The sequence below is a fragment of the Megalops cyprinoides genome, chromosome 1, assembly GCF_013368585.1.
Source record: "Megalops cyprinoides isolate fMegCyp1 chromosome 1, fMegCyp1.pri, whole genome shotgun sequence".
NCBI classification, from domain to species: domain Eukaryota; kingdom Metazoa; phylum Chordata; class Actinopteri; order Elopiformes; family Megalopidae; genus Megalops; species Megalops cyprinoides.
In genome coordinates this window covers 36,962,815-37,071,736 of record NC_050583.1, presented here as the reverse complement: position 1 = coordinate 37,071,736, position 108,922 = coordinate 36,962,815, and the positions used below count along the sequence as shown (strand labels likewise).

The window sequence follows — 108,922 nt, the reverse complement described above, 5'->3', positions numbered from 1 at the left end:
CCATTTGGCTTTGAAGGAATTTCTGTCCAAAACATTCTTGTCGTAAATCTTGCTCAGTTTTCTCTGATCCAATACTACCTCATACACTGAGATTAACCCACTAACCCTCTAAAACTATACAAGAGACAAAAATACTGCTAGCTATTTTGAGGCTTGCCCCACATATATTACTCTGGGCAATGGTACTTTATCCATCTTTGTTCAGCAATGAGCGCCATCATATGACTGTCTACCAACTGTGGTCTGTATGACTAATGTCAGCAATGTCACCTTCCCAGTGCTTTGAGAAAATACAAGGGTGTCCGGAAGACTGTGTATATTTCAGTAAGTAACTGAAGCTTCAAGCCAGCAAATGAAAGACCTTGGATTGGAGGAGATTTAATAAGGACAAGCACCAAAAAGTTTGACTGAAGAGGAAGAGTCATGATCACAGTTGCTAATGAATCAGTTCTCCCTTTAGAATTCCCTTCCCTCTCTATTTTTCAGGGATCTCTGCTATTCTCCATGGTCTTCATGCATATTACTACTATGTTAATGAGCCCAAACCTTGGCATGAGGCACGAGAGTACTGCCAAAAGACCTATACTGACCTTGCCATTGCTGAGACAGCTGAGGAAATGGATGAACTCCTGAAGGCAGCAGAAGGGACCAATGCACACATGGCTTGGATAGGGCTGCAACGGGGGCCTGTGAATTGGAAGTGGAGTAATGGGGAAGATGTCAGCTACCACGGGTGGGATAGGAGCATGTTTTGTGCTATAGTTAATGCACGTGGAAACTGGGAAGACACTGTGTGTAGCTATGTGTTTCCTTTCATGTGTTACACAGGTAAACACCTTATTAACAACACCCTTACCATCCACAGGAAGTGAACATTACACCATGCTGGATGATAGCTAATACTTGATCATGTTACAACCCTGCATAGCCAGTGCTAAATGTTAAAGTATTTGCCAGTTCATTAGTGTGCAGTCAGACATATACTTTTCTTAATCTGTCATTAGTGCAAAAAAAGTCATCCAAATTATATTAGCAAAAAATCATTATCAACGATTTATTTTTCTGGCACAACAGAAAAAGTGTTATGACAGTAGCACACCACTTTTGGGGAAAGTGAAACCATAGGAGTGTGCTCTGCAGTCACCCCTTTTTTGTACAATAGATTTATTGGAAGATTTCCAATGTAACTCACCACCTGATTTAACATTTGCTCCAGAATTCGCCCGTCTTGTTACAAGTTCAAAAAAAGAGAGAAAGAGCAAGTCCTTCTTTTCTCATAAACCCAACTAATGATTTACAAAATGAATAGGCTTGTAACTGCACATGTCCTGTCCTGTTATCTGTCAGAAAGTGTCAGGTAGATGCAAACATCATAATGCTTGGAGAAGTTTCATGCTACATCTTCATTTATATGTTTAAAATTTTAAGGTGTGTTTTAATATGTCTACCACTATATACTGGCCCCTCACACTGCACCTCACACTGCCCAAAATAAATCCCTCACTTTCATGTCTGACAAATAGCGTTGTGCATCAAGTGCTGTGGAAGTATTCTGGTATTATTTTTGTACGCTGAATTTGTCTTACTCACCTTTAACCTGCTACATTTTACGTCCATTTAAATAGCACTGTGCTCTGCATCTTTCCACAGCTTCTTGAGGCATGGCATTGTTTTGTGTTACAGAACATACTTACCATTGTTGGTCTTGACACAAGAATTTCCTTGAGGCATTTCTTGATGTCTTGAGGCATTGTTTAAACATACTGATAGTGGAGCTGATAAGGATAAGAATAACAGTAACAAGGAAAGGCATGCATTTGAAAAATGTATTTTAAAACATTTCATATTTGTGCATGCATGTTGCAACCACTACAGCTGAGGAGCTGAAGGGGAGCGACTGAACCCTTCAGACCTTTTCTGCATCTTTCATCTCTGCTCCATTCTCCCCTCAGAAACACAGAACCATACTCGAAACTACTTCCTGATCCAGGACCCTAAGAGCTGGTCTGAGGCTCTGCAGTATTGCAGGGAGCACCACACTGACTTAGTGTCCATACGCAACGTGAACGAGAGTGAGGCAGTGAGGGACAGTGCTGGGAACACATTGAACTACTGGATAGGACTAAGCAATGATCCCTGGATGTGGTCAAATGGGGAGGACTCCACGATTCGTGACTGGGGAAGGTATCAACCCAACAATATTGGAAATAATCAGAAGTGCACATTTGCAGATGAGGCTGGATGGATTGATTTTGATTGCAATGCTCTTTTCTTTTTCCATTGTTGTAACGGTGAGTAAAACTTGATGTGGCCACAGAATGTCCCAGTCAAAGCAGTAAAGTAAAATGAAATGCGCAGAAATGTGTGATGAAAATTTTTAGTAACTTGCTGACATGCCACACCACAACCATATCTTTTACTAATGTAACAGTGATGTATTTTGCAATGAAAAAGAGAGGGAGGGGTACTGGGCTCACATTTTCCACTTAATGTATATACATATATACATGTATTAGTGGTATTATTTTGTCATTAATACCAATGTTCATTTTTCATCATTATCTCATCTGTGTGTTCAAAGCTTCCATAAATACCCCAATGTGGAATAGATGCACAACAAACCGTTGGCTGACGTCATGGTCTGGGGCTGTGGATTATTGCAAAAGGGGGAATAAGACCCTGCTGACAGTGAGAGACCAAGTTGATGCATTTCACCTTTCCAACCTGGGATTCAAAGTGTGGATAGGACTGTACTATTATAGACACAACTGGACTTGGTCTAGTGGAGAAAATGTAAGCTACACCAGCTGGCAGCCCACAAATGACATCTTATTTCAACTTTGTGCAAAAGCTAACTCTGAGGGCTACTGGAAAGATGAACTCTGCTCTACAAGTCTACCGTTCATGTGCTACACAGGTAGATAAACTTTCTGTATAGCATGGCTGTTACAGAATTTTAGCTTAGGCCAGGTAGGACACCCATGCTATAGTCATCCATTAGAAACCATCCCATTGTGCCTCAGAGGGTCATTTACATTTTACATTTATTAATTTAGCAGACGCTTTTATCCAAAGCAACGTACAAAAGTGCATACAGAAAGTATTAGCGACAGACAGGGTCATAAATCATTCCTCTCATCATATGGTACCTGCTGTTTTACACTGAAGAGAGGACCTTTTCTCTGATCTCACATTTTGACAGAATTTAGTTCATTCAAAGTAATGGTAATTTTTTTTATCAGTAAGGCCTATTTTTGAATTGGAATTGAGGAGCAAATCAAGATTTGTCAGATACACTTATGTCCAAGCATAAAATAGGGCAGAAGCTGGTCTGTTCAAAGTGATAGTAATTCTTAATGAATTAGGCCTATATTTGAATTAGAATTGAGGAGCAATTGACGATTTGTCAGAAATACTTCTTCCCAAAACATATAATGGAGCTACTGTGCATTCAAGCTATATTTTACAAATAATAACATCATTAATAGATTCAGATTAATAGATCAGAATTGGGACAAATTCTATTCTATTCTATTTTTAACCCAGTCCAACAACTTGTTTACATATCGTAAAACATGTAATACTTACCAAAGCATATTATAATCATTGCAGCTGAGAGTGACTGAACCCTTCAAACCTTTTCAGTATCTTTCATCTCTGCTCCATTTTTCCCTCAGAAACACAGAACCATACTCGAAACTACTTCCTGATCCAGGACCCTAAGAGCTGGTCTGAGGCTCTGCAGTACTGCAGGGAGCACCACACTGACTTAGTGTCCATACGCAACGTGAACGAGAGTGAGGCAGTGAGGGAGATGGGAAAAGCAGTCTGGGAATTCTGGATAGGGCTGTTCAATGATCCCTGGATGTGGGCAGATAGGCGGAACTCTAAATCTATGTTCTGGAAGAAGGTGATGAAGGTCAATGTGGGGAAATGTGTGTCAGTGGATCTGAGCAATGCAGGGAGAGGCATGTGGGGTCCACTTGACTGTGCCAGCAGTCTATCTTTCTTTTGCTCTGGGGGTGAGTATTATTAGCCTTTCCATGGCGCTTTGGTAATCTTGTACAGTATGGTTGCAGACATGAATGTTAGAAAAAGGCCTCTGAATGTGTGAAGTGTTCCAAAAAGCATTGAACTGAATTGCTTCTAAACTCTCTGTCAGTTCCCACTGTACATAGGCTTGTACTCGGGGTCAATGTGAGAGCATTGATGGGAGATCTGAATATACAGGAGCCCACAGTGGCACAGGCTGTACTGACTGAGGTATATGTTCTCCACATTCTGTATACATGCCCTAATAATGTTGATTAACACAGCATCCTCATTTGTAAACAGTGTTTTATATATCTCTGCCGAGTATGGTCCTTCAGCTAAAGCACAGATGAATGTGGGCTGGAAAATTCAGGGGCTGAGCTGGTCTAGAAATGTGCTGAATCTGTTATTTCAGATAAGAAGGCAACTGTCCAGACACAACTCGATGGACAATATCACCTTGTACTGGAGAGAGCCAAATGGAAATATATTCCACAAATACCACGAAACCAATAATATTGAAGGTAATTTCTGCTGTATTTAGTGTAGCATCAGTGCTGTTCTTGTTCCCCCAGTCAAGCACAGATCTATTCTTTCTGCTCCCTAGTACATTTGATTAATGGTTTTGCTCTGTGTCGATTCATCAGGTCAGTGTGATGTCCCATGAGCCTGAGGGAAAAAACAGCACACAGGGGTGCACAGATGTGCCCACATCCATTACAAATGCAACCCGCTCATATGCAGCATAGCTCCACAGAGCATTGTGATTTGTTTTTCATTATTGTTATAATTATTAGTTACTATTTATAAGATATTTTTATAATGTTTTTTTTTTTTTTTGCTTGACATGCTTGATATTTTTCTAGAATTTAGTTAGATGAAGATTTGAAACTGAATTTGAAAAGTAGTCCTATATCAGTTAAAGCTCTTTGCTTGTGTTCAGTAATTGACATAATTGACAGTTTAAGATATTTGTGTGCATTCATTAATTTGTGTAATATATGTTGTGTATACCAATTTGGTAAAATAATTTGGAAATCTATGTCATGCATATGTCTACATCTACATCACTTGAAATTTCGTTTATAGTTTAAGATTTACTGTTTTCAGTGTTCAGAGATCGCCCTCATCTTCCTTGTGTAATGTGTGCTTCATTTGGAACATAAAATGTAAAGCTTCGAACAGTATCATACCGTCTCATACGTTTTTTTTTTTTTTTACCTTCAGTTTACTGACAGTACAGTGCAGTATTTCATCGCATACAAATAAGTGGCTGGATTAGTGAAGTACACTCGTAACCAGAGGCTGGTTACTTTGATCCATGTCTGAGCCGTTGCTGTTGTAGTCGTGCTTAAGCAGAATTGTGTCAGTTGGTATGAAGTTGTGTTGTGTAAGTAGATAGCATTAGAGTCAAAGAGCATGCAACAAAACCCCGCGTATGTGCTCATACCAGGCGTCACAAGTCTATTTTAGTTCCACCCACACTTTGTAAAAAGGATTCACATTTTTTCGTGTTAAGTGAGACTGCACGTTATCACTTTTTCCCATTTCACTGGTCCTTTACGTTTGAATTGCATTGTACTCACCATGTAATATACTTGCTCACAGTGTTAACTATGTATTTTTTCATGTTCTACATGACAGCTGGACTGCTTTAACGGGACTAGTTTACCAGTTTACAATTTTACTATGTTACCAAAATTATTTACGAAACTATTCAGTTACGAAACAATTTAAGCACAACATTTTATACGACCCGATGATGAGCCAATAATGAGCACTTCGAATCGTTTGATCGTACACTGCCCCTCAGTGGAACCAAGTGGGAACTGCAGCAGAAGCAAAGCTATTTTACATAGCTGCAGGCTGGTGCCTGTATGTATATATTCTTACAGTGTGTGTGATATGACATTGCAAATGTATACAGAGAAACGTAAAAAGTCGATGGATGTTAACGTACACATTGGAAAACATGTCAAACATTTGCACTGTACTTAGATTGCACCCCTAAATTTTCCTAGACATCTCTGCCTACACACCTGTGCATCATACCCTCATATTATATCTATATCATACATGGTGATATTTTGTGTAATTTTGTTCTTTAAATGGGAAGAAAATAATCAGACACTTTATATTGTCGATGTACTGTGTTCACATGCAACGCTTGCTTTCAATAAAATATCACAATCACTGGGATGCGGTATGAGAGCAGATTTACAAGGCATTTCTGATGTGAGAAATTCCTTGGATTTCACCACCTGTCTCATGTTGCCCTTGTTTAAGCGTCTGCTTCACATCAAACATCACGACAATATCCATAATATCTGATAAAATCCTATTATCTAACAAAGTGAGTGTTGCCAACTATGTACGCTACATGGTAGCAGTGCTCAGCTGCACACAGGTTCTTACAACACCGGCCAAAGGGGAAATTACCTTAAACCGTTACAATATTTCTTTTAAAGTATAGGCCGATATATAGCATTATCGTTTTTAAAGACTCTGAGCAAGGAGTCATTTTCCAATTGAGGTGGCAAGTTTTAGACACATAGAGAGAAAAGTCGGAATTACAGTGTTATTTAGCTGAATTAAGTTACGAGGCCGCTCCCAATCTGTCAGCCTCTTGGCCACATCCTAAAACTCTCACACCGGTTTTATGATGCTCAGAGAGGAGGAGGCGGAGGAAGAGGAAGTGGAGAGGGAACAGCTGGAGAACCTCTAATTTCCTGCAGCTGGACACCATAGCTACCACTCCTCCCCCGACCTGTTCGTCCCAACCACCACTGCCCTGAAGCAGGAGCACAAAGCCCAGGATTCAGAGGAGACAGAGACATCAGACGAAGCAGGGGAGCAGCAGCAGGCCATGGAGCTGGAGAGGGAGTCTCTGCCTCTGATCTGGGAGCACATAGCCATGTGGTGACCACCTTGGCTCCCAACTTCACACCTGGAGGGGCTCTTTGTCTGGAGGGAGCACAATTACTCCAGACCCCTTGTAAAAACCGACCCACACCCCATCCTCCTCCCCACCAAAATAATCTGCCATACCATCTCTGGGGTGCTGGAAGTCCCTGCAGAGGTGTTTTGGGAGCCACAGCTAGCAAGGACAACAGAGCCCTTCACACCTTTAAGCACATCAGTGGGGACTTACTATGTGAGCCTGAGGACAACCCCCTTCCAGAGGCCACGGCTTCTGTTTATGCTCTTGCTCCCCCTCATTTACCCCCACTGAGAAGGAACAGAAGGAGCAAGAGAGCAAGAATCAGAGGAAGACGAACATAGACAAGGCAAGTGGGATGATGCGTGAACCTGCTTGAATGGCACATTGAGTAGTGGAGGTGTTCCTTCTAGCTGCCATAGCTACATATGTTCATATTTTATTAGCGGAGTTTTCCTAGAGAATATGGATTAATTGGGTAAGTCTGGTATAAAACAGAGGTGTGCTGATGTATCAGGTAGGTATCGGATTGGCCCAGTGAAGGGTAAAATAATCACTAAGAATAGCGGAGTTCAGCACACACCCCTCCTTGCATACTATGTGTCATGCCTCGATGCCATTCTGACCGCTTTTTGTCCATACAGCATATTAAAAAATTATCAAAAATTTTTGGTGGAGTTTTAGTAGAGTTATTTTAACTGACATTTACACCCTGTAAATGTCAGTTAAAAAGTCAAAAGTTATTATATTTAAGACATCAAGACTGTTTGTGGCATGTATATATATCAAAATTTAGAGTGTCTTGTAGTGACCCTAGATAGGGCTAAAATGTCATGTGTCCTCCCTCTAGAGAACCTTTCTATGTATGGAATTTCAGTAAAATCTACTTTGACTTGGAATGACCCAAAAGTGCTTTAATGAATGCCAGTGAATAATCATTATTGTAAATCATTGTAAACAGTAATCTGCAGTCATGAGGCTATGCTGGGGTAGGTATTTCTGTTGTTAGTTCTGTTCTGTGCTAATTAGGCTGAAGATAGAACACTTCTGACACTATATTCCACAGCAGAGGAAGTGAGCAAAATACTGCACAGAGAATTGACACTGCTTATCATCATGTGACTAACAGGGGGTTGTCAAAATACACCATAATCATTGGATTATGATTCTGATTCATGCTGACATAATGAATGGAGTGTGAAAACTGTTACTGTTGGAATGTTGCCTGGGATTAGATAAAATTTCATTTAGATTGGATTGAATGTGAATGAAAGAACAAATATCACAGCAGCCAGTGACAGCAGCCTCCTCAATTTCACAATTGAGTGGACTGAATCAGCACCTCATGGTTATTTATGTTATTTAGAAGTAAAGCTTTATTTAAGGTTTATTTACTCTATTTTAGGTATTTAAGATTCATTGTTTGTTCTCTATTGTCTATTATTCCTTCCCTCTCAGCTGCAGGCCAGGGAATTGGCTACTTCTCTCTTTTTTTTTCACAGAAGATATTAAGTAGCATTTTCATGTCTGCTTTGAGCGTTTGTCCTGTACCTCTCTAGTCCATGGATGTAACACTGAAGATAAAAGAGGGAAATGGAGAAGAGAGGAGTCACCTGGATTTGTTCTACTACCCTGCTCCAGGGTATGAATTGTCAGAGCAGAGTGCCATCTCCTCAGTGCCATTGCGACGCCAACCATTATGGATTCAGACCTTCTGAAACTTAACCAGCTCAAGGTAAGAGAATCACCCCTCACTTAGGAGCATGCACTGAAGTAAGGAGCATCAAACTATAAACTCATATTCTTCAACTGGAATCTTCACAGGTCATTGAGTGATAAGATATTGACCATGTTTTGTATCTATCAACAAAACAATTAAAGGATGTCAGGTGTCATGCCCTGTAAAAACGGACATTATCCAGAATGATTCACTATTGCTTGGCACAAGGTTGTTTTCAATGCTCTTTTCTTCTGTTTTCCTAACCTGTTTCCTGTGCTGCAGTCACTGATATCAGTCTTCAATAAACCTTTGTAGATCCTGTTTATGGACACATTTGTTTGTTTAGAAAGTGAAGGAGCCACACATACTGTGAAATAAAGAGTGCTGTAATGGGTCTCTCTCCCTTCCACAGTTTTGAAAGAAAAAGGCTGCAGTCAAATCCATGAATGGAGGCTGTTTGCTATGGAGCCCATCGCTGCTGATAAGATGGTGTTTGAGTATGTGGGTTAAAACATCTGCTATTGTATGTGTATGTTTTAAATATAGGACTATATTGAGTTCAGTTAATTTCTTGTAACAATAAATTTTGCAGTGTTGAGTTTACGTAGTTTGTGACTGTTAAAGGAATGGGTTTATGTATCCTGTTGGTCAGTTTGTGTATGGTATGTGAATGTGTGTGTACTTCATGGATTGCAGAAAGTCATGCAGCGTCTTGGTTTGTTGTCAGATGGCTGCTGACAGTCAAATGAAGCATTTTGGCCTAGAAGGCATTGGGAGCAGCTACCTGTTCCAGATAGATCATGGTACCATTATTGATGCCACCAAGTGTGGCAACCAGGCCCATTTCATCAGTCATTGCTGCTAAGAAAGTATTATGCATCTGTGTCAAATGGGACAGTTTAATGCATTTTACATCATTTGTTGATATGTACTGTTCAGCACTATGTTGAGTTGGGTGGATTAGCTCTAATGACTGTTTTGGGGGATTGTGCAAGGGGCTATGAACCAAGGTCAAGATGTTCTGAAATTACACATTTTGTGTTTTAATTCCTCAATACTTGAAGTGCCAGAATGCTGTGAACAGAGTGGTAAAATACTGGCCATGTTTTGTACCTTTCAACAAACAATTAAAGGATGTCAGGTGTCATGCCCTGTAAAAACAGGGAAATTATCCAGAATGGTTCACTATTGCTTGGCATAAGGTTGTTTTCAATGCTCATTTCTTCTGTTTTCCTAACCTGTTTCCTGTGCTGCAGTCACTGATATCAGTCTTCAATAAACCTTTGCAGATCCTGGCTGTTTATGGATACTTGTGTTTGCTTAGAAAGTGAAGGAGCCACACACTGTGAAATAAAGAGTGCTGTCATGGGTCTCTCTCCCTTCCACAGTTTCGAAAGAGTAAGGCTGCAGTCAAATCCATGAATGGAGGCTGTTTGCCATGGAGCCCATCACTGCTGATAGGATGGTGATTGAGTACGTGGGTCAGAACATCAGACAGGAACTGTGCACCTGTTTAATATTTGCTACTGTATGTTCTTATTTCTCCTGTTTTCCTAACCTGTTTCCTGAGCCTTCCTCTTCACCTCTTTTCTTCACTTCCATGTCAATGATGATTACAATTCAGCTGACACAAGCTCTCAACAGAGGCATTCACTGTAAAACTGATCCACAACAGCTTAGCCTTCCCCAGCACTGATACTCTGCCTATGTGCCCCAGGTGTGTTGTGTTGTTGTGTCACTGCTGCACAGTTATAAAGTAGTTCTCACTGCCACCAGAAGGGCAGTCACTCTGAAAAATTAGTCAGCCTCAAACAAGTAGGCACAGTGACACCTCCAGGGTCACTGAGGGAATTCTGTGGAACTCTGTACCTTGAAAAAGGACTGTACATAGAGCTCACAGGAAATGCAGGGAACAGCTGTGAAAGTGTTTAACAGGCTCAAAACATTGTGGCCCAAAAATCAGGGCCAACCATAATAGGTGCAGCATTGTATAATTCATGTGATGAATTTATACCATCCTTTTCTTTGGCTGAAACGTTCATTTGTAGCACAAATTCTCTCTCTTAGGTCCTACAGAAAACGATGCTGAAAATATCTAATGTATCAGTCGTGGATATATTTCACCCCCAATTTTTAAAATAGTAGCATTTTCATGTCTGCTTTGAGCGTTTGTCCTGTACCTCTCTAGTCCATGGATGTAACACTGAAGATAAAAGAGGGGAATGGGGAAGAGAGGAGTCACCTGAATTTGTTCTATTACCCTGCTCCAGGTTATGAATTGCGTGCTGTCAGAAAGACTGTCAGAGCAGAGTGCCATCTCCTCAGTGTCATTGGGACACCAACCATTATGGATTCAGACCTTCTGAAACTTAACCAGCGCAAGGTAAGAGAATCGCCTCTCACTGCGCTTAAATGCCTCCCTTGAAATCAAATGGCCGGGGAGGAGAGTGCACTTAAGTCAGGAGCATCAAATTACAAATTCACATTCTTCAGCTGGAATCTTCACAGGTCATTGAGTTGGAAGATATCGGCCATGTTTTGTACCTTTCAATAAAAACAATTAAAGGATGTCAGCTGTCATGCCTTGTAAAAACAGGGAATTATCCAGAATGGTGCACTATTGCTTGTCACAAGGTTGTTTCCAATGCTCTTTTCTTCTGTTCTTCTCTTTTCCTGTTTCCTGTGCTGCAGCCACCGATATCAGTCTTCAACAAACCTTTGCAGATCCTGTTTATGGACACATTTGTTTGCTTAGAAAGTGAAGGAGCCGCACACACTGTGAACTTAAATGTGCTGTAATGGGTCTCTCTCCCTTCCACAGTTTCAAAAGAAGAAGGCTGCAGTCAAATCCATGAATGTTCTACAATTCAGGTCTGTTCTTTAAAATGTAGAACAGACCTCACACAGTTGCACTTCCTTTTTTAACTCATTTGCAATAATTTCAACTAATTTGCAAATTCTTGAAAAAGAAGATGCTTCATATGTTCATTTACTACTTTCACAGTGTGTGAAATCTTAATGCATAACAAATTAAAGACTGTCCAACTTCATAAGTAGCCAGAGCAGAATAGCTCCACACAGGGTGCAAAATAAGGGGGGTCTCGGGGGATCCAAGACCCCTTGACTGACATTTGAGACCTCCTGAAAGCCTCAACAGCAAAATTTTGGAGGGTCTCTGGAAAAATCTTTTAAAAATTATCTGGCACTTGCAATTGTCGCTAAAAATGTCTTTTAACCCTTAAAGCCCGACAGACGTAGCCTGCATCCAAATTCACATCCCTTCTTCTCAGTTGAATTGCTCAGGAAGTATTCATCGCTAACAATATTAGTTGCTTGTCTATGCGATGAAGTGTTTGCGAGAAAAATAATTTTGAATTTACATCAGCTGTGGAATGATGCTAGTCACATATTTGTACATACGGAAGTAATCACGTTATGAAGACAGATCAAATTTCTGCAAAGTAATATCTTTACTAAATTCTTCACCCATTTTCACACTCCTGCTTCTCGGCTGAATAAATCACGAAGTCACTATCGCTTCACAACATACTGCATATCAAAATAATCATCATACACAGATCCATACGTTTTGTATGTTTGTCTAACGTTTCCCAAGTTGCCAGATTGTCTATAAAACACAATCTACACACACAATCCACACACTGCATACAATTATTTATTTATTTACTATCCACCCCCCCCAAAAAAAATCCCGTATTTCAAAACCTAAATGTTGCCAGGTATGGGTAGGGGGGACCCCTCGCCTGCCACCGGGTATTTCGCACACTGGCTCCACAATTCAATGGCATATTACAGACTGCCTCTTGAATTCATGTACCGAAGAGAAATGTGTACTAGATATCAGAGACCTTACAGTCAGGTAAGTGCTTTGCCTGCTGTGCTCTGCTGAAAGAAATACTGTAGTGTCATATATTGATGAATTTATTGATGAAGTTACATGTCTACGCACGTTGTAATTTTAATTGAACTTCATTTCGGTTGAAATGACAGTATATTTTTAACTGAGCAAAATATCAGACAAATCAGCATACTTTAAATGGGACAATCCACAGACATCTAACCACTTTATGGACTACCAAATTTTGCAACTTGCAAATGTCACTGCTGTGAAGCAGCAAACCTAAAACTAAATTTTTAATTTTTGTCTTTTTAATGGTGTGAAATTTGTATCAACAGCATGCACTAAAGGGGACAGATTATCTTCATGCTGGCTTTTGTTTGCTGGACTGAAGGTAGCTCCCTCTATCACAAGGGAGCCTTGTGTTTCTTCAATGTTAAATTCAGTTTTTATTCATAATCTAATGTATTATCAGATAAGAATTCATGTGATATAATTACCTTAAAACATAAAAGAGATGAACAGACTTTGATTTGTGAGTGTCTGTCTATTACGTGGCATAGTCTGTACACTCTCTCCTCTTCTGCAGAAGGGCCTGGCCATTCATCTCCTCCACCATACTTCAGGCTCAGTGAGGCTTCTCGGGCTGCTTGTATGTATCGAGAAGGAAATAGGTGCAGTATTTCCAAGTTACAGCAGAGGTTTTGAACTGAGACACAAAACTATAAATAGAAAAAGGGCAATTTAAAAATGCTAAAATGTAAATACTGAGGAGGTGTTTGTTTCTTGTGGAAACACTCTTGTACCAGTCTGTAAATATCCTTTCCTATTCCAAGAAAACAAACTAAATTCTTATTTTCATTTTACTATGCTTTAGTCTTAAAAAAAATTTCCATGTATTATTTCCATGTATGTCTTATATTAATGTTGGACCTTTAGTTGGTGGACATAAACATTTATTATGTGGCCTCAATAGGTGTGGTATGAGCTCAGGAGATAAGGACATTCAAAGCATCTGTGTATGAGAATGAATTAATAACAGTATCACATCTTTATTCTCTCTGTACCCACTGTTTGGAAAAGTACTAGATGGGCCCCAATGTTCTGGGATAATGATTTGAATACAAACACAGACACTGTTAGTGGATTATGCATACAAGGGGGGGTAACAACAATGGGCTTTCAAGATGGCATCACCAAGGTAGTTACTGAGTTAGCATATGGAGGGGAAACTGATCAGCTTTTTTTACACATAGGACAGAGAGGTCCTGTCAGTCGAGTTTCAAGCCCAGCCAAACTCCAGGAAATTACCCTTTTTGAATGCAAATTCAGTCACACACACACACACACGCACACACACCTTCACACAATGGTTCTTTGATGGGGGGTTTATGGTGTATAAAGAGGGGTCAGAATGTGACTGGTATTTGATTCTCTCCTTATAACAGTGTAGGCACACACTGGGTATTGTAAGACAAATCAAATACCAATCACATTCTGACCCCCTTCATACTCCACAAAGACAACTTGCAATGAAGTCAAAAACACTTTTCCAACTTTGGAAGAGTCATCTTGGTTTTATGGTTGATAAACATGGAATATTTGAGTTCATTAACCACTCATACTGTAATATACCTTAGAACATAGGTGGCAGCTTTTTTGTTGAAGGAGATGAAGCTCATATTAGCTGGAAACTAACAGATGGAGATATGGAATCAAAGTGTTCACATTTTCTTTCACTAGGGAAAGAACTTTCAGTGGTCAATCAAATTTTTAAATTCAGTTGTAGGGCCTCTTTCCCTTGTGTTTTTTTTTTTTTTTTTTTTTTCACATTTTTGAGATGTTGAAAAGTCTACTTCCTCTCCACTGCTATTGCTAAAGCTGCAGGCACAATCATTGTATTGTACCCTTTTGGCAGTTGAAACTCCCTTGTGTTGTAACTCTGACTGTTGAATTTCATAAACCTCATTCACCAGACATTTGGTTTTGCCTTGTATTTCATAACCTCAAGAAGATAAAAAGGTAACAGTAGAATTTACTGACTTGGACATTTAATGAAAGAGAGGCAGACAGCAACCCCATTGGCAAACTGTCAATGTCAATAATGACACAAACCATGTTTATTTGTGCACTCAATTCAGTCAAGATGCTTAAGTGGAAGCAAATACAGGAAGACCCACATAGTTTACTTATAAAACAGTACCACATAGATGGAGCTCTTGAAAGACTAAATTCTGGCACTCTTTATAGAATCAGTTCTTACAAAGAACACAGTTCAGCAGGGTTTCGGATTTGGGCATAAAATATGAAAGTTAAAATTTCCATGCCAAATGTTCCACTTGTAATAACATGACACTTAACTAGCCACAGGTTACTACGTATCCTAGCTAGCTAGAAGGCTACATCTCAGTTTTCTCACCCATGCAGTATACCGTGAACGTCTGAATACAATACAGCATACTTCACAGTCTAATATAGTATTTAATGGAGTGTACATAACAACCGCTGATACACCGCAGTATTTAGGACCCAGTGAGGGGAGTACATGGCTCGGTCCCCTAAAGCGGAACAGACGCACCGCAAAGAACCAAACGGGAGAAGAGGTTGAGGAGGGTAAGTGGTCATCTGACCTCCATCAGAAAGATCTCGTTTAATTTCCTGTGAGTGGGTGAGAGCGGCACAGGGGACTGTAGAGAAAAAGACACCTAAGGAGGGATGGCAAACAAAAATGGGAAAACAGAGGAAACTGAGAAGGGAGAGCTGTTAACACAAAGGGAAAATGCTGCTGTATGCGATAAAGAAATGGAAACGTTTTTCATTCCGTTATTCTAAAGGTTTTGTTGGATAGCCAACCCAGTCTCCACACCTACGTAACAGATTTCATTACCTAACTGTATGTGTACAACTAGTGTTTTCAGACTGCTCTGCAGAATTGCTAGGCATTTCAATTTTATATTTGGGGCCAGGGTCACGCAGCTACCTTTCAAAGCTATTCCAAAGTCGCAACGTCTCATCAAGATGCCCGGTTACAAAGCACGACATCACAAGTACGCGGCATTATTTTCTAAAGCGAACGTTTGAGAAGGTGTCGTTCTTTTAACGTAAGATCATTAAAGAATACGACAAACTGCTATTTTGCATTTTTGCATTCGTTGTCACCGCTATAGGGTAAAATCAAATAAATCCGAGCGTGTAGGTATTCTTTTGCATTATTCTTTAGTGCCAAGCACCTGCAGGCGTTGCGTATGTCTCAGTCAAACCAAGTAGGTTACTGCCTGCCTAATACGCTCACGCCGATACGCTCCCATTGCGTAAGGTGAGCATTGCTGCGCAGTACATAACCGTTATGTATGTGTTGAAAACATTGAGTTTGACTGAAATTCACTGCTTCAGATTTGTAAATCTATGAACCATATGCAGCATTCCCCCGCAGCATTGGATGGAAGTTGTCAAAAAGTTAATGATTTAAGAAAAAAACCCTGCCCTATCCAGTCCTGGTAAATGAGAAGGGAGAACAAGTTTTTGAGAAATAAGCAGTAGCTTGTAGGCCTACTGAATAGCTTACCATTGGTTGCTAGCTAGAGAAGTACATAGCTAAGTAACCAGCCAAGTGTAATAGTAACGTAAGCTGCTTTCTCAATGGATCCAGAATGTTCCACCTGAATAGTCCGTTGGATTCTTGATTTCATATGGTAGTGAAGTGCAAAAGACTGATTTGGCTCTTTAGCTACATGTGAGGATGGCTCACACATAAAACCATCAGATGACCAGGAAGCACCAGGCTGATAGGGAAGAACAGTTAACTTAAGGTGCTTTTACTTACAGTCAGAGCAACTGTGGGAAGCCAGTTCTCTTAATGTTTTAATATTCATTTGATTGTGGTAGTTCAAATTGTCAGGATGACTTTGAAAAGTCTGAAAAAGTTTTTACTGGCCCTGTCCAACCTTGCAATTGGACAGAAAGGTGGTACATGATAAAGAGCCATGTCCATGAAGGAAGTGCTTTTTAAAAACAGAAATACATTCAGGTTTTTTACATATAGTAATAGTAACAGTTCATTCCCAATCCTGATAGTAAACAAGCTGAGATGGATGGCAAAGAGGTGCTTCTTTGTGATATAGGTATCATCACGCATTTTGAGAATCCATTAGTAGCCAGAAGCAGCAACCTATTCCAAGGGTCTCAAAAAGGTGACACAAGATCCACATGGTAATTACTTTTGTGCTCACTTTTACACTTGTCTTTGGAACCATACAGGATTGTTCCATATGAAATTCACAAGTGAGAACAGGGTTAGAGATATTTTGTTATCACCAGCTAATCAGCTGTGTGCATTGTATGAGAAGTCCTATCTCTACCATTGCTGAGGTGAAGGTCACACACATTCTGTTTATGACTAGCTTCTCTGTTCCTTCTGTCTTCGGTCTATCAGGGTCTAGTTGATAACAACAGATTCCAGTGCTGTCCGCATTCCTTTACTGTATATGGGTGATCTGTTGTAGACCTCACCCCTTCAATAGTGTAGTACATTTTCTTGTGGTGAGGCAAGCCTAATTTACAATACCTGATTCCAAAGTCAGGGTGGAAAAGGGCGGAGGGGGGAAGCATAATGGCTTGTGAAAAAAGAAAAAAAGAGCTCCATGACAGTCTCACTTGACCTATATTTAGACAATACCTTGCAACACTCTTTCTAAATGGGTAATGTACCATATGTGGCTCCACCAAAATGTATCTTCCATTTGGGGAGGCAGTGAGGTGGGTTTTTGAGGATTCACATGTTCTCTTAAACAGTGCTTGTATTCTTTAAGGTTTACTCCCTTTCACATCATGTCCATGAGCCAAAATAGAAATGCTGCAGTAAATTGTGTGTGTCTTAGTGCCATTTATCAGCTATACTTGGTTGAGGAGTAAAAAAATGTGCAGTGATGTTCATCATTGGTGTTTGCTTCTGGGAGACATCATGCAATTTCAACAGATGGCACCTGTAACACTGAAGAGGGAAGACAGAAGTATAAGAATAAACAAAATATCAATTAAATGTGAGCAGAATGGAATTTCAATTCCATTCCATTGATTATTTTCATAAGCAAATCATATCATCATAAGTGATGAGTAATAGCATGGCTTATCAAAGTCATGAGTTTGGTGAGGGCCACAACTCCAAAAACCTTGAAAGCACCACTCCCAAAGACAAAACAGAGGTCGAGCACGTCCACAAGCATACAAAGGAAAGTGCTGAGTGTGTCAGTGTGACTACTGCTGCTATACAGTGCTAGTGCTCTGAGAATGTGCTTGTGTCATGAACTTTGTCTTGTGACGTAACTCTGTGAATTTCTGAAGGACAATATCTGGTAGACAGGAAGGTTGAATAAAAACATTCAAGTTACTGCATGCTGGTAGAAGTATTGATAAAAAAGCACTATGTGAAGCAATTGATATTAGAGAGTGCACATGTTTACTGAAAGAACACTGAATATCATAACTTATGTGGACAGAGACATAGAGGAAGTTGACACAATACACTGTATCCACAGTAAGTGAAAGCAGAAGACTATGAAATAAGTCATACTGCCATTACATCCACACCAGTAAACATCGTAACAAAACTGTTGCCATTATCTCTCTGTCACAGGCTGCTCTCAAACATTTGCTTTCCAAATAAAGTGTGTCTAAATCTAAAAGTGACAGGTCATCCAAAAATACGAACAACAAATGTTTCATGCAGGCTCCAATGTTTGAGCTGTTGCTATAAATATGGGGTCAGAATCAACTGCAAGACTCTTTCCAGACAAGGGGTTGGAAGCTGATATGGTCAAAAAATAGCAAGTGTTTTTTTGTTTTAAGGATGTTGGCCATTCCAATTCTTGATATAGAACATTGTAATAATTTGTGGGATTTGATGAGAAGCAGTGCTGTATAAGACAGGTCTCCCACTTTGACCATGGTTTTTGTTGGACTTGACTCAATCTCACAGGAGTAGATAAGTAAATAATTCTGTAACTAATTACAGGTATTTATCATAACAGCAATCTTTTGGAGTCCATGACTTTTCCTGACAGAATTTGCTAAATCATGTTTCCAGAAGTATTGGGATGGTCAAGTCAAAAAAAATCTTGTTGTAACATTACACGTAAGCTATACTCAAGCTATTTAAATTTGAATGAATCCAAAGATGAATATAAGGGACAAGCTAACATATTTTCTGCCTGTATAGTGTAGTAAAACATCAGAATTAATGTAGACTAGTGAGGGTTACAGTTGTGGGCATGATTTTTATTTTTCATGTTGTCCCAAAATATATTAAGACAGTTATATTATTATTCAATATGGAAATACTGTAAATTTTAGGCAGTCATTGTGGTATAAACCACACTATTATTGTTCTTGAATCAAACTCAGATGGCCTTGGCTTTGGTCTTGTCTACAATTCTAATGAAAAGTGCTCAAAATGTATTACACAAATGCCTTTTGTTTGGGATGTAGATGTTTTTCTGTGTTTTAGTTAAGGAATCATAGTGTTTAGTCTAAGGAATTAGAAAATTTGTTATTATCAGTTCAAGCAAGATTGCACCTACCTAACTGAAGCCACAAGTGCAAGCCAATGTTTCCTCTCGATCACTGCTCTCTGCTAGAAATAGCGTCTGGTGGTCCCGTCACATCACGGCAGATATTTTTTCATAGGTGGATTGAACTATTACTGTACTGTGGTGTCCATTTATAGTGTTGAATGAATGAAAGAGACATTCATCTCACAGTCAGATGGATCTCTCAACAAAGCAGATTACAACATTGTCTTGCATGTTGTAACAAATGAAAATCATGCACCTGGGAAGGGCTAAAGCTACAAGGAAACATAGTTGTCTCAAGGTCCTTCCAGGCACATGTAAAACTGCTCATTATGGAGCCGATTCAGAGTTATGGCCCTGAGCGTTTTTTTTTTCCCACACACCTTGCTTACATGTTTTTCAAGTTTTGGGATTTAGACTTAATTCACACCTCCATATCTCTTCAAATGGGGTGAACAAAGTTGCATGTTGTGAATAAATTCCCCTGGGTGCCCTGGTGGCCAGTGGATTTTCTCATGGAGTTATTAGTCTTCATTGCAGAACACTCACTTTAGTTATGAAAGATGGGCAGATTTTTTTTTTTTTTTTGTAGAAAACAAAATACTTCTGGAACCATATTGAGCGTTTTCAGTACTTCTGCATAAAACAGTTCAAGTTAGAAACATCAGTATTAAATATTTTTATTTTACAAAGGACAAACATGACGGCATACTTAATATAATATTTCTCTTACTGACATTAATTGGGTAGATAAATAACACAGCAAAGGCAAAAGATAATATGCAAGTGTTTTTATGTCGGCTGACACATGCTGAAACGACGGCCAGGACTGAGAGCACTGATTACTTTAAGGATAAGAATTTATTTATCTTCTAGGTTTTCAAAGAAGAAAATGCATAATGCTGATTAGACTGTCAGCCTTGTACCATTTAAACAAAGCCTAGGGATTAATTTGTTACTCACCCTCACAAAAGATTGCATCCAGCAAAGTGAGTCTTGTAGTAATACAACTCACATAATCAGAAGGGATGGTGCAGTTGATACATGTGCATTTGTGCACATACAGTCACAGTATGTGAGCATGATTTTTCTTTATTATGTTGTCCAAAATATACTAGGACATAGTTATATTATTGAAATATTCAGTATAGAAATACTGTAAATTTTAGGCAGTCATCATAGAATCTGTGCATAAGAATAAAGAATCTGTGCATAAGATCCTCTGTACTGACACACTTAATATGTGTTTATTTGCTAGTCACCATGTCTACTTGTGAGCTTCTGCATGTGTCTAAGCACTATTCTCCAGTTCAGCAGTCTAAACTAATCATACAAATCAATTCAACTTTGTATATGTGTCTGTTTATGTGCTAGTGTGTATGTGGGTATAGCCTGTCAGTGGACTCAAAGGTCAGGCATGCAGAAAGCTAGGCTCCACTGGGACACTGCTTTGTGCAGATAATCATTCCATGGACAGAAATTATTAACGCACTGCTTCAACACTATCAGTACAGGTCAAAAGACCAAAACCAGTGAGGGAGTGGACAGGCAGAATGAAAGTGCTGGGGACAGGATTACAGAGGCTGTGTTAGAGAGAGGGGGGAGAGGGGAGAAGGGGTAAATGAAATGTACACAGTATGAAAGCAGAAACATGGAGGGGAAGTAGAAAGGGTTGGTTTACATGGTTTACAGAGAGGAAGAGTACCAAGTGTTCTAGAGCCATGTTGTAATTATTAACTGTCTACTGTTGTCAAAACAGTTGTGCCTTGAATATGTACTTTTGTGACTTTTCAGTCAGACACAGAGTGAGTGAGAGTTTAATGCTAAAGTCACGCATAGTAGTGACCAGTCTTTCACTGACTGGGGAGCTCAGTAACAGCATCTTCAGTCAGTCAAGGGATGAAAAAGAAATCTGAAAACCCATCACAGAAAACGTTTAGATTATGTTACAGGTCAGTAAGAGAACCATACACACTTCATCAGTAAAAAATGTCACAACATCAGCACTTTGAACTATTGAGAAATGGACTGGTTAATGATGTCAAACTGCATTACAGTTGCTCACGCTGCTACTTTCAGAGAATAAAACACATTTTACCATTGAACGTTATTCCCAGCATTGAGAAAGGCAGATAAGATTTTTTACCTGTGAACTTTAGACAGGTTTATCTACGTACGCTGCTTCTGCATATTTTAAGGTCATGAGACATCTCAGATTAGATATGCCGTTCAAATTAGTGTACATTAACTACTCTACCTTAACTATGGTAAAAAAAAAAAAAAAACAATTAAAATGTTGAACGACCTCACGAAATGCTGCAATTGAGTCTTTAAATATATTTTTTGTATGTTCCGTACAAATATTTTTTATTACAAACACAAGATAGAAAGTACGGAAATATCTTAATTTTTATTATCCTTATATTTTGCCAAAGATAATATATTTGCGAAATAAATTCAAGTTTGCATATATAGTATAGCGTATCAAAACATTATACGTTCACAGTAATCAGCTACAGTTGGATGTGAAATGTATGATATCATGTGTGAACCTTGGTAAACCTTTCCGTAGCTCAACACACAAATGCGCTCACACGCACACGCGCACGCACCTATAAAAAGAATCCCAACCCTTGACGCTCGCCCCTTCTGTCTTACAGCGTCGGTTTGAACGGAGCTGCTCTGTTGAAATCACAAGAGACTGGTGAAGCTGCCACGCGAGTGAGACTTGGGGATACGACAACGAACAAAAGAGGAACGTCCCAAATGGTACAAAGACTTTAAAAATACATACAATATACCTGTCATCAAGGAAGTCCTGAAACGGGAGCGAGTCAAGAATGTCTGGAGAAGCAGGTCTGATCTACTTGGTGACTGGGGGTTGCGGTTTTCTTGGTCAGCACCTTCTGCAAATCTTATTGGAGAAAGAAGACAAAGTGAGCGAAATTCGACTTTTTGACAAACAGACCGATCCTAGTTTACAAAATCACAGTACAGGTAAGACTTCTATCTTTTTATTTGAACACATATACGTATACCCATATAGGTGTCTATAGCTCCCTGTATGCGTCGGTACATCAGTTGTCATATTAATATTATGGTGTATGCGTACACTGTTGTCCATTTTAATACAGTTGTGTTTAAATAAACATGTTAACGTAAGTTAAGGTAAGGCATTTAACGCCAATTGTAATATTAATCAGCGACATTAGTGTAATTATCTCTGGTTCTGTCATTGTAGCGGCGAGTAGTGACAACTCTGGTTATGAACTGTGAGAGCAAACGCTCTTCGCAGGATTTGTAACCTAATACAGAGACACACACACACACACACACACATATATATATATATGGTCTTGGTATGAAGACTGCGTTTATCCAAGTTTCTGGATGTGTCTTTGTCTTGTTTGATTACAAAACCTCAAGTGCCTGTAGTTGAGGAAATTGCTAATTAGCACGTCTCTGCCAGCTACGAAATGACACCCTCACAAGTATCGTATCTGCTTGAGAGTATAGCTGAAGCAGAAGCTGAATGTAGCTTTGTTAATGAGTTCTGTGCAGTAGTAATGTACAATTCTAATTATAAAGAAATACAGTCATCAGTCATTTCCTAATTCATTTTTCCCATCATATATATATATATATTCAAAAGCTGTGAGAGAGCTTGACACACTGCTACTGGAAGTTGTTTGTCAATTAAAGATACCTTGAAAATAAATTTAAAAAGAGGAAGAAGAGATGAGAAGCTAAGAACATTCTCAGGAGTTTATCTCACTATCAAAAAATTGTGTCCTCACTGTGCTGTCATGAGGTGAAGTGAACACTTCTAAGCACTGCAGTGAATATTCCTTACCAGTATGCAGCTCCTCCAACACACATATGCCATGTTTCTCAAACAGTCAAATTGCACCTCTCTCTTTCGCTGTCATGTAGAGGGGGTGAAGGTGGTGGTGACACAGGGAGACATCACCGACTATCCCAGTGTGCTGGCAGCAGCCCAGGGTGCAGACCTGGTCATCCACACAGCCAGCCTGGTGGACGTTTGGCACAGGGTCCCTGAACAGGCTATCCATGCTGTCAACGTCCAAGGTGAGTAGGAGAGAGGAGGAAATGGGTGTGAAAAGGAAAAGGGGACAGTTCAAAAAAATAAAGTGGAAGGGAAAAGAAAGAGGAAAGGAACAGAGACTGGTGTCTGGGATGGGTGTGCCACTGGGAAGCAGGGAGAAAAAATAGGTGGTACTTTTTGGGATAAATGTTCAGCCCACTTGGAGAGGTACCAATATGGATGACAGAAGGAATATTAAGATTCCCATAAATCTTTTCTCTCTAAATGCCACTAGTGGTGGGGGCTGGACTGTTGTCACAGAGCCTGTTCAGGTGATTCACTTCACTTTAAAGAACAAACTCACTGATTCAGTTGTCTTGATTAATTTGATTCAGTTCATCCTAAAGAGCTGGCTCAGAGATTTGCTTATCTCATTCAGCTGGTCAGCATTGTTCTCAAGGTGGTTCAGTGAATCAATGAATCAAACGCACTACAGCTAATCAGGCTTTCAGTTCACTGTCATTCAGGCCAGAAAACTAATGAACAAATGACATAAAAAATGATATAAAATGACAAAAATCTATTTACATTTTAAAAACTTCATTTAAAGAATAGTCAATTGCTTGGTTTTTATTTTCAAAATAAAACAGTCATTCACATTAATGAAACTAGTTTTGGTGTAATTTGGTGAGCCTAGAATGCATAGGAATGCTTGTTTGTGATATTGAAATTGAAATCCATCAAATGGTCACAGACTATAAATCTACTTCATCAGGCTATACCTCAACCCCTTTACCCAAGTGTGATTTCTTTGTTCCTCTTATGGACAATTATGTATAAATTATACATAAAACCCTTTTACCTTTTCATTTCAAGAGTCAACGCTTAACTGATGTTTATTCCTCACAAAGCTAAACAATAGTTGTGTAATGTAATTACAGTAAATACAATAATAAACCTTTCTAGTAATGGTTTATTTAGTGGTTTAGTAGTTTAATTATGAAAGAATGTCAAGAATTAACAATTGTTAAGAAACCCAACCATCCTTAGGTCTATGTACAAACAACTGTGGTATTATACTTAGGAGTATGTTAGTTACAGTTATTGTATTGTTATAAGGCTACTATTATTTAAGCAGCATGTTTTGCAAATTGCTATACCTACCTTGTATAGTGCATTTAGGGTTTTAAAAAACTGACTGTTGAACATCAGAACAACAAAGAAAGACATGGTAACTATGAATGAATTGAAAATGAATTGAATGAAAGTAGTTGTTAACTAGTCAGTTTTACAGCAATAACATCTTGAAGATTGAAACAATCCATAGGATATTTACACAGCCATGAAGCTGACCAAGAGGTATGTATTATTAGAAAGTTTATTTAGCTAGCTCTCTTCTGCTGGAATACTGTACATCTCTTAGTCAGCTCCATGTGGCTGCAAAAATCCATTGGCTTGTTTTGGTCAGACCATTGCTATATTATATATATATATATATATATACATATATATACATATATATATATATATATATATATATATATATATATATATATATATATATATATATAATTTAATATCAAGTATATGATGCCAATGGCCTGTAAATTCAAATCACATTGCCAAGGAGAGCAGTCAGACGTCCTGTGCCTGCTCTCCACTAGGATTCATAGCCTAGGAGTAACAGAAAGAATAATGTGTGACAGGCATAAATGTTAAGTCTGACTTTGTTCTGTGTCAGAGGCAGCATTAATTGAAGGGCGTGCCCAGCTGGTCCTGTTTTTGGAAAAATGAATGAGTTGAAATTATTTTAACATTGTAAGGGAATTACACATAAGAGTCCAGTGTTTGGGCGGGTGTGTCCGCCTACCTCAGAATACCAGTGAACACCATTTGGAGAGGAAGCAGGATACAGAGAGAAGGGAGATGTGCAGTTGTATTTCCTCAGGGCAGACAGAGAGAGGAAAACCTTTTGAGCTTCAAGGTCTTGGTCGTGCCATTCCTAAAACCCTTAAAAACTGGGTGGATGTGAATCATTTCATTTTTAATCATCATTCTCATCTGATTGTATCCCCCAAACTCTGTACTTACAGGAGAGCTTTTCAGCTTTTATCAGGTGAGAAGGAAAATTAAGTCGATGATGTACAAAGTCTAAGGCCTGTCTCAAAGAGATTCATCTTGTGTGTGTGTGTGGGGGGGGGCATCCCTGCGTTTAGAGCTGTATTCATACATACCTTCCATTTCTGCTCTGTTTGGAAAATCCCTGGAAAACACAGACATGCTGCTTGGGAACTGTTTTTGGTAACTAAGGAGATTTGTTTTTTTTTTTGGAAAAAAAAAAAACAAGGCCCATTAACTTTTTTTTACAAGGCCCATTAACTTTTTTTCCAAACCTAATGTCCATTCATTTGTTCCAGTGCAAAAACCGGATGTCATAATGACATTTGAGTTGATTGTACTTCCATGTATGAGTAGGTACACTGCTATAAATAGAAGCTTATTTTCATCACAGATCCTCTTCTGGGTGCTTTGATTCAGAAATGTTATATGATGTTTTTGCCTTACGGAGGCTTTGATAATGGGCTAAGTGAGTTTGAGAATGAAGAAACACCTGATGTCTCAGGAAGTCTCTGGGAAAACCGATACAAAATGGTTCACATGAGCAGATTTCTTAGTATACCCCCTGGGCACACCACCCAACCACACACTCAATCACAGCTGGTGTTTTTTCCTTTACCCTTCTCTCAACATTCACACTGATTCACAAAAAAACTGTGAAAAACTGAAGAATGTGAAACTGCAGGAACCACTTGTCTTATCTGAAACCTGGTTAACCTATGGAGAGTGGTAATCAAAATATACTGACCTCTCTTTGGCTGGATCAGTCAAGGTGTCCACTATGGTTCCACAATCCTGTTTGTGCCATGAAAAGATAGGAGAGACTTTGCGGGGGGGGGGGGGGGGGGGGGTACAGTTCCTACCTGGCCTTGTAATGAGAGAAAGCTACACATTATGCATGATACTGAATGAAATATCAGTCAGTGTGATTTTTAGATACATTGAAACTTAAATAAATTGACCTTAAAAGCACATCAGTTTTTTGACCTTTTTTAAGCACATTTTTTTGTGAGTTTTATGTGAGTAGTGCTAGGAGAGAACTATTAGTGAATGAACAAATCAGTTATGGGAAACAGAAGCTCTGACAGGTTCACAGCTGAGTTTTACAAATTACTTTCCCTAAGAATTCCCTTGGGTTCCTAGGGAAGGACATTCACCTTAATGTGTTAATTCGTAATTTACTTATTCATTATTTTTTATTATTATTTAACAAGGACAGTGCACTCTGTGCAAATTCTTTTCCCAAAAATCTCCACCGTGTGTCAGCTGTTGTGGGAGCTAACAGCCCTTGTTTGTGAGCCTTAGGGTTATATACAGGAGAGTAGAGAAACAGTGCAACTCGTAAAATGAGATGCCTTAAAGGGTGTTCAAAGAAACTTCAGGAAAAAGAGCAGTATCACATCTGTTTTACAGTGCCTTTCATGGTGCAATTAAAACACCTACTGGAAACGAATTCGAGGGAACATCTGAGAGCTACCGTAAATGGTAGATGGTAAATGGTGGGTTACTTTGGCTAGGGCAGCTGTCTAGCAGAGACAAAGATATGGTCTGTGAAATGATATGTGTGACACACACACAGCTGAGCTGGAGCAGTTGATATGTTCTTATAATTACGTGGAATAGGTTGCCAGGTCATGTAGTTGAGGCAGAGACCCTTGCTGTGTTCAAGTCTAGACTTGATGCAGTTTTGGATACTCTTTAATTAAGAAATCGCGAGCTTAGTTGGGCCGAATGGCCTGTTCTCATCATAATATGTTCTTATGTTCTTATGATACATATTTCATTTTTCGAAATGAATTAACCCATATTTCTGCATCTCTCAGGCACAGTGAACGTGATCAATGCATGTGTGGAGAGTGGGATTCAGTATTTGGTCTACACAAGCAGTATGGAGGTTGTAGGACCCAATGTTAAGGGAGATCCTTTCATCAGGTGAGTCAGTGACTGTTGACCCCATTATTTTTCTAACCTTTTGTTTATTCTCATCTTCATTTCTCTTAAAAACACTGCACTGACGGCTCCCTTATGTCCTCCAGCTCCTTTCACTCTGTTGTATTTAAATGTTTATAAACTGGCCAAGTTTCCTTCATCACCATATTGAATGACTGATTTGGTATTTGTGCAAGTCTTATCTGTGTTATTTAACACACATAGTGACTGGACCTTCTTTTACATTTTACTTTTCCTTCCATCCACATATTCTCTCCCCCTCAACCTCCTCTTTCAGCTCCTATATCCATCTGTTTCTCTTCCCCAGAATGGCCAAACAACCTTCAGGGTCTGGGTCTGTAAACAGACTGTCAAACAGATTAATCAACAAAACACTTTGTCACTGAGTGGGCCACACACAGAGTTTTCTGGAGTCCAGCGGACCCAGCAAATGGCCAACATCTCTCAACATTCCTGCAGCATTGTGGGAATCTTACTGTGTTAAAAAGTACAACCTGCATGTAGTGAGCAGATGTTTATCTTTCCTTCAGAGTATTCCTCTCAACACACCTGGAATTCATCTAAGGAATTCATGTGGATATGCGTATATTACATCTGTCATATTGACAAGTCATCAACAACAAAGAGGGATGTCACACCACAGCATTTATTGCCAAAACACTGCCCCTCTAGTATGAAAGGCCCCCAGACACCAAAAAAAAAACAAAGCTACCTGAAGCATGGGGAAGGGGAAGGAGGGGGGTTGCCATTGTACACATGTACACACTTGTACACATCCACCTGCTGTCAACATAGAAAAAAAAAAAAACAGGGGGTGGCTTCAGACAGGAACTGATGGCAGAGGAAGTGAACACTTCCTGTCATTACCATTCCATTCACTGTCCAGTTTTGCTTCTTGGCAGCTGCATTTTGTTTGCCAAACAAAAGAGAGAGGGGAGAGAGAGAGGGGAAGTGAAGTAGTTGACTACCTACTAAATCTCAGCCTCTGCCACGTGTAGAAAACATTAACATTAGCCTCATCCAGGCATCCAGTGGCTCGTTCATCCAGGATTTGTTTTGCAAGCATATTGGCTCCACAGTGATAAATATTATGTACTCAAGAATACATACTTGCAACCACACAGATCACACCACAACTGAAGCACATACACACAGATGCACCTGGAAAATATGTATGCTCACAGATGCACTGGAGCAGATATATAATCCATCTTTAGAAGCTCTGACATCATTTAAATCACAGAAACTTTTCCTTTATTATTCCACACTTTTGTCTCTCCCACTCTTTCCTGTACGTATCTCTGTCCATCTGTGTTGCTTAGTCTTCCATCTGGTCATGTGTTGGGGTCAGAATAATTTCCTCAACATCTGGGAGGAAAAGCAACTCCTCTCAGGTTTTTGTTAAATATTTGGCACATACTTTCCATCCTTTCATTCTGTGTAGCTGACTTCCTATCTTAGACGTCTGTATATGTTGGAATCAATGAAATAATCTATTGCTGTGAAAAGTATTATATCTTGCAATTGTTTTGTGGAAAATGTTTGTATTTTGTCTCATACACTTTGTTTTCTCAGTGCCATAGAGACTCATTTAGACAATCCAACACGCATGAGCAGGATCTCCGACATCTTGTTTAAATCTCAGTCTAGGCATCAAAATTGCCTTTACTTCACCACGCTGGCGCCCACAGACATGCTTCATGAATAACCACTCCCACTCTTCTATGTGTTTGGATTAATTATCTTAGTTCTATTTTTGTTTCTTCTTTTATGAAAAATCAATTGGGTTTTTGTGTACTTTAAGTACCTTTTTCAGAATTTGTCTTACAAGCATGCTCTCTCATTTCCTGACTTTCATTATCTCGCAGGGGGAACGAGGACACAGTGTACAATGTGTGCCATGAGATGCCCTACCCCAAGAGCAAGGCAGAGGCAGAGAAATTGGTACTGGAGGCCAATGGCAAGAAGGTACACTGATACATAATAAATGATACAAGAGTTTAGCTGTGCTGTCAGATCAAGTGTATCTCAGTACGCCACCTGGAGTTGCTCATGTAATTATTAATCACTTGTATTCAAAATGTATTTGTTACAACATACGTCAATAGTGATAACTGCTGGACAGAATGTACGGTATGTTCCAGAAGCAATAAAAAAGAAAATACAAGGACATTTGGGAAAGCAGAAGATTATTCCTTGTTCCAGGGAAAAGGCAGCCAAGGGACTCGTGGAAACAGTGGAAAAGTAACAGTGGAACACTTGACTAGCCAATAAAATATAATCAGTTAACTCCTTAGGTGGGTGAGATGCTGTATTAAGGAAGACTATGAAAAAATTAGACATTTTAAGTCACTTTTGCTAAGAAAATGAATAATATTATAATATCAAGCATTTTTTTGGCATTCAGTGAAGAGCTGTTAAAAAGTAGCTCCCTGTCACATGTTCCCTCTCTGTTCCAGGTGAGTGGAGGGGCACGTCTGTACACTTGTGCCCTTCGTCCCACTGGGATTTATGGAGAACAGCACCAGCTGATGAAGGACTTCTACCAGATGAGTGTGCGCACTGGAGGCTGGGTGATCCGGGGGGTCCCCCATAACACAGAGCACGGCCGTGTGTATGCAGGTGAGTCACAGGACACCTCACCCACACAACAGTGTCTACATAGCAGCTTCGCTAACCCTAACCCTAACCCTAAGACTAACACAGCTGCAGTAGTCAGGACACTTCACGTAAAGTCACGCTGTTCAGTGATGCCTTCCCTTCATCAAACACATTTATCAGTTCTCGTGGGGTTTTGGGGCATCCAAGTCCATATTCTCAAAGTTCTTAAAAGAGAAAGAATAAGACTTGATCTCAACCTCATGTACCACCAAATCCCATCAGTGATCGTCTTTTTACTAACACTCCCCCCACAATTTTAGGCAATGTGGCCTGGATGCACCTGCTGGCAGCAAGGTCCCTGCGAGAGCACCCCCACAGACTGGGAGGGGAAGTGTACTTCTGCTACGACGACTCGCCATACAAGAGCTATGAGGACTTCAACATGCAGTTCCTGTCAAAGTTTAACTTCCGTGAGGTCCAGATACCGCTGTGGCTGCTGTGGATGGTTGCGTGTCTGAACGACCTGCTGCACTGGCTACTTAAGCCAGTGTGGAGATACACGCCGCTGCTCAACCGCTACACGCTGGCTGTGGCCTGCACCTCCTTTACTGTGGGCACCGACAAGGCTGAGCGCCATTTCCAGTACCACCCACTGTATGACTGGGACCAGGCCCGGGCTCGCACCCAAAGCTGGGTCAACACTTTCGCACACAATGCCAAGGACTCCTGACCCAGTGGGGCATAGGGGACATCCCCTGAAATGTGTAAGATGAAATTCTTTTGAGTTGCTTGCAGAATTTCTCCAGCAGCAGATCCAGGGGATCATGATTTATTCTGTGTGATTTGTGTGCTTCTGAGAATCATTCTGCCTTTTCTTCCATAAACAGTGGATCAGGAACAACTTTTGCTGTTCTGGTTTGTCTGCCAATTTTTCTGTTTCGTTATTTCCATTATCCTTTGTATTGGTGATCATTTCTCACACTCATTCCCACCCCTCTCTTTCCCTCCCTTTTCCTCCTTTCTTCTCTATCTGCCCCTCTGTGTATGTATTTATCTATGTAGTATCTTCCTGGAGGCTATCCGCCTCCTGCAAAGTAGTCAGTATACAAATAGCAATAACTGAAGCTAAAAGAAGTATTAGAAATTATATAAAAATATTAACATACATAGAGAGAGAGGGAGAGAGTGAACTATGTAGTTATATTTATGTAAGCACATATTTGATGATGTAATTTTTTTTTAAGTTTAGCACACTGAAATGGATCATCAAAGATGTGCATATATATTTGTGTTCCACAGTTTATCATCAGCAATAAGCACACTACATTGTATTACAGCAGCTTTTCCTAGCACTGATTGTGACAGTGTAATAACAGTATTTTTGTTTTCAACATTATGCTTTTCTGCAAAAGTATACATGTACATGCCACCTTTATGACTGTTTATTCATGTTCACAGTGAAAATAGTCTCACTGCTCTTTAAAATTCCATTTGACAAAGCAAGTCCTCCAGACAAAGCCAAAGTGCATTCATCACAGCACTATCACGCTGGTTAACAAAGTGAACCTCAGACATTTCACTTAGTTTCAATTCATTATGGCTGTAAATGGTGCAGGTCAAGCATAGGCTATTGCCATTGGTTTGATGGCACAGGTCAGCTTTCCATTGCAAAACACTATGATTCATTTTAGGCATTATTTACTGCAGTTCTCCTTTGAGTTGTTACTTGGCATCCAGACAGATGAGTCGGTATACATGGGTATGCCATCTGAATTATTTTGGGGTTTTTTTTATGTATGTGTTGAAATGTCTTTTTTTGGCTGGCTTGTGGGAGAAGTGTTGTCATGGCAACTGCTGTTGAGCATGTTTTCAGAAATTGTGTTGTGCATTCACAATGTTTTTCAATGCATGAAAATGACAACAGTATTAATATGCAAGATCCATATTTTGTACTCAATCAGCAGTATCTCTGCCTACACTAAACACATTTTAGTTTCAGGTGTCATTTGTAAATCTGTTCGTCAGCACCATTAACCCCACTACATGATTACGACAGCTAACAAAGTTTTAAAAAATTACAATAATAACACTCCATTAACTTTGTGGATCAACATACCAGGAGCATAATTTAACATCCTGACTGAATGTAGATGGTTTTGATTATGAATTTTTGTAAACTGGATTATATTCCTTTATTTCCCTTTTGATCAATCAGAGCTCTTTTGATTCAAAGCACAAAATAACACAACTCAGGACCTGGAACAGTGAGTTTACTTTTAATGGGATTTCACCTGAATGTATCATTATGAATGTCTTATCAGTAAAATATTTATTGTCCAGTTCCTACATTAAAGTATATGTTCAATAAAACTGATCACTGAGTGTTGTTTCTGTCTAGCTCAGCAATGCTTCTAGTGTCTCTGAAATTCTCCAAGTAGATTGAATTGGATTGTCTTGAGAAGAAGATGTGGAGTGTGAGGTTCTCTTATTAGTGTGTAGTTTAATAACACTATTAAAACAGGCAGGGTTAGTACATGTATTTATTTTGGCATTCTGAGTTAGTTAAAATATAAGCAGATTGCTCTGTAGGGTCTACAGCTGCAGGCATAGCAACCATGTGTATGTGCTCTTAGTGTTTCAATTAAGAGGAGGGTGTTTCTATGAGTAAATCTCCAAATAGTACAAGGATATCCAAAGATATTGTGTAATATACTAAAAAGGTTGATGAGTCATAGAGGGAAATCCCTTCCCGCAAATGCAATTTACAGCATAACCACAGTGTCTGAGTGGAAACATCAGGGTTCCTCTGTACAAGAAACTGTTTCAGCTATGAAACTACAGGTTCTGGTTAGATAGTCCTGGTTTGTTATCGAAGAGGCCTTAATTTTATGTTAATGTTTGTTTCGGCAGACTGCATAAGAGTTCATATACGGCCAAATTCAATACTGAAACAAAAACTATAAAGAGGGGTGAGTTGGTCTGTGAGAGATGGAACCTCTCTTCCATGTGCAAAGGGAGTTCCCTTGGCAAGAGTCCAGACATGGTAATCACTGTATTGCTTGTTATGTTGTGGGCAGTTTCCATAACATCCACTCAATATTTTGAGACTTTGGAATACCAGTCTTCCACAACAAGAAATCAGTGTTGAAGAAGTTTTTTGAACATTTTTGTTTTTGAGCAGGTTTTTGGGATTAATGTCTAATGTTCTAAATCTGTGTTTTGAAACCTTGTACATGGTAAGCCACTGTGTATGCAGGTTTTTCTTCCAGCTCAGCTCTTTATCAATAGATTTATAACAGAATAGTGATCTGGATTTCAGATTGTACGGCAAGTATCAGCTCTGAGTTCTTTGTTACAGACTTGGGCTATAGGAAGTGTGTTTGATCTACCACAAGAATAAATGTAAAAGTGTATCTGGAAATTTTCTACATTATTTTGAGCCCCTGAAATAAATTAGTAATATGGTCAGAACTTTATTTTATTAAGAATAATTAGTTATACTTAGTTTGATGGGGAAAATAGTTTCAGCTATTTGAACCAGTTCAGCTTAATTAACAGCTGCCCCTAATTTGTTAAAACAGTCATTATTAACAAAAAGAATACTTTTAGTTATTAACTTTACTTTGTATCAGTACAAACACACCTCCAACAGTACATTCTTTTCATAAAGAATTTATTGCAGAGAGTCTTACAGAAGTAGATTAAGAATTGATATTCAGATAATATTCAGCACAATCAATCAGATAATTGAGACATCGGATGGAACAAAAATGAGTATACAGGGTTAAGAAATTCTGTACCAGTTGGTCCAAGACAAGATGTCATTTAAGCATTTTCCAAAAAATAGTCGTTCACTGGAAATTCAATATGGTGGAAGTCAAAAGTTTAAACTGTGAAATGGTTACAATGAGGGGGATAAAAAGCATAGCATGTACTGTCATTCCGATATAGATGGTGGATGGCTGATATGGATGTATGTTATAGCAGTTTCAACAATGAACAAACACTGAGTGCCACCACTGATGCCATATTGGTTAGTTGGCTAACTCTGATTGCTACTTACAACCCACAAACTTTTGTAAGCTATTTATGGATGGATATACCAGCTGAGTTTTTGCTTGGAAACAGCATCATATGTTTTAAAACAATCATTTCTGTCTGTATGTTGTGTCCCATTATTTATTCATTTCACTATGGCATGAATGATTCCCTTTGAGAAGGGTCTTCCCCAGTAGTAAAGGAATAGTACAGGTAGGCCAGGTCAAACTTGCCATCTAGTGGCAAGATAAATGTATCACCGTTATGCTTTTTTAAAGACTGAAAATCGACTTGAACCATTAGTAAAGCACCTTATAGTGACTCACAGAGACCTTGAGAAAAAGGCTTGCCTACTAGCAAATATATCCAGCTTGTCCACGAGTAAAGTAAATGTGCAAAAGTGAAATACTTTAAATGTAGCTGATCCAGATCAGTATGGGTTAGAGAGAATAGGATAGCTTGTTGAAAGTAAGTCAGAGGCCTTTATTTTATTTTTAAAATAAATTAATAAAAAAAAAAACCTTCATACCACATCTTGGCTCCCCTATTAACCTTCACCTTCATGTCGTATTGATGCACTGCACTTTTGTATAGCACTTGTGTACCCATTTAAATATATATATGCAGGTTTTCACAACACTTTGTTAGAGGCTGCTGTGTTTGGATGTGATCAGTTGTGTCCTGTATATACTCACTTTTATGCAATTGTATTAGAAGCACTTTGAATTTCATTCTTTGTAAGCTGCTCTGGATAAAATGCTACACGCTGCTACACAACAAAAATGTAAATGTAAATACGATACCACAGTGATGCACCTCATGCTTTTAAGGTTATAATATTTTATTTAAAGGAAGGGGGTATGGAGTAAGTGCTGAGGAAAATGGGGGTGGGTTTCAAGAACCGCCATGACTGTTGCTTACAGTGAGTGAAAGAATATTATATTATTGTATTTTAATTATGCTATATTATACATAGTAAATGTTATTATACACCATTAATATCTTAAATCTGTGTCTATAAGCCAGAAGCTTGTGGTGGTACAAGGTTGGTAGCTGAATATGGAAATAGTAGTATAGAATGTACTCTTGATGATAGCACATATTGTGGCAATGAATATTTCACAATAAGGGGGGGGGTGACCATACGTCCCCTTTTTCCCGGACATGTCCTCGTTTTGGGATCTAAAACATGTGTCTCTAAACGAGGACATGTCCGGGAAAAAGAGGACGTATGGTCACCCTACTTGAATATGGCACTAATGATTTAGCACCTGTATGGCTACATGTCTAACCCTAGAAACACACTTTTTGTGAATCACTCTGGATAAGGGAATTTGCCAAATGCATAGATGCAAATGTAAATGTGTCTCTTGACAGGCATTTATTCACACGCATAATGCACACTTAAGAGCTATTATATCAATATATTGTTATATCCTATTCCAAACTGTTGCTCATACCCATGCCACGCTTTTACAGAAACAATTCTATCCATCCGGGATTTGAGCCTGCGATCATATTATTAAAACTGAAATCCCCTTAACCGCTATGGTACATTGCTGCTGGCAACTTTGGGGGGTGAACCTTGGCGCGGTCTCGATTCGCTTGCTAAATTCGTCCCGTATGGGTAGGCGGGAGCGCGCACGCCACTGTCCTCGGAAATGTTGACGGAAAGTCAACCCCCACAGGTGGGGAAAGTGGGGCGGTTCGAAACGGATCGAGCAGTGGGAGAATATAGGGGATACAGACCGATAACACTAACAAATGAATAAACATCACCTGATTTAATGAATACCAGAAATGGAGGCACTCGCTATCGCTAGTTAGCTAATAAAAGATGCGGAGTCGAAGTCGAGATATAGCCAGCTAGCTAGCTAAGTTAGCTAGCTAGCTGGTTAGTTTGCCAAGGGGTTGTCGGTGGCGAGCGTCCTTGTCTTGCTTACCACAACCAGCCTATCACTCTCCTCACTTTATTGTTTTTGTTCCCCGTTGAGTGGAACTTAATATCTGGAGCAGTTGCGGGGTGGTGGTGGTGATGTCTTTGTTGCGGGGCCCGGCAGACTAGCCCTCACTGGCTGCCGGTCGACTTAGCACGCTGTAAGCTTGAGGTGGACGGAGTAACAAGGAAAGACCGGGGATCGACGTCGGGGCCTTGCGTCAAGGGAGTGATCTGGTAAAGTTTGGCGAGATGTGTTCTGAAATGGGAAGTTGCGTGGCTTGTGACTTATATATAGCTACTTACCCATGACTGGGTGCTCTTCTAGCTCTTGTTAGTAGCAAGCCAGCGTCCAGCTGACTATTTTACCTAGCCAGCAAGATAGGACTCTACAACATCGTTCCCATTCAGTTGAGTTCTAAGACGGCAAGCTTTGTGAATGCATGCACATCGTCTCTGCAGGCCCAGCTAGCTAGCAAAATATAAATTAAATGACAGTGAGAAAATAAGCCCTGCACTGTTCAGGCCCACGGGTTTTTTGAAACAGGACACCTAAAAACTGTTAGTTGGGGTGAAGTCTCAAATATTGCAACATAGCACTATCACAACTGCACAGTACCATGATTAAATGAGCAGAAAGGACCCCTACCGGTTGTGAGTTAATGTAGCCATCCTACACAATTGGATGCTGCATACTTTATTTGAAAGCTGAGTCAGTGTTCCTCTCATTGGTATCTGCTGTACTGTCAAATTGTAACAATATCATTCTGAAAATTATCTCCCAAGATAAACGTGTGCTTACTTAACAAAACCTCAGATAGAGACTGCTGAAATCCTATGTCAAATTGTGAGTGGTATCTCTAAAGATACAATAGGTCCCTCTGTGGAACTTTCTGTGCTTTTTAAATGTTCGTGACAATACGTTGTGAAATTTGGCGCACAGAGCGTCCTCTTGTTAGAGCAGCTGACGTGCTCTGCAAGTGGGCTGTGCATTTACAATGGGAAGCATTGGTACTTCTTACCCGACTAGTGATGTTTCATGTTAAAAAGGCATATTTTCAGGTATGTTGGCCTGATGCTGGGAGGGGCTTTGATGGTGATACCCAACCTGTAATATGTAAGGAAACCCAGAACTGTCTGTGAAATGATATATGTGAAACGTTGAACTGAGTTGCAGTTTGATTGTAGTAAAGTAACCCATCTCTCCCTCTCTCACTCTCTTTCTCTCTCCTGTCTCTCCCCCATCCCAGGCAGTAGTTGAAAGGCACAGCCATGGCTGAAGTCTCTGCTCTCACCCCGTCTCCTCCAGGTCTGGGCACGCCCCACATAACCTCCCCCTTGCCTCATTCCACTGATACTCAACCTCATCCTGCAGCCCCTTCAGATTACACAAAACAGTCCTCCATCCCCAAGGCAGTTCTTTATAGTGATCCTGCAGTAATGGAATCCTCTGTAATTGAAACAGGAGTTACTGGAACCCCGTTAATTCCACCAAATGGGCAAGGATCACCACCTGTACCACCAAATACTTCCCTACAGTCATCAGATTTAGATAATACACTTGACTGCCCTCTTCTGTGCTCTGAAATGTACAAAGAAGGGGGTGCAGGAACAGAGGTGGGGACAGAGGTTGTGCCACCCCCTGTGCAGGCACAGGAAACAGATGACACATGGGAGGGAAGGCAGGCAATTAGCTTCTCTCAGCCAGTGCAGTCTGAGAGGAGGGCTGATGAGCAGGGGGCGAACAGCAAGGAATGCCCTGCTCCTGTTCACTGTCCAAGCCCCGATCTCGACCCAGACTTTAAACCAAGCCAGAACTCTGCTGCCATCACTGAACCCCAGCTCCCGACCTCTCCGTCACCATCAGCATCTCTCCCCCAACACTCCCAGTCCTCTGCTGGCACCGCCCAGGCGACAGCAGCAGACGTGATCGTGACTCCAACGGCCACGCAAAACTCTCAGTGCCCTCGACAAGACGACGGCCTGCAGCAAAACGCGCACTCTCAAACCAAAGCCTCGCCAAAGCCTGAGTTCCCAAGCACCCCAAAGAAGCTGGAGCCCCCTCTCACCCCCAAAATACAGCACTCTCCCCCTGTCTCGATCACCCAGGAGCCAGCCGCGAAACTCTCCCTGCCAAACCCAGCCCAGCGGCCAGCGCCGGACACCCTGAGCTACCTGGAGTCAGCCAGCCTGATGTCGGGGACCCTGGAGTCCCTGTCGGGGCTCGGGGAGGACGGCAGCAGCCTGGGCTCCGACTCCGAGGTTAGCGGCCTGGCACTCAAGCGGACCGACAAGTACGGCTTCCTGGTGGGAATGCAGTGCAGTGAGGGCAGGTGAGCTTCAGGTGTTACGGGAAGCAACACAAAAAAGGCTTGAGAGGCAAGCTGTAGGGTAGCAGGGATGAAAGGTGTACATGCTTGAAAGTGCGTGAACACTGGCGCAACCCATGGAAGTTGTATTACCTGTAGTGCAGTGTGGGTCAGCACAGCAGCTACTCTTAAATCATGCTCTTCACGACCCTGTGGAAGCTTTGTTTTTTCTCAGATTTGAGTGTCATTTTAAAGATGATCACGCATTCTTATCATCTCTGACTATTGTGGATTCTCTGGCCACCTCTGAAAGGGTGCAGATGTCTTGCTTTAACTGCAGGTCTTTGAGGAAGTTGCACTGGAAAAGCCAATGCAAAATGCTGTACTTCCATTTAAATGGATACTGAAATGCAAGATCCTCTCTTTCCTCTGACATCTTTTCCCCCTTAACCTTCCACCTTGACAAAGGGGGAAAGCCAAAGTTTGCATACAGTTACAAGCACACTATTCCCCACCTGTGGCTAAACAGGAGGTGCGTTGGCTGTGCTGGTGTCAATCTCAGCGTGAGAGAAAGGATGTTGACAATTTGTTATAGCTAGGAAACAACATAACAAATTGTTTTTTTAGATATACAAGGACCCTTTAGTCTTACAGTTACTCTTTAGTTGCCTTTAATGTACTACAGAGCAGACTTGTGAGATGTGAGCCCTCCTGTGTCATTTGTACACACAGATCACAAAAGTTTTCCCGTGACAATTTATGGTAGCTCTTATTTTTGCATTGTGAGGCTGTGCAGTACCAGGGAATTGTGTAATGCAAGTGATTTTGGAGTAGGTCCACAGATCAGCCCATGAATACCAACGAGTTTCCATACTATTGGGGGAGAAACTTCTGAATTGTGCAGCAGAATCTAATCAAGATGGGTAATTGCACAGCAAGGACAAAGTCGTGTGGAAGGCGCCATTTCCTCTAATGATGTGCCACAAAAAAATAACAGTAATGTGAAAATCACCCACTAGTGTGGAAACGGTTTGAACACATTACAGATGCATTTTTTTATCTGTTGTTTTGATTTTTCCTGCATCAGTGTTAATGACCTGCTTGAAGTCAAAGTACCTGTGCTGTATTAAGTCTCTCTCCCCCTGTGTCCGCTAGTGGAAGGGAAATTAGTGTGGATGTGGCAAGACAGAGAGAGATGAAGTGGCTGGACATGTTCAGAAACTGGGATAAGTGGATCTCCCGTCGCTTCCAGAAGGTAGTGTTTCTGTCTGTGTGTTTGCTACCTTTAGATGCCTGACTACAGCGAGTTTGTGGAGCTCTTGCATAGTTCTATGTCTGGTGTGTGTATACGCATGAGCGTGTCCCCAGCCAGGCAGAGTAGGGTAAGTGTAAGAGCAGCACCACGGACGTCTCATTCTGCTGTTGTGAATTAGCCCAGTACACACAACGAAACAGTAGCAGGATTCTTGGATACCAAGTCTTCACAGAATTTACATTTGTATCAAAGCTGTGGACTAGCTGGTCTCCGTGTCTAACAAATGGATGGATTCTTTGTTGAAATTTTAAGTCGTGCAAAAATGTTGAGATCACCAAAACCCTGTTTGACTGTAGCACTGATATATTTAACACTATTAATGATAGGTAGGCCTGTTAATTAATTTAATCATGAGCACATGTTCAGTCACAGTGAAGAATTTAAAATTGCTCCATGGTTAACATTATTTTGATTTCCTACAAATAAATCAGATGAGTTAAATAATATTCAAATGTTGGACATAAGAACTGTATTGTCAAAACAGATATTCTCAGTAGAAATATGTAATTAGTTTACAAGGTACCTGGATAGATAATGTGTGTAATGTCAGTGAATGTGTACAGTGAAGATAAATGTGTGGTCGTATTCTTTTGCATAGCTTTTTTGTAATGGGGAAGTTTGTTCATAGTTTCCGTTGTGTAACAGTTGGGTGTTTATTCAGTTATTCTCACAGAGCCACGCTTTCTTCCTTAGTTCCCAGAATGTCTACAGAAGGACGTCCTTAGAGTCACTGGCTTTAGTCTCAGCTGGAGACTGGAAACATTTTTGTGTGGACAGGATTCATTTGATCCCTTAGTGTAGACCAGTGTTTCTCAACCCTCTCCTGGAGTGCCCTCTGCCCTGCATGTTTTAGATCTCTCCCTGCTCCAACACAGCTGATTCAAATGATCAACTCATTATGAACTCCTGAAGCTGCTTAATAACAAACTGATCATTTGAATCAGCTGTGTTGGAACAGGGAGAGATCTAAAACATGCAGGGCAGGGGGCACTCCAGGAGAGGGTTGAGAAACACTGGTGTAGACCATCATCCTCTTCTTGTCTTCTCCACAGTGTGAAGTGGAGGTTTGCAGCTGCAAACTTGTGCCTCCACTTCACTGTATAATTATGGTGTACAAAAATGTGTAGACACAGGGACTCAGTGTGTGTGTGTGTGTGTGTGTATATGCACGTATGCGCGCGCATGAGTGTGTGTGTGTGTTGTGTGCACAGTTGGTTTAAGTATATCTGTCTGTTGGTGCCGTCATTCTGAGTGTGTCTGTGTTGGTGCTGTCATTCTGAGTGTGTCTGTGTTGGTGCTGTCATTCTGAGCGTGTCTGTGTTGGTGCTGTCATTCTGAGCGTGTCTGTGTTGGTGCTGTCATTCTGAGCGTGTCTGTGTTGGTGCTGTCATTCTGAGCGTGTCTGTGTTGGTGCTGTCATTCTGAGCGTATCTGTGTTGGTGCTGTCATTCTGAGCGTGTCTGTGTTGGTGCTGTCATTCTGAGCCTGTCTGTGTTGGTGCTGTCATTCTGAGCGTGTCTGTGTTGGTGCTGTCATTCTGAGCGTGTCTGTGTTGGTGCTGTCATTCTGAGCGTATCTGTGTTGGTGCTGTCATTCTGAGCGTGTCTGTGTTGGTGCTGTCATTCTGAGCCTGTCTGTGTTGGTGCTGTCATTCTGAGCGTGTCTGTGTTGGTGCTGTCATTCTGAGCGTGTCTGTGTTGGTGCTGTCATTCTGAGTGTATCTGTCTGCTCCAGGTGAAATTGCGGTGCAGGAAGGGCATCCCCTCCTCTCTCAGGGCCAAGGCCTGGCAGCTGCTCTCCAATAGTCAGGAGCTCGTGGAAGCCAACCCTGGCAAATTCGAGGTACTGCAATCATTGTTTCATTACACAGCACATGCCATGTGTGATGTCTCTTAAAAACAGACTGATCTATCAAGAAAGTTACTACTTTTTGAACTGCCAGGTCATGAAGTACAGTTTGTAGTGTCCGTGTTGTAGCTCTTGCTCAGCATTTCTTAGCTGTTACAGAAAGCCTGAGCTCTAATCCTGTGATCAGTGGCTGTAATCCAGGTCGTGTGTGGGCTGGTTCTTGGTGTGCACTGTGCTGACGCAATGGCCATTTAGCCCTTCTTGTCTTTTTATCTGTATCTAAGAAAATAATAGTAGTCTGACCAGAGCAGTTGGATGATGTCATGCTTGTCCTATGGGTCAGTTTGGAAGTTACATTAGATTAAATCCTTCTTGTTGGATATTTATGAACTGATTTTTCTTCAGTTCAAGTAACTAAGGCATACATTTGTGTCACATGTCTGTATATTTGTGTGAGCTCCAAGATTTCACTGTGGGCCTTTTCTCGATTAGAATGTTCTCTCCTGTTTTATCAGTGAATCATCAGTATATACAGGTCCTTCTCAAAAAATTAGCATATAGTGATAAAGTTCACTATTTTCCATAATGTAATGATAAAAATTAAACTTTCATATATTTTAGATTCATTGCACACCAACTGAAATATTTCAGGTGTTTTATTGTTTTAATACTGATGATTTTGGCATACAGCTCATGAAAACCCAAAATTCCTATCTCAGAAAATTAGCATATCATGAAAAGGTACTCTAAACACGCTATTAACCTAATCATCTCAATCAACGAATTAACTCTAAACACCTGCAAAAGATTCCTGAGGCTTTTAAAGACTCCCAGCCTGATTCATTACTCAAAACCGCAATCATGGGTAAGACTGCCGACCTGACTGCTGTCCAGAAGGCCATCATTGACACCCTCAAGCAAGAGGGTAAGACACAGAAAGAAATCTCTGATCGAATAGGCTGTTCCCAGAGTGCTGTATCAAGGCACCTCAGTGGGACGTCTGTGGGAAGGAAAAAGTGTGGCAGAAAACGCTGCACAACCAGAAGAGGTGACCGGACCCTGAGGAAGATTGTGGAGAAGGGCCGATTCCAGACCTTGGGGGAGCTGTGGAAGCAGTGGACTGAGTCTGGAGTAGAAACATCCAGAGCCACCGTGCACAGGCGTGTGCAGGAAATGGGCTACAGGTGCCGCATTCCCCAGGTCAAGCCACTTTTGAACCAGAAACAGCGGCAGAAGCGCCTGACCTGGGCTACAGAGAAGCAGCACTGGACTGTTGCTCAGTGGTCCAAAGTACTTTTTTCGGATGAAAGCAAATTTTGCATGTCATTCGGAAATCAAGGTGCCAGAGTCTGGAGGAAGACTGGTGAGAAGGAAATGCCAAAATGCCTGAAGTCCAGTGTCAAGTACCCACAGTCAGTGATGCTCTGGGGTGCCATGTCAGCTGCTGGTGTTGGTCCACTGTGTTTTATCAAGGGCAGGGTCAATGCAGCTAGTTATCAGGAGATTTTGGAGCACTTCATGCTTCCATCTGCTGAAAAGCTTTATGGAGATGAAGATTTCATTTTTCAGCACGACCTGGCACCTGCTCACAGTGCCAAAACCACTGGTAAATGGTTTACTGACCATGGTATTACTGTGCTCAACTGGCCTGCCAACTCTCCTGACCTGAACCCCATCGAGAATCTGTGGGATATTGTGAAGAGGAAGTTGAGAGACACCAGACCCAACACTGTGGATGAGCTTAAGGCCGCTATCGAAGCATCCTGGGCCTCCATAACACCTCAGCAGTGCCACCGGCTGATTGCCTCCATGCCACGCCGCATTGAAGCAGTCATTTCTACAAAAGGATTCCCGACCAAGTATTGAGTGCATAACTGAACATAATTATTTGAAGGTTGACTTTTTTTGTATTAAAAACACTTTTTTTTTATTGGTCGGATGACATATGCTAATTTTTTGAGATAGGGATTTTTGGTTTTTCTTTACTTTTTTGCCAAAATCATCAATATTAAAACAATAAAAGGCTTGAACTACTTCAGTTGTGTGTAATGAATCTAAAATATATGAAAGTCTAATGTTTATCATTACATAACAGAAAATAGTGAACTTTATCACAATATGCTAATTTTTTGAGAAGGACCTGTATTCATTACTACTGATGTACGTACTGCATTTTATAGATCGATTTTTCCATAGAGGTAAGTTAAAGTGGGTTTTTTAGTTTATCGCATATCTGTTCCCTTCGTTTGTGTTAACGTGCTGCAGTATAGATCTCTTCAGTCAGGCTGTAGTGCGTATTTTCCCCCTTCCCTGTGACTGAGAGTTTGTCTGTTTGCGTGTGGGAGTTTGCTGTATGTATGTATACACAGTATGCATGTTTGTGTGTATGCCATTAACTATGTGTGTTGCAGGCACTGGAGAGAGAACAGGGAGAACATAAGTGGCTGGACATAATAGAGAAGGACTTGCACAGACAGTTCCCCTTCCACGAGATGTTTGCTTCCCGCGGCGGTCACGGGTAATTAACCTACACAACCTTATCCACTGCATGTAACGCTCTCTCTCAGCATGGGAAGAACCTTCTGAGGCCACCTGTCAGTCAGAGCTGGGGGCTCCACTGACCCCTGGTGTCTTGTTCTCTCTCTGTCTCAGGCAGCAGGACCTGTACCGCATCCTGAAAGCTTACACAGTGTACCGGCCCGAGGAGGGGTACTGCCAGGGCCAGGCCCCTGTGGCTGCAGTACTCCTCATGCACATGCCGGCTGAGGTGCGTCGGGGGGGGGGGGCTGTTAAATTTGATCATTTCTCTGATTATAGTCCTTATGTACTTACACTGTGTGTGCGTTCTCGGAGGCGCTGACTGAAATCCCCTGTCTTTCTTTGTCTGGCAGCAAGCTTTCTGGTGTCTGGTGCAGATTTGTGAAAAGTACCTTCCTGGATACTACAGTGCCGGCCTGGTGAGGACGTGCACACACATGCACGCATGCTCACATCTACACACTGTACCGTGATAGCACTGAGGCTGTGACTAACTGAAGTTACAAAAAATAAATTAAAAAAAAAAACATTTTTACTGGTTTTGTAGATTACATTTGAATCATAACACACAGCCCTCTCTCCCTCCCAGGAAGCGATCCAACTGGACGGGGAGATCTTTTTCTCCCTGCTGCGGCGAGTCTGCCCCATGGCCTACCGCCACCTGAAGAAGTTCAAGATCGACCCCATCCTGTACATGACGGAGTGGTTCATGTGCATCTTCTCCCGCACCCTGCCCTGGGCCTGCGTGCTGCGCATCTGGGACATGTTCTTCTGTGAAGGTGGGGAGTTTCCTTCCGTCCTCGTCATGACGGTTCCAGGTTTCCAGTGTGCCTGTTAAATGGGTATCTCACAGCTGCATGTTTTACCTGTTCTCTCCCGAATGTCTTGCCTTAGTCACAGTGTTGGTCATTTTGCTTGCATGTTCCTTGACACGGTGTGACATTGTGGACTCCCTCTGCTCTGGGCCTCAGGGGTGAAGGTGATATTCCGGGTGGGGCTGGTGCTGCTGAAGCAGATGCTGGGCTCGGTGGAGAAGCTGCGGGAGCTGCAGGGCATGTACGAGACCATGGAGCGGCTGAGGAACATCCCTCAGGACAGCGTGCAGGAGGACGTGCTGGTGCAGGAGGTATATGCCGTACAGATGGCACCCATGTCGCCTAGAGCACTGATTCTCAATCCTGCTCATGGGGCCCCTCTGCTCTGCACGTTTTCCGTCTTTCCCTGCTTTACCTACCTGACTGAACTCCTCAGTGGCACTTTTGATTAGCTGAGCATGCCTGATTTAATCAAGCAGCAAGGATAGATAGAAGATAAGCAGGGGGGGCTCCGGGGGGGCTCCAGGAGTAGGACCGAGAAACACTGCCCTAGAGGGCAGAGGGGTTTCTGACTGGATGTCAGAAAATGCTAGCATGTAGGCCAACCCGTGTGCTCTGCCTGTAGGTGATCTCTCTGGGGGTGACGGAGGCCATCATCGAGCGGGAGAGCGCCGTGCAGGTGCGGAAGTGGAGGGAGTCCCGGGGGGAGCTGACACACCAGCCAGGCCGCAGGCTCCACGGGAGCCACGCCATTTACGAGCTCAAGCTGCGCTCCGCCTCCACCAGGTCCAGGGGCAGCTTCTCCTTCCTAGGGGCACCTGCCCCGTCACCGGGCCCCCTGAGGGCCTCCTCCAGCCTCCTCTCTCTCCCAGGCTTCCGCAGACCCAAGGCCTCCTTCCTCTCTCAGGCCAAAAAGGGGTCCTTCTCTGGGAGCTCGGTCTCAGTGTCGCCCCCGCCACAGGATCTCCAGGGGCAAATCACCTCCCCAGCCCTGGGGCAGAGACCCTCATACAGCTCTGGCCCTGGGACGGTGGGAGCGGCATCATCAGGACGGAATGAGGCCAGTACCTCAGCAGTCAGTCCGCCACCATCAGTAAGCCCAATTCCACCCCACCCCCTTTCCCCTGCCCCCAAGATCAGCTTTGAACAATGCACTACCAGCAAGACCCCCATTGCCAACACTACCCCTCTAGCCTTGGATGGGGGCGTAGGAGCATCCCGAGGAGAGGGGGAGGGGAAGAAACTGAAGAGGAGCAAGGAAGAGAAGAAGAGAGAGAAGGAAGAGGAGAAACAGAGAGCTAGGGAACAGAAGGAAAGAGAAAAGGCAGAAAAGGAGAGGCAGAAGAAGGAGAAGAAGAAAGAAAAAGGGGGGAAGAAAACAGACAAAGGGGGAGGGGAGGCTGAAGAGAAGAATGGATCGAAAGCACCCAGATATCCAGTTTAACAAGTGGGAGGGAGGACAGCGCTCATCGCAATATTGACACTGAAAAAAAATGGGAAGAAAAAATAAAATAGTGGAATCAAGGAAGTTATTTGTTTATAGCACACTTCAGAGAAAAGTTAACATTGAGCGCTTCAGACAAGGGACATTATCTAACTGGCTTTTGATTTATAGAGCTCTCAGACAATATTCTACAACTAGTTTCCCAGTACCAATTCAGTATTCAAATGGGCAAAATTGGACATACCCCGTTTTTCATTCTGCACAGAACGTTATGGCTCTGCACAGACTGTTTTCATTTAGTATTGCTGCTTATAAGAAGCATGGATAGATGGATAGTTTGGATTACCCCATGGCCCTCCACCCCTCCTAACCTCCCTGTCGAAGGTTATGTAACTGGAATGCCTGGTCAGACAAATTCCCTGTAATATTACTGTCACAAACATATAACCTAAAATAGTCATGTTAGTAATAATATAATTGCTTGCTCTTAAATATATATATATTTATTTCTTTGTGCTTGTGTGTGCGCGTGTGTGTGTATGTGTGCACATTTGTATATGTTCCTTACAGTGCAGAGGACTGTCCTGTGAGCAGTGGTGTAGAAAAATGAAATGTATGATTCTGGAGCAAAACAGCTTTCAGACTGGTGCATGGATGAATCCAGACTGGTAAATGTATTGTGTAGCCTCTTGAGGGTTAGTCTTAGTTGTATTGTTATTTTTTTATTATTTTATGTTTTAGTAACAACTCGAAGTTGTTTGTAGTTCCATTATTTGCATGCACCTTATAGTGAACTTCCAGGAAAAGAAAATTATCCCTCAACTAAATATGCAATCATGTCACTTTTGTTACAGAACAAGCATCTTTCATAGCTTTAAAAGAACTAACATTGATAATACAACAAGCCAAGCTTGTTAACCAAGATTTGATTTCAAATCTATTGTTAGTTTACTAATGCAGAGCAGCTAAGATGTTAACAGTGTGTTTATATTTAAGTTATTTATTAAACAGATATTGAAGTGCTGTAGCACTTTATCAGTGTGGATTCAACCTGTGAAGGAAATGTTTTAATCTAAAACTTATAAAGTCTTAAATGGCACCCCTAAAGTTTAATTTTAAAATTTATCATACCCCTTCCATCCAGTTGAATAAGTCGTTTAGAGAAGGACTCACACTGGCACCTTCAAGCAGTAATGTAGTTGAGTGTTACTAAGTTTTAGAGGATGCATTGTCGTGATCTGCATTATTTTTCAAGGATACCTGGTTAACTGGAATAAGATACAGAATACAAATATAGGGGTCACATAGTGTTCAAGAGTATGATTCCCCCCCCAACCCAATTATATATGACCCTTAAACAGGACCCCAATTCAGGGTGCCCCTCTGAGGCATAATCACAAGGGGGAAATTTTAACATCTTTATATCCACAGTAGTGCAGGTACACCTCCATAAATAATGTTACGGAGGAGCTGATGGAGCAGGATCTTTAAGCTGGTGGGCAGTAGAGTGGAGTAGTTGTACCTTGTCAAAGAGCAGTGTGTTTGACCTATACAACATCCTGTTAACAAAGCATTTAACGTGTATGAGAAAAATGCCACCTCTCCAGTTTTCAGAATGATCTGAAAGAGTGAGAATTGTGTGCACCTGATAGTATGTATGATGATACTGTGACTAGAGTAGGAAAGTATGTGTGTTAAGTTATTTGCCTTTGTACTGTTTTATTGAAAATTATGCCGTTGTCAAATGGGATGTGATGAGATGGAGACAGGCAGACTGGCTATGTGTGTGTGTTGTGTTAGAGGAGTGTTTGTTTGCACAACCACTGGGCTAGAGCAGCCCAGTGTGTTGCAGTTCAACCGTGACATCAGATGCAGTTTAAATATTGACACAGGTGTTGAAACCTGTATCGTCACCATCATAGTGTATTTGAAAATGTACCTTAATCAGGAGGTTGAACAAAGGCTGTTGTGCTGCTTTGAAGCAGGGTTGGTGTCAGTTCTGAATGTGTCTGCTAATAAAACACGAAACATTAATAACATCTAGTGCTGCATATAGTTTTAAAACATGAATTTTGTCTCTCTACTCGCAGTGTTACTGTGGCTTCTCTTTAAGTAGGGCTGGTCACACACAGGTTAATGTGTTCTTCAGAGCCCTACAGGACCTAAACACAGCAAAACTCAGCTAAATGCACAACACTTCAAAAGAATAAATGTTTGGAAACCAATGGTTAACATACACCCTATAAATTATATTAAAACTTAAACAGTCACTATTGTTTGTAGCAAGAGAATTGAAATGGAATTGCTTCATTTCAGTTAAAATTCAAATTCTGTATCCCTCTGTTTTTTGGCTGATGAAATTCCAATTCAAAAAGTGAATTTATCACAGAATTCCAGTTCTGTTTCAGAACTGACCCCTACCCTGCTTTCAAGGATGTTATCTGTATCTCTGTGACATCATTTTAAAAACATTAACTACATAGACAGAATTTCATGTATTTACTATTATGGACAAACTAATGCCATAATGTGAATTTGATTACATTGACTCAACAAAAATAATTCATCCAGCTCTGAAACTACCCTTATTTGTGTGTTCATTGGTTTGCCTCAGTTGTGCTGTTTGTGAAGAAGAGAGAATGCAGATTAAACTCCTTTATGAACAGGGTACATCTCATATGAAACAGGCTGTCTTTGGAATGATTGTGTGTTTAATCTCCTGGGTGAGATTAAAGCAAACTACATGCCATGTAGTGTACTGTACTTACCAAGGTGTTAACTAATGTCAAATCCATTTGAATTGTCTGTGTGCTGTGCGCATTAGATACCATTACCATTTGATCATACTAAGTAGTTGATCAGTAGTATTAGTGGGTTACTGTATTGCCAGAAATAATAATAATATCTCGTATTCTTTGTGTAGTTCATGTAATGTGGGATATGCAACTGTTCTTTGTCCAACAACCTATGAAATGCACTGTCTGCCCAGTTTGAACCTGTAAAGTTGTGTCATTGTACTTACTCATTGCTGGTCTGTCCATCCACATGTGCTGGTCATGCTTAGCTGACTGTATGTCTTACTTTGTAGTAGACCTGCTTTAAATGTGCTTCACTGGAGGAGCTTGAATTAACACGTAGATTCCAACGTGTGTGTATATCTTGTGATACCTACTTTTGCTGTTTATCACATAGAGTCTTGAAGTGCTCTGAGTCCTATAATTGCTCACAGGGAGCTTTTCAATATCCACATTTTGACCTCAACACGGGGTGTATGTTCCTAACCTAACCACCTAACTTGGCCACACCTCAAACCCTCTAGTTCTTTCTAAGTAGACAGATCTGATTCTGGCACGCTGGCTCACCGGCTAGACTGTGTCAAGCAAATACAGGAGCAATAATGAACAGTGCTTGACAACAGTGCATCTGAAACATGCAGCACTATATGGCCATTCAAATTAAAGCCCCAAATGCAGAGGGGGAGGAGCAATAGAACAGGTCAGGATGGGCTCCATCCCAGTGACAAGAGCGCTGATTAAACAATCCACAAACGCCCCCGGGCTATGACTATGCAAACTGTGTCCCGTGCGTGACGTTTGCTGCCTTGCATGTTATCACCAGCAGAAGTCCCCTCTGCCAGAGACCTACCGATGTCACCACCACACCACTACACCAAGCGCTGCAGTACTCCAGTAGCCACTAGGACATGGGCTCCACACCCACCAAGTGCCCAATGCAAAAAATGGACCTGACTGTCAAGGCTCAGTTAGACCACCATCTGCCTCCACTGTGACCAGAGGACCTTGCTCCCTTCACCTCCAGCAGCCGAAGCTGTAATATATTACTTAATGAAAATGTGTAAGCTGCTGGGAGGGTCTGCTTGTGTTATGGATCTGCGTGGTGTGCATGCAGCAAAGACTCAGTAGAAGCAGCTAGGAGATGCAGGGGAAGAAAAGGGCACTAGAAGTCCTGCAGTCGCAGCGCTGACCAGTGAAATTGGACGAAACGGGAACAGCATGGACAGTGTTTTGTGTATAGCGTGCCCTGTGTTACTTTCCTTTCATTACTGTTCTCACTTTGCTTTCTTATTTTTTTATGGTTTTGATGATCTTTTAAGAATTTGTTGTATTGTCCTAGATTTTCTGGGTGTATGTTTCATTGTTTTGAAGTTTACAAGAAACCTTGTTTTTTCCGAAACTAAATAAATACTACAAATGTCATTCCAAAAAAGAAAAACTGCAGAAAAAGTCCTCAGGCAGTGTACTTAGTTATTAATATTGAGAATATTATTATGGCAACAATATAGATTAATAATAAATAATATATTCAGTTTCCCTGTTGGTGTAGTTATTTCTGTTGTTAATGTAAGTTTGTTTGAAAGCGTACACACAATGCAATATACAGAGCGCTTCACTACAGATAGTGTCACACATTATTGCCTGACAGCAGCACCTTTTGCTTGTTTGTGTTACATTGAAACATTACATTAAATGTGTCTTTTTTGTTGCAGTTATTGGCACAGAGAGGGATCTCAAGCACAAATTCCCTATGAATGCTGAGGGTCTCCTGTCTTGTAACTGTATTCCGTCATTGAACACCTGTGTTAAAAGTGGTCTTAAAACAGGATCTGGACGGTAGTATTAAGATGTACTGAGTTCAATGACAGCTGCATTTGTCAGCCCCTGTTCTACCTTGGTTGGATTAAGTCATTGTTCAGCACTTGTTCGAACAGGCCTCCATACCTGGGCATGGATACTTATTCATTAAACGGGGTGTTTGTCATTGTATCATGTGAAGTGTCACTGCTTTTTTCCAGAGGAAGTAAAGAGGTGGGCACTCACTGAGGAAGCTTAATTCCCAAACCAGCCAATTGGTTGATCAGCATGCTGCAAAATAGGCAGTGTCTACATGGGATCTAGAGTCTAGGCGCTAAGTATAAATGTACCTTGCATACACTGGTGAGAAAACAAGGTGCCAGTGTTTCTGTGTGTAATCTCCACATCCTCCAGTGTACACCACTGACACACCCATTATGACTCCCCAGGGTATTGCGCCTGGCACTCACTACTGCACATTGTTTCTATGCACGTCTGCGCCGCTGATGCTACTCTTTCACGGTCTTTGTTTCTGCTTTCATTGGACTACACTTCATGTTGTTGTAATGACACGATAAGAGCAGTGCTGTCCAGTGCATTGTCACGTGCTGCAGTTAACTGTGTCGCTCGCCCTCTCCCCAGCCCACTAACATGAACAGAGACACAGCCGTACAAAAGAGTGATTTTATTCACAGCTAGTCCTCTTTATTTGTTACAGGTGTGTTCGTATTTTCGGCAAATTATAGGGAATGAGAAATGCGCACATGGGATTAGGGAAAGACGGAAAGGGGGAGACGAGAAGAAGAGGAAAAGGGAGCGAAGATAGTATGTTTTCTTTCACACCTTTTCCTCTTCCTCTCTTTCACAATCTTTCTCTCTCTCTGAAAGGTAGCCATCACTTTAAGGAGACTCTGCCTTTTTGTTCATCTCTTTTCTCTCTCTGTCTACCTTTGTCTTTCTCTCTCTCTCTTCCCCCCAAAAGGAGAGAGAGAACAAAATTGAGGAGGGTAATTGTCTTCTATTGTAGAGTAAACCCCTCTGGTTTACTCTCCTTCTGTAGATAAACAGGCATGGAGAGATAAATTTAGTTCTCCGAAAGGACAACACATTAATTATGTTACATAATAAACATAATAAACTTGTGACGCAAGTGCCAGTGAAATCAACAGGAGGAGATGCAGAAAGATGGAGAGAGGAGGAGAAGAAACTGGAGAAAGGGAGAGAGATTGACTTTATAAGATTATTTAATTGAAAATAATCTAATTTCCCCAGAGACACAGACATACAAACCCACTCGCTGCCCTCCCAGCCCTCAAGGTCTTAGTAAGAAGGCGACGAGTCTTTGCGTGAGGACAGGTGGGAGCGAGTGGGCAAACAAAGGAGTGGAAGGAAGCAGGGGAAGGAAGGGGTGTGCGAGGGAAAGGTGGAAAAGGAAGGGATGGTTTTACTCCTCCTTCTCCTCTCCGTGTGTGATGACGTAGCAGATGCTCTTGTAATCTACGTTGCCAGCCACATCAGGGGGGAAGGCGGCCCACAAGTTCTTCATCTGAAAGAGGCCAAGAGTGGGAGAGGTCAATGCAGAGTAAGTGGCTGTAGCTAATATGTCAAAGACTTCGGATATCTGAGCAGGCAGAGATGGAGATGTGGTCACATGAGAGACTTGCACAAACACATAGACACATGTTCACAGACCCTTTGATGAACACAGGAACACAGACACAAGCATGATCATAATATGTTGTGTATTTGCAGGCAGAGAGAAGTCTAACCTCCTCTTTAGAGAACCTGTCGCACTGAGTGGTCAGGAGCTCCTCAAGGCTGTACAAAGAGAGGGATGGTTGACAAATATATAGACCTTATCATAGCAGGATTTTTTGTAGACATACTGACTGAACCTTAAATTAGTGTAGTCAAGGGTAAGACACTTACAATTCCTTCTTGATGGTGCCAGTACCCTCAGGGTCCAGAACCTTGAAAGCGCTCACGATAACGTCCTCGGGATCAGCACCTGAGAAGGAGCGAGGAGGATTGGTTCTGTGTACATTACTGACAATGAGAGAGATGAGGGCAGGTAATCCTACAGACAAATGAACTGACTAGACACTGTGGTGCGGGAGTGAATATCCACAGGAAGATAGAACATGCTATACACATGATATATCCAGAGATGCACTGTGGGACACTCACCCTTCAGCTTCTCTCCGAACATCTGGAGGAAGACGGTGAAGTTGATGGGGCCGCTGGCTTCTTTAATCATGGCTTCCAGCTCCTCATTCTTCACATTCAGTTGGCCTGGACAGGGAGAGTAAGGGAGGAGAGGGTTAATATGGCGTGTATTCACCAAACCTGATTCAACTCACATCAGTATCATATCAAAACTGTAACAGTGTGCCTTCCAGTTCTCCAGTGGTGTTGCGTTGTAATTAATATGCTATAGTATAGTACAGTGTTGTACTATGGAATGTAAATAATGCATGTGTGAGAGAGACACTGATGATGTACATATCCTGTGCCAGTTACCCCTAATGAAGACTAAAGAACATAATTACCCATGGAGGCCAGCACGTCCCTCAAGTCATCCTTGCTGATGATGCCATCTCTGTTCTGGTCGATGATTGTGAAAGCCTAACAGGAAGAGAGAGAGAAAAACAGAAATAGGTTTAATAATGTTAAGCATGTGCTTTATGACTCAGACTACTGACCACTGTAGTGCTTTGGCTATGCACTAAAAATGAGCATCTAGTATACTGACCGAACACCAAGTGTATTAATTTCAGCACAAATCCACAGCTGTAACCCTAGATTATTAAGGATTACATGACAGAGAATGTGATTCTATATGCCTTCAGATGGTTAATCATTTTAAATACTGCAGAGAGAGACGCAGAGTCAAGCTTTTGGCATGCTCCTGGATCATATTTCACTCTTTCCTGGACCTGTTCCTAGAGTATCCCTCTGTCAGCTGACTTGTGTTTTAACTGTGTTTTAACCACTTCAATGCCACAGTCAACACTATTCAACAAGGAGTCATGTAAAAGTGGCAACAGTTCCAAAGCAGGCGGTTTTTACATTAGTTAATAAAAACACCTTACTATTTTCCTTTTATGCAAATCATCACTATACTGCATATACATTTCAGACTCATTTTAAGAATAGAAGGTAGTTTTGTGATTAACGATAGCTTTGTGATTAGTTCAGTTTGTTATCTACCTTCCACATCTTGTCCTTCCCTCACCCCCATGCCCTTCTTTGACCCCCTTCTAGCTCATGTAACCTAAGATGGCACCCCAGCCTTGTACTTAAAAGGCAGCTGGCCCACCCTTCTGGCCCAGCTCTCCCTCTGTCCATCTGATGCATCAAAATGGTCTCTAGTGCCATGTCAGACATTCCCTCAGAGACATTTAAGGACTGGGTATCGCTTATACTAGCGGCCTTCCCTGACCACCACCAACCTGTTCTTTCTCATTCTCTCCTTCTCTTTGCTTCCTGCCCTCACCCCCTCAGAGATATTGTAATCATGCCCTTACTTGACTCCATCTCTCGTCTCCCTTTTCTCAATATCTCCACTCCCCAAGTTCTCTTCCTGAAATGTGCTGGTCATCATCAGATGGCAGCCATTGTATCTCTTGCACACTTTATTCCATTGACTCAATTTCCTCTCCATTTCTACCACTGTCTTTGTCTTTCTTTCCCTCCCTTGATCTCTTTCTTTCTCCCTCTCAGAACAGATGACTGAAGTGGTTCAAAAGGTGAGGGATCATCAGGAAAAAATAACTTGGAATTGCAGCAGCCCTAAGCTGAGAATCCATTTTGTGTTCCATAACCTTGACAGTGACAGATTTTTCTCAAGTGAGCTCATAAGACGATAAAAGGAGTCAGTCAATGAGTGGCAGTCACAAGAAGAATAAGGAAAAGTTTTGACCTCTTTGACTTTTGTACAGACAGAAGTGTGTTATACTAGCCAATACAGCAATCAGACAATATAACCTGTACATGCTTTTTGACATGGATTCAAAGTGAAGCGTGGCAAAGTACAGTAACATCTCTATTCAATGGAGCCAAATGTTGAAAAATCCTCACCTCCTTGTACTCCTGAATCTGGCTCTGCTCAAACATGGAGAACACGTTGGAGGAGCCACCCTCAGCTGCCTGCCTCCTCTTGGCTTTCTTGGGTGCCTAAGGGACAGACACCACACCGTTTAATGCAGGGAAATGGCAAGCGCATCACACAAACACAAAGTTGTTGAAGGGACTTGGACACACTGCAGGTAAAGTAAGGTCACCATAGACACAATCTCCATGCAGACAACAGAGAGAGTGGTTGGACAGGAACAGAACATCAAGGCAAACAATACAGCCCCCTCCAGGACACAAGGTGGAGAGCTGACCTCTCACCCCAAGGTAACTCTTTAAATGTGAACAAGACTTTGCTCTAATAACACAAGATGGTCAACTGTAATGTTTTCTGTGATTATTTTTGATGGTACTCATGCTGATACTATGCTTTTTATTTTAAACCCCTGTCATTGCTGTGTATTCATCTGCCTTTTGTTGCCAGTCTCAGAACTTTGTGCATTTTATCCAGTCATAATTTGAGTCACAATACATATCACATCTTCAACTTACTTGCATTTTTACCTCTGAATACTATCTGTTCTTTTTCTCAATTGTTTGTTAAATCATTTTCATTTTAATTGCCCTCTGCCTTCAGTTCCCACAGCCAACAAGTTTTCGGTCAATTAAAACTGCACTAGCGCTGAAGGATTTCTCATTATTAGTTATCCCAGGCCTAGGAATGTTAAATTAATTTGGCCCATTCATTAAGGAACTTGCTAAATAAAGCAAAAATGTCATTCTCTTCAGGTCAACTTGAAAACTTGGCAACATTGACAAGATTTCCAAGAGACATTGATATTTTCCTAGAACAAAGGAAAAACAATGTGAAATAGAAACCATAACCTAAATGTGTCCCAGAGCAGTATCTGCTTGATCATTGGTTTGTTTCGGTGACAAAGCATCATTATTATGGATCATTTGAAGGCTTTTATTTGAATGTCATTCCTGGTTTTAAGTATGTCTCTCTGCAGCGGTTCCTGGTGATGTAGTACACTGAAACCAGAGGAAGAGCAATGGAGGAAAGGGAGGGCTGGTGTTACTCACCATCTCGAGTCGATATGTAGAGTTTGGTTGATCAAGAAGGAAGGCCTACCCAAAGCCGCGAACTGATGTGACTGACATGTAAGAGCTGTTCCCCCGGGGGCTTATATATCGACTTTGGGAGACTAACTATAGCCACACCATCAGGTTTGGCTGGAAAAGAGAGAGGGAGAGAGGGCAGCTGAGGAAAGTAACAGAGGGAGAGAAGGAGGGATGGAGTATCGCCTTACAGTTGATCAAAAATAGATGTGGAGAGTCTTGGAATGAGGTGAGCTGGATACTTGGATGGAGGACACAGTTTGGTATCATTCATGGACTAATATGGCCAGCCCATTTTTATTGCCTGTTAGGCTGCTGTAACCCCTTCCTCTCTTGCTCCTTCCCTCCTCTACTCTTCACCTCACCCAGGGCACCCCAAGAATTGTCATGATTTTTGGTAAGTCCATGTTAATGTTACACTTTTGGACCATTTGTGCACTGAATTGCCGTCCTCATGCGTTGCTTATGCGTTCACAGTTGCATGCAAAAGTTTGGGCACCCCTGGCCAAATTACATATTTTGTTGATTTTTGAAATGAAAAGAAGTGAACGCAACCTGTGCAGGACACTATTTTAAAAAATAACATTTTTCTACCAATGTTAATGCACAGTTACTTTATGTTTGATGAACTTAAAAATAGAAAAAATAAAATAGTAAATGTGGCATGTGCAAGTTTGGACACCCTACTAAGTCAGTATTTAGTAACACCCCCTTTGGCAGATATCACAGCTTGCAAACGTGTTTCGGTGCCAGCTAAGAGTCTTTCTATTCTTGACATAGGAATTTTCATCCACTCTTCCTTGCAGATCACTTCTAGTTCTGAGATGTTCATGGGCCGTCTTGCATGCACAGCATGTTTAAAATCTACCCACAGACTTTCAATGATGTTCAAGACAGGGGACTGTAAGGGCCAATCCAAAGCTTCAGCTTGCGTTTCTTGAAGTAGTTCATGGTGGATTTTGAGGTATGTTTTGGATGATTGTTCTGTTGTAGAAGCCAGCCTCTTTTCAGCTTCATTTTCTTGACTGGCTGTGTGACATTTGCTTCCAGAATTTGCTGATATTTAGTGGAATCCATTCTTCCCTCTACCTGTGCAATGTTTCCTGTGTTACTGGCTGCCACACAACCCCAAAGCATAATACATCCACCCCCATGCTGAACAGTAGGAAAGGTGTTCTTTTCATCAAATGCTGCTCCTTTTTTTCTCCATGCATACTTTTGGTGACTGTAGCCAAAGAGTTTCACTTTTACTTCATCCGTCCACAGCACTTGTTTCCAAAATGCCTCTGGCTTAACCAGATGTTGTTTTGTGCTTACTTTAGACACTGACTTTTGTGATGAGGTCGCAGGTAAGGTTTACTTCTGATGGTTCTTCCATGCAGATCATGTTTGTGCAAGCAAAGCTGCACAGTGGAACGGTGCACCACCGCTCCTGTGTCAGCTAAACCTTCCTGCAGGTCCATTGCAGTCATACACGTGTTTTGCTTTGCCTTTCTGCCCAGCATACAAGCAATTCTATCTGAGAGTTTTCTTGGTCTTCCAGATATTGATTTCCACAGTGCCCTTAGCTGCTATATCTTAATGACCTTTCGGACAGTGGAAATTGCAAGCTGGAGGTGCTTTGATATCTTTTTATAGCCTTCTCCTGCTTTTTAGGCATCAATTAGCTTCATCTTCAGATCATCAGTCAGTTGCTTACATTATTACATTATTGGCATTTAGCAGACGCTCTTATCCAGAGCAGCTTACTTTGGTTACAGTTTTTTTTTTACAATGTTATCCATTTATACAGCTGGATATTTACTGAGGCAATTATGAGATAAGTACCTTGCCCAAGGATACAACAGCAGTGCTCCAGCGGGGAATCGAACTGGCAACCTTTCCGTTACGAGTTCTGCTCCTTAACCACTACGCTACACTGTTTAGAGGAGCCGATGGTTGCTCAGTATTGGCACAAGGTTTGAAGAGTCAGAGAATTTAAGCTCTGGAATTGTCATCAGCTGACAATTCCTGATGACAATTCTCGACCTGCCTAACGTCCTAATGAGTCAGTTAAGGCCTAATGAGTTAATAAAGTTCTGAGACTTTACAACTGGAAGGGTGCCCAAACTTTTGCACATGCTACAATTACTATTTTATTTTTTAAGTTCATCAAATATAAAGTAACTGTGCATTAACATTAATATCGGCTTTGGCTATTTTTAAAATAGTGTCCTGCGGAGGATGTGTTTACTTCTTTTCACTTCAAAAATCAAAAAAATGTGAAATTTGGCCAGGGGTGGCCAAACTTTTGCCTACAACTGTACCCCTTTGAGATTCAGACATTTTTCCCCTTTTTTCTTCTCTCTTAAGCTACATGCATGTACATGCAGAGGTTATTTTAAAGCAAATCCTTTTACACAGCTTTCTACTAAGAATCTAACCAAGATCATACATCTAAACTAACTATCCAGGGGAATCTCAAGCCCCTTAATACATTAGTTTTAATATTATACTACTGGTAACATAGTATTGCGAATGGTATCAATGTATTATAAAAACACTCAAACAGCTCCTGAGCAGAGCCATTTCCACTGTGAAAGTTAAAATAAAAGATTAAAATAGAGACGCCCAGGATAGGACTACCCTCCAATGCAGAACCACCATCTAGCCTACCCACTCAATTCCATATAAGAACTCAGTAGCCTTACCTATCATTGACTGTACAGTAAGCATTGAGCTGCAGGGTTGTGAAAGCTGATAACCCCTTTCTCATGCACTCTCAGTACCTCTAAATCCTTCTCACTTTCTCTTACTATGCAATACATTGCAGCATGTAGTCATTGACAGTGTCTGTGCTGAACTGTCTGCCAAACTAAAAAGGAACGGGTTCTGTGAAGCAAGTCACAGAGCAAGAAAATGGTGGGGGTGTTGGGGGATGGGGGGGGGGGGGTTCTTAAGAAAGAATATATGAATGACAGCTGGAAGTTTCCAAAATAGAATTGCAACTTTCCATAGTCTGTTTAAAAGACATTTGCTCTCTTTGGTCTCCTATCACACTATATGAAATATTTTCTCTCACCTCATCATGTAGATGCATTTGTGCTTTCTTTTTCCTCTTGGCCATTCCCCTTACTCTCTTCTCTATTCCACCCACCTGTCTCACTCTATCAAAGCAGTTCATTAAACATCACTAATGGCTTTGTCAACAGTCCACATGCAGTATACATGTTGAGTAGAGGCTAAATAACTTCTTGCCAGTCACCACGTTTGCTGTTATTGCTCACGTGTATACTTCACCAGGACCTCATGTACTTCTTTCAAAAACAAGCAATACAGGATTTGGTAACTTCATAAAATGGTATTGAGTTACTTATCAGCATCCTTGCACATATTTTCTAGATCCTCATGAACCATTGAACCATGAACATTTGTGCTACGCTTCCATCTCATGGCGTCAGCTGTAACTGCAGTCCCTCTCGGTTGCATTTGCTCACAGCATAAGAACACACTGTTACTAGACTTAAACAAGGAATGCGGCCATGTCACAATCTTACAGATTCAACTATTTTATTATATTTTTCTTCTTATAATTGGTTATTTATTGTTAATACTGTTGTTTTGTTGTCTTTGTCATTGTTCCAATTTTTCATTGATGGCACACAATGCTTTAATTTGTATTCGATGAACCTTTGTTTGGCCCTAACCATTGACCATCTGGATCCCTTTTCTCTACCTTCTACTTTCATCTTAGATCTAATATATCATGGCATCCTCAATTCTTACATAAAGTGTAGGTAATGATTGCCATTCTTCAAATCATTGGTATGTATACGGCAACTATTTTGTGATAAAAAATAGACATAAAGCTCCCCATCTAAAGCAAATTTCATTAGCTCACAATTAAAACAGAACTACAGCATGTGCTCTCTATTTAATATTTTGCAAATTATTTCATAAATGTTATAAATACAGTAAATATAAATCCTATAATGCAGTACTATCAAGACTGTCATGTTCACCAGGCTTATATTTAGCTTAGGGCTACTTTGTGAAACTTGTATCGTGAGGTATTTACATATTTCAGCTGTGCTGTACATTTATAGAAGCTCTAGTCCAAGTACAGTTGAAATGTGAAAGGCCTGAACAGGAAGTAAAAAGAGAAGTTGAGCTGTGGTTTCTGGGACTTCATGCTTCAACTATAGATAAGCATGCTACAAACTGAGTTATTTTGTGTAAGTATGATCATTCTGTATCTTTGATTTTTACATACATTTTTTGTGCATGTAGAACTATTTTGTATTTATTAAATACAGGTATCAAACACTTTGGTAAAGTGATTATATGTGTGCTGCTTCCGTATGAAGTGTTCTTCTCAGGCTAACACACAAGATGGCCATAACCACTGAGAACAACATTACAGTAATGCTCCCCAGCCCAGATCCTGAGAGAGCACAGTGTATGCTAGTCTTCATTACAGCTGAGATCTCAGTTCATTGAGTTTTAATCTGCTTCTAACTGAATACTGATCTTAAATTTTACATTACAGCCATTTAGCAGAGGTAACAATGTTTACATTTTATCCATTTATACAGCTAGATGCTCTGAGGCAGTTCAGGTTAACTACCTGGGGGTACACCAGTGGCCTACCTGGGAATAAAACTTTGGGTAACAAGCCCTTTCCCTTAGCAATAGTCCACGCTGCTGCCTTATTTGAAATCTTTAGAAGTCATTTTTTCCATAATAAAAATATGTTTTTATTATCAAGCTGAGCCTTGCTCCTTACCAGTAGTCCACACTGTTGACCTATTTGAAATATTCAGAGATCATTTTATGTATAATATAAACATATTCTTAATGTCTGCCCCTTGAACTAATTTAAGGCAGGCTCCAATTAGCCTTCATTTCTCATTCAGTTAATAGTTCAAGGCCATTCTGAACAACCAGTTACTTTTAATCAATAAAACTGAACATCTCCTGCTGGTTTCATAATGTCAAATCTAGATCGGTATTCAAGTAACAACCGTAGAAGAATTCAGGAATTTAAAGATCTGCTGAAGTGAAAACAAGAACACACAGTGTGCCCCCGGGACCAAGGCTGGGAAACAAAACAACATCTCCAGGTTTTCTCAAGAGATCTTGTGAGAACCAAGAATCGTAATCCTGTTATACAGAGTAATAGTATTCATTGTTTGCTACAATGAGGAGTGGAGTGCATTACGTGAGGACTGACATTTAGTCAAGCTTTGATATTGATTATCTTGCAGTTGCGATTTCTAAGTGGACCTGGTGTGATAACACACACAATATATACTGTTTGGTTGTGCTTGACATTTTCTAAATTTTCAACTGACTGTCATATAATCTACTTGTATATATTACAGCACTTCACATCAGTCGTCTGCTATAGTGCAGCACTATGAGGCACTTGAGTGATTTGCACTGCTTTGCGGAACTACATGAAGATGCAATGTGTGCTGGTGTATTTTGGGTGAGCAGCTGCAACTATCAATCTCTTTACAAGATGAGAAACAATATCAAATCATGCAGTTAATCATCACAACTATCTGAATTATCCATTTGAATCACCACAGATGGTTTGGCAGTACAAGCTTTATTTTGTCTGACCACTTTTATTCAGAGGTTCTACGTAGAAATAATTTAACAAATCTTTAAGGAAATCAACAACTATAATATTAAATTATTTTACCCAGTACATCAGCTTCACACACAGTAAAGGTAATACAGTTGCATTGCACAGTAATTTGAGTAATGTCCAAAGCCCAAGCTACCCAGAATGGGGTATTTACAACTAACTGTATTTTTATTTTACTGGTTATTTTGTCTAGTATAGCTGCCTTTACACAGGAAAGATGTATGTTTGAGACCAGCATGAGACATCAACAGACATGAAAAGGAAGTACTTTTTGTCTTAAAGTTTTGCCTTAAAAAGACAGACTTGAGTAATTGCCCTGTAATGAACACTACCCTTTAGATCAGGGTCTTCACGCCACAGAAAGATGGATGAATCTCTAATCCCTGTAAGCCCATCAGGCTTGGACATGGCCTAAGAATTGCAATTACATACATGGGGCCAAACATTGCAGAGTTTACAATTGCGCTGGTGCACTCTCAGGAAACCTAAGGTATGTCAAACCACCTTGCAGTGGCCATCTCATTGTACAACCACCTATCCATTTACAGTTTTCAGTCACTATATATACACACATATACACTTCATGGACAACATTCAGCATTTGTAACTGAGTTATTTCGAGAGCTTACCACGAACCTGAATAGTTATCCACTACTTTATGTGTGTTTCAGTGATGAAAAAATGAAGCTACTGGATAACTACAGTAAAGAACATGCTCCTGAAAAACAGCACTACTGATAAGACACATTCAGTCTCAAATTCATTAGGCAAAATCAAAAGTTGACACCAAATCTGATTAAAGCTGTATCTCTACATTACTACTTGCAAACACGAGAAAACAAAGATTGCGGTAGATAGATAACTCACTGAAACATCTCTTTTAAAAATGTTTAAAAGCTAACCAGGTTTAAAACATTAAGTCTTGATTTTACCAATTTTTTTTAAATCATGTACTGAGATGCTCCTTCAGAACTCCTGTTTTAGCCAAAATCAATTAGATCTTCATCTGGCTTACCCTCCTCTTCTTGCTTCCTCTGCAGCCAATCAGCTCTCAGATCCTTCACCTCCCTTCCGTAATGCTCATGCAGTTCCCTAAAATCCTCCAGGGTTCCGGACCCCACTAAGGGCCACTCCCCAGGAGGTGGGGTAGGTCCATTTATAGGTGTGACATGGGCATGTCTCTTTGCCCAGAGTTTTGGAGACCTCTTATTTGCAGGCTTACTAGAAGCTGAAGGGGCTTGCAGCAAGTGATTTGTGCTATAGCTTCGTCCCTCTCTCACTCCTGAACCTGGCCCCTGGAGGGACCTGGAGGGACCTGAGTTCAAGGAAATCAGGGACTGAGCCAGCCTTTCTGCATCAGGACCAATCACAGTAGAGCGCTGATAGGCATCGCTGGCGTAGGCTTCTCTTCTCAATTCTGCATGAAGATGGAGAGCAAAGACACAGACTGAGACAAAAGGCCTGCTGATTTCAAAGAACCATAACCACCTGCCCACACCCTCTCTGCCTCTAACCTTCATACTGCTTCTCCAGGTCCTTCACCAGCAAGGACAGGAAGCTGTGACTGGCTGAAAGCAGGGCTTTGATCCAGCTCTCTTGACTTGGCTGGTCTTCAGCAGCAAGCTTGTAGGTCCTGAGGCCTGCTCCACTGAACACCAGAGAGAAGGCAAACTGCTCATCAGACTCACACAGCTGGACCGAGCAGCCCTCCAGGACGATCACACCAATCAGGTCACGGTCCCCTGGGCGATCTTTGTAGAAAAGTAGGTTCCCCTTCAGCACAAACCAGCGCCTCTGATAGGAGGTATTTCGCTCTCCCTAGGGGCAGGGGTGAGGGTGATTAAGGTATATGGTGGGCAACAAGATGACATAAGTATTTATAGTAAGGAAGGAGAAGAAACCAAAACAGGGAAATTTAAATGAAATGTAGTAAATATTTTATCAGACATCAGTTATTACTTCTGTGTGATGACACTGATAACTGAATGGAAAATGTGCAATGATACTGGGCTATGGCACTGTGAATAGTGGCCAAAAGTTCCCAATCAAGCCGGATGTTAGACTAAACTTCAATTGCTTGAGGCAATGAACAGCAGCCAGGACGTTTACCCATATTTTCTTCAGTGAAAGCATTGCAAAGCAAGTTACTGAACTTGAATTGCTTAAGTCCAAGCATAATTTAAGTTCAGCTATGAAGTATAACAAACCCCAAATTACACTGTCCATTCTCTCCTTTTCTACAGTGGTCTGCTTTTTATCTGTCTTTTCACCTCTCTTCAAATCTCTGTTTTCAGCCATCCACTTTATTTCATCTCACAGTTTGTATTTTGGCATTGCTTCCACTCATCATATCCTTAAACAGACTTCTCTTTCAAATGAATGCACATAAATGCAGTCATTCAGACAGTATACCACTTTTTAAAACAATTTTAGAAAAAAGTGTTTCACTTTTTTTCTTTTTTGTGTTAAATATTTTCTTTCCAGCAACAGATTATCATCTGCTGATCCATATGGCAAATCCAGGTGGCTTTTCATTTCAAATAAATATAGGATAACTTATAATGTCATAATGTCAAGCATGTAGACCTGGCCTGTTCCCGGTATGTATGAAACTTCAGTCTACCTTCTTATAGAGGTATCCCTCTTTATCAACAGGTGAGTTGCATGCCAGGTAATGAGTCAGGATCTTCTCATGAAGCTTCATTACAACGCCCCCTGCCTACGGAAGACTCCCTACAGCCAGGAGGGAAGACATCTGCATTCAACATCTGAGCACATTTACTTACAGTTTTCCTCTAACACAGTAAAGTATAATGTTATAATCACTACAGTATGTCCGTCAGCGTTTACATGGCATTTGCGAAGAAAACACATCTGCGCTTAACGACACTTTCTCCAATATAATTTGATACAAAATGAAATGTTTTACTAACGATCTGCAAACATTCTGTGTAACCAGTTGCATAATCATTAATTCTTTTTTTTTTAACTCACACTTCGACAGATCCTTGAGCTACATGCAACATGAAGAGGGGCACGAATCACGATTCCATGATGCACAAATAATTGTGCTACTGTATGTAAAGCAATACAGAGGTAGCTCGAATGGTGTGAAGTGTGTTTGCTTTTGCTAACAGTTACTTATTTCCCTTGGACTATCGCAATCATGTCCATTCTTTTTCACCGATATAGTAGACAAGACTGTAGTAAACCCTTCCGTCGTTCACACATATTCCTTCATAAATTAGTCGATTTCAAATTTATTTCGAAAGTTTAACGGTCTAAATTAAGTTGTGTGGTGTACACGAAAACAACAGTTAGATTACTAAGTGTTATTTAGCTGTAGAAATACTAACGAAACTTACCTGTGAAAACGTTTTATTCACTGATAGTTCAGGTAAACGTATCGTACGGTCAACTCATAAGCTCATCTCTACCTCATACCTATCCGTCCCTCTCTGCTTCCGCATTTCCGAGGAAAAAAAAATATTTGTAACTATCAGGAAACGTGTCCAAACTTTTAAAAATGTTTTTAAATGAACATTTGACTCTGAAGTGAGGGGCTGAAGCATTGGCCTACCAGACGTTAATATTTTAACACAGAGTTTCTTGTTACAGGCACATACGTACTTACCCTTGCTCCCCTGGGTGTTGTGAAACATAAATAACTCGACCCACTTCCTGGTAGGCTAATACAGTTGACAGTCTCCACGTCAACACCTCACATAAAATTTATATTATTATTATTAGTAATAATAATGATGATGATGATGATGATCGTAAGAAGTGGGAGTAGTATTAGTACTCACAGTAGCAGCTGCAGTAGAAGTTGTAGTACTGATAATAGCGCCAAAAAGGTTGATAGGTTGATAAATCTCGTTAGTAATTGCTACTGGAGTTACCTTAGTTGCACGTACTGGGGTCACACACTACCTGCAATTAACACGAAAAGCCGAGTTGTTACCACTTAAGTCCAGCTTGTCTGTAAAAGTCGCCCACTTGTAAAGCCATTGTAAAAATATTTACACAGCGCAAACACACGTTCCGTTCTTATTTCCCCTTTTTGTCCTTCAGACGTCTCCTACCCTGTATTTTGCGGTGCGAAGTGTCGGATTCTATCATGCGTATTTTCAAACAAGAAACATCAAAGAGTTTAGAAGGCTAAACTCATATCAAACATGAGTCAAGAATAATATGAAGTGTGTCTGTGTGTATGAAATCTTAAAGTAGTTTTAATCTTTTTACTGTTTGTTTTTATTTTATTGTCGTTAACTCCAATTCACAGATAAGCTATAGTAGCAAGATTTGAATGGAAAACGAAGATAACTGTTTTGCCAATAAAAGCTGAAAATTAGATACTCTAAAATGCAAAAAAAAAAAAAAAAAAAAAAAAAATGCTCTAAAATTCTAGGCCCATACATTCCCCTGCTGATGAAGTACTTGTGCAATAATAATTTCCCTTCTCTTTTCTGTGTCTTTTCCATGCAATATGATGCATAGACCACAGCAACTGACTATTATCTGTAGTGTGGATGACACTGGGTATTTGAACATTCGCATACTTCCTCTTTTTAAAGAGCAGCAATTAATGAGTTAAAATTCATTGGAAATACAGGAAACCTGAAAATGCCATATGTTTAAGTTTATTTATGCTACTAGAGCCCAATTGATGATATGACTATAATTTTATGTCAAAACACGGACTATAAACAGAAGACAAAGCAGTTTGCTATAATGAAAGATGCAGACGTTGCAACAATAGTTGAAGATGTCAGATTATAAATATCAATATGATATCAATAGTGATAAGTATTATTAAAGCTACTAGAGATTATAATGCAGCAGGAAAATTAAGATTGAAAAGAATAAGGAAGAAAGTGCAAAATGATCCAGGTATGTCCATATATTTTGTGGATGTATTAAGTTGCATTTGAACTCACTGTGTTCACATGTGGTTGTTTGGTAGAGAATTAAATGTTTGTGAATAGTCAGACCTTACAATGATCGTGGTTATTTCTGTGGAACCTGTTTGGGCGGAGGATATTTTTGCGGCGGCAGTGTAGCATAGTGGCTAAGGAGCAGGACTCGTAACCGACGGGGGGTACTGCTCCTGTACCCTAGGGAAAGGTACTTAACCCAGAATTGCCTAGTAAATATCCACCTATATAAACTAATAACATTGTGAAAGCCTGTAATTGATGCAAGCCTGTCTGGATAAGAGCGTCTGCTAAATGCCAATAATGTAATGTAATGTAATGAAATCAGAATGCATGCATTCATGATTGTGAGTGATGGCATACAGTTTACAACAATACTTTCATATTTGAAAGGCGCCACCCCTTGTATGATTTACACACCATGTGGGTGAATAAAGCTGTATTTATTATATTGAGATACAACAGCTGTTGTTTTAATATAATGATTACTTGAACACAGTCTGACCAAACAAACAGGTGAATCATAGGGGAAGGTTTTATATTTTGTGTTGTGGTTTTCTTTGTCTGAATTTGTGTAGGTTGACAAATTAAAGTTCACATTCTGTACTAGCTGTGTACTTTTGAGTGTTGCCCACTAATGACCATGGTCAGTAGTGGACACCAAGAAATGATTAAATTCTGACCAAATATGATCTCAGTGATGACTTAAACTCTGTGTAACAAGTGGGACCTCCCACAGGTCAATGGTTATTTTCTCACTGATTGGTTTTGGCAGTATAAAGGATCATAGGCAAGGCTTAGGCAGATATTGCTATTCCATGGTCCTGCAGGTGTTACCCAGTAGGGGTGAATGTGGCGGAAGACAGATAATCTGTAGTGGTCAGCACTGTTAGCACATTGGTTTATGTGCAGGGAATAAATGAAGACACTAATTATTCTCAAGGAGGTTTCACAATACTCCCACATTTTAGAGAAACTTTTTCTGGAGCACATATGCATGTACGCTAACCTGCTATTGTTAACTGTCATTACCTATAGTGTGCTGTGTTTCATGTGTAAAATCATTTAGTGACTTCTTACCAGAGATGTTCTCCTTGGTTACTGTGTGAAGCTGCTGAGGGTACTTTGTCCCTATATGTGCAACCTGTGATATGAGGCTGTACAGCAAACGGGGAATACTCTGTCTTGGTTATTGTTTACTCTGATCTTTCCTCTGTTATCTGTGAGTGTTGATGTCACTCTCATGCAATTTTGTATTGAGCATAATAAAGGAATTTCCTAATATTAAATTTTGGAGCAAATAAAGATTGGGTAACTCTCACCTGTTTCTGTTCTATTGTCTGTTGCGTTTCTGGGTAGAAAAAGTATATTACCCTAGAAATGAAGCTCACCTTTGCTAATGTATTAAATGTTGTTAATACCCTACCAGCAACATAATCTGGTGTGGTCAGAAGGCTCATATAAATCAAAGACCACAAATTACCTTTGATCTGTGATGGGACCTTTGATCCCATCTGCTACATCACTGCTGTTTACTATATTTGAATAGGCAGATGAACCAGGGGTCAGTAAAGTATAAAGTAATTATTCCATTTCAAACATTACAAGAAGGGCCCCTGAGTGGCTCAGTGGTGCTCACCTTGAGTTCAAACTGAGCTCTCTAGCCCAGGTTCAATCCCAGTTGTGTTATCAGATGACCATGGCAGGGAGTTTACCGCAGCAGAACAAATTATCTTCATTCTGCTAGGGATAGAGATAGGTAGGTCGGCCAGAGTCTCCTCGTCACACTGCTCTCAGTCACCCTGTAAACCATCTGGCACCTGCTGTGAGTTGCTCAGATGACATCAGATGAGTAGCACCTGTCTTCCAGTTAGCATTCTCTCCACTGTAGTGTACTGTGTGAATTGCAGAGAGAAGAAAGCTGTTGGCTGCATATGACAGGATTGGACAACTGAATTAGTCTCACATGTGCAGAGGATGTCATGCTGAGAGGAGCCTAGTATACAATTGGCAATTCTGAAATTGGGGAGCAAAAGGGAGGGCATTAGGAAATTTACAAGAGATACATTTCATAACATATGTCAAGTACTGATGCAGAACATGTAACTGATGTGAAACCAATGACAAACCAATACAGTGTGGTTTGAGGTCTTGAGCCAGGCATAAAGAGATTGAGACAAGCTGTTCATGTGACTACTATTTGAGGAAGATTGTCACGTCAGGAAGTGAAATGCTGCCAGGATTATTTTTATTTTAGGTCGCTTTATCATCCTCCTGGCCAGTTGTAATTGGTCAATAAGACTGTGATGTCAAAACAACTGACCGCTTGGTTTTGAAGACCATCTTTTGCACTTACATCATGATCCTATTAAGCAGCGGTCGCCAGGCAGTTTAACACCAAGCGACTGTAAAATTGATGATTCACCGGTGTCACTGACCACATGTAGCTGAGTTGCTACGCAATTTTTGGTGTGCTCCTCCAGTCAACTACTGAGGACACTGCAGTAGACAACGTAGGGCTGAATCCTAAATGGCATTTTGTTCACTTGCCGTAAGCACTTCTCCGCAAACTAGTGTTGGATCGTGATCCAAAAGGAAAGAGAACTTTAACTTGCCTTCAGTTACTGCCTTTGACCGACAATGTTTCCTTTGATGTTTCCCTCAGGCAAAGCATTGTTAAAATTGGAAGACTAAGGGGTGTGCGAATGTCGCGTAGAAATTTTGCTCATTGAAAAGTATTGAGTTGTTTTTGCTGCGTTTAAAAATTACTTCTTGCGTTGGTTACTTGGATCCTCTCATCTGCAAAAACCCATCTGTCAATAACGATAAAGACCAGTGCGTCGAAAGGGCAAGATTCATTTAATTGCCGTTCCTGCTGATGGGTGCGAATGATCAGAATCAATGGAACAGTGGGTGTTCTTTTTACGCACACAACTTTCTGTCATTGATAGTCTATAGACTACCACGGAAAACGTATTTGCACACTGAAGTACGCTATTTCTAGACCAAAGCTGTCCTAATTAAGTCGGAGTTTAGGCTATACAATTTGTTTGGTGGGAAATAAAATCAATGATTCACTAATTCAAAGTCAGTGAATTACATGAAATCAACATTTTTATTAGCTTATTATGTCCATCTGTTAGTGCGTGTGTGTTTTCTTTATTTACTGCAAACATAACAAACACATATGATACAGCACACGCAGGCCGTAGCCATAATCATCATGCGCCAAGCGCAACTAGCCCAACTGAACTGTGGACATAGGATAAAGGTAAAGAAAAGTGAAAAAAGACATAGAACAGATTTAATTTTCAACATATTAATTGTAGCAACATCAACATGTCAAATTCACCTTGCGACATTTAATTCCTGCAAACTTGTTGACCACCTTATCCAAATCAAATCGATGTTTGCAGCTAACTCTCTTTCGATAAAAAGTAACGCAAGTTGTGAGAGGCGCTCTTCGTCCATCGTGGCACACAAGTAAGTTTTTAACAGTTTAAGGCGACTGAAGAAACGTTCTGCCTGTGCGCTACTCAGGAATTGTGAGATATATTTTGTAAAGGGGAGCCATATTTGGGAACGCTCAATCCATGTCATTGGCTATAAGAAAGGCTAAAAGGCCAGTAGAGAGCTCATTCATCTCCAGACTTCTGCATATTTCGCGAAAGGAGCAGTATTCATCAGAAACATCGTGTATACTTTGGACTGACTCGGAGTGAAATAAGTATTTCGAGTTAAGCGCCTGATATTTCTTGGCCATAGATCTCGTGTCTGAAAACCGTACGTCTAGCAGTGAGATATGTTTCCACCTTAAATCGGAACTGCTTACACACGTGCTCGTCAGGTCCCTTATCAAACGCCCTCTTTCTTTTTCTTTCTCGCACCCCTGCACACTCGGTTTTTGTCCCAGCCTTCTCAGTCAGTTCAAAGGCCAACCCTTCAATGTTGAGGAACTGTGGTAGAAAACCTTTCCCAGTCTAGGCCAATCGGACTGGAGGCTCCCTCTACAGTTTGATGACTTACGGAAAATAATAAGTCTTCAAAGAGTCTGATGTAATCATGGTTGTTTGGTTTATTGCATATGATGATCAATCACATACAGTAAACCGGGTTGTTCCGCGGGGCAGCAGGTGTATATGCGGTGTATATGCATTCACCCCAATCACTCATTCACATCCCAAAAAGCCAGCACCTTTAGATGAAAACTTTCTCACAGTGGTCAGTGGCAAGGGGAGGAGGTATCAGGCCTATCCCTAACACAAGACACCAGGAGAAGTGAAGGTCAGGTGAAGACCTGCACCTGCACCAAGAGAAGCGACATTATTTCAGCTTCTCTGTCACATAACCCTAACCTAATGTAACCCAGATGCTTGCTTATGAAACTCCAACTCCTCCCTTAAAGTCACCCCATCTTCTCCGTACACTATTGTTACTTCTTCACAGTCACACCACATTCTCCTGTTATATCTCCTCCCTCTAGCATGCTCCGGTGGTACATCAGCACATTTCTGTCTTCTTTTAAAAAGGAAAAAATATCCCACCTTAATTTTACATTATTTCCAGGGTTCACACACCTTAAAAATAAAAATAACTAATTACCTGCTTAGCCTAACTGACATCTACTGGCAGTACTTATAAACTACATATGGATTTACTGCATGTGGATATACAATTTGTCACGTTTCTTCCACCACAATAGTACTGAACAAACAACCCCTCTTAGTCTCTGCTCACATACATACAAAGTACAGGCTAATGTAATATATCAATAACTGTGGTTAAAATAAAAAAACTAACATCTATTAGCAATGCTTATAATGATCGCTGGCAATAATCTATTTCCACCATGTAACAAGCTTAATCGTGCCACGTCAAGCTCCGCTTTTCTCTGGTGGGGTAAAAGTGGCAATGCTTATAATTTACATATGACAAACTTAGTCAAAATTTTCCACTACAGAACTCATCATCTGATCGCAAACCCCTCAATTCTTGATCACAGCTGTTCACAAGATCAATTGCTGTGGTCATAACAATTGATTCTTTCTGGAGATAGCTGGACAGCGCATGAGTTTTATGAAGACAGTACAGTATTCCAGAAAACAAGCATAAACGCAAATTCGAAGCACTCCACTGTGGCACGTAAGTCTACAGCGTCTGCCACGACTTTGGGGGCACTACTGCTACTCTCTGAAATCTTGCGCAAGGCTGAAATTATCGCAGGTACGCTAGAAGGTGGCGGAACTCGACCTTTCATTGTTTGTTTACAGGTACAGGGCATAGTACGACGTATTTCTCCCTCTGCAGGCAGCTGTGAGTGTGTGTGTTTTAGGGGACTACCGATTAAAATCTTTGATCAAAATACACCAGAAACTGTGGTTAACACGTTTGTTGAACATATTTTTAAAAGTGATCATAGCATAAGCTACCAACGCTGCTGACTGCGGAATTAATTTTGCTAGCCGTGGGACCATTTCGCGATTACCTTTATCAACAATTTAAACATAATCTCCATCACGACCCAAAGCTGTGCAGTGATAACAGCGGGGTGTGTCCCAGATGCTTTTCCAAGACCTTACTTTATGTGTTTATGTGACATCACGTTAAGTATGGACTCACACTTTACTTGCTCACTTGGATTACAACGCACCCCAGGACTCTGCAGAAGGGTGGTGACGAAAACTTATTTCTGGTCCGGCATAAAACACAGCCATGGTGTTCCAGTCCACAGAAAAACATAAAACTTTAGTTTATATATTTTCCCTCCAAAAATCTTATTGGCCAAACTCAATTTTCACCGTCTTTTTCATTGGCTAATCTGTAGGAGGGGGCAGGCAAAGTGAATTTGTTGTGTTCTTTTGGAGGTTTATGATTGGTTGAAATTCTGGGGCATGACAGAAGATCTTAAAGTTGTGAAACTAGAGTGTCGTGCCAGAGGTGAGTCTGGAAAGGGGAAAGGGGAAGTGGTTAGCTAACTAAAGTTAGCTTGATTAACTTTCTGGACAGCTATTGCAGATACTGGTAAAATTACAAGCTAGCCAGTCAGGTGGGTTATTAGCTCTTTGTTACTAACTGTTTAGTTGGCTAAGTTGTGCGTAGTAAAGTGACAGCGAGCTAGCGAAAATATTTAAGATAGTGGAACATGTGGCTATCTCGCTATTTACTTAAAGCTAGCATATAGCTATAACAGGGTCGACTTAAATTATTTTTGGTAGCTGTTCGCTACAGGGAAGATAGGTTTGGCTAACTTTATGTCCCATATTTATGTCCACCTTGCTAATTAACTAGCCAGCTAGGCTAGCAAACCTTCTTTGTTTTAGTGCGGACTAATTTGGGTCATATGTTGCTTGGGATGCTTTCAATTAGCTAGGTATAGAACCTAGCCAGCAAGCTGCATTCCCATGACAACGTCATAAATGGATTTTGATTTAAAAATGACAAGGCATTTCATAATGAAATTAGCCTCATCTGTCCATTTCAATTCAGAAACCGTAGGTAGCAAGATAAATTATTGGCTGGCTTCATCGTGGTAAAAGATTATTTCTAACAGTTTAATTGCTAAATTTGTGGAGGGAAAGACGTAAGTAGCTAGCTAGTTTTCTGTTTTTAAGCACCCAACTGAATGAATTGCAGTGGTAGCCAGTGTAGGGACGTAGTCTGTCCAAAGTGATGATTTTATGATTTTAGTGAATGTTAAGCAATTTATTAACCTATCCACGATATCAAGTTAATTCTGAAACTAACTAAAGTAATGTTGTTCATGTTTTCTAGCTACTTCCGAACATTCCTAATTTTGCTACCATCTAAGAAGAGACATGCTTTCTCTTGTGATTGATTTCAAAAACTAATTCCGTCGTTGTTTAAGCAACGTTGTTTAATTGTAGCGTGTAAATGTAAAGTAGTGTATTTGCTATTTGTATTGCAGTGCGGTTGAGACAGGGGAGAGATGTCTTCCTCCCAACCTGATTCCCACAGGTAAATTGTCCAATGGAAGATCGAAGTGCCAAGTTTCCCCCTGTCCCTGTATTCACCCCTCTTTGCCCTGTAGCTCTGCCCCACCTCCACTCCCTCTCCATCACGTGCAGGTACAGTACCACCCTTTCCATGGCCACATTCTTCTATTTGATATTATTTTGTTTAGCATTAGTTACATTAATTAATGTATGTTTTGAAATTGTCAGCACACAGTAGGCTACTTTTACACTCTCATGGCTCTAACACTTACATCTGTATTTTATTTTGACAAACACAAACGTCCTCTCTCCGTGCTCCCACGTCATTCTTAAAAATGCAGGCTAGTATCATTTGACAAATTAATGCAGCCCATCTGCTTCTGCTGCACTGGTTATTGCTGCACAGCTTTTCACAGATAACCAGCACAACAGCAGTGAAAACACTGTCACTCAATGTAATCCAGTCACATTATTGTTGTTAGTCAGTGATGCTCACTGTCTAATCTCAAACAAGATATATTGGCAAGACCACATAGATTACAGTATTGCCCCTGTAAGCAATTTTCACATAAATATGATAAAATGATACAGTAATATTATAAACCTCCTTTAAAAGAGAATATAAGTATAGGAAATATATAAATATTTAATTATACATACAGTGCAGACAGCATATTTCAGTTTTTTTGTTTTGTTTTTTTTCTCTTCATAAAACCAATGCAACCTTAAAATAATTAATTTTGAGTTTCAGTGTTTTCAAATAAAATATTGCACAGAGAAAAATTTGTATTTATCATTTTTAATTCAGTAAAATGTGAGAAGGGTCTGAATACTTTTGCAAGGCACTGTATATATACACATATATATACATGTATGTATACACATGCACATACATACACACATATATAATATGTTCATATCCGTTTCTCTCTCTTTCTCTTGGTACAGAGACAGTGATGGCAAAGCGTGCAAAAGGTCTGACTGTCTTAAGGATCCCAGTGTGCCAGAAAAAGAGGAGGAGGAGGAGGATGGTTGTCATAGAGGGAGGGTGCAGTGCACTATTGGACTGACCCCTTCCCTGGCAAAGAGTGAAAGCGATAGTAGCCCAGTGAGTATATTAATCTTACAGCATCTTAATTTCTCAGCTCCTGTTTAGTTGATTATCTGCACAGAAAGAGACTTTATGATCTTTATTAAGAGAAAGTAACACAAACAGTATTTGTGCAAGAGCCAAAAGGAGACCCACAGTTCTCCCATACATCATAACATGGGAATACAGTTAGTCACGTTATATACACATTATGTTAATGTATTTAACATTTGAAGAGAATTGCTTTTGAGTGACTCATAGAATTTCTGAATTATTCCAAAGTGTGGTCCGATCTTTGTGACTCAAGGGTGTTAATACGGCATACAGCTCTCAAACTGCTGTCCTGCATGGCAAAAGCTTAACATCATGTACAGAATCCAAAGTATTCAGCACAGTTGTGCCTTATTACCAGATGCATCATCTTCGTCCCCCACTGGTGCTGTCGAGAATTGATGGACCCTCCAACCAAAAGAGACACTCATCTGTAGTGCGACCCACAGTATGTATCTCTTTTCACTGTCTAGATGTAATATATCTCCATTTGTGTGATTGCTCAGAAAATTGTAAGTGTGCAGGGCAGACATCTGTTCCATAAGCCTTTGTGTGTGTTTATGGAGTGAGCGTATGATTAGGGTAGTACATTGATATGAAGTTTAATTGTGTGTAAAATGGGAGTCAGTCCCTTCTACAGTACACTGCTGTTGATCACAACTGGCAAAAATTGTGTTAAATCTGATGAATTCAAGGCATTTGACATATTTTCAGGTATATTCAGGCATATCCTAAATATATAGAAGTTGATAAAAAGGTTATTGAATTGACTGGTGAATTTTTACCATTTCATTTTACAGAAAGTTTGTGGAGTGGAAGTTGAAGGTGAAATGACAGAGTGAGTATAGATGTACACTGCCACATCGGGGTGGTTATGCTGTAAAGGTTTTTGCAAATTCAACCTTGTTGTTGCTAAGGAGAAAATCCAACAGTACTCTGAAACATTTTGAGAAAACAGAGGGCAGTTAGTTTATACCATTTCATCAATTTGATGATTGTAGAAAAAGAGCTTAAAGTAGCTTCCAAAACCAACTCACAAGCAGGAACTAAATTAGGGATGGGCAATGTCTACGAACGAATTGGCATATGATGATGTCTACAGTGAAACATTGCGATGGATGATGACATTGGGGGTGCGGTTGTCTTATAAAGGTAACATAAATTTTTATATACTTTTATACTTTTTTTTAATGACTATTCATAAATTATAGGGATGTAATGACATTGAAAACTCACGGTACAATAATACCATGATATAAAGTCCACAATATGATATTTATCGCGCTATTAAAAAACAAAGAAGAGTTATGACTTGAAAAAATGTCCTTTATTAAATAATAAATCAGCATTTTTTATTCGTATAAAATTTGTTTTTCCTGTGCTTCTGCTTTCCTTCCTTAATAAAATAAAATAGTAGCCAGCCATGACCTAAGCATGTGCAAAAATTGGCATGAATTGTCTTTGGCAATGAATGATTGAACTCTATGTATGTACAATTGCAAAACAAAAACAATACAATTTTTGACGAGATATTATTACCGAATCAGAAAAAAAGTAATTAATTATTTGAAGTCGCTGAAGTCCGGCCAGGTAATTAGCCTAAGATAGGGCAGCTTCAAATACGATGCAGAAAATTAGGATTATAACAGCCAGGATGTGACAATAAATCAGCAAGAGTTTCCTCTAGTCGTTACATAATAATTCATTGATTATATTTTATTCCTAAACATGAAATATAGTTAAATGTGCAGGGTGAGACATGGTGAAAAAGGGTTAATAACAATATAACGATTAGGAATTATTTGTTTAAGATAGGTATAACAGAGAACGGGAGAGTTCGCTCTGTAGATAAGTTTTATTCCTCAGTTTTGCGATACAAATAAAGACTCGCCCCCTGATCTACTGAGGTAGGTGCAAACCAAGTAGATTGGGGGGGGGGGTTAAATCACGTTGCCGGCTCAACATTATGATGTCTGTCAGCCGTCGGCAATGGACGATGGCATTGTCCATTGGCCCAACCCTAGACTAAATGCTCTAAAATTAGGGAATTGCTATTTGATTGTGTTATGACTTTTGGCCTCAGATAAACCCTGATAATAGTGGTTTGAAGTTGTCTTGCATTCTCTTTTAAAATTGATACGTGTTGAAATTATGCAATGGTTTACGTTGTGTTTTGTGTTAGTTACATATCAGCGATGCATACTGTCCTGAATTACAAGTCAGTGTTACAAATGTATGGCACAAATGCATACGGTAGGGTTCTCTCTTCTGTCATGAGAACTGCCATCTGCGTGTGAAAATGAGCATTGTACATCAATGAGCCAGGAATTGATTCTTGCAAGAAGCACTGAAAGTGGTGGACAAAAGACGCTGTGGCAACAAGACATGAACACCAAGGCAGAGATGCACATTAGACAGAAGTGGAAGATGAGCAGTTTTATCTTTTACAAGAACATGAATGTTTGTTCGGTCTATTGGCAGACCTCTCTGCCACAACGATAACAGAAGAACCATTAGAAATGGTTGGGAGGTGTGGTGGAAACATTGTAATTTTCTCTGTTGTGGAGTTGTGTTCTGTGCTTAAAAATCTCAGAGCAACCAAAAACAAAACTGCAAGCTTCACAGAGGCATCCTTAATTAGTGAAACTAACTTTAAATTTTTATCATATTGTATGATCTTGTCATTAAAGGGATCTGTTCTAAAGGCTGTTGTGAATATGTGGGGCTACATTACAGAAGCTGTTCCTATCCTACCTTAGCTTGCTAACTAGGTTGTTCACAACTCTAACAGGTTGAATTAATTTTCTCTCAATTTTACTAGTGACAGTGCCTTTGGAAACTTCCCCAAAAAAATGTATTTCCTTTAAACTGTCAGTCTTTCCTTTGTTCAGGTATTTGATTTACACAACTAGTTGGTTACTATACCTACATAGTCAAGGCTGCCCAACTACCATGAGAGCCTTGTATACAACACTGCTTTGAACCTAACTGGCTAGCTACCTAACTAAAAAGGCTTGTTTACAGAGCGCTGACAAGCTTGGTGACAAACCTGATTAACAGAATATAAATGTAGTTTTGAATTCCCTTGTAAAAAATGTTTAGTTCAGGTAGAGTGGCTAAGAAGAAGAGCAACATCAGAGAACAAAGGGGGGAAAAGAGGACAAGGGAACAAGAGCAATCAGATGAGAAATACGTAAAACACACTACAGAGAAGCATGAATTGCAAATAGGCCCAGGTAACAAAAAGTGATAGTGCTTATCACGTTATAGTGCAGCTTCACATTTGTTCAGTGTCGCACAATGATAAGGAGCACGACTCGTAACCGAAAGGGTCCTGGTTCGATTCCCCACTGGGGCACTGCTGCTGTACCTGTCAGCAAGAGGCTTAACCCAGAATTGCCTCAGTAAATGTCCAGCTGTATAACATGTGAAAATGGTACCCAATATAAGTTGCTCAGGATGAGAGTGTCTGCTAAATGCCAATAATGTAATGTAATTTAATGTTCAGGGTATGCACCACATTGGGGTAGATGTGTGTGTTTAGGTGATTGGTGGAGGTTTTGATGGACTGGTATCGTCACCCCAAGTGAGGAGGGACAAAAAGCTCAGATTCTGTCTTTCTTGAGTCCCTCACAATAGCCATGGCTTGAGTGCGTTCTTGAGTGGTAGATGTCCCTTACGATGGGCAGATCAGCACCTACTACTCTGCCTGTATTGGCATCCAGTTTCCCAACCAGATTGTTTGTCATTTTAGATAACAGCGTGAGCTTAAAGGAGACTGGTACTTCAGTTTTGTGAACAAATAATTCAGTGGATTAGTAATTTTACAGGAGACATGACAAAACTAAGAATTACAGGTTCACTCCATGAACAGGTTTGGGAAAGCTGTTTGTAACCTTGTCTGTTTCAATCACTTAATTACATTAATCTGTCTCACAGCACAGCACTGCTAAACAATTTAGATAATGTAATGGTAACCATGCATTCTGTCTTTCTGTGGGCATAGGGTCAATGATGGCAAAGTGTGCAGAGGGAATGATTGTCTTCAGGATCCCAGCATGCAAGAAAGAGAGGAGGAGGATGATTGTGGTAGAGGGAGGGTGCAGAGCACTGCTGGACTGACCCCTTTCCTGGCAAAGCATGCCAGAGGGAGTAGCAACGTGAGTGCCTTTGTCCAAATTTGAGTCTTGATTTGAACATCTTTGTACTGTTCTCCTTTCACTCTGTACTTATCTCCTGTACTTTATTTTATTTTTTTTAATGCAAGCATCTGACTGTCCTTACTGTAACGTGTAATGATCAGAAATCTAAGACATGTTTCCACTGATCCACCCCTTAGCTATAACCTGCTGTACAAGAGATGGGCTGGAGGCACCTCCGCAGGAATTTAACCAGTACCTACAGAATTTTGGCCAACTCCAGCCACAATAGTAGGATTGTCTTGAGCTCTGGCAAGTCAGGCTGAAGTAGGTGTGTCTATCCTGGCAAATACCATAGACAAGATAGTATCTTTAATAATGTGCACTGCTGTCTGGTTTGCCCAGTCTTATTCACATGCTGTGTTGTTGATACAGTGAGAGTGTAAACATTTGCATCTCATGTAGGGCTGCTCGATTATGGCAAAAATCATAATCACGATTATTTTGGTCAATATTGAGATCATCTCTTGGCATCTCTTGCTCACCCTGTAGAATTCATATTTCTGGCTAGTTGGGAACCGTTAGGCTGAGGCAGCTCAGTGGAAACATGGCATTAGACTATATATGAAAGCCCTGTAAACTGTTCTAAACAGGGTTCTAAACTGAGATTATGATGATGGAGGGATCTCCATGCCTGATTTCAAATTGTTTGGCTCTCTACATTTATGAAATAGAAGCAATGTCCTAAACTTTAATGTTTCATGTTCTGAAATAAGCTGTTAAGTAGTTTCTCTTAAGCTGCTTTGGAAAGACAAATATCTCGCAAGAGAATGTGTACAGTGTACATATTAAGATATGATGGAAAAGTCACTTGGCAGTGATGAAGCATTTCTGCTCTGCAAGTTGTGGTTGGTGTGTGTTTATCTAGAGAGCGTGTGCTCATTGTGTACATTGATGTGGTCTGAAGTTTAATTGTGCGTGTAATGGGAGTCAATCCCCTTACACAGTCCATTGCCCTTTATCACAAAGGGGAAATTGTCTGTATTTGCTCACTGAATGTCTAATGAATTCAAGGTATTCACCCTAAAATATTCTTAACTCTGGTTTGAATATAGATTACAAAATATTGTTTTTTTTTTAAGTTGAATTATTTTTTGCACCATTTTTCCCCACAGAAAACCTGTAGTAGAGTGGGAGCTGAATGTGAAATGACAGGGTGAGTACAACAACAGGGTGACAGTTACACCTCACCTTACAGTAAAACCAGTAAAATATTACTGTAAACAACCCAGCTCTGGGTCATCTCATGTTTATTCTCTACTATAAGAAACGTTATAATAAGCCAAAGTGCAAAAGATGGATGACAGTTATTTTTGGCATTTAATAGGCCTACTGGTTTTAGGGAAATGTGTTTTAGGAAAATCCCAAGACAAACTTGCAAGCAGGGACAAGGTGTTGTAAAATGAAGGAAATTAGACAGGGAGAGAAGATGCTTGAGATAACTGATGTAACAAAAGTCTTCACAAGAGACAGTTTTCAGATTGAGGAGCTGCTCCTGCTACGTGTTTTTAAGAAAACCTTCACCAGAGATAGAAAGGTAGGAGTATGTGAAGGGAGTTTTAAACAAGGCCTGTTCGTTAGAATGTAACACTGATTTATTTGATAACTGCAAAATGTGCAGACATGGTTGTAGAATTGGACTGCTTCATTTTTGCGTGTGAATGCTATAAGTCCCTACACCAATCATGTAACAAATGCCAGTTTCATCTAGAAACAGAACAGTATTTAGTTTTGCACACTTTCAATGGCAATATAAAAAAAGTAAAAAACTAAAGAGATTGACCAGAAACACCCATGGTGCAAGACACAAAGGACCTCCATGTAGATGTTTGGTTAGCTAACTAGATGCATGTGTGAACAATAAATAGGTAGACATGAATAGATAAAATGAGCTTCAGAACATTTTTAGTGGTTCCTAAATACCGTAATTACACAATTGTGCTTTCTATGCCACCCAACAACAAAGTTAGAATTACAAGTTGAGGATTGGGAATCTTGGGATTTTATTTAGTTTTGCCGGTCAGGACTGGCTCATTTTGTAAAATTTCTCAGTGATGTTATTTGCATGAAGGATTTACCCAAAGGAAAGGAAATTTTCATTAGATGTGGGCCTACTTTTTATGAAATTATATTTATGTCGCATGTATATCTGTTTACAAGCTCCTCCTTTTACATAGCTGAGTTGTTGATATCCTGTATATGTTAATCAAAATTTTGTCTCCATTGTAGGCGCAAAGAAGAAAAGGGCTCCATACTTACAGTGACAACCCAGCCCCCCACTGCTGCATGCCAGGTGGTGGAGAACATAGGGAAGGCATTCCCTGGGCATGGTGGTAGTCAGTCAGAAGTAGAACTAGAAATTGCTGAAGCCCAAAACAGTGCCCCTCCAGGGAAGAAGTGGGTGATTGGCTTGCGGGTCCAGTCATTCAAATCAAAAATGGCCAGCTTCACAGAAGTTGCTGCAAGTCCAGTTCAGCACCATGAAGCTAATGACTTGTCTCCATCCAGTACTAAATTAGCATTCCAACTTCCCACTCTGTGTTCTCTCACAGATGACATCCATAAAAGACATTGTTCAGAAGGAAAACCCAAGGATTCCATTTCATCCCTAACTATGGGATTTGACAAACACACAAAAATATCTTTAGAAAATTCCATGTCACCACAGAGAAGAGGAAGAGACTCTCAAACTTATAAACAAGTACTTTTCAGAGACAAGGAGGAGTCTGAATCAGCTCTTCTGAGGTTACACAGTCCATCTTTTAAAACCAGACTTCAACTGAGGTCTGAACAAATTGAATCCCTGGCAAATAACTTGCCCCCAGACTCATCTAGAGGCAGATGTCAGCCTAGTCTGTGCCCCGGTGCTTCTGGGGAGCAAGAGAACAAAGATTTTCAGTCCCAGTGTTTACACACTGAACCCACATGCTTGAGTGGTGCATCTTCTGATAATTGCAAAGTATCACCTTTCTCCTCTTCTAATTGTTACCCTTCCTGTAAGTCAAAAAACAGTAGCTCACTGTCTAGTATTGTTGCGTCCTTGCCTTGCAACATTAAGGAGGAAGAGCTTGGCCAAATACAAAAGTTGAAAGGTGATCAAGATCTCTTTCCTTCATCCTGTTCTATCTGGACCAATATAGAAGAAAGGGAGGCAATCCAAGAAGGTTGTGTCATTACTGATCCACTACCAAACAATGACCCTATCTCATCAACAGACTCTGCTTGTAGTGTTTCTTTTCCAGTGCTGGCAGGAGGTGAGGGGAAAGAACTGGAGAATGACAGGGGAGAAAGTTTCAGTGAGTCACTGACAGTAACAACAGCAGAGAAAAGGAGAAGGAAACAAACTGCCAAGCCCAAGATGCCATACAGAAATCTCCATGATTGTCTTGGTTCCAGGAGAAAATCTGAGAGGACTGTCCCAAACAAAGGAACCCTGATATCTCTAAGCTCTGTGACAGAATCGGAAATGGAGTCAAGAGGTAGAAAACGATGTGGAAGAGGAAGGAGAAAAGATACAAAGTCTGCTAAGCAGTTTGTGACAGAGGTGACACGAACTATCGAAAAAGACATCAATGTGTCTCTTAATACATTATCCTGGGATCTTACAAATGGCTATAATGATTACAGCTGCACAGAAATTTACACTACAAGCAAAACTCCCAAAACCTCCTCTGTGAATACATGTCAGGCTGCCAAAAGTAAGATATATGGTAACATCCGCTGTGGACTCCATACTAGTATCAGTATTGGTCCAGACAAAACTGATGGTGAGGCAGGGATTGAATCACCCGCAGAAATGGACTGTAGTACATTGTCTTCAAAGCATTCAGAGTCTCACACTGGCATTACAGCATATGCCACAAGTAGGGAAGAGGAAGATGAAAAAAGAAACACTCTGTTGGATACTCAGGCTGAGGGGGCTCGACAAGGAGTCAAAGGCCGTAGCTGTCAGTTTTGTAGGAGAAGGAAAAGGAAAATGGATATGCATTCTATGATAAGTTCAAAGAATTCAGATGTCCAGGAAAGTATCAGAATGGTTCAACAATTGGTTGCTCCAAGCGCGATGGCTGAAGAAAATCAAGGAGGTGAGACTAGTAGGCAGGGGAGCAGTTTGGAAATAGAAAGGTCACAGCAGGGAGCGAGGAATAGTAATGGCATGGAAGAAGAAACCAATGAAGAGAGTGAGTTTTGTAGTACAGATAGAGTTGAGGAAGAGAAAAGTGTAGAGGTAGAGATGCGCGCAGACATACAGTCAGTAGATAAGGAAAAGGTGGGACGCACACCCAGTTCCTGTTTAACGGTGGGTTGCAGCAAGACAAGCTTAAGCACTCTGGAAAGGTATGATCACCTTGAATGGACCATTGGTAACCCTTCTGACTTGGTTGGTGTACACTCAAAGAGAACAGATGTAGGTTGTAATATCCAGTCGGATTTAGTAGGATCTACTACACATAAGTTACCAGAGAGCTCTTGCTTGGTCTCAAGTGATTTTGTTAAAATAGGAGCAGGAATGAATGAAATTCCTGGGGAATGTTGGAGTCATTCAAATGCATTGTCATCATTTGATACCCATGTTACATCTGAAATCACAGATTCCTTGGAAATGCCTGCCCTTTATGGAGACCGTATCGGGAAGGCTATTGAAAACACTTTAGGCGAGGAGGAGAACACTATTGTTTCTTTGCCCACAGAAGCTGAAACTAGACCCCTGATATCAGATCACAAATCTAGAAAGTCAGCATTGAAGCAAAGTTGTAGCCAAGGAGAGGACAAGAGAGAGAAGAATGGGGAAGTAGGAAGAACATTTAGCCGTAGCAGAAGTAGAAAAACTGTATCAGGGAAGCCTTCTGGAGATGAAATGGTACAAGGAGAGAGTGGAGTGGTGTTAGTGGAACCTGGAAAACAATACAAGCCAACTGGGAAAAGTGTAAGAGCAGGAAAAGGGATGAAGGTTAAGCAAAGAGAAAAATTAAGACAGACAGACATCCACAGAAGTAGGGACCAAAGGAAGTCTCTAGTAGGGGATGAGAGAGATTTCCAAGAACTACATAAGAAGAACGACCTGCCAAAAATATCAGGTTGTACTTCTCTATCATCCCGCCTGAAGCGAAGACACTCTTGCCCTGAGGTTCCCTCATCTCCTATTGACAGCTTTTGCACTGCCCTTGTGTCACCTTCATCCCCACACAGCCGATTTCCCTGCTCATCCGCATACCACAAGCCCCCTAGTCTTTCCCGTCCTTCATCAGCCAAACGTGCTCGACGACATACGGTTTGTAGCCTGGAAGTGGAAAGAGAAATTGTCCCTCGATGTCTGCGGAAGGAAGTCTACCCCATAGGGCCTGGTGGGCAGTACGGGAGCCCCTCTCGTCTCTGCCCCATCTTACGTTCTTCAGCTTCCCTCATGGCCCTCACCTCCTGCTTTCTGTCAAGCCCCCAGGCCTTCCTCATTAGGAAACCGCAAGAAAGAGGCAATATTGCCAACAGTGATAGTAATAGGTGTAGCATAACTTCATCTTCCTCCTGCAGCACTGCCGTCCCCTCCTCGTCATCCTCCTGTCTTGCCACCTCTTCAGCCTGGTTCCCTCTGTTCCCTGCCACCACCTCCACTGTTCTCCCCAAGTGTGAGTCCACTGCTTCCAGTTCTTTCTTCTGCAGGTAACTACCAAGATGTGATACTACACCAATACCTTAAAAGAGACAAAGGCATTTTATGAAGAGCGTAATAATTTGCTTGTAATAGTCAAGAGAATGAGCTCAAGACAAAAAATTGCTTTAAGGTGCCCACCCATAATTTGTGTCCGACCCCTTTTGGTGACAATAAATACAAGTCCATGTGTAGCAACACTGGCATCTTTCTCATGGCAGTCTTGGTGAAGAAGAGCTGCAGGCAGGTACTGGGCATCTCCTAGTTTTGATGACCAGAAGTGCTCATTCAGTGTGTCTGAATCCCCACTTGCAGAATGGTCTGTATAAAGAAAAAAAGCATCTGAAGAAAGGAAGGTCATGATAGTGGTAATGATGACTAATTAGCCATAGCCAGTATATCTATTATATATACTAGATGTCTAGTGTCCAAGCAGCTGTTGCATTCTTAGATAACACAATACAGGTTAGCCTGCTAAAATACTGGTCCTGACATTCATTCAAGGAGGGGCCCCATGTTTTTTATGGGCACTTTTAATACAGGGTTTAATTGTATGTATTTGTATAAATCTGTCGCTTATTCTGTTGGTCCATGCTGACCAATAAAATCTTATCCTTCTTATCCTTTCTTGTACAGTGCACCCTCACCAAGAGATGGCCAAAGCAAGCTGAAGCAGGAGGATGCTGTGGAAAAGAACTGTTTCAGTCTGGAACTGGAGACCAGTGAGAGATATGAAGAGAAGTCATGGTCAGACTCTGAAATCAAGGTAGTCAGTATTTTTTTTTTTCAGCCTCATGTTGGAATACTCAAGTATTGTCGTAGATAAACGCTGTGTCTCAGAAGCAGGAAGATAATGTGCGGCAACTGACACTTGTTAGGACAGTTTTGCTGCAATTCATAGAAGTAATTTGTCGGGTAGAAATGGTGAAATGTAGTGTGGCACTGTGCAGCTAATTCTGTATTATACTTTTTGTTTAATATGGCATAGTGGCTAGGTTCATTTTGCAGATAAAATAATATTTAAATTGCTCTGAAGAGTCAGGCTCAGACTGTGTCAGAACATGCCTTTGATGTTGTCCTTGGGCTAAGATGTTGTCTCAGTGGGTCCACTGTGAAACGTAATGTAAGAGCTCTGTACACCATTATGCTGCTGCTGTCATCCTTTTGTGTTGCGTTGTGCAGGTGGAGAGTGCGAAGCAAGGGGAACATGGGAAGGTGTCGCGAATTAAAATTCGCAAAACTGTCCCCAAACCCCCTAACAATCTCACCCCCATGGGGCTGCCTAAACCTGTCAGGTAAGTCATCTCCGTCAGTTCACGTAATGGTATGTTCTAATCATAGCAATAACCCAACTGATTTCTTTGGTAGGTGCTGGAACACAGGATTTTTCCAATAATCTGTTGGTGCACACCAGCCCTGACTGTTTTTCTGCTTTGACTTTACTTATAACAATAAGTATCGTGATGAGGATTTGAGTAAGTTTATGATTTGAGGGCTCACCCTCTGATGTTCCTTTTTTTCAATGTGTGAGCACAAACAGGAAGTTCCATCATCAGTTCCAAACAATTCTAGAAAATTGGTGTCAAAGTACTGATTTGAAATGATACCCACATTATGAAAGCAATGTCACATGTGCAGAAAAATGTGTATTTTTCTTTTATCTCCTCATGTGGTGTGCATTGAACATGAACCATAATGTGTACATGAGAATTTTATTTGACCTGCACTTGGAGTCAAAATACAATTTATTTCCACAGGAACATTCCACAAAAGCCTGCAACCCATGAGGCAGGTCAAGTGGGAACATTTGGTTAATTTACTTATATGTCATAATTTACAAAAATTTCAATTAATCCAAGATATTCAATGACTGAGTATTTAGAGAGAGCCTTGCAAGATAAGTAAAAGGTGACAAAGTGGTTTATGAACTGTTCTCAAACCTGCACAGTTTTAAGATCTTATCCTGGGGAGTGCACTGCTGTTGTACCCTTCAGCAGATTAGTTCTGCTGAGTCATTTCAGTGAGTGCATATACGTCCTGTATAAGTGGATCATGCGAGCTGACCTGCTTAAACAAAAAATATAACAAACAGCATAACGTTTTCATTCCCATTGACTGCTTAATCATTTATGTATTTATCAGACTGAAGAAGAAAGAGTTCAGCTTGGAGGAGATATATACAAACAAGAACTTCCGTCAACCACCTGAAGGGTAAGATGTAATGAAAGACAGTTCAAGTTTGTTTACAGCATGTCATTTGAAATAATCAATTTCTGTCAACAGAAAATTAAAAGATTGAAATACTGAAGAAGTTTTACAAAAACTGGGACAGTGCATTAAAGTAATAAAGGAACTAAAATATAGGATGGTCAAAGCAGAGGTGGTGCTAAATAAAATAAACATTGGAAAAAAAGATTCATAACATTTTCATCCCAGGGTTCGCCAGCTGAATTCCAAATCATCCCAAGACTGACTTTTACCAAGGTTTCACATTAGGGGGCAGTATATTCTTTTTTTCTAAAAATTCACAAATAAGGGAAGTCTTCAAATGATGTTAGAACGCTTGACACCAACAAACCACTAGCTAGCATGTAGTGTTCTACGGGTACCACTGTTGAATCAGTCACCTGTGCCAGTCAGTGGGTCCAACCCTCCTTCTCCTCAGAGAGGCTGTGTTCAAAAAAGTTGCATCAAATCGGGTTTTCATCACCTGATTTGTGATCTGTGGCCGCTAGCTACTTATCCAGGGAAATCAGTTTTACGATGATAATTTTAGAGGGAGTAAGCATGAACTCGGTAGATGGGAAAGGACGAGCCTAGATATTGACAAAGAAAGTAAATTACTTCTGAGCTAACAGCCCCAGCGTGGTCAAGAGCTTAACAGCAACATTTGACTGTCCAGAGGGAAATTAATGTTTTTCTGGGTGTTTTATTTTCTCTTCCTTATTTCCATACTCACAAGGCTATAGTATTTGTAGTTTAATGTTGTTGTTAAACTCTGTATTTGCAAAGACAAGATAGGATGAAGTATCTTCAAATTAGTGAGCTCAGTTTTGTTAAGTAACAGAATAGTCAACTATTAAAATTTGTGAATCAAATATCTAACTTGCATATATCCTTAAATCAATCTGAATTGCCATCTAGTTGGAGTAGTGAATTGTTATTTTGTGGGGGCCTTGCTGGATGTAAGGAATCAGGAACTCATGCAGGGGGCTTCCTGGATCCTTGTATATATTCACAGATTGTAGCTACCAGAATGTCCCAGTGTTTGTCTCTATGTGAGTATGTGTTGTCTGTGTCACTCACTTTTCATCTGATTGTCTATATGTATCATTGCTTTAAGAATTTCAGTCTGTCACTGTCAGCACTGACATTTTGACCTTGCTGAACTGTTTTTCTTTCTCACATTTTTCTGTCTCTGCTTCTTGTGTAGGCGGCTAGAGACAATATTCGAGGTGCCAGTCAGCTGCAGAGATGGATCATTGTCTCTGATTGGTCAGAGAAAAGTAAAACGATTGGTGGAGTTCCCAGAGGTAGGCGTACCCAGGAAACCCAGAAGGCCTCTTGTCGGGACTGGAAGCGGTGTTTCGCGGAAAGTTGGCGAAAGCTCAGGTTTGGCCAGAACGCGGCGAGGGGGAAGCGATAAAGCCAAAGAAGATCGCTCTGTCACTTTGCAGGACATTGAGTCACTTCTTTGTTCCAAGCTTGACCAGTTGGGTAACTGGATTGCATTGGACGAAAAGGATCCGTCCGTCTGAGTTTCAGAACACTCTAATGGAAGCAGCGTTTTTGAATACTAATCAAGTTTATCATATATATTTGTTCAGTCTGAATGCAGGTTGACAGGGAGGCAAGTTTATTGGTATCTAGACACTGAGCTTTGATTTTAAATATCTTGAGTATTAATGAGAAAGACTCTCCCATTTTCCATTCTGCATTTGAGCATGCAGCTCTTCTACCATTCATTGGTTTTTCCTCTAAATGGAACCTTTTTTTCCCCTCAGTAACTTATCACTTGTATGTTTTTTTGTTTTATTTTTTGTATAGTTATGACCCTTAACTATAGGCATCCTCATATCATGACTCATGTGTGGGATTCATGATTCAAGTCCAAGTTGTCATCTGTTGTTAAAATTTAAGTGGCACACCTGCATGTGTGTGTGTGTGTGTGTGTGTAAGGTGTAACTATATTATGCTATTATAGAAGCTGCATTTTTTCTGTTACAACATGTGACACAAAAAGTCAAAAGAAACACAGCTATTTGATAACCTGTTGCTTTGCATTTCCTATGCTGACAATATGAGAAGGTTGTGAACATTCTGGATTGGAGGTTTGGGCTCTTGGCCATATTAATGCTGCTTGATAGGTTGTGTTTATCTTCTGATGACTCACCAATGTCACTTCTTGGAAACCTTAGTGTTAGGATTAAATGTAATACAAAATTATGAATGTAAACCACACTGCTTCAGTATTAGGAGTTGTAGGTGTCATTTAACAGGAATGTGCCACGGACTTCTGTTTCAAAGTGGTTGGCCCTGCATCAGTTTTGTAAGTGTGTTTGTTAAACTGCTTGTTTGTGTTACAACTTGATTACACTGCTGTACAGTAAGGTCTAATGTGAAGTGTATTTGCTCTCAATGTTCACGGTGAAGACAAGTAAGTATACCATTTGTTTTGAGATGTTTATTATGGAATAAATGGTATTTTTGTACGTTTGACAAGAATTGTATAATTGGCATATGTAATTTGTAATAGTTCTCCTATTATGTGTAGTAATGGCATTTACTTTGTATTTACATATTCCTTTCAACTTAGATTATAGATATTACATGTTGATAGACCAACCTCAAGAAAACTACCTCAGGACAAAGACCTGGATGTTTAAAATTTTTTTATTAAAATCTTAGAGCAAGCAGTACAGTATGGGACAGCCGTAAGGTTATAAACAACAGGCAGTACAATTATAAAAAATTAACAGTATAAAATATTACAACTTGTAATACAGTAAAAAAAAGGCATAAAAAATTAATCCATTGAAAAATTTACTGTACAATAAAAAATAGGGTAAAGCCATTATGCTTTATTAAAAGCTCAATTAATTACATTGGTTTTTATAAATATATTAATTTCTTTCAAGTTGGGCACCAGTCTATACAAAACAAATGAACAAAAATGAACTTTGTATATATTCTGCTGATCAAAATGTTGCAGTGGCATTGTCCATTTTTTAAATCATGAAAACTGGTGTTTCATTGATGAAACAGAAAATTATTAGTAATGTTAGATATTTTTGAAAGATGTGATGGCTAAGGAGAGCAACCCTGCTAATTGTCTGGTTATTGCCGTAAGTAGATGGACAGTAGTTGCTCAACCTTGTACATGTAATATGTTTTGTTCATCTTCAGTATGAAATCAGCTTTCTTTAACTTCAGTGTACCTTGGTCAGAAGAATGCACAGGAGAAAAGTAACCAAGTAACCAAAGACAAGTTAATGTTCTCAAAATAAGAACATAATTTAACTATTGCTCAATGTATGCATGCTCATGCATATCCCTTCATGTGTACACAAAACATGATATTCACTTCAGAAGACGAGCTGAAGCTCCACTATCCACTAATGCTACTTTATGTAGCCTATGTGTGTAGTAGTTAGTTAGTAGGCTACATAAATGACCTCCATTGTGGTCTGATACATGTTGTCCAAACAAATATTAATATACCTAGGTTCATTAAGAGACTGGGCTGAAAATATTTCTGTATTTAAAAAGATGTAGTATGGAAATGGGAGTGAGGTGCGTGTTTAGAACATGAACAAATGCGTAATTATCTTTGGAACAGAAAATGTTGCAAACCCATTTAACAATAAACCCTCCAGACTAACAATTATGCATAAAACTGTGGGGAGAGCTAGGTAAAATCCAGTGTTTCCCAGCCCTAGTCTTGGAGGCAAACCACATGTGATGGTTTTTGCTTCTCCTGAGCTCTCATTGGTTTTGTTTTCACTTGAGGTTTCAGTAACCTGTGGAGTAAATACTGATCCGTATGATATTGGAATGTTTCTTGTTCTGTTTCTAAAAAATTCACCAATGGCTAACACCGATTTTGCGTGTTGAATTGAGAATGATGGCTATCAACAGTGGGCAACTACAGACTATAGGATGCACCGTGGTGAAGACAGTTCATGGTTGACCGCCAACATTTTTTGACAGATCATTGCGTTTGTGTGCCCCCAGCTGAACAGAAGAACTACCTGCAGATACTTCTGCCAATTCCAGATCAGTATTCAATTCATACAATTAATTGCTTTGTTCATCAGAATTTACTGAGAGCCTAGATGGAAGGAAAACTAGCATATACAGCGTACAGCCAGGGCCAGAGTTGGGAAACACTGGGCTAGTTTTTCAGTGTGAGGAGGAAGGATACTAAAGCCATGAGAACAGGGATGAGAATGATGACTCCTACCCACACTGCGATAGCAATGAGGCTGAATTTCCAGGCCTTGTGAGAGTAAATCTGAGCCTTTTCTGGGTCTGACGTTCTTCTTTCTCGCACCTGCAGTGATAAAAATTAGAGACTGAAACCAGGCTGGAGGCTGACCATTGATGGAGAACTGTGTTATGGGAAAAATACATGCTATATGATCATGTTGTTAACTTTCTGAAACAGGATATGTATGATCTACAGTATGTTTTTTCATAATAGAAAATTATTAAATCCTCAAGTCACTACCTAACAAAATATTAATTTTCTGAATGTCGATACTCTAGCTAATAGTTACTGGGTAATAAAGTAGTTACATAATATTAGGAGACAGTTCTATGGAGCAGCACAGCGTTTGATCCGGAGACAAGTGATGTGTATTAGAATACAAAGGGATGCCGCTACATCTGACCGGAGCCAAAAGGCGCCTCTTGATGGTAACAGTCTGCGGAACATGGAGTTCCCCATGACCATATATGGACCTCACTTCCAAAGTTTGAACCCTACGGAGCCAATTAGTTAACGAGGTTCAGGAGAGACCCAATTAGACAGGGAGCTGTTTAGCAATGTACAACTCCACAGGATTTTAACTCATATGTAAATGTACCGACTGTAACTGTATAAAAAAAGAACTACATCCTATAACTGTTGAACTTCTGCTCCTTCTTGACTTTTCTAAGAACATTGGATCTGCTTCTTTATTGGAATAAAACTAGTTTTGGTATTTGGGACATTTACCAACACATAAATTACCTCCTCATTTACTACCTTTCCTTTTTTAGGGAGAATTATATTCACAGATAAACTGATTACATTTGTAACTGTCACCTCATTTACCTTGACAGAATTAATCAAAGCAAAGATGCCAATGCAGGACATTCCACAGATGATGCTACCAATGGCCAGTCGTCTGTAGTCCCTGACATGACCGGTGGGGATATCACTTTGGTCACCTGACATGCGTCCCATGCCCGGAACTGTTTGAAGGGGTACACTCTCATCTGCCACTGATGTGGCAGCATCAGGGACTTTGGTCATTGCTGTTGAAACACAGGAAAAATGACATTACATAGAAATCTAACATACAGGTGGAAAGAGCAGAGTTAGTTTACAGGGACTGATTTAAGGAGGGGATAAAATGGAGGCAAGTGGAAGTTTAGCAGATTGGCTGGGAAGGAATGGTGTGGAGGGGATAGGGTAGAGTGAACAATGCACTGTAATGAACAAAGATGGGTACAGGTATACAGTACTGCTTGAAAGTATGTGAACCCCTCATGCAACTATAGATTTTTTTTTGTTGTTACCATTAAAAGTTTATTAAAGAATGACCAATCTTTTACATCTAACATAAGTTTATATTTAACAATTCCAAATGTTGGTTTGGAGGAAATTACGTGCGATAGAAAAACAAAATTAAAAAGAAATTAGCGCAGGTGCAAAAATAAGTGATCCCCAAGATGCATTGGTTAAATGAAGTAGGTAAGTAGAATCAGGTGGGTAAATAATTGGGTAAATAATTAACCAATCAAAGGAGACATCTTTGGGAAAGAGTTTGGGCGGGACTCTGATAAATAGAGATAAGAAACCTGGTCATTTTGGTGTTACCCAGACAGGTAAATGCAAACACACCATGCCAAGAGGAAAGGAAATTTCACAAGACATCAGAAAGAGGGAAGTGAGAGCACATAGGGCAAGGCTATAAAATCATCTCAAAGATTTGAGCTCTATCAGTCCAATGTTTGGAAAATTATTTACAAATGGAGAGCATTTAACATGACGGCAACTCGAGCTAGAAGTGGACGCCCTTCCAAAATATCCCCAATAGCAACAAGAAAAATAATAAATCGGATAAAAGCCAACACAAACATAACATCTAGATATTTGCAGACCCCCCTTGCGTCATCTCAGGTAACTCTGCATGCTTAAATAAGAAGAACTCTGAATCGAAATGGCATTCATAGGAGGGTTGCCAGCAAGAAGCCTCTGCTGTCAAAAAAGAACCAAACTGCAAAAAAGAACCAATCTTAAGTTCTCTGAACTTTCTCTGAAAGTTTCTGGAAGTCCATTTTCTGCACAGATAAGTCCAAATTTGACTTTTTGGTTGCAATGAAAATCACTATGTTTGGCAAAAATCCAGCACTGCCAACCACCAAAAGAACCTTATCCCAACAGTGAAGCATGGTGGTGGAAATGTAAAGATCTGGGGTTGCTTTTTCTCCTCTGGACCTGGACGACTCCACATCATTAAGTGAACCAGTATACCAGGAGATTCTTGAACAGAACCTCATGCTATCAGTCAAGGAGCTAAAGCTGGGCCGAATATGGGTCTTCCAATAAGACAAACACCCAAAGCATTCTAGCAAATCTACCAAATAATGGCTCAAGAGGAAGATGATTTGTGTTTTCAACTGGCCAAGTCAAAGTCCTGACCTGAATCCAACTGAAATCCAACTGTGACAGGACCTGAAGTGGGCAGTTCATCCCAGACACCACTGAAAACACAATTGGCTGAGTTTTGTAAAGAGAATAGGCAAAAATCCCTCAAAGCAGACAGAGACTGATCAGTGGCTTTAGGCTTTACTCAAAGTTATCACTGCTAATGTAGGTGCCACAAGCTGTTGACTGAAGGGGTTCACATATTTTTGCACACATTAAATTTGAATTTTTGTTAAATTTACCACTTTTGTTAAATAAACAATGGGAGTGCTGGATGTTTCTGAAGTTATATAGAGATTGAGGGGTATAGACATAAATGCACAGATGCTGAAGGCATGAAACAATAATACTGTTAATGACCATCTGCCCAAAAGTCTCAGCGCAGTAGATCATAGCAGTTCTTACAGAGCATTACCCCATTTGTGAAAATGTAATTTACACCCTATCTATTATCTGAAGTATGAACTTGAATAACTGGTATGATTACTTCATTGTTGCCAGTTGCTATTTGGCAATGGGACTGTTTACATTTACGTTTTCTGGGGGTGCCGAAGTATCAGGGCTTCTCGTCAGGGGACGTGTGTCAGGGGAGTTTGAGGACACACTGTAGGGACTGAACAGGGGTCCTAAATATGAATATGAGGGGTATGAGAAGGATAGGGAAGGATGGGGAGAGAAAAGAGGGAAAATTAGTGCTGAGCACTGATGCAGTTTTGGCTGTTTCTCTGTAACCATCAAAATTAAATTAACAACCAAAAAATATATATTATGGGTGTAATTTATATTGATCTAAATGTCCTCCTACATAGGTAGACCACCTCTTTTGTAAATGAAAGGATAGGAAAAATAGCCTTTTTATTCCATGGCTGAACTCTGTACCATCTCACCTATACTTCATCATCTAATATTTTTTTTTTTGTTCCTTGTCAAAGTAGAGGCCCCATGCCATGGGTTACTCCTTCAATATGTACAATAGAATGTACTAATATTTTTCTTCCTTGTCAAAGTAGAGGCCTCATGCCATGGGTTACTCCTTCTATATGTACAATAGTATGTACTAAAAAAACAGTCCAGAATGTCTGAATCTTTTGGAGAAAATGGTCAGCCAACAATGCCTTTAGTTTGTGGCATTGATGATAAAAGTAAGAGCTGCAATCAATTCCAATAAGAGAAACTTGATAGTCGTGATAGTTTGTACCTGCCCTTTTCTGTTTTAATTAATCCTGTTTAATCTTGGTTTGTGATGCTCCTTGATGTATTATGTGAGTACAGTCTGTTTCTCAAAAAAGTAATCTGATCCTCCACTAGTCAGTCTTGACCACCATCGTTTCTCACAGGAGCTGTACATTGAAAAAGAAGGCAAACAGCGGGAATACACCTTCAGCATATGTTAACTGGGGGCTCAAAAAGACTCACATTTGTCAAATATGTCATTCACAGATTAACTGGTTGGTAACAACCTTAATGAAGGGTTCAACATAAGAATTACCAGCCTCCATAAGCACTCCATGGACATGCATACAGATTGAATGGTGGTATTTTATATACCCTGTAGCAGTCTGTTTCAGTTGGCATAGGCATTTATTGCTAAATATTACTGCATTGCTTATAAATGCTTTATTTCATTCTTATGATAGGGCCTTCATGAACAGTTCTACCAGACATATTTTATCCTGGAAATGTAAACATTTTTTAAAGATGTGTGTACAGAATCTGTATATACTATATGTTTCTGAGTACATGTACTGTGGATACATCAATGTGATTCCAGCCCTTTGCCCATAAACATCTTATGGTATAAGACACAAGAAAAACATGTCCACATTTTTCAGATAATACCCACAAAACCACTTCGCAGTCCAAATGATGACGCAAATCACATTTTTTAACTTTCCCTATATTGTCAACTTTCTATATAAATTGGGTATGACTTTGGCATAGCAACATTTTGGTTGTGTATTAAAGGAAAACACTGAGACTTTAAAGTTTTGTAGTATATTCCATGGTCAGCATCTGCTGTGAGACACTAAATTCCATTTACACGTTTAAAAACTCATGCCCCTGCTTGAACAAGAATTTCCCCTCAAGACACAGAAGTCATGCTCAGAAGTGGCTGTTAGTCAGATGGTTCAAGAATACATCTGACAGAAAAAGTGATGTTAAATGGCAAGTAATTACTTGGGAATTTTGCTTTCAGTTGTTTGTCTTTCTGGAAATCACCTTCAGAAAAAAACTCTGTAAAGGTACAAGATGGAGAATGTACTTGTATATAACCGCTCTCCATTCTTAAATCTCTGCCTCATTGACTTACTGTGCACTGCTGCATGTGATGCCATTACAGAGAAGAGAAGCAGGAGGAGCATATTTTGCTGAAGAAGGGCTAAATAAATAATTCATGAAGGACTAAATCCTGATCTTAGTTTTTTCCCACCATTTCATTCCCAAATTTTTTACTTCTTCCCAGCCCTCCAATTTCTGCCTGACTACTCTCCTTTCCTTCCTCTTTGGTACGTTTTTTCTATAATGAAAGGAAATCAGATACACAAGATTCTGTATAATAACAGTAATTACAATTACTCTATTCCCCTCTTCACCCAAAACTGCAAATGAACGTGCAGAAGTTGAAACTTACCAAAAACTGAGCCTGACAGCTGTGATTTTCTGAATTCTGCTCACTCCATTACCTGGTTCCCTCGCGGTCTGTGTTGAAATACAATGTCGTCAATGCGCCGGTGTGTAATACATATAGCTTCACTCTCATATGCTCTTTATAATGTAGTGTCCATTTCATGTGTACGAACAAAGGTATTCGCCACTCTCAACCCCGAACCTCGAAGTGTAGACATTTACAGCAGGTTTGTCAATACGTGTTAGCAGAGACATACTCTGTCCCTTTCAGTTAGTCCAGTTCATTTCCACTTCCACTTGCTGTTCACCACTCCTGCCGTTCACATTCTTTTCCATTGTGTGTGAATTCAGCTTAGAAAGTTCGGTGCTCTCTGTCCCTCTTTATCTTGGCCTCCCCTGGGTCTCATTGCAAGGCGAAACTCACACATGCACACACCCAGCAGGGGAAGTTTGTCTGCATTCTTTACCACTGACAGCACACACCTACAACCTCCAGAACAATGACATACAGTGACGACCCAAGAGTGGCAAAGAATTACGCACAAAGATACACATGAATACTGGACGTGCACAGACACGTTCCGACAGTCAAGCTAAGTTAAACTCATAAATACCTCAGTGTACATGCCATTTTTTTTCATAGTAATTTAGGAATCTATTATTCTTCCTGACATTTTCCCCTTTTAAACCAGTGAGACACAACAGGTAAGTGCTCTTGGTCCTATGTTTATGAAATTAACACTTTAAAGTACTGCCAATCATAATTTTGCATTGTATTTTAGAGATTCACCTACTATTCATGCAATAATGCTACATTCCCAAACATCACGCTAGACTCCCCACTGACTACAATTCAGGTATTATCACAAATGCAAAGTTCTGTTTTTGAAATAACTCACTCATCCTGATACAGTATATAAAATGTCCAGTCCATGAAATTCAGAAAGGGAGAATACTGGAACCTTACATTAATTCATGAAAACAGGGTTAACTTTAAATTACATTGATGGCAGAGTGATGGTCATTTTTGCAACTGACATATTTAAGTTTCAAATCATGTTTTGAAACATGAGTCCATGAAACATGAGTCCATTTGTCCTGTCTTACAGACCCTTCAGAGGTGGCAAGTTAGAAAGCATTAACTACACTATTGTTTGAAACCTTACTATGCCTCAGTCACCAGGCACAAAATAGGAGAACTATAAAGAAAATGTATTTTGTTTTATTTAATATTCATTATGAAACAGTGAATGACATACCCTTCAGGACTTCACATACTTTCCCAGGAGTGTCCATAAGCTCTTCTTCTGTTGCTGATACCAAGTCTCGAGTCTCATTGAGAGAATCCCCATGGGAGAGAGGCACGAAACCACTGAAACTTCCCTGTGACTCACCTGAGGGAGGAGTATGCCACACATGTAACGTTGGGTTAACGTTTTTCCAATGTAAATGTTTTGATGTTGTGTTTTTAGGTTTTAACCATGGCTGAAACTTTTCCCACACAGTATACATCAGTTCATTCAGTTCAACTCATTTGTGCTTTGTAATATCAAAAGCCTGACTGAAACGTCTCTCACACAGCATGCAACAATGAGACTTCTCTCCTGTGTGACATCACTGATGGACAGCTGACATTTCCCACTCAACTAAAAATCTTTCCACAGAGAATGCAGTGGTGTTATACTTCCTAATTCATTCTTGATGTTTTCTACTGTCAAATACTATTTGAAACAAGATCCAATGTTAACTTGCAGAGGTTCTTGATGTGTCTCTTATGAGCTGTGTTCATACTTGGATGTGTGTGAGTACTAACCGAGTTTGATGAAGTGTTAAGTTCAGAAGTTGCATGTTGTGGTGTAACTGGTTCTGCCTTAATGTCATTAATATCATCAGAGAACACACTAGATGCCCAAACTGGAAGCATTTGGAGAGAGTGTATTGGAAATATTCACAGCGTGAATTGAGTCCATTTCAGCGTTACTGATCACCGGGTGAGAAGTGAACACTGACAGAGCTGCATCAGTCTTTGGAGAAACACCCCCAGTTCCCAGTGTGCTGTGTCCTGATACCAGCACATCGCAGTCAATCTCTGACTCTGCCGGGTGATCCGATTCCAGTCCATTGCAATCCTTTTCTGTCTCTGGTTCTGGTTGTGTGTTCCTCAGTATGCTCCTGTTTCTCTTCAGCTGGTGTGATCTCTGTGGCCTGCTGCAGATTGGAGCTCCACTCCTGCCACTCCATGGGAGCCTTTATATCAGAGACAGGTTATTCAGTTGCTGGAGAGAGAACAATGAGCAAGACTGTTTCTTGTCAAAGTCACTAGCACAAATTTCACAGTATGACGTGTGCGAAAGTAAGTACTGTAAACTTTTTCAACAATGCAATGTATGAATGCTAACCACAGGTACATTTTGCACAGAGCTGGTTTCACAAAACCACAATAGAATGACATAAAATCATTCCTGAAGCAGTCTGACAATCTTGATTTAATTCTGTGGATTCCAGATCATAAATAAGATTACAAGTCACACTTCAGACCTGCCTCTCTGCTCTACAGCCTCTCAGACTTACCTGTGTTTACTCTCGTCACCTTGTCTTGCAGCTCCTGCAGCCTCCGTCTGAGTCTCTCATTCTCTCTCTGTGTTTGAGCAGTTTTCTCCTGGTACTCTGATACCGTCTCTCTCACCACCTCCAAAACCTCCTACACAGCCTCCGTTAGGAGCTTTGCCATATAGAAAATCAAACCAAATCAAACCATCTACTTTTCACATTCCCCACAATCATTTTAACATAAAAAAGAAATTTTTAAAATTACACATTAGCTATGTGCCCGAGTTGTAGAAGATTTTCCATTATATGTCAGTCAAACACGAGTTAGAGGTCAAGATAAGCCAGTAGCCTAATACTTGCACAGGGACAGATTAATCACATGTAGTCCTACCCATTGTTTGTGGGTCTGCATTAGCCGTCTTGTAAAAATCTTAGCTAAAAATGAGCAAAGTCAGTGGTCTCACGATAGTAACGCTTGCTCTCCTGACAGATCTGTGCAGTACTGCCCTCTACAGTCTTGAGTGTCACATGGGTTCTAAATCCAATCCTACAGCGCTTTTCTAGGAGCCAATATATTGAAGAAAGTGTGAAGCTGCTTACACTTGCAGTCACTAGCAATTTCAGAGTAACTCGTGTGATGAAAAATGACTCCTGTTCACTTAGACGACTATTAAAATGAGATGTTTGTTCACCCTTTTCCCATACTCACACTCCTGAAGATCATCATTATATGCAATTAGATTACAGTAAGAATGATAACTGTTATTTAGATAACTGGATATTTCCCTAAATAGCTAATAACTTCCACATTTAGTGTCTTTTACCCCAAGGATTTCAAAGTGCTTTGTAGTGAGGGTTAAGTCATTCACCACCAAGTGGAACACCCACCGAGTAATGAAACTGAAGAGTAGATTATCAGAATTTTCAAAACCTGAAAAAGAATTCTATAAATTCAGTAGTCAATCTGATTCCAGAAGGTATCTAGTAGTAAGATTATTTTTGTCTGGTTTTAAACATAAAAATGATTCACACTTTCCCACAGTATGCATACTTCATAGTTCCAAACCGTTTCCTCTGTCAGAAATGTTTTTTCAACAGTGTTGACCTTTTTACTAATTTACATTGTATTGTATTTTTATTTTACATATCTCTATATGTTGAAATTAATTTCAGTTATGGATATTCCAGTCAATGTAATTTTTCATACACAATTTTTCAAATTTCAATTTTTTTAAACAAATTGTAGATATTATCTATTGTCAACAATAACTTAGAATGCTAAGAAGTTCTGCATCTGTAGTCTTCATTATCATTAAATTGTGATATTTTTTTAACATATCCATTCAATAAATTAGAAAATACAATAAACAGACTAGGAAGTAAAAACAGAAAAAATAAATTACTAAAAAGCCAAATTATTTTTGAAAGAAAACAGGATGTGCAGGGGGTGGAACAGAGGCTGCAGGGAAACAAATTAGTCATTAAACATCTTGTCTGCCAAATTTGAACATACAATCCTTTTTGATAGTCTCTTTTTGCCATTGGAAGGACCAGAAGGACCCAAGCCAAGATTTTGCCTTTGTGCTTTATAATTACATCTGTTGTCTTCAGAAACAACTGTTAGGCTAACACAGTGAAATTGCTAAAGAGAACACATAGTCATATCTCCACTAAAACAATGAATGAACACAAACTGAGCCAAGAGACTGGAAATATTTCCCAAAGTAATTAAGGAGAAATCATATTTTGGAGCATTCCCAGCAAAAATGAATCAGGGTCATTTTGTGCTATAAACTATATGGTACAAAATGTCCAGTCAGCACATTTTAAAACAACTATCAAAGTTCAGCTTGAATTATTTGAGTATATATGTATGTGTGTGTGTGCCTCATATTCAATGGCAACTGTATTATATTACCAAAAAATGTAACTGTCTGCAAAAAAGTCTAGACAAATTGACAATAATTTACCCCAATACAATTCAGGTTAATATACATGCTGTTACTGGCCTCTAAACAGAGAAAATGTTAGTTTTTTGTGAAATAAATTATAGTGATGTTACATGGACAAACTACTTTGAAGGCACAAATAAATATTATCCCAACTGTGCACATGGCTCTGCATAAGTGTCCTATTCAGTTTAGGTATTGCATGTTTCTGATAATGTATGTTTCTCTGGATAAGGGTTTCTGCGATTAAAATGATTCACATTCCCTTGTCTTCAACTCCACAAAATCAAAGGAAAGGAAAGTGTCAGTCAAGTTCAGCAAGTCTTCCATTGAAGGGATCTGTGAGCATCACTTCTAGTTTTGTTTTGGTTGTCCAGCTCAATCAAAGAACAATATGTACAAACCATACCTTAATATACTAACATGACGTTTCTCTACACAATCACTGCCATTTGTGAAATTATCACGAAAAGTAGAACTGAGAGGAAAAATCAGATTTTTACAAATGAAAAAAAAATGCTGGCTTGCATCACTGACTGAAGGAAGGGGGTCACATTCTAGGCTTACACAACAAAGTTTGATACAGTCAATCGTGCATGTTAATATGAGCCACATAACATACATCACTTATTTTTCTGACTGGACTTCTCCTTCAAGGTTTGGTGGTATGAAGCCCTGAGCTCATTTGACACATTTGAATAACAAACCATTATTCGAAACTTAACACACCCAACACAACATGAAACCCTTTATAGCAGCTTTCCAATGCAATAATTTTTTTGCCTTTACAATTCAGTGTTGCCCTTACAGTCTTTCTCCTGACCTCCCTTATACACCTCATATTACATGTAGGTATCGATGGTGACAATGTGAATTTTCTGGTGTTTTTTCAGGTGACTTGACTGACTAAATGTTTTGCCACACTGATGACAACAGTATGGCCTTTCACCTGTGTGAACTCTTTTGTGCTTTTTCAAATTACCAGAGTGACCGAAACGTCTCCCACACTGCATGCAACAGTAGGGTTTCTCTCCTGTGTGACATCGCTGATGTATTCTGAGATTTCCCACCCTACTGAAAGTCTTTCCACACAGGATGCAACGGTGTTGTTCCTCCTTCCTATAGTATTGCTTATGTTTTCTACTGTCCAACGTTGATCCAATGTCTTTCTCAAAGGTACATCTCTCCCCAAAAGTGTTATTATTGGAATGAAAGTACACCAGTCCATAAGATTCTGAATCGACCTGTTCAAGCTCTTGAGTAGGATCAGTTTGTGCCAAATTACTACTTGAGTCTGCACATTCATAAAAATTGCTCTGAGAAGAGTGTTGCTGATGTGTATTATATTCCAATGATTCTGGCTCTGTTTTAATTTCATCAGAACCTAAACTAGGAAGAATTTCAAAACTGGAAGAATTTGGAGAGAGTGTGTTGGAAATGTTCACAGTTTGAATTGAGTCCATTTCAGTGTTACTGATCACCGGGTGAGATGTGAACATTGACAGAGCTGCATCAGTCTTTGGAGAAACACCCCCAGTTCCCAGTGTGCTGTGTCCTGATACCAGCACATCGCAGTCAATCTCTGACTCTGCCGGGTGATCCAACTCCAGTCCACCGCGATCCTCGCCTCCCTCTCTGGTTGTGTGTTCCTCAGTGAGCTCCTGTTTCTCTTCAGTCAGCGTGAGCTCTATGTCCTGCTGCAGACTGCAGCTCCACTCCTGCTGCTCTGTGGGAATCTTCATAGCAGGGACATGGGGAGCAACAGGCTGCTCAGCACCTTCAGAGAAAAAGAAAACAAGTAAAAAGACTTTCCGTACAAACTTTCAGGGAGTGTGAATTAATATTTTGCAATACTGAACATGCTAACAGTGGTGCAGAGGAGCTAATTAGGAGCTGTGTCAATGCAGCTGTTCTTTCATCCAAAGAAAGAAGAGCTAACACCAAAGTTGTAAAATTACCATGTACTATAAACATGTTAATATGAGAGGTGAGCCATTCATACTGTGGATTCCAGATTAAAAATAAGCAAAATACAGTACCTCCCAATGCAGGTACATTTTCTCTTTGGGGGGTTAAAGTTGCTGGGTCACTAGCCACTCTGGTGGGTGCTTTTGTGTAAATGAACAGCCTACTATGTTAGCAAATAAGCCTTATAAAATGCCAGATGCCCAAATACACATACCTTTCAGTATGGTTCCTGTTGATTTTTTTTTTTTTTTTTACTGTAGGCTAAATCAATGGCAGGGCTGTCATTTTCCACTTGTGAAGTCTCTTGTTGTCCAATTATAAGCAACACATGACAGAGCAATGAAAATTCTTCTACCTAAGGAAGATTTGACTTGATTCAACACCTTATTAGTTTTAGTTTCAGAGGTAGTTTAGTACCCTTAACTGCAACTGTCACACTGCATACTTTGATAACTGGCTCTACTATCCTTTTAAAAATGTGCAGACACATTCTGGCCATCAAGGCCCCTAAGAAGCATAAACCTTACAAGGAACAAAATGACAAAACGAATGAATATGAATTTGACATATACAGGAATTTATAACAGTTACAGTGTTGCAGAGCTGCTCTGTACAATTCTAGTATTTTTCAAAATGACAATAAATGATTTTGGTTCATGAAAGGCGCACCTGCCTGGTGAAATTTTTCATTTACCAGCCACCCTGGCTGGCAGATCAAAAAGTTAATTTTGGACCTTAAAAAAAATAGATTGCATCCATCTTTTCATGACTCTCTACTCAGGGGGAGACTCACTTCAACCACCACAAATGCGTAGCACCCAAGTTTGTGATGTACAGCTGCCATTTTGCATTAGAAAGTTCACCCTGCACCAGCTGAAATGGAGTGAAAGGAATTTAATAGCCAATTAAACTGGAGGGTGATTAAATGGCCAGATTGAGATATGTGGTTATAAAATTTGGGGAGAGGATGACAAGGAAACCCCAACTCTTTTAGGAACTGAAAGTTCTTCAGCCTCTCAGACTTACCTGTGTTTCCTCTCGTCACCTTGTCTTGCAGCTCCTGCAGCCTCCGTCTGAGTCTCTCATTCTCTCTCTGTGTTCGAGCAGTTTTCTCCTGGTACTCTGATACTGTCTCTCTCACCACCTCCAAAACCTCCTGCACAGCCACCGTGAGGAGCTTAGACACACGGGCATTCAAACGCTCTATTTTAGACATTCTCCACGATCCCTTTAACACAAAAAGGATAAAAAATACTACATTAGAGATATATTACACATTTATGGCAATAAGGAGACACTGTATTCAATTTAGCTGATGAATCAAGTGTAACACACTCATCACATTTTACCTCAAACAGAAAGTCTGAATTTTTCAAGGGTATGATCGTTCAGTAAATAACTGTTTATTGGCCGAAAACCTCTTCTACTCATCATAAACATAAACACATTTCAGCCTTGATGGACTAGGATCAAACTGGTCAAATTTATTGTTGAGCATCTCGATGAAAAATAGCATACTTTTGATAACCCATGGTCATACACATGAATGCATTCTGGCCACCAAAGATCAAATGTGAATAATGTTTAATGTTTTACTAATTCATACAGTATTTGACACACATATCAGGTGTGGTTTCCAGATCTGTGCACACTTGTTATCATTATTGTTGTCATTATCGCTGATCACTGCAGCTGGTGAAGACTACTACTGTGTTTGGATGTGTATCACTTAATTCTATAACCAGGACCATTAGGCATATTTACCATCACTTTTCAAGCAGTCTCTACATCAGAGATGTCCACCTTAATGCCCTTCAGAGCCTTATTTATGGCCCGTAAGAGTGAGTGTGAACTATACTATCTGGCATACTGGCCATTCCATTACCTCCTGCTTATGTTATGCGCAAAATAAAACAGATTTCAGACACGAATTAATAGATATTTGGATAACAAAATCATATGACAGTTTTCCTAATACTAAATGATAACAAATAACATAATAAATGAATCAGGTATCAAATGTGTTCTACACAATACCTAACTTTGCCCAAAAACTCCAAGGCTTGTTCTTTCAGCAAGTCCTCCAATGAAAGGATTTTCAAGCTTTATATCTACTTTCACTCAACATACACAAACCACACATTAATATAATAGCATTTTTACTGTGACCCTACAACAGTGACACTGGTAAGCTCCTGCCCCCACTGTAGTCCAGGTTGGACCACTGCTCTAGATGTGCTGTCAAATAAAGCTCCAAGTCTGCAGCTGTTCAGGGTGAAATCCCTGTAGCTACCTTTAATCTCACATTTCACAGAGTGATCTCTACAGCACTTGACACACTAACACACCTGACACACTCTATGACAACCTTCACACACTAAACAAACCATGGGGAGAGAAAATTATTGCATAAATTTTGTGTAAGTTTGGTGTACCTTATGGCGCCTAAATAATACTATGTGCATGCGTTGTGGAGGTGTTCTGGGGAAATTCTGTTCACACTGAGAGTCAATATGTTTGTGGTAATACTGGCAAAAAAGGGTATTCACCTAACATCAGCAACTACTTCACTCGTATACCAGCACACCAGGTAGGCTACCTGCCCTATCTAGCCTATATTTTGTCAGAACACACGTTCTCAACACTTTCACGTTCGTTGAAACCATTATACTAGCTATTAAAGTCAGAATTTCCCTATTTAGCTATCCTACCTTAGATAGCTGCTCATGCTCCAGACACCATCAAGGTTTTGGCAGAGACTGGACACAAAAATAAGACCAGAGTGTTGGAAATTTACCTTAGGCTTTCGTTCAACAACTCCGAACGTCTCCCGCAGCACGTTCCCTTTGCGAAGCGAGTGAATGAAGTACCGAGCGATCTACCCGGCAAGCAGCTAACTAACCTAATATCTAATTTAAAGTAATCCCTGACTCGCTAGCGAAAACACCACAATTCGACGTTGATTAGCTGCTCTGTTCAGATACGTTAGCCATATTGCGAACAGTGAGCTGTCTACTATGATCGCTGGCTAAGGACTAAACGCCTGACAAACAATGGGTCTGATATTATTTTTCTTGGAGAATTAGCTACAAATCACGCATTAGCTTGATCATTACTGATTAATGCTGATGCCACAAACCCATAAATACAATTTGCCTTCCTTCCTGGTTCGGCTGAGAACTTCCGGTGACGACAAAGTCGGTTTCATGCGCAGGCAGGCGAATGGCTTGTATTAGGCACAGATAATCTTGCCGGTAACTTATTTTTGTTTTCAGAACTATATATTGTTGAAGTGCCGCATGTGCATTTCAGAAATAACAGAGAACATATGACTACGTGAGCTTTTTTGAAAGAAAAGAAAAAAGTATTGAATCCTTATCAGTGTCGTTATACCTACGTAAATATTCATGGACTGCGAATCCAGAACTAACTGTGTCATTAACGACAGGTATCTTACAGAAGACAGGTTTTTCGTTGCCATTCGAGGGAGGATACGTTTTTGAGACCCCCTTGAGTGGGAGTGTTGTACTGTGACTATAACAAATCTATTTGCATCTATTTGGTTGTGTTGCTGACATTTCGCCAGTAAGATTCTAATATCTTTACAGTTTAAAAATGACTGGTTACTCACATGTATGCGTACATGTTTTCACTTTTTGTTTTTATTGTGATTATATCGCTATGTTAGAATTATAATTATTTTCTTATTCTCTTTTATTATTTTAGAAAGCTCTCATTCTCAAGGATCAAGGATATCTTTATATCTTCTCAACTAAACGACGGACATTTTATTCATATATTTTTAAACGTGGTCTGTAGGCTGAAACAGCATCACATGTGGAAGTCATTATGACTTTTACAAACATCTGAAGGGATCTATGTGTTTTCTCACCTTGACAACACATCTAAGATCAGGTTTCCCAGCTCTAGTTCGGATGCCAACTATTTCGTGAAAAGATCCTTGTTATTTGATACAGGATCAGTTACTAAGAGCAGAACGTGCTCACACCTGCAAATTATCAATGTCGCCCTACTGACTTGCAGTTGGGTTCAATGAATGCTCATGGGTGAATACAGGAGGGGCCAATGGTGAGAAGGGTGACTAAGTCCAGTGGATGTGCAATGTTGTGATGCTGCAGGAAACTTAAGATAAGGAAGGAAATGCAGAATGGTCCAAGTCTGGGTATGTATCTCAAGTCTCAAGTCAACTTTATTGTCAATTCTCCAATATGCACAGGACATACGAAGGATTGAAATTGCGTTTCTCTCAGGCCCACGGTGACAATACAACAGTTCGACATAACACAATGAAGACACTGAGAGACAAGAACAAGAATTGCTACAAATTACACATATTACACATATTTACAGCAAGGGCATTCAGGCACATTGTGGGTTTATAAATATGGAGAATAAATATAAAAAAATATAAATATAACTATAACTACGTATTCCACAGGAATACGATGTAGACTGTTTATATAAGTAAAGTGACTGTGCAAATCTGTGTGAGTGATGATTAATGTTGGGAGTAAGGATGGGTGGAGAATAGTCCAGGCTTCAGTATGGGGGGGGGGGTTCAAAGCTCAGTCCTGTGTTGGAGCAGATGGCTGAGGGAGGGAAGAGAGTTCAACTTCCTAACAGCCTGGTGGATGAAGCTGTCCCTCAACCTTGAGGTACGGGCCTGGAGGCTTCTGAATCTCCTCCCTGATGGGAGGGGGCTGAAGAGCGTGTGCGAAGGATGAGTGGGGTCGGCAGCAATGCTCTGTGCTTTACGCGCTAGGCGCGTGTCGTAGATGTCCAAGGGGGAGGGGAGTGAGGCACCAGAGATCTTTTCTGCTGCATCCACTATGCGCTGCAGGGTTCTCCTGTTGGCGGTGGTGCAGCTCCCAAACCACACAGTGATGCAGTTGGTAAGGATGCTCTCAATGGTGCCTCGGTAGAAGGAGCACATGATGGGAACTGGGGCTCTGGCTCTCCTCAGTTTGCGGAGGAAGTAGAGGCGTTGCTGAGCTTTCTTGGCCAGTGATGTGGTGTTGTTTGACCAGGAGAGGTCTTCTGTTATGTGCACACCCAGAAACTTGGTGCTACTCACCCTCTCCACAGCTGCACCATTGATGGTCAAAGGACGATGCTGGGTGTGCTCTCTCCTGAAATCGACGACCATCTCCTTTGTTTTCGTCACATTTATTGTATTGTGTAGATATATGAAACTGTAATTGCATTGTGTGTTTAAAGGACCATATATGATACTTAAATGTTTTCATGTAAGTATCTGACCTCAGGGTCTCTCTGGTTATAAGGACATTAGAAATATTGACAATCTCTTCATATGTGATGCAGAAAAGGTGCTATAAGTCGGCACAAGATGCCTAAGCAAACCTTGACCCACTGATTTGTGGCCAGAATTTCATCGTCTTACAGCAGTTTGAATATGGCCCCTCCTGCAAGCAGTGGACAACAAGGAACACCGCTATACCCTGGGCCCTCTTCCTGAGTTCCCCCTTAGAGGATATTTGCACGGTGGCCGTTTTTGCAACAGTTCTATATCAGAGGAAACCTCTACAATTAATATGTAAAAGTACATTTCAGAAGCCACTCTCCTGGTGCATGCGTTAATGTAGCAGCATCTTTGTTCACAGCATAGTTTCAGGAAAGAGGTACACAGATGTGGATGATCTGACAAATTAATTTAAAAGTGGGTTGGATTTGCAGTGTTAACAAACATAGATGAGTGCATTTCTGCCAAAATTTTTGACATGTTCAAATGTTGAAAAAACATGAAGCTTGGATTCCTGGGCAGCAACCCCACCATCCGCTCTATATAGTCTGAGCCTGTCTGTATGACAGAAATAAACTTTCATGCTTATGTATGTCATTCAGGAGTCACCCCACCTGGCCTTGAACCCGGTCTACAGGGTACCAAACATGCAACTTTGACCGTGACACCAAAGAGCCTGGCTTGTTGGTATGGCAGTCAGAGCACATACTCAACCGTAGTGACAGCAGTCTGTCACACTGCCCTCCCCTTCGGGAAGCGCGCCCATGTGCCAACCATACCAACGAGCCTGGATCTTTGGCGTAGTGGCCAAAGTCGCATGTTTGGTACCCCGAGACCCAGGTTTGAGGCTGGGTGGGGGGACTGCTCTCGCCCTTCGCTACACTGATCCTTAGAGACGCTGGTCAGTCTAACTCCAGTAACTGTGCCATTTACTCTGCTTTTGCGGTTGTTGGTTGTTGCTTTCATTACTATAATGAACAATAAATAAGGAGTGCTGATTTTGAAGACCCAGAACTTATTTCCATTTTTTCCCTCAACATATTAACATCTGTGCCTAGAAGGAGAGCACTTATATCAATCAACAAATTCAAATAACAAAAAAAGTAATGTCAAAACCACCTACTGGAGGTCATGAGTGTCTGTCCCTCTGCATGGTGATCACAGAACATAAAATATTGCCATGCACCACTATTTTAACCAACAAAAAACTATAGCCTAAACTTTCTAACTAAAGCTCCTGAAACAATGTAGGTTGAT

The 108,922-nt window shown here is 40.4% G+C and overlaps 8 protein-coding genes across 15 annotated transcripts; 4 read left to right on the top strand and 4 right to left on the bottom strand.

Moving 5' to 3' along the window:
• Positions 1–15,086: 15,086 nt before the first annotated feature.
• Positions 15,087–32,076, top strand: LOC118773286 (3 beta-hydroxysteroid dehydrogenase type 7-like). The gene is made up of 7 exons (XM_036522153.1): positions 15,087–15,162; positions 21,776–22,112; positions 23,049–23,204; positions 27,102–27,210; positions 29,097–29,196; positions 29,688–29,850; positions 30,150–32,076. The coding sequence occupies exons 2-7, from the start codon at positions 21,956–21,958 to the stop codon at positions 30,557–30,559; spliced, it is 1,095 nt and encodes a 364-aa protein (XP_036378046.1). The 5' UTR covers positions 15,087–15,162; positions 21,776–21,955; the 3' UTR covers positions 30,560–32,076.
• Positions 32,077–35,517: 3,441 nt separating this feature from the next.
• LOC118773275 (TBC1 domain family member 10A-like) lies at positions 35,518–46,522 on the top strand. Its single transcript, XM_036522141.1, has 10 exons — positions 35,518–36,040; positions 37,054–38,136; positions 39,268–39,367; positions 41,162–41,269; positions 43,687–43,793; positions 43,928–44,042; positions 44,167–44,232; positions 44,403–44,592; positions 44,785–44,939; positions 45,254–46,522. Exons 2-10 carry the CDS (start codon positions 37,076–37,078, stop codon positions 46,070–46,072), a joined length of 2,721 nt encoding a protein of 906 aa, XP_036378034.1. The 5' UTR covers positions 35,518–36,040; positions 37,054–37,075; the 3' UTR covers positions 46,073–46,522.
• Positions 46,523–51,347: 4,825 nt separating this feature from the next.
• On the bottom strand, positions 51,348–55,916 carry LOC118779379 (myosin regulatory light chain 2, skeletal muscle isoform type 2). Its single transcript, XM_036531455.1, has 7 exons — positions 55,825–55,916; positions 54,745–54,840; positions 53,214–53,289; positions 52,852–52,956; positions 52,594–52,672; positions 52,434–52,482; positions 51,348–52,210 (listed from the first exon to the last, which is right to left on the bottom strand). Exons 1-7 carry the CDS (start codon positions 55,825–55,827, stop codon positions 52,109–52,111), a joined length of 510 nt encoding a protein of 169 aa, XP_036387348.1. The 5' UTR covers positions 55,828–55,916; the 3' UTR covers positions 51,348–52,108.
• A 6,275-nt stretch (positions 55,917–62,191) lies between these two features.
• On the bottom strand, positions 62,192–65,485 carry zgc:153733 (uncharacterized protein LOC556313 homolog). 3 transcript variants are annotated; one of them, XM_036543324.1, is made up of 5 exons: positions 65,305–65,485; positions 65,130–65,215; positions 64,119–64,228; positions 63,010–63,313; positions 62,192–62,912 (listed from the first exon to the last, which is right to left on the bottom strand). In XM_036543324.1, the coding sequence occupies exons 3-5, from the start codon at positions 64,197–64,199 to the stop codon at positions 62,476–62,478; spliced, it is 822 nt and encodes a 273-aa protein (XP_036399217.1). In that variant the 5' UTR covers positions 64,200–64,228; positions 65,130–65,215; positions 65,305–65,485; the 3' UTR covers positions 62,192–62,475. The 3 variants fall into 3 exon arrangements, with proteins under 3 accessions (XP_036399217.1, XP_036399226.1, XP_036399206.1); XM_036543333.1 differs by lacking the exon at positions 65,130–65,215; XM_036543313.1 differs by lacking the exons at positions 65,130–65,215; positions 65,305–65,485 and adding an exon at positions 64,861–65,086.
• A 6,903-nt stretch (positions 65,486–72,388) lies between these two features.
• LOC118784152 lies at positions 72,389–82,133 on the top strand. Its single transcript, XM_036538244.1, has 9 exons — positions 72,389–72,478; positions 73,358–73,517; positions 74,334–74,493; positions 74,888–74,974; positions 75,327–75,364; positions 78,533–78,686; positions 79,841–79,881; positions 80,955–81,684; positions 82,122–82,133. The coding sequence occupies exons 2-9, from the start codon at positions 73,420–73,422 to the stop codon at positions 82,131–82,133; spliced, it is 1,320 nt and encodes a 439-aa protein (XP_036394137.1). The 5' UTR covers positions 72,389–72,478; positions 73,358–73,419.
• Positions 82,134–83,215: 1,082 nt separating this feature from the next.
• On the top strand, positions 83,216–89,012 carry LOC118788791. The gene is made up of 5 exons (XM_036544875.1): positions 83,216–84,383; positions 85,009–85,138; positions 85,555–85,667; positions 86,515–86,583; positions 87,806–89,012. Exons 1-5 carry the CDS (start codon positions 83,236–83,238, stop codon positions 88,128–88,130), a joined length of 1,785 nt encoding a protein of 594 aa, XP_036400768.1. The 5' UTR covers positions 83,216–83,235; the 3' UTR covers positions 88,131–89,012.
• A 477-nt stretch (positions 89,013–89,489) lies between these two features.
• On the bottom strand, positions 89,490–96,359 carry LOC118770071 (transmembrane protein 265-like). 6 transcript variants are annotated; one of them, XR_005004601.1, is made up of 4 exons: positions 96,120–96,359; positions 95,922–95,989; positions 91,691–91,893; positions 89,490–90,925 (listed from the first exon to the last, which is right to left on the bottom strand). XR_005004601.1 is itself a non-coding variant. In XM_036517897.1 (2 exons), the coding sequence occupies exons 1-2, from the start codon at positions 91,889–91,891 to the stop codon at positions 90,767–90,769; spliced, it is 360 nt and encodes a 119-aa protein (XP_036373790.1). In that variant the 5' UTR covers positions 91,892–92,110; the 3' UTR covers positions 89,490–90,766. The 6 variants fall into 6 exon arrangements, 1 of the variants encoding a protein (XP_036373790.1); XR_005004621.1 differs by having other exon boundaries at positions 96,175–96,359; XR_005004581.1 differs by having other exon boundaries at positions 95,922–96,359.
• Positions 96,360–100,348: 3,989 nt separating this feature from the next.
• On the bottom strand, positions 100,349–105,248 carry LOC118789748 (zinc finger protein 891-like). The gene is made up of 3 exons (XM_036546337.1): positions 105,182–105,248; positions 103,411–103,612; positions 100,349–102,193 (listed from the first exon to the last, which is right to left on the bottom strand). Exons 2-3 carry the CDS (start codon positions 103,598–103,600, stop codon positions 101,259–101,261), a joined length of 1,125 nt encoding a protein of 374 aa, XP_036402230.1. The 5' UTR covers positions 103,601–103,612; positions 105,182–105,248; the 3' UTR covers positions 100,349–101,258.
• Between the last annotated feature and the right edge of the window lie 3,674 nt (positions 105,249–108,922).

Excerpts from the sequence above, each read along its gene's own strand:
- LOC118773286 (XM_036522153.1), top strand. The coding sequence starts at position 21,956 with ATGTCTGGAGAAGCAGGTCTGATCTACTTGGTGACTGGGGGTTGCGGT. Across the intron at positions 29,197-29,687 it reads TGGAGGCCAATGGCAAGAAG|GTGAGTGGAGGGGCACGTCT; the intron begins GTACACTGATAC and ends TCTCTGTTCCAG. Across the intron at positions 29,851-30,149 it reads GCACGGCCGTGTGTATGCAG|GCAATGTGGCCTGGATGCAC; the intron begins GTGAGTCACAGG and ends CCACAATTTTAG.
- LOC118773275 (XM_036522141.1), top strand. The coding sequence starts at position 37,076 with ATGGCTGAAGTCTCTGCTCTCACCCCGTCTCCTCCAGGTCTGGGCACG. Across the intron at positions 41,270-43,686 it reads CCAACCCTGGCAAATTCGAG|GCACTGGAGAGAGAACAGGG; the intron begins GTACTGCAATCA and ends TGTGTGTTGCAG. Across the intron at positions 44,940-45,253 it reads AGGACGTGCTGGTGCAGGAG|GTGATCTCTCTGGGGGTGAC; the intron begins GTATATGCCGTA and ends CTCTGCCTGTAG.
- LOC118779379 (XM_036531455.1), bottom strand. Across the intron at positions 52,673-52,851 it reads GTTCGGAGAGAAGCTGAAGG|GTGCTGATCCCGAGGACGTT; the intron begins GTGAGTGTCCCA and ends GCTCCTTCTCAG. Across the intron at positions 52,483-52,593 it reads GGCACCATCAAGAAGGAATT|CCTTGAGGAGCTCCTGACCA; the intron begins GTAAGTGTCTTA and ends CTCTTTGTACAG.
- zgc:153733 (XM_036543324.1), bottom strand. The coding sequence starts at position 64,199 with ATGAAGCTTCATGAGAAGATCCTGACTCATTACCTGGCATGCAACTCA. Across the intron at positions 63,314-64,118 it reads AGGGATACCTCTATAAGAAG|GGAGAGCGAAATACCTCCTA; the intron begins GTAGACTGAAGT and ends CCCTGCCCCTAG. Across the intron at positions 62,913-63,009 it reads CCTGGAGAAGCAGTATGAAG|AATTGAGAAGAGAAGCCTAC; the intron begins GTTAGAGGCAGA and ends ATCTTCATGCAG.
- LOC118784152 (XM_036538244.1), top strand. The coding sequence starts at position 73,420 with ATGGAAGATCGAAGTGCCAAGTTTCCCCCTGTCCCTGTATTCACCCCT. Across the intron at positions 74,975-75,326 it reads CATCTGTAGTGCGACCCACA|AAAGTTTGTGGAGTGGAAGT; the intron begins GTATGTATCTCT and ends TTCATTTTACAG. Across the intron at positions 79,882-80,954 it reads GCTGAATGTGAAATGACAGG|GCGCAAAGAAGAAAAGGGCT; the intron begins GTGAGTACAACA and ends TCTCCATTGTAG.
- LOC118788791 (XM_036544875.1), top strand. The coding sequence starts at position 83,236 with ATGAATGAAATTCCTGGGGAATGTTGGAGTCATTCAAATGCATTGTCA. Across the intron at positions 85,668-86,514 it reads GGGCTGCCTAAACCTGTCAG|ACTGAAGAAGAAAGAGTTCA; the intron begins GTAAGTCATCTC and ends TGTATTTATCAG. Across the intron at positions 86,584-87,805 it reads TTCCGTCAACCACCTGAAGG|GCGGCTAGAGACAATATTCG; the intron begins GTAAGATGTAAT and ends CTTCTTGTGTAG.
- LOC118770071 (XM_036517897.1), bottom strand. The coding sequence starts at position 91,891 with ATGACCAAAGTCCCTGATGCTGCCACATCAGTGGCAGATGAGAGTGTA. Across the intron at positions 90,926-91,690 it reads CTTTGATTAATTCTGTCAAG|GTGCGAGAAAGAAGAACGTC; the intron begins GTAAATGAGGTG and ends TTATCACTGCAG.
- LOC118789748 (XM_036546337.1), bottom strand. The coding sequence starts at position 103,600 with ATGTCTAAAATAGAGCGTTTGAATGCCCGTGTGTCTAAGCTCCTCACG. Across the intron at positions 102,194-103,410 it reads GGTGACGAGAGGAAACACAG|GTGCTGAGCAGCCTGTTGCT; the intron begins GTAAGTCTGAGA and ends TTTTCTCTGAAG.